At 46.8% G+C, this 143,670-nt stretch overlaps 2 protein-coding genes and 1 pseudogene across 3 annotated transcripts; all 3 read right to left on the bottom strand.

Moving 5' to 3' along the window:
* Positions 1-44,921: 44,921 nt before the first annotated feature.
* Positions 44,922-48,424, bottom strand: NKX3-2 (NK3 homeobox 2). Its single transcript, XM_084896701.1, has 2 exons — positions 47,775-48,424; positions 44,922-46,248 (listed from the first exon to the last, which is right to left on the bottom strand). Exons 1-2 carry the CDS (start codon positions 48,250-48,252, stop codon positions 45,701-45,703), a joined length of 1,026 nt encoding a protein of 341 aa, XP_084752827.1. The 5' UTR covers positions 48,253-48,424; the 3' UTR covers positions 44,922-45,700.
* A 16,148-nt stretch (positions 48,425-64,572) lies between these two features.
* BOD1L1 (biorientation of chromosomes in cell division 1 like 1) lies at positions 64,573-111,177 on the bottom strand. The gene is made up of 26 exons (XM_084888785.1): positions 110,832-111,177; positions 104,579-104,703; positions 98,262-98,452; positions 96,964-97,578; positions 95,992-96,141; positions 93,984-94,150; positions 92,583-92,694; positions 91,775-91,913; positions 90,448-90,520; positions 82,947-88,695; positions 82,197-82,261; positions 81,085-81,169; positions 79,395-79,438; positions 78,028-78,088; positions 76,507-76,577; positions 75,851-75,923; positions 73,553-73,632; positions 72,873-72,957; positions 72,438-72,511; positions 71,114-71,189; positions 70,997-71,031; positions 69,988-70,033; positions 68,134-68,183; positions 67,953-68,037; positions 67,389-67,551; positions 64,573-65,794 (listed from the first exon to the last, which is right to left on the bottom strand). The coding sequence occupies exons 1-26, from the start codon at positions 111,063-111,065 to the stop codon at positions 65,674-65,676; spliced, it is 8,769 nt and encodes a 2,922-aa protein (XP_084744911.1). The 5' UTR covers positions 111,066-111,177; the 3' UTR covers positions 64,573-65,673.
* Positions 111,178-122,509: 11,332 nt separating this feature from the next.
* Positions 122,510-123,242, bottom strand: LOC311631416 (peptidyl-prolyl cis-trans isomerase A-like; annotated as a pseudogene). Its single transcript has 2 exons — positions 122,830-123,242; positions 122,510-122,572 (listed from the first exon to the last, which is right to left on the bottom strand). The product of its transcript is annotated as a peptidyl-prolyl cis-trans isomerase A-like (transcript).
* Between the last annotated feature and the right edge of the window lie 20,428 nt (positions 123,243-143,670).

Genomic DNA, 143,670 nt, shown 5'->3' with positions numbered 1-143,670 from the left:
GTGCAAGTCCCAGCTTGGAGGACAGAGCCTCCCAGCACAATTATAGCCAACAGCTATAGTTGAAAGCTTGAACCTATGGCCCGAACACGTGGCCCCACATGCCTAAGTGATATAGGCTACGAGGTTTGATCAGGTGCATGTAATTGAGTAGGATCAAAAACCACGAGAATGTTAACATCTTGACCATGCCCTTACTTTGCCTCCTGGCATCTGGCTATAAAATAAAGGCAAGGCTTGTAGTCTGTGGTGCTGTCTCTCCATCATGGAAGCAGCGTCCCACCTAGACCCAGCTTTCATTCTCTTGTCTGTCTTTTCTAAGCCTTTCAGTTGCCCCCTTTCAGATTCACCCTTGGCTGTGCCAGTGGGGCACTGAAGAGGGTGTCCTTTGGGAGAAATCTGGGATAGATTTTCCTCTCTGGTAGGAACAGGAAGAAGAAAAGGAAAAGAAAAAAGGAGATATGCAGAAGGAAAGATCTCCCTCTCCCTTCCTTTGCTGTCGTTATTTGAATGAGGACATAATGTTTGCAACTGCTCAGTCTTAGGCTTCTTCTTATGGAGAATAATACTAAGGCATTTAGTGATGTATTCCATTACCTGAAGACAAAAAAAAAAAAAAAAAAAAAAAAAAAAAAAAAAAAAAATCCCAAATGACAAAACTATTTTGGCCAAAACCTAGATTTAACTAAAGTCATAAGACTGATTTTCATGTATAGTTTAATATGAAGAAAATATAGAGGGAAATTTTGCTTTTCCCAGTCATTAATTTCCTAAACAATTGCCTTCATCCCTGTGACATGAAATAAAAAGCCAATTGCATCAAGTTAGTGACCACATTTTACATATCTATGGCAAGATTCCAGGGTGAAAATTAGATTTGAAGACTTGGAGCCATATTTGTAAATTAAAAAAAAATAAATATTCCTCTGTGTGGAGTACCTTGCTGGCTGGCATTGAAAGCTTCCGGTATGCTGCTAAAGAGAAACAGAGCTGACCCACAGAAAACAAAGGTGTCTCTGTGGATCCTCTGTAAAATGCCCAGGCAGGGCCATAAACTAGGGGAATCTTTTCCCATCTTCCTAAACCTAATAACTTAACAAAATGTTTAGAGAAGAATTCTAGAAACAAGAAACCAGGGTTCTTTAGATATGAAGGAGTGAAAGTAATTACACAAGATAAACCCGACTGCTATCTGTAAAGCCAACTTCCCACCTAATTTTAAAACATCTTTTCTGGCATCCATAACATATGAAAATCCATTTTTTGTTGGAATACCTCCAGATTCAAGGAGTTTATTCCCTCATGAAGCAACTTGGAAGATGACCTGGTTATTAGAATATTCTTTCGGAGATGAGCTGAAGTCTCTCACTGTAAAATTCAACGAATAGTATTGGCTGTGTCTTCTGGAGTAAAACAGAACCTCCCCGCTCTAAAAGAAGGGTTACAAAATGATTCATTATATGAATGACTGATTTGACAAATATTAAGTGAATGCCTACCATGTGCCAAGAATTCTTGTACAATTCTTCTGAGTAATGAGGACACACAAGTAGCAAAGCACACAGGCTCTGCTCCCATGGGACTTGCAATCTGGTGGAGGGTATAGTAGACTAAATAACGATGCCCAAAGATACCAGGTCCTAATTCCTGGAACCTGTAAATGTTACCTTTCAGGTGTAATTAAATTCAGGTTCTTGAGATGGAGAGATTATCCTGAATTATCAGGGTAAACCCTAAATGCAATCATATGTATCCTTAGAGAGTGAGGAAGAGATTTGACCCAATGTGACCACAAAGGCAGAGTCTTTAGTGTTGCAGCCACAAGCCAAAGAAGGCTGGCAGCCACTAGAAACTGGAAGAAGCAAGGAAGGAATTTGTCCCCTGGAGCCTCCAGGAAGAGCACCGCCCTGTCAACATGTGGACTTCAGTCTCATGGACACTGATTTAGGCTTCTGCCCTCCAAAACTGTGAAAGAATAAATGTATATTATCTTAATTTACCAAGTTTATGGTAATTTGTTACAGTGGCCACAGGAAACTAATATAAGAAGAAACACAGAAATTTTATAAATCAAATATACAGATTTCACATCAAAAATAAAAAACCGATGGTAGATGGGATAAACACTAAAAGCACTTGAACATTTTTGTTCAAACACTAAATAAATGGAGAGATATCCCATGTCCATACATAGAAATATAGTATTGTAAAATGGAGCAATTCTACAAAAAAAAAAAAAAAAAAAAAAAATTTATGCAATTCTAATAAAATTTTTCATGAAATTTGAAATAATCATACAGAAGGTGAAGATTCAAGAATAGTGAATATATTCCAGGAAAAGAAGGGCAAAGAACTTGCTGTACCAGATATCAAGACTTTGCATAAAGTTATAATAATTAAGATATACATTATTTATTGTTTCAGGAATAAATGCAAATGGACCATTATAACAAAATAGAGAGCCTTGAAATGGTCTCCCATATACATGGAACTTTGGGGTAAAACAGAGTATATATGATAGTAAATAAACGGGGGAAAGAAGCATAGCTGGAAACCATATAGAAAAAAGAAATGAAATTGGAATTCTACATTTGATCACACACATACATACACACACACACACACACACACTCACACATACATACACACATGCAAGAAAAATTTCTAGTGGAATTACAGATCTTTTATTTTAATTGAAAATCTAAATGTAAAAAACAAAATTTAAATTATTTGTGATTACTATTTTTCTTATCTTGGGATACACAAAGATTTCTTGAACAAAGTACAAAGAATTAATAATAAAGTATAATATTAAAAATTGCACTAGCCCTAGTCAGCTTGACTCAATGGTTAGAGTGTCGGCCTACAGACTGAAGGGTCCTGGGTTTGATTCCGTTCAAGGGCACATGCCTGGATTGTGGGCTCAATCCCCAATGCGGGATATGCAAGAGGCAGCCGATCAGTGATTCTTATCACTGATGTTAAAATCTCTCTCTCCCTCTCCCTTTCTCTCTGAAATCAATAAAAATATATATTAAAAATTTCATTGAAGCTAAAAGCTACTCCACCAAAAGATACCACACACATGGAGAGGTTAGGGATTATTATAATATAACATCTGTTATTTATTTATTTATTTTTATTTTTTTTTTAATAAATTTTTATTGTTCATATTATTACAAGTGTTCCTTCCCCCCCCTTCCCACCCCACCCTCTGCCCTTTCCCCAACCCCCATTGTCCTCATCCATAGGTGCACAGTTTATGTTCAGTCTCTTCCCACATTCCCCTGTCCCCTTTTCCCCAAGAATCATCAGTTCACTCCCCTTCCATACCTCTGATTCTATTATATTCAACAGTTAATATTGTTCATCAGATTTTTTTTTTTTAATTTCCTTGGTTTTTAGATTCACTTGTTGATAGTTACGTATTTGTTGTTCATAATTTTTATCTTTATTTACTTTCTCTTCTGAAAGAACCCCCTTCAGCAATTCATATAATTCTGGTTTGGTGATGATGAACTCCTTTAGCTTTTTTTTATTAGTGAAGCTCTTTATCTGACCTTCGATTCTGAGTGATAGCTTTGCTGGGTAGAGTATTTTTGGCTGTAGGTTCTTGCTATTCATCACCTTGAATATTTCTTGCCATTCCCGTCTGGCCTGCATGGTTTCTGTTGAGAAATCAGCTGACAATCGTATAGGTGCTCCTTTATAGGTAACCACCTGCTTAGCTCTTGCTGCTTTTAATATTCTCTCTTTGTCCTTTGCTCTTGGAATCTTAATTATGATTTGTCTTGGTGTGGTCCTCTTTGGATTCCTCTTATTTGGAGTTCTGTGTGCTTCCTGGACTTGTAAGTCCAATTCTTTCCCCAGGTGGGGGAAGTTTTCTGTCACTATTTCTTTCAGTATGTTTTCGATATCTTGCTCTCTCTCATCTTCTGGGACCCCCATGATTCTGATGTTGGATCGTTTGAAGTTGTCCCAGAGGTTTCTTACATTATCTTCAATTTTCTGGATTCTCTTGCCTTCTAGCTTCTGCAGAGGAATGTCTTCTGGCTCTTTATGTTCCAAATCTTTGACTTGATTCTTGCGATCTTCTATTCTGTTTTTAGGACTCTGTATAATATTTTTTATTTCAGACAATGTATTCTTTATTTCTTGTTGATCCCTTTTCATATCCTCATAGGTCTCATTTATTTTATCGGCCTTTTCTAGGATACTCTTAAAAAACCTTATAAGTGTGGTTTTGAACTCTATATCCAGTCGCTTTTTGTCCTCCATTTCTTTCGTTTGTGATCTATTTGGTTTAGGCATCTTCGCAGGCAGCTTTCCTGATGGGGCGGAGTTTCAGGGTGGAGCCTACAACCTCGGCTTCCGTCAGCCCCGCCCTATGCGACTCCTGAGACTCAGGGTCCTTCAGTACTTGTTGCAAGCACCTCTGAGAGAAAGGTGCCCTCGATTTTCGCCTGCTACCAAACAGTGTAGGCTCTCCCGCAATGGGCCCGAAACTGGGGTTCAGTTCAGTTGGAAGTGGAGTTGGAGGTGGCGTTCAGAGCAGTCTGGAGCCTGTCTCCTTCCCGCCAGGGCAATCTCGCGGCACAACCGGCCGTCCCTTCTCTGGGTGCAGTGTGCTTGCCGCCGGGACCTCCTTTCGCCACTTCCCCAGGTACCGCCTTACAGCCCAGCTCCCTGTGGATGAGCCTGGGTCCCCGGGGTCTGGCCTAGAACGGGGGTTCAGAGCAGTTGGGGGCCCAGCACAGTCGGAGTGTTTATCTCCTTCCCGCTAGGGAACGCCAGCCAGGCACTCGGCCTCCCTCCTCTCCGGCTCCGTCCTCTCCGCGCGCCGCGTGTCTCCGTACCTTGGGCTTTTACATCTCCTCCGCACTTCCTTCTGGTTTTCTCCTTGCTTCTCCTTGTAGAATTTCAAGTCAGTCGACTTTCCTGTAGTTCTGGGTAATGTCCATTTTATATTTTAGTTGTATTTTATTGAAATTGTTGCGTGCGGCTGCGGCTAGGTGCCTACCCGAGCAGCCATCTTGGATTCTCCTAACATCTGTTATTTAAACCACCTAGTATTTCATTATGACAGCCCAAACTAAAACGAATTTTGAGCACAATTCAGCCCATAGCAATATCTAAAAGAAAATAAGTGTACTTGCCTAATTTTTTAAGTATTGAAAAAGAAATTAGAATTTCCATATTTTCTAAAGTATTATTAAGTGACTATAATTAAAACTGTGGAACAGGCACTGGAATAGTTTATGGATTCCTTCTAAAGAATTTTTCATTGACTTGAGAGACATCAATTTGTTGTTTTACTTGTTTATGCATTCATTGATTGATTCTTGTAGAGCCCTGACTGGGGATTAAACCCACAACCTTGGCACATTGGGATTACACTCTAACCAACTGAACTACCCAGCCAGGTGAAGGTTTCTTAAAGAAAACACAAAAGAGCCAATACCGTTTTGGCTCAGTGGTAGAGTGTCGGTCTGTGGACTGAAGGGTCCCAGGTTTGATTCCGGTCAAGGGCATGTACATTGGTTGCAGGCACATCCCGGGTAGGGGGTGTGCAGTAGGCAGCTGGTTGGTGTTTCTCTCTCATCGACATTTCTGGCTCTCTATCTCTCTTCCTTCCTTTCTGTAAAAAATCAATAAAATATGTTTTTTTGAAAAAAGAAAAAAGAAAAGAAAAGAAACCAACCTTTAAGGTTAAAGTTGATTAAATGAGTTACAATAAAATTTTTAAATTGTTCTTATCAAAAGATATCTTTAAAAAAATAAAATCCTCACAGTGGACGAAGTTACTTTCAATACATTTAACTCACAAGGGACTTGTATTTAGAATTGGAAAATATACCCAGTTAAATAAAAAACAAACACAACCTAATAGAATATTGGGCATGAGGCTTGAATGTACATTTCACAAAAAAGCCAATCACATTAAAAAGTTCTTAATTTCATTAGTAATTCCATTAGTGACTAGGTTAATGCAAAGGAAAACTATAATGAGATACCACTACATCCCCACCAGAGTGGCTATTGTCAAGAGCTGGAGTTGTGGAGCCTGTAAGCTCTCCGTGCACTGCTGGTAGGAGTATATATTTCTGTAACCACTTCAGCAACCTGTTTAGCATCACCTAACAGAGCTGGATAAATGCTCTGTAGTCCAATAATTTTATTTCTTTGTATCTGTCCAACCAAGATACAATCAAAGACATACACAAGAATGTTCCCAGCAGCATTATTCATAACTCTTCAAGACTGAGAGCAATCAGCAGTTGAAACGTGGTATATTCACAAAATGGGATATCATGCAGCAATGAAAATGAATGAGTTACTACATGTTACAATACGGAAGGATCTCATCAATAAAATGTAGATTTAAAGAAGCCAGACACAAATGAGTACATCTTCTACGATTCCATTGATATAAAGTTCCTCCCCAAAACCCTTTAGTATTAGAACTCAAAATGATTGTTACCTCTGAAGAGGAGGAAGAAGATAGTAATGAAGAGCAGGGCACAAGAGAAGCTTTCAGAGTAAAGGTATTGTCCTATGTTATTATTTGGGTGGTGGTCATATGGTATGTCTACTTTCCTAAGGTATAGTTTTGAGATTAGTGCGATTTTCTGTGGTATGTTATTCCTAAAGTAAAATTATAAATATATAATACATACATGGTTGATAGAAAATGCATAATAAAATTAAATCTAGAAGAATATAAGCCACATTATTAATAGTGATTAATAGCAATGAGATTATAAAGAGCTATTGCTTTCCATGTTATATATTCCTATATTGGTTAAAGTTTTTACAGTGAGAATGAATGTGTGTTTTAATCAGGAAGTAAAACATGAAAAGTACATCAATAACAACAAAAGACTAAATGGCTACCTAAAGTTATTTTTATAGTGGGCAGATGAGAACTTGATCGTGGGATAAATAGACTCTATGAATATAGAAAACCTGTTCGTTTCACAAGCGTGTAGAAACCTTTCTTTGAAAAGGGGGGGAGGGGAGGAGGCAACTTACTTGTAACAGAACCCCAGGCTGGCCTGTGAGCTGCAATTTCCCAGCTGCCCACAGTTCTGCCTCATTGCTTGGGGATGTGTTTCATTGATTCCTAAAGCATAGCTCCAGACAAAACCAAAAATTTGTAAAGCAGGAGCGTTCTCAAATCACCTCGACAGCTGTGAAAACCAGACCTATCACAACTTACCAGAGAGTCTGGCATGCTTAAATAAGGTTATAAGAAATGTTTTGGGGGGAAATGGAAGTAATGGTACAAGTGAAAAATATTATTTGAAACTTGATAATGGTACTTTTGGGAGGTGAATTTCCCTGGCCATTAAGAACCAGCATAGAGAACTCAGTGATTTTAAGAAAACTATGGGTTTCCAGATTCTATGGCTTGGCAGTGGCATAAATGTTCTCCAAGACATATTATCCTTTACTGTGATCCCTCTGAAACCTTATTTTACACAACTCTCCTCTATAGCGTAACTGCTTTGTGTGTGGTTGACCTTAGCTGTGTCACTTGGGCTTCCAGTTCATCTATGTTGTTAAAATTAGGTTTGAGACATTCAGACAAGTGAGATGTTATACTCAGGTGTCAACTTTGGGTAGCATTGCCCAGGCACGAGTTCTTTGGGGGCACTAGTCCCATGAATTGCTGTTCAGATAAAGCTTGGAAACAGGTATAGCTCCCCCGCTTTTGGAAAGTGACAATACACTTGAGCATCTCACACTCTGGGGCAGAAAACAATCTCTTTAGATGTTTTTAACCCAAAATTTCCCAAACTGCTTCAACCAAAGTACTATTTACTGATATCCTATAGAACTGATGTTGCATGAAACATTATTTCAGAAACCCTTACGTCAAAACTAAAGCATTCCAGGAACAAAAGAAATCTTAAAAGTAGTTAAGGAACAGACTTCCAGTACTTAACTGTTCATTATAAAAAGGTTCATATGCAAAAGGTCTCCATTTCTGGAGGGAGAAATGGAGAGTTCAGGTTTATCATCCACAAGTGTTTTCACTCAGAATGTATTTGGAGCTTTCTCAGAGCCTTTGTCATCATTACTAAAACATGTTATTATCATAAGAACATGAAGAGCTGCTCAAGCATAGTTTTACTTGAAGCAGCGGCCTACTTCAAGTAAATGTAAATTTCATTTGTAGTCATGTTTATGACCTTGGACGAGTAATTTAAATTCTGAGTTTTAGTTTCTTCATCTACAAAATAGAGATTATAGTAATACTAGTAGCCCTGTGCACGCCAGTAGCTCACCAGTAGCTTGCTGCTGCCCTCCAGTAGCTCCCCGCCCACTGCCCTGCCCTCCTGTAGCTCCCTCCACCCCCCTCTCCATCCTGCCCCCTCATAGCACGCTGCCCTGCCCCCTCCTCTGATCTGTGATCTAGTCTTTACATGGTCAGTCGTTACGCTTCAGGGTATAACAACCATTTGCATATTATATCTTTATTACAATAGGATTATATAGGATAATTTCCACAGGGTTGTTATGGTTCTTATCAATAGTACATACACAATGCTTGGTACAACACCAAATCTATGTTAAGCCTATTATTAAAGTGACTCATTTTGATATCAAGTAAGCACATTAGAATATAAATATTCCAATGAATTTTGCCTATAAAGCAGTCACTATGGCAAGCTGTACAGTTAAGCCAGTGATGCTAGCATTTTTAAAATATCTTTTCTGGAAGGTAAGTGAAGGGAAAGAGAGTAAGCTTTCTGACTAAACAGATAAATTAAAATTTGGTGTGATGTGTAAGAAATATTTTCTTTAAAAAAAAATACTGAATTCATGCCGGGACCAGTTTGGCTCAATGGATAGAGCGTCTGCCTGGGGACTGGGGGGCCCTGGGTTCGATTCCGGTCAAGGGCACGTGCCTTGGTTGCAGGCATATCCCCAGTGGGGGTTGTGCAAGAGGCAGCTGATCGATGACTCTCTCTCATTGATGTTTCTAACTATCTCCCTTCCTCTCTGTACAAAAATCAATAAAATATATTTAAAAAAAAAATACTGAATTCAATAAAACATTTAATAGAAGGCCTGCATATACAAACCTGATTAATACTACAGGCTGTGTGATGGTTAATTTTCAAAAACTGAAGTTTCCATGAAAAGAAGAAATTCTACCTCAAGACAACAACATAGAAACCTGTCTGAGTTTCCAGCCAACTGGTCTACCCTTCAAATCTCAGAGGCACCAGTTTTCCACAACCGCGGGAGCCAATTCAATAAAACCAGTCTCACTCTGTCTCCCTCTCTCTATCCCTTTCTCTCTCTACACACATAGACACACACATACATACACACATGCACATGCACATGCACATGCACACACACAAGCTAGTGTTTCTTTTTCTCTGAAGAGCCCTTATATATACTGTGAGAGATAAAACGATGAATTATGACTCTGATGGACCAGTATTTATGCTATCTTTGCAAATAAAAAGAATTTACCAATTCCTCTTTTTTTTTTTTTAATGCCCATTATGAACCAGACACTTTGAATAACTTGGCTATACATTGTCTAATTTCATCATAATGATCCAACAATTTAAAAAGTAGTAGATCTTAAATTATTATAAATTACAATTTATGCATTGCTTTATAGAACACCCTTTAAAAGGGAGGTAGAAGTATTTAAAAAACAAAGCAGGGTGTGGGGACATTTATAGTACTTTCAACAATAAAGATAAATGTTTTAAAAAGCAGGAAATAAAGAAAATGTGAAAATGAAAAGCATAAGTAGAAAAAAAGAAAACACTCTGAAAATCCATTAACATTCACTCAGAAGACATTTTGAGTTGTCTTGGGCTAAGCCTCGGTAGTTTTTTCCCAAAGAAAGTTTAATTTTGATACAGTGAAATGAAGCACACCTTTCCCTGATGACTCAGCCCTCCACTATCCTGTAGCATATATTATACTTGAAAATTACTTAAGGATAGATACTGGGGAAAGTGTGGAGTACAATGAGAATCATAAAACCTGGGTTTAATTTCAGCTCTAATTACTACTTGGAGGCCTTAAGTAAGTCTCTTAGCCTCAGTTTCATTACCTTGAAAATGGAAATAAGAGTAAGCAACTCACAAGAGTACTGTGGAGATCAAATTAAATACCATTATTTTAAAGAATTCTGTAAACTATACAAGAATGTGCAAGTACTTGGTGTTTTTGCTAATATGATCTTCCTAGGTATTGCCTTTTCTTTTGTCCTACAGTTTACTTATTATAGCAGAGATGGACTTGAAAAAAGACTAAATTTCTGATACTAGCAGTTTTGTAAACTATATAAAGTTATCCCAACATAAAACTAAACACTTTCAAAAACTAATACTCTGATTTTTTTTTTTTTAATGGAACTTTTAGAGATGAAAACTACAGCCCAGTCGGCATGGCTCAGGAGGTTATAGTTCGATTCCCAATCAGGGCATATGCCTGGGTTGCTGGCTTAACCCCCACAGGGGGGGGGGGGGGGGCGGCATGCAGGAGGCAGCCAATAGATGATTCTCATCATTGATGTTTCTATCTCTTCCTCTCCTCTCCTGTCTGAAATAAATAAAAATATGTTTTAAAAAAATAAATGAAGCCAAAACTGGTTTGGCTCAGCCTGTGGACTAAAAGGTACCAGGTTTGATTCCAGTCAAGATCATGGTTGCAGGAACGTCCCTAGTTGAGGGGTGTGCAAGAGGCAGCTGATGGATGATTCTCTCTCATTGGTGTTTCTAACTCTCTATCACTCTCTCTTCCTCTCTGTAAAAAAATCAATAAAATATATAAATAAATAAATGAAAATTGCAATCATTGAAATTAAAATCTCTGTGAATTGATTAAATAGTACATTTGAAAAAGTTTAGTAACTGCAAGATAGGTAAAATGATATTACCCAGAACGCAACACAAATATGGATTGTCAAAAAAAAAAGTATGTATACTAACAGCTGATAGATGAATTTTTAAAGTGAAATGTATTTTAAGAAACACTGCCTTTATAATTAATCAAAGTGTGTGCATACATTTTCGGGGGACACCCTATGTATCAGGAGATTTTTTTAATGAGAGGAATTAAGAAACGTGGATAATAAGATGAGAAAGTGCAGCATACAACTAGAGTTGGAGGAAGAGAGGCGAGATAAGTTGCAGAAGAGCAGTATTCTGTGAGGTAAATCTGAATGATTTTTTAAACTAATGAAAGGAATGAAAAGACAAAGAAAGCACGCTTTTCTAAGTAAATTAATAGAAAGTGACACCTCGATTCATTGTGGGAACACTTTATAACCTGCCAATGACCAAAAAACTATGTTCTTTATATCATATCTTGTATATGCTAATCACAGACTGAAATTAGTGTCTTTCCTTAAAATCAAGAAAGTGCAAAATAATAATCTGCCATAGGATACATTTCATTGTTATTTTTAAAGCATTTGGAGTGTGTGTGTGTGTGTGTGTGTGTGTGTGTGTGTGTTGTTTTTCTCCCTCTCTCTTTCTCTCTCTCTGTATCAGGCCAATTCATTACATGCTAGAACTCATACCACGAAGCATGCTGCCAACTATTTATGTTCTTTCCTTACTTAGGTAAAGTAAATCCCATACTTTCTCAGAGGGGTTAAGGTCAAGACTCGGAGGGAGCCACTCCTTCCTAATTAGTTCCCCAGGCTCCTCTCTTTTTCCCCCTGTAAATGGCCACCACAGTCTAGGAAAATATGTGTAGTCACAATCCTCCTGATAAATGAATCCTTGATCAAGCAGCTGGTTTCCAGAAGGGACTCCTTGCTGTGCCGCAATTAGGCTGAGGCTGAACTCCAGTAGTTCAGGTCACAGCTGAGCACCGGAGGGGAAAATACCTGTCTCTGAGCTCCACCATATGATGTGCTCACCTGAGAGATGCCTGCGCCTGCCCCCCACAGCCCTCACCCCTAATATCAACTTTCTTGTTAGTCAATGAGAAAATATGCTTCCTGGTGTGAGTGCGTGTGAAGGTGACTCCCCATGGGGTGGGGTTGCCTGCTTTCAGAGAGTAATGGCAATTTAATACCCATCCTAGAAATCTTGAAAGTCATTTTCTACTTAGATAATCCACTTAATTTCTGAGCTACTGAAGAGGCATCTATTGACAATGAGTGGCATCATATCTGTTTCAGACTATGCAGGTAAAACCATTCTAAAGGGAAATATTTATAAAATATGAAGTTATGTCTCAGACTAAAATAAAATAATATATGGGAAATTAGAAAAGGCTACATTTTAAAAACTACAAACAATGGCACTTAAACACACAGACACACAAATGCACACAATTTGTACCAGAGCACATGCGGAACATAAAGTTTTCAGACTCTTCTGTAATTATATTAGGTGTATTTCCCCCCCTGGTTCTTCTAGGACAACAACAAGCGTGTCCTCATGTTAGATGCAGAAGTACAGTCCTTCAGCATTTGGTACTGTCAGTAATGTCATGTCAGCTCTGAAGTTGATTTGTGTTTTTGCCAAGAGACCATGTTAGTTTCCCTGCTATAAGTGCCTCTAATAAGAAACATACCTTTCCATGAGACTATTAGTACTCCAACTTTACCTTAATTCAGGAAAAAGATTTCCATATACACAGAAAATAGTGTCCAAGATAGGAGAGATACCACAGATTATGTTCAGGGATTTAGCACCATTAGATGCTAAATGATTTAGCACCATTAGACCTACTCAAAGACAATGTTAAAGAATACCATTTAGGCAGGAAAGATGATCGCATTTGTACTGACACATAAGACAAGCAAAGAAAGTGATAAATATGTGGGTAAACAAAAATATATAAGAATACATAAGATAATAATATTCTGTGGTGTTTAAAAGAGTACAATTTAAATGCATAACAATAATTAAATGGAATTCGGGAAAGGAAAGTATTGATATAAGTGGAGGAGAATGGCTTAAAGCCATGATGAAGTAGGGCTTATCCTGGGAATGTAAGGTTGGTTTGACACTATAGAATTAAATAATGCAATATACTACACGTAAAGAATAAAAATTATTACCACCTCAGTAGATAGAAGAAAAAATAATAATTCAATAAAATGCCACATTTTTTCATGTTTTTAAAGAAATCCTTTCAGCAAACTAGAAATTTCCTAATCTGATAACGAAATTTACCAAAAAAATGATTAAAGAAATATACCCAGTGAGTTGGTTTTTTTCTTTTTTTAAAAAGAAAGAAAGAAAGAAAAAGAATTTTAAAAGAGCCTACAGCAATATTGTCCACAGTGTTAGAATGTTGGCAGTTTCCCATCTGCAGTTGGGAAGAGGATTCCCACTGTCACTGATAACTATTCATTGATGTATTAACACCATCACTTAAGAAAATTTAATAATAATTTTTAAATAATCAAAAATGAAGAAACAAAACTGTCAATATCTGAAGTTGATATAATAGCATACATTGAAAATCTAAGAGAACCATTGATAAATTAACTTCCAGAGACCATTTGCATTCTTTGTCACGTGGCTCCCTCCATCTTCAAAACCAACAACCAAGTATGTCTCTTGACCAAATCCTTCTTGTGTTTCAAATCTCTTTCATTAGGAAGAGCCCAGTCAGGTTTAAGGGTTCATCTAATTAGGCCAGGTCCACCCGGGATAATCTATTCTTAAAGTCAACTGCACCATATATAACCTCCTATGTGACTCTCCTATCACAGTTACATAATGGTGGGTACACCAAAGGGTAGAGATTATGAGGACCATTTTAGAAATCTGCCAACCACACTAACTAATTGGCCCCAATTACTTAGAATTAAGCTAGACTGTTGAGTGTTCTACATTTTATTTATCTCTATTTTAACGCATATTATGGACTAGACCTTTCTAAGAGGTGACGTACCTTGGCTTATTTAATATCTTAACAACTTAACCTACTTCAAAGTTTACACATTATCCCTAGTTTACACATAAAAATATTAAATTTTAGATCAAAAATATAATTTTTCTAGGGTACCCCAGATATAATCAGGGGAGTAGAGATTCAAACCAGGCCCAGGCTTTTGAACAAAACCTTCCAAACCTCACTGACAGAGTGTGATCACTTCTAATAACCAGTGTATCTCATTTATACTTTTCCACCAAATTTTAAGATATAGAACACAAGACACTTCAACGTTCAGTTTAATTTTTGGTGCCCCACTACATTCATTTTACAACCCGCTGAGTTGGGACCCACTGTTGCAACAACTGATCCTGCATAACAAATCACCACAAACCAGTGGCATAAACAGCAACCACTTTTCTGTGTTCGGGGATTCTGTGGGTCAGGAATTTAGGCAGAGCTCAGCAGGGTGTATGTCTCTGTTGTGCAATGTCTGGACCACAGATGGGGAGACTCAAGTGATGGAATGATGCAAATGCATTCAGTCTGGAATAATCCGAGGCTCCCTCACTCAATGTCTGAATCCTGCACTAGGATGACTTGAAGACGTGGCTCAGCTGGGACTATGAACAGGAACACCAACCTGTCGCCTCTCAGTGTGTCTTGGGCTTCTCACTGCATCGTGGCTGTGCTCCCAGAGAGAGCATCTGGAGAAGGGGTGACCAGAAAGAATGCAGCATCCAAGATGTAGGCAGAAGCTGCAGAGGTTCTTCTGATGGAGCCCATAAGTCATGTGAGCATCACTTCTGCTGTATTCTTTTGGTCCTAGTAAGTCACTAAAGCTGGCCTGGATTCCAGGGGGGCGGGGGGAATCATACTCCATCCATCCATGGAAAGGGACAAGGGCATATTGCAGAAGAGTACCTGGGGTGAGAGACATTGCTGCATCCCTCTTTGAAGATAGATAAGATCTGCTACATCCACAGTTTGAAAAACATTTCTCTATTGACTTATGAAACATGTATTTACATGCAATCTTTTTGGGGTTGAGTTATACCCCAAAAAAGCTATGTGAAAGTCCTAACCCCCAGCCTCATGAATGTGACTTTATTTGGAAATAATGGTCTTAGCAAATTAATCAGGTGAAGAAGAGGTTATATTGTGGTGGAACTTTCCAATGTAACCGGTACTCTTAAAGAAGAGGAGAATGAGAAAGAGAGGAAAATGCCATGTGAAGACACAGAGACACCCAGAGAAGTCCCATATGGAGGTGGAGGCAAAGATTGAAGTAATACTGCCATAAGCCAAATAATGCGTCACCAGGAACTGGAGAAGGTAAGGAAGGATTCTTCCCTAGATCCTTCAGAGGGAATGTGGCTCTGAAGACACTTTGATTTTTTAATTTTCTCCTCCAGAACCATAAGAACATAAATGTTTGGAGTTTCAAGACACTCTGTTTGTGGTACTTTGCTGTGGCAGTCCTGAGAAACTAATACACAATTCCTTTTTTTTTTTTTTTTTTTTTTTTTTTGCACCATTGTACAATTGGCTTTTTTTCATTTATATGTGCTCATATTTCATCATATTTAAATGTAAAATTTGCTTTACTTCTTCATAGCACTTTCTTTATCTGAAGACATAAATATCGTTATCAATTCACCTTAACAGGAATAATTTCTTTACATGTCCAGTTCTTACCTCTATGGGTCTCCTTGGGATTTTGTTAAATGGTCTTTCCTTAACACGCTTCTTCTTCCCACTTTGATCATGACTAGTCAAGTCTGTATGGCTGCAAGTAACAAAATCAAACTACTTTCCTATCCCACTTTGGAGAAATCTTCATTATTTAACCCACTGGAAAGCAGTATTGAAGTTCCTCAAGAAATTAAGAATAGCCAAAGCCGGTTTGACTCAGTGGTAGAGCATCGGTCTGCGGACTGAAAGGTCCCAGGTTCGATTCCGGACAAGGGCATGTACATTGGTTGCGGGCACATCCCCGGTAGGGGGTGTGCAAGAGGCAGCTGGTCGATGTTTCTCTCTCATCGACGTTTCTAGCTCTCTATCTCTCTCCCTTCCTCTCTGTAAAAAATCAATAAATTATGTTTTTTAAAAAATTAAGAATAGATTTATATGACCCAACAACCCCTCTTCTCTGTATTTTCCCATAAAATTTGAAAACATTTACTCACAAAGATATATGCATCCCTATATTCATTGCAGCATTTTCATGATGACCAAGAGATGGAAACAATCAAAGTTTCCTTCATCTTGGCCGGAATGGCTCAGTAGTTGAGTGTCAACCTATGAACCAGGAGGTCACAGTTCAATTCCTGGTCAGGCCTGGCACACGCCTGGGTTTTAGGCTTGATCCCAAGTATGGGGCATGCTGGAGGCAGCCGATCAATGATTCTCTCATCATTAATGTTTCTCTCTCCTTCTTTCTCTCTCTTCCTCTCTAAAATAAATAAAAATAGTTTGTAAAGTGTCCTTCAATAGACAATTAGATAAAGAAGGTGTAATACATATATTCAATGGAATACTACTCAACCATAAGAGAAGGTGAAATACTGCCATTTGTGACACCATAGATGGACCTTGAGAATATCATGCTAAGTGAAATAAGTCAGTCAGAAGAAGTTAAGAGCCATATGATTTCATTCATATATAGGGTATAAAACTAAAAGCAACAAATCAACATGAAAAATAAGCAAACAAAAATCAGACACAGACAGCAATATGGTGGTTACCAGAAGGAAAGGTATTGTGAGATTAGCAAAGGATAAAAAGGGTAAAATATATGGTTATGAAAGAAGATTTAACTTTGGATGGTGGGCATACAATGCAATATACAGATTATGTATCGTAGAACTGTGCACTTGAAACCTATATAATTTTATTAAGCATTGCTATCCCAAAATTGTTAATTTAAATAAATAAATAACAATTAACAAACAGAACACTTTCTATGTGCATATCGGATTTGGGCATTGTGTGCTGTACTTGTTTAGTGTTACAAAGGGGTGAGGTCAACGTGAAATAGCTTTGTTTTTGTTTTGTTTTTTAAATATATTTTTATTGATTTCAGAGAGGGCAGAAGAGGGAGAGATAAATAGAAACGTCAATGATGAAATAGAATCATTGATTGGTTGCCTCCTGCACACCCCCTAATGGGGATGAGCCCACAACCCTGGCATGTGCCCTAGATCAGAATAAAATCTGAGACCCTTCAATCCACAGGCCAACGTGCCATCTACTGAGCCAAACCAGCTAGGGCCAGATAACTTTGAATGTTATAAGTATAAATTTTTCTCTGAGGCAAAACACCTCTGTCCAAGATTGAAGAAATGTATGTACAGTAAATGCTCACTGAACTTTAATTAATTAATGTTTCAAAATTCATCCTACCTCTTTTCCCTCTGGTTCTCTCCCTTTCATCTCTTTCTTCTAGGCATCACCCAGCCACCTTGGCTTCTGCTTGCTTCTTCCTGACTTCCCTAGAACTTTAGATTCCCCTCCCTCAGTGCTCTGTGCTCTTGGCACCAGCCTATGTCAGCATATTGGGGTTGAGTATGGCAGGGAGAGTGAGGAGGCTGGGAAAGGGGGAACATCACACTTATCATTGCTTCACCCCTAAAATATGGTCCTCTACCTAAAAGGAATTCGGGTGACTACAATTTCTCCATCCTAAGACATCTGTTTATTTATTTACCCTTGATGTTTGTCCTCTCTCTTCTCAAAGACAGTTGGAGGCACCTCCCCTCATCTCTATACCTTCATCTTCATTCCTTCTTCTCTTTCTGCACCGTTGCCTCCAGGAGGAGTTATGTGCAAAGCTAGCCTTAAATGCTCAAACTTAGTCCTAATGCCTACAGAAATTATGAATCCATTTGAGACTCATTTCTGAACTTCACTTCTTGCCCTGCCTCTCAACCTCTAACTTTACATTTGAGGAAGATAATGGGAAAACATATGGTATTCTGAATTGGATTCCCTGGTAACAGACCCTGAGCTGGAGAACTGCATGCAGCAGGTTCGCTGGGGTGGCTCTTCAGAGTTGTCCCAGACTGAAACAAGGGACCTGGGTCTTTGTGTCCCTGCAGCAGCCAGTCATTAACCATGAGACACTCTGGGAGAGGGGGCATAGCCTTAGCCAAAGCAGTTTCCTGCAGCCAAGGGCAGTTCTCCGTGGGGGATGTAGCTGTGAGCTGCGGGAAGCTGATGCCCAGCCTGTGAGGATGAGAACATTTACCATGAAGGCAGGATCTGGCAGAGCGTCAGAACAGCCACTGTATGAGATATCAAGGGAAGGTCAGTAACCTAAAAACCAGAGTTTTGGTCCTGGCTTTGCCAAAACTGTGTGTCCTTAGACAGATTGCTTTATCTGTATGGACCCTGGTGGCTTCAATTATAACATGAGAGGATTGCAGCATAGTTTACAGGCATTTGCTCTGGAGCAATAATCCCACATACACATAAAGAGGGTCAAGGGAAGTGGTTATAATAATGAAACATTTGCCCTAGCTGGTTTGGCTCAGTGGTTGGAGCCTCGGCCTGCAGACTGAAAGGTCCCAGGTTCAATTCCTATCAAGGGCATGTAACTTAGTAGCAGGTTCCTGGACCTGGTAGGGTGTGCATGTGGGAGGCAACCAATCAACATGTCTCTCTTACATCTGTGTTTCTGTCTCTTCCTCTCCCTTTCACTCTCTCTAAAAATCAATGGAAAAAATGTCCTCGGGTGAAGATTTAAAAAAATAAAATAAATAATGAAACATTCAACACCTGAGAGGTGCTTAATAACTTTGATTTACAAGCCCCAATTTACAATAATTAAGTATATCTATATATACTAGTTTAGAAAGCTCTGTAAGTAACATTATAATACGGGAGAAGGGGAAAGCAGGTGGCATGAGAGGTATATTTGAAATAAATCACACAGAACAAAATTATGTACAACAATGTCTGGAAGGGCCAACACTAAAGTACCATCAGTGATTACCACTGGGAAGGTCTAGAATTGAGGCAGAGTAGGGGACAGGAGGAAGGACAGTGAATTCTTCTATGTTATAGAACATGTATTTTTAATAGTCACATACTAGTTTCGGAGTTTGAAATAACAAGAAAAAAATATGAAGTAGAATATTATAAGGTGACTAAAAGTGAGCTCTGGGATTCCAGGTCTGAAATTTCAGGATTTTAAGGTCACTCTGCTATTTTTCTTCTCCCTCCCTCCCTTGGACAGCCATCCACCAAAATAGCAGTAATCCCGACAATCCTAACAGGACAGGAGTTGACCTTGGCAGCAGATCTAGCCAGAAGTGATAGAGGGAAGGTGAGAAAGCAGAAATAGAAATAATCTCAACAGTGACTGCCTCTCAAACTTACACGCATTAGGTAAAGAAACCTTAAAAACCACTTGACTGATATGTTGTCCTCCAAACTTAACTCTGGTTTGGATTTGATTGGTGTAGCAGTAGCGAGAGGTATGGAGATCGGAACAGCTTCAAATAGATGTTCGCTGATCTGCACAGGTCTTGGAGAAAAGAACTTCGACTTCGAATACAAAAAGGAAAGTGAGCCCCCAAAACGCGATGACTAACTTGGTAATAATAATAATCTTTAAACATGTGTAAATTCTTGTCATAAGGCAATCCTGATTGCCACCATTTAAAAAATAAGCCGTTAAAACACTGCAGTTAGAATAAGTGTTGCATGTCACCTCTAATGTACCCTAACGGGATTATTTCGAAGAAAGATTCTGTGCATGCACCCAATAATATTTATAACTTATACACGCTGAAGGCCTCTGACACTTACGCAGGCACAGTGTTGAAATCCGCCCTTAACCACTTTGCCCAGGTAAGGAACACTGTAACACTCTCCAGAAAGCCAGCCAGAGAAGGAATGGCTGTCTCCTTCAGCCAGAGTGGGAATGTTTAGGGGATAAGGCTCCCGAAAGTGAAGAAAAGGGTCAGACCCAATTAAAACTGCAAAGGAAACTTCGAGAGAAAAACGAATGCCATTAGCCCAGGCTGGAATGTGGCCAAAACACAAGGCAATACTTCAACTCTTAGAAAAAGTGCCAGGGGGACATTTAATAGCTGCAGGTGGCCAACTGCTTTCTCCTAGGTCTCATCAGAAAAGTCATTTATGGCAACCATATTCACTAAGGTGAAGCAATATCATCTGACAAATTGCATATTCAATTACGATGGTTCAACCCTGACATTTGTCAGGTATCTATCGAAACTGCTTCTCGCTAGGACAATAAATAAAGGAAATGCTTCTGTGGTTCAGCAAGCTCAGGGCACAGGCAACCATTGCTATTTAAATCTAGCGTTGGGTTTTCCTTAAATGAAAAACCAATGATCATTTTGCCCAGTAAACTGAGCCTGGATATATGCATGTTCTTAATTTTCCTTCCATACTTTGGAAGTTTTAGGAAAACCTTACCAAGAAGGAATTTATTCCCCACAATATTTTCTCACCATATGCTTATTTTATATGACTTCAATGTGATATGCTCCACAATCTCCTAATTTAAAAATGCACTTTTAATATGAAGTCATATTACGAAGTATTATTTCTTCATCTATTTTAATTTTTTTTTTTTTTTTTTTTTTTTTTTTTACTTTTTAAAAAAGCTCCAGTTTTATTGAGAAATATTTAACGTATATCACTCTATCAGTTTGGGATACAGCATGATGGTTTGATTTACATATAATGTGAAGGGATTACTGCAATAAATTCAGTTAATGTGTGTCTTCACATGTACTAGATACAGTAAAAATAAAAGAAAAAAAGGGAAAAAATTTCTCCTTGAGAACTCATAGGATTATCTCCTATGAGTAATTTTTATATCATGCAGCTATAGTTGTCATGTTGTATATGACATCCCTAGATCTTATTTATCTTATAACTGGAAGTTTGTTCTTTTTGAACATCTTCCTCTAATTTCCTTTCTCTCCACAATACTCTGGTAACCACAAGTCTCACCTGCTTTTTTGTGTGTGTTTTTCTATAAATTTGGTTGTTGTTGCATTTTTTTTAAGATTCCACATATAAGTGAGATCATATAGTATTTGTCTTTCTCTGACTTATTTCACCCCTTTGAGGGCTATTCACGTTGTCATACATGGTTCGATTTCCTTGCTTCTTTGATGGCTGAATAATATTCCATTATATATATCACAACTTCTTTATTCATTCATCCACTTAGGTTGGACACTTAGGTTTTTATTCCAATGTTTTTATTTTAATCTCTTTCATTTATTTAGCTCCTTTTTAATCTCTGTTTCTCTCGTTCCCTCCTATTTCTCCCTCTCCCTCTGCCCCTAGGCTGTAAGAGAAACACTTTGTGAACTGTGATACCGAGGTGATGGAAAATGCAGGCCTGTTAAGTGACATAACACATCCATTCTTGAATCCTGCAAAGGATATTAGGCGAGTACATGCACGGAGTGAAACCTAAAAAGGGCTCATTTTAAAATGCTGAATGCTTGAGAGCTCTGCTTTTACCTGCTGTGATTTAAAAGGCTGGAGGCCTCATTTCGAGCCACTAAAATTCAAAGTGACAGAAACCTACAAATTTTTACTGCTGTGCATTTAATAAAATTTACATTTACAAGCTGTCAGTTTGAAATGTGGAATAACTGGGCCTTTCGCATTCAGAGGAGCAGACATGGTTGCGTTGGGGCAGTTCATTACTACCTACTTACACGTTCCTTAAAGACTCAGAATAATCCTTCAATCTACGACTTTTGATATCTCTTCCTTCAACCCCGCACAAAAACACCATTGAGTGTGCAGCAAGGTCAACAAAAGGAATTTATTGTGCTCCCATAAAGTGAGGCGTAATTAAGAGCCCCCTTTCTGCCTTTTTTAATGTGCTAATACGAGAACATTAGAACCCAGGCACGCCAATTGCTAGGTGTCTGCAGCAGCTGCCTCGGTTTTGGGTAATTTACTTACTCAATTATGTCGACTCTCTTAAATCCACACACGGGTGGGTGGTAAGGGAGAGGGATAATAAAAAAACATAGAGTAGGAAACGCCTTTAATGCATGTTTTATATGCATCTTGGGTAACATTTTCTTGTTTGTTTGCTTTTGAGAGCAAGAATTAAAGATTGTAACTTTAGGAAACGCAGGACAGAGCTAAACGTGCATGAGTTTAAGACACCTCTAAAAATTACGAGATGTCTAATAATCCTCTGATTATGTGGTCTGTTCTGAAAAAAGAATATTAAACCAAGGGTTTGACTCAGTATTACAAAAACAGATTATCTAATGGCTTCCAAGGGGGAAATATGAGAAGGACCGTTCATAAAGTTCCTTAATAGTAATAAATTAGACACACTTCCTCATTCTCCACGTAAAGGGAAAGACAAAGAGAAATTCTGAGACGGTGGATGTGTTCTCACCACGTTAGAAGGGCCACACGTCAATAAAATCTCTTCACATTGTTTTTCATCGATATGAACCTGACATTCTTTCCAAGCAAGCACCAGAAAAATGCTCGTGGCATTTGCAAAATATCTAATATTTCTTAGTATTTAAAGACGCTTTGGGTGGGGGTGGCCACTGGGGGGAAAAAAGGAGACAAATGTAATACTATATGCAATACCTTAAAGAATGAAGAGTTTTAAAAGAAGAAGCTTTGAATTCCAATCCCAAAGTCTTCATTTTTGGAATGCATTTGTTTTGTGTGCTAATCAAAATGCAAACTGTGGGGGAAGGCCCAACGTGGACAGTTCATCCTGATTTACCTTGCCATTATTCAAATATGAAAAATTAAATATTTGAACAAAATACAAATTACTGACTTGAAAATTCAAATGACCCCATTTCAGATTTCATCTAAAGTATCTCTATAATTGTGGCATTCAGATAAAAAGGTACACTAAAAAATGTTGGTATAAGTTGAGACTTAGAGAAGAAAGTGATTAAGCAATTTTTTTTTCAAATGTCAAAATTAATGTAGTGTTCATCATCCATCTTTTTTTCATTCGAAGTCCCACAAAATGTCTTTTGTAAATCAAATAATCTTCATTTTGCCACTCAAAAACTACAAAATAATTTACAAATACCAACCCATGAATTCAATGTCCAAATACTTTGAAAATTCTTATCCTCTCTTAGACAAGGTGGCATAGTTAAAAAATAATAGAGAGCAAAAAAATACCCTACCCTACTTTGTATAGTTACATTTTAGTTACTGTATTTGAAATATTTTCATCTTTCTCCCCGAAGAGAAATTTTTTTTCATTTTGGTCTCAAGGGAATTAAAGGTATAAAATATTGTATTATACCAAATTTAAGTCCCACGCAATGTTATGTTCAGTAACACAGGTCCCTTTCTAAGTTTTCCAAAGCAATTTATGCCTCATTTTTCTTTTTAGTTGCCAGAAGTGAATTAAATAGTTTGGAAGGGAGCCTATGAAATTTAGTTTTTGAAATGAAAAGTGAAACCTGAAAATGGCTGAGGGGCTACAAAATGACCGAAAAATGTAAAAGCCACCTTTTCTCCTTTTTTATTTTTCTAATAACGAAGTCACTGAATGAGAGGGACCCTACCGAGCATTCACTGTAGCGATCACTGAGCCAGCTTCTATCTGAATTCTGTATATTCACGACATCTACCTCCAGCTCCTGGAGTCTATGTCAGTCTGTATTCTGAAAGAGTACTCCCTGCTCAAAAAACATAGACAAACATCCTATCTATAACGGAGGAAAATAATTCCCCTTCTCCAAAAAAAATGACACCATAATAATGTTATGGCAAACACAGCAGTCGTATCGCTAAGATAACACATGCCAGTGACTCGCCTTCTACACGTTAGTATTGAAAGAGAGGATCTCTCACCCTCATTCATCAGTCCAGAGCAAGCTCAGGCCAAACGCGAATGCCTCCACACTCACCCTTTCTCCCACACTAGTTTCAATGTCTGTTTAGGTTTATTGGTCTAATGTATGCATTGGATATACCAGGCCTACATTCATTCACTGCTTGCCTTCAAGATAATCAAACTCTAAGTAACTAAAATAACACCAATATTAATATAATTGTATTTACCAACCTTCCGCTACACCCTCCTGCCTGACGTATCAGCATTACAAGTCAGCCAGCCCTGAGCAGCAATCTTCAAGAAAATTGCTTCAAATTGGCCTTCATTAGCACTCACGGCGTTGAAAAACAGCTCCAAGTGCGAGCCTTATGGAAGGTAAGCCAGTAGCAATAGCTGCCTATTAAAAAGGCGGCCCGTTAACCTGCTCCAGCAGGATGCACTGCATTCTATAAATGCTGTTCCATAAAGAATCTCCAACCACGGAATAATCCTGCTATTTCTGAGTATCAGGACTCTTAGGACATTTAAAATTCCACCCTTCAGAAATGACACGTATGTTAATTCCAGTTTACTTTTTTTTTCCCCAATTTGGGGGAATTGGAGATTGTAATTGAACTTTAAAATTTCCTTTACATAACGCTGTCTCCTGGGTTGTTAAACATGAGCACCACACAGTAACAAAGAATAAAGGGACTGAAACGTTCCTAGGAAACTCAAACTTATTTAGATACCAACACCAAGAAGAAAATGTGTTTCCAAGGGGAGAAAAAAATCCCTCTGTTTCATAGCTCTGCTTTGAAGAGCATGGTCTTTCTTGACATCTGCATAGTAAAAGGGAGTTTAATTTCCTTGGTCAACTATCCTTTCTGAAAATTCTACATTGGCAGACTTGGAAATGGAAGGAATTTTTCCTGGGGATTAATTTGCAGCTCTTCTTAACACTCAACATGCTGAAGCTCTTCAGTACACAAGCCAGGGAATTTGCCCCTTGGACTTACACTTTTTTAGCAAACAAATGTTAAAGAGACATGTTTTCCACAGAAAAAAGGCCACATGAGATGGCTCAGACGTACCCAATTGTCTGACATGGACTTGAGATAACATGAACTCCCCAGCACTGGGCTCCCTCGGGTTGATAGCTTGAATGAGTGCCAGCATTTCACCCTTTATATTGGCATTTCCATTTCTGAACCTCACCACTGGTTTTGCTCCAAAACGTAACATTTCAAAACAGAACAGTCAAATAAAACATTTTAGGACTAGCAAGCAAGACCACCTTCTTGAGTGCCAGGTAATATTTCTCCGAGTCTTAAGTTCATAGCCAATTCCTCCATTCAACTTGAACCATTTAATTTAGTAAACATTTTTTTTTTTTTAATTCAAGGTTCTGTGAATTCATGTCTGTTCGGTGAAATGTGGCTATTCATGTCAATAGCATAGAGGGGTGGCTCACATTTGGCTATTCAGGTCCTCGGACCCTGGTTCCACTCTTTACTATCTATAAGGCTGTAAGGAAATTGCTTAGACTCTGGAAGCCTCGATTTCAGTGAGGGCAACAGCAGAGATTTTCATAGCAGCAAATGAAATAATGTTTGCGAGGCATGTAGCATGGTGCCTAGATTGTGAGAAGCCCTCAGTAATGGTAGCTGTTATCCCCATGTTTGATTTGGCCATTTAAAAAAATAAATAAATGAAATTTAGATCAAAATGGCCAGTCACATCTTTTAAAGCTTCGTCAACGTTCAGTTTAAATGTCAATTGGTCTATCATAGACTGCCTACACTCACCAGGTAAAATGTGAACATCTGACCCATTCATATGGCATTCTCCCCAACCCCACCCTCCCCAAAAAAGTCAGGGTTTTTTTTCCTCCAAAATATCTGGACATCTGTCCCTGTAAACAGGACATCAAGTGACAAGTGGCATTTTTTTTTTTTTTACTTTTCTTCCAAGTCCTTTGCTCTGTGATGTTTTCCTTCTTATGCCATTTGCAAATGACATAAGAAGAAAAACATACTTTAAACATTTATTTCAAGATTTATCCTGAAGCTGACTTTAAATGTTTTTTCAAAATAGTCCACTGGCAAGTAGTACTCTCAAGCATTGCTCTTTATTCTAATTACCGACTCAAACAAGTTACCTTTTTGCTGGATAATTAATCTTTAAAATAAAAAATAAGCTAAGGAAATATATATATATATATATATATATATATATATGGAAAATAGACAAAGTTTTTTTAAACACTTCTCTTGAATACATAAGCAATTTTTCAATATATGTGATATAAATTAATTCTCTTACATTGCAACAGCCATCAGGACTCAGGATTCTTTATTGCTATGTCAATCTATCTCTTCTTTACCGAGGTACCCATTTCTAGGGATCTAGTTGTCCTATTAAAATTATTTCCAACTTTATGATTAAGAATAAAGGCATAGAGAAATCCAAGAGAAAAGTCACAGGTGGCTGACGGTGTGCATGAGAATGATTTCAAACTCCTTTGCACTAAGGAGAGACCTGGCTGCTCTGCGTAAGGGGACAGAACAGCTTTCCTTTAGGTTCCGTATTTGGGAGACTACGTTAGGAGGACAGTCTAGGCTAACCCACGGCAACAAATGTACCTCCCGTGTAATGACGGACCTGCGGTGTGGTCTCTGGAAAGACTGGTTGGAGAAAGGCACAAGGAGTCAGGGGCTTCCTTCTGTCCCGGGCCAGGGTCACTGTGAATGTCACTGTGAATGTCAGGCATAGCGGACAATGCAGATGTGGCCGGTGTCCCCTTCACTGCCCCATTTCTCCTTGCCTCCCTCTGTCCCCGGAGGTGAGGACTCTAGAAGTCATTGGGAGTTCAGGGCATGTGAGCCTGTGTATAGCAAGCCCGTGCAGCCTAACTAGGCCCCATAAAAGCCAGGAAATGAACAAGTTCAAGTTCTCATAGTGTGTTAATGTGCCCACAAATGTACCTACTTTATACATTTAACAGCTCATGTAGTCATGAAAAATGCTATGTTCAACATGCAGCCTCATGTGCAAGGTGGGGTCATTAATATGCCTATATGTGCTGCTTAATTGTTTCATTCCCTGTATGTTGGGTGAAGGTAACACTCTGCAAACTTTTATATAAATAGTTTATATTTTATATAAAATTCCACGTAAAAGAAACCAAGGGGGAATGACGAAGAAGGGAACATTCTAGTGGTATTCTTGTTCGATTTCATTAGCTCCATATTCTGCCCTCTGCACTCCCCCTCCCCCCAATAAACTGCGAATATATTGACACAAAACTTTCAATCACGCCATGGTCACCCCAGCAAATGGCTAGCTGGCTGAGCAGAAGAAAACGGAGCATTTTGAACCCGTGGCAATTAACATTTTACATTTTTCAGTGATTTCTCGAGCCAAGCCACCTCTGTCAAGCAGCCAGCTATCAAGTTTGAAGTCCAAGCGTGTTTGAATTGTCAGTTTGCAAACTGGGGGAGCCGGGCATAAAGAGCTGGATGTTAACGTTTTTGCTGTTCCTGGTGAGGTCTGCCTTTGTGTTGTTTTTCTAGGAGAAACCCAAAGGCTGTTGAAGATGTTTTTTCCATCGATTTTTCTTAAGCGTGAGGGAGGAGGGGGGCGGAGGTGGAGAGATGGAAGGACAGGACAGGGTTTTCTTTGGGGGCAGGAAATGAGAAGTCACCGCAAATAATTCACCTGGATGGGCCAAGGCGAGCGAACACTGTCTGTTTGTGGGTCCCTGACAACTTCACTGCCTACCACCTCTCGCTCCCTTTCAAACGCTCCGGGGAAGAGTTTGGGGCAGGGAACCGGGGAGGGGCAGGTTCCAGGTGGGGGTTCTGCTGGGCCCTCGCCAGCGGCCTCCGCAGGTGGCTCTCCTTGGCAGCAAGGCCCGGCGCACCCCGCCTGCTCGGGCAGCCCGACCTGACCCCCGCCAGAGCTGGCAGGGAGCGGCGCCCCCGTTCCCCGCGAGATTTCGGGGGCCCAGTTTGCTCCTGGGCTTCGGGGCAAACCGCTGCGAGACCCGAGTTACGATCAGTTCGACCCCCCACACTGTCCAGCTGCGGAACCGCGTCCCACCCACCCTCCCCGGAGCTGGCAGAGGCCTGGCCGCCGCGGTGGGGGTCTGCGGGGCGCTCGCCCATCGCCGGAGCCCCAGCAAGGCCACCGCGCGCGGCCGCTCCCTCCGCTGCGGGGGCCTGGGCTCCCGGGGCTGCGGCTGGACGGGGCGGACGCTACTCAGAGGCCGAAGGGACGCGGGGAAGGAGCCCAGGGCGGTGCATCCACTGCAGGCTTCGTCTGGGGGCAGCCTCGTGGAGGAAGCGCTGGTCCGGGGCCTGGCTCCCCGCCGCTGACCGGTCACCTCCCCGGGGACCGCTGCTGGCCGTCCCCGCGTCCGGGCTCCTCCCCACACGGCGGCGCCCCGCCAGGCTCAGCCAGCTAAGGCCGGGCTCCCCGCCCCGCCCGCCGCCCCGCAGCGCGGCTCTCCCTGGGAGGTCCCGCCCCACGTGCACGGGGACCACCCGAGGGTGGAAATGGGCTCCTGGCCCCACCCTCGCCCTGAGGCCGGGCCCTCTCCCCGCCAGGCTCTGCGCGGACCGACGCGAGAGGCGTGCTGGGCCCTGGCACCGACCGACCGGCCGACCGCAGCGGCTCCTTAGGGTTCGCCCCTTTGGAGCTGGAGATGCTCAGCGAGGGGACATGGTCGGGCCGTCTCCCCGCGGGACCTGCAGCCTGCGGAGGGGGTGCGGTGCCGAGGCCAGGCCAGAAGGCTGAGGTTTGGGAAGACTCAGTGATCCAGCTCCCACGTGCTGGAACCGACTCCCCTCCACCTGCTCGCCGCGCACACGCTGGGATCGCTGGGGTTCCAGCCGCAGGGAGAGCCCTAGAGCCCCCAGCTCCATCTTCGGGACGCCTGGGAAATAGAAGGGGAAGGGGCAGGGCGGGGGCCACCGCTTGGCTGGGGCGCCTGGGCCAGGGACCCCAGCGAGTCGGCGGTAACGGGGTGACCTTGCCACGGGAGCGCTCATGAAATAAAACGAAATCAGCGTCCTCTGCCCCAGGCCGAGAGCCCTAATTCACCGACTCTCATGCTCTGCTTGGGACCAAAATCCCCGGGCAGGGGCACTGCTGGGCTGGGGCGCCTCCGCTAGGGGACCCCTCGAGCAGAGTGGTGTCTAGCTGGTGGCCTGCACCGCAATCACCATCGCCCAGGCCACCTGGGTCGCAGGGGGCAGGGGAGGGAAGGCGGGGGAGAAGCCACCCCCACGCGGCGCGGCTCCCTCCCTGCCGGGCTGGCCAGCAGCCCCATCTGCTCAGCACTGAACCGGAGGAGAACAGCTCCTCCTTCTCCCCACAAACACCAGCGAAGCCCACCCCAGGGAGCAGCCGCAGGAGGCAGACTCGCGGGTAGAGACACCCTGTGCAGGTTCGAATCCCTGTTCCACCGTTTGGTCAACTGGAGGACCACAAACATGAGTGCCCGTGCCTCCGTGCCCTTAGCTGTGAGATGGGGTAATACCGAGGTGTCCCACCTAGGACGGGTGCGACAACTGATCTGATGAGCTAACCCGCTTGTCCGGTGGCCGTGGCCATGGCTGTCCCCTGCAGGGAGCCGAGAAGCCTCTCCTCACCCCGCTCAGAGCCCCAGCGCCAGGCCCCTTCCCCTGACAGCCTCTCCTGGGCAGGAGGGAAAGGTCCCAGGGAAGAGCCCGCAACCGGACTGGAAACCCCGCAGCACAGGGACCCCTCTCGCTCTCCCAGGCCTCGGCTCCCAGGCGTGGAAGTGACCGGGTATCACGGGCAGAAGGGCAGGCTGAACAGCGATGCAGAAGCAGAGCCTCCAGAAGCCGCTGCGGGTGCGCCCTCGGCCGGTCTCCACGCCCTTCCTGGCACCGAGGAGCAAGGAGCGGGGCAGCCAGCGCCCAGAGACCCCAGCCTCACCGTTTCCGGAGGGAACCCCCTAAGACAGCCTCAGCTCTGAGGGAGATTCCCCCTGGAAAGGGTGTCTCCGCTTCAGGATGCTTTTCGGTGACAGGGACCACGGTGGCACCGCAGGCGTTTCAAACGCTGCTCTGGGAAGGCTGAGAAATGAACCTGGAGCCTTCCTGTGAATGTGTCCCAGATCCCGCTCAGGCCCTTTTACTGCAGGCTTTTATGATCGGACTTAATAATAGGGACGTCCATTTCCAGGCCGTGTGCCAGGCACATGGCCAAGCCTTTTACACGCTCTAATCCTGCGTGGACACCACAGCTGCAGAAGCCAGCGAGCCTTTCCCTGCCTCCCGGGCACCCCGTGAGTGGCACCTAAGATGTGAGTAATGCAATATGGACCTCCTATCTTACGGAAAGGAATTTGTGAGCACGTTTGAATGCTGCCCATGCAGGCATTTTATGAGGACTAAGTAGCAGGTGCCCCCTTCAGCCAGACTGTAAATGCACGGCATTTTGCCCTTTATGAGCGGGCAGGGCGGCGAAAGGCAGCTAACGCGCATGGCCTACAGTCTCGCTTCCCTTGGATCATAAGAACACACCAAGTCTAGAGCCTGCTGTTCTGCCAGAATAGCTTTGAGACACACTTACAGCGGCCCCCAGACCCCTTCCTATTGGGAAATTCTGGAGTCTCTGGCCGCTACGTGGATGCTGTTATCCTCCTTGGAGACCTGGCAGCTGCTGACTCAAACGGGATGTGACTGGTGCGAGGCCACCCAACTCATACCCTCCCTAAAGTCCTTGTCCTTGAGCAACCAAACAGTTACCAGAGCATTGACCAAGAATGCCATCTCCTCCTATCCTGGTGGCTTCTGGATGGCAGTTTATGTACTAAGAAGCAATAAAAGCTAACACTATTGAACTCTTCCCGAATGTCAGATGCTGAAATAAATGATTTGCATCTATCTTTCTAAAATCATCTACACAAGAAGAAACCAGGGCTCCAACAGATTAAGTATCTATCGGTTCAAGGTCGCCTGGCTGGGAAGTGGCAGAGCTGAAATTGACACCCAGCCCCCTGACTCCAAACTGCCCTTCTAGGCAATACCTAACGCCAAGCCCCTCTTCCACATGGCCCCATGAGTGTATGATGGCCTCTATAGGTTTGTTTGTCTAAATTCCGGCAAAGACTGAAATGCCTTCCTCTGGAGCCAGGGTGTCTTTGAAAATAGCTATCATGCATTGATGGCTTATATGCCAAGCACCAGTCATTGGCCACTTACTAAGTGCCAGGCACTCTCCTAAGCCAGTTCTAAATCATTTCATGCTCAGCCAAACCCGATGAGGTAGGTTGTGTTGCTAACCCCCGTTCACAGATGAGCCAGCTCACGAGGCCTGATGTCATGCAAGTAGTAAAAGGCAGACTTAGGTTTGACTCCCAGGCAGTCTGGCCGTAAATGATTCTCTCCTTGACTCAAATAGAAGATCCCCTTGCTCAGAAGCCTCTGTGCCAATATCTACCAACTGTTTTTCCTGCCAATTTACTTATAGGGAGGAGTGTCCTTCCCATTGGATGGAGTTTCTCGGCTGACCTAAAGCTTCAAGCAGCTTAAAAAAAAGAGAGAGGATACCCCCATGCTTGGCCTCAGTGTCCAAGTTGGTAAAAAAAAAAAAAAGAATAGTCAAGCTGAAACCAGTTTGGCTCAGTGGATAGAGCCTTGGCTTTCGGACTGAAGGGTCCTAGGTTTGATTCCGATCAAGGGCATGTACCTTGGTTGCGGGCACATCCCCAGTGGGGAGTGTGCAACAGGCAGCTGGTTGATGTTTCTAGCTCTAGCTCTCTCCTTTCCTCTCTGTAAAAAAAATCTATATATATATTCAAATATTCTCTTGTTCAAGATGTGTGGATTGTGTCTACATCATGAGTGCCAGGAAGCCCAGGCGGACCCCTCCACCTGGGAGTGCTCTTATGGAAAGGGAAGGGCCCACTACCTCCGTGGTCTTTGCTAACTCTGGTGGTTACAAAGCGCTTTCACAAGCACCCCAGCATCTATGCCTTCTGTGGACAGAGGTGGTGGAGGGAATCCATTTTTCTTTGACTTAATGAGTAGCCAAAACATAGAATTGCTGCGGGCTGACCCACTCTGGCTTCAAGCCAGCCAAGGATATGAGCCGAACAGGCTCCTGGTTTGTCCTGATAGCTCCTTTTCTTCAGTCGCCCTCTAATGTACTTGTGTCTGAGCATTTCTTTTTAATCTACAAAGGCTGACTTGGGAGGCAGGGTGGGCCAGTGTAATGGAGAAGCCAGCTGCTTTAGCAGTTACACTAGTCGGTGCATCTCCACCTCGTCCTCTGCCCATCCCTCCCTGGGTGTCCCCAGAGACACCGAGTTGGAAACAGCAATGGGAGCTGAGGCAGTGACTGAGCTGGTCCCCAGCAGACTTTGGGGAAAATGCTGGGACAGGCAGAGACCACGCATGGCGTAGAAGACAGAGGTAGAGATGGCACTGCGTGGGGGAGCGCTTGACTTTCAGACTTTAGAATGTAGTTTTCAGCTTGTGGGTGGGGACCTGGACTCCCTGACCCTCTGGGTCACAGCTGTTGCTGCACCAGAGGAGCACACTTAGAGCAGCAAAGACCGATGCAATCTCAGGGGGGCCCTAGCAGAAGGGACTTTGCAGGGAGCGCCCCGGGCTCATCTAAGACCTTGGCTCAGGGCAACTGATAAGCTCCAGTGACTCACCTGCACCTTTTGGGGAAGGTGGGAGACCATGGTTTCCTTGCCTGCTTGTGGGTGTTCTTAGCACCTGCAGCACCACAGCCCAAGTTAAGGTTGCTCCTTCCCGGTGCCTGGGCAGGAGGCCTCTCTCCCCATCTCTCAACCATTATGGAAGGTGGACTTTTTCACCCAGGAGATGGATCCGAGGCCCTGTGACAGGTGACTAACGCAGGGTTAGTAAATTCTGAGCAGACACTCGGCCGGTGTGCCTTCACGTTCCCCAGAGCAAAGTGCGCCAGTCAATACTGGGACCCTCACACCTCTGAAATGCATGACTGCCCCCGTGAACCCTGGTGGAGGCATTACAGCTCTTCACCTCTCTATCCTCAGGGCCTTGCCCAGACCCAGCCTGAAGGGAGGGTGGTGAGGGGCCGGTGGATGGCAGGAAGTGCACACAGGAAGTGACTCTTGAAGCAAACTGGAGAGTGTCAGCTAACTATTGGGGTTCCGTGGGCCACCCCCTGCAGTGGACAAACCTAGGACAATTTCCTCCCACCTAACGTGAGGATAATAACCCCCTGGGGTGGTGCTGAATGTAAGATGTCACCATGAATCCTGTGAACTTAGGAACCTGTTAAATTCCTGGGTGCAGGGCCTGCCTCCTTTCTCCACCAGCGCTGTGATCTTGGGCCAATGGCTCAACCTCTCTGTGCCTCAACTTCTTCCTCTGCCCTCAGCCCACACAGCTGTCCGTGTTCTACAAAGCTTCACCCCCCTCATGGTTGAGGCCTGCCAATCAAAGAACAAGCCGGGTCTCCCTTTCCTGGGCTGAGGGGCCCAGCGGTCTCACTGCTGGGAACTCCAGGAATGGTTCTGGGAAAAAACGTACCCTCCCGTGACCACCCGGGTGCCCTCAGACAAGCTGCCCTCCCCTCTGTGGTCTCATCTGTAAAAGAAGGCCCTGAAAATGCATCCGTCTCAGCCCATTCCAAAGCTCGGCTTTTGTCAGCGGTGTCCCAAGGGAGGAGAGGCTGGAAGGCTGAGGAGCCAGGTCCATCCCCATGGCCCCCTTGGGGTGGGAGCACCACCCAGCAAGATCGCTTTGCCACTGCCTTTGGGAGGGAGGACTGCGGGGGCCCAGAGCCCCCCTGCCACATATGGTCTGTGGATTTAGGTGTCAAAAACCGGAGAATTAGAAATGGTAATTTTCCGTCATTATGGCTGAAACGCGATCTGTCACAACAACTGGAACATGTCTCCTCGCGATCGAAAATAATGTTCATGATTAGGAATCATTACGTACGTCAAGCCGAGTCCATTAAGTTGTAGGGCGAAATTAGCCTTGACGGGTGGAATCAAACTACAAATATACAGGCCTCGCCTTCAGGAGGCCGAGCTCCGGCCCCAGGGAGGAGGCCAGCCAGAGCCGGGTGTTTTCTTAATACGGAACCGCCCAGAGAATTAATTCCCCCTTCCTCACTCCCCCTGGGGTGCCCCTCTCCCTTCTCCACCGCCCAGCCCCGCCCTCGGAGTGGGAATGGGGCACCGAGGTGTCCGGGGCAAGTAGCTGGAGACTTTGAAGTCCTTCAGGCCCGGGGGCGATTTCCCTGCTCTCCACTTGCAAGCTGTGTGACCCTGCCCTCGTCACTAGACCCTCCTGAACTTTGCTCCCTCGTCTATAAAGGGGAGATAATCCCATCCACTTTGTGGGGTTCTCGGGGGATTACATGAGATCAAATACGGTCAGCGCGGAGCACCAGCGGCTCTTGGAACCTGTGCGACCCGTTTTCCTTCCAGGAGCTCCTGCCTCTGCCCTGGGGATGCTGGTGAAGGGTCTGCAGTGTGTGTTTGGGGGCGGGGGAGGTGGAGGTGGGAGGTGGTGCGAGAAAATCTTGCCCATGAAGCCCTGAAAATGGAAGCCAGAATCTGTGAAAACTGGGGAGGGGTGAGCTCTGAGCCACCGCGTGCCTGGGTTGGAAAAGATGTGAAAAGGGGCGCTGAGTTCTCCATCTTGCCCCCTCCCCCCCCAGCCACCAGCCCACACCAGGAACCACACCGTCAGTCACCAAGGATGCGTGTGTGTGTGTGTGTGTGTGTGTGTGTGTGTGTGTATATCGGTCCATGGGGCCTGGATTAAAAAGCCTCCCTAACCGGCTGCTGCCTGGGTACGCCCTGAAGGTGAAAAGGCAATTTGCTATCCCCCCTCAGTAGGGCATTTGGGGGAGACGCCCCACCTCCGGCAGACAGGGAAAAATACGAGGTGTGAGTCTGGGAAGGCTGGTTCCGGTTCAGCCTCGTACCCTCATCCCCTCCTGAGGGCGTGTGGGGCACCATGCATCTGCTTAGTCCTAAGGGCTCTGTCTACATCACCTCCTTTATCTCACAGCGAGCCTACGGCTTGGCTCCATTCTTCCAACTGGGGACACCGAGCAGCGCTAGAGATGAGGGAACTCACCCCAAAAGCACGAAGCTGCGAAGAAGCAAGAACCTGCCTCCAGAGCAGGGGTCTTCAAACTACGGCCCGTGGGCGACATGCGGCCCGCAGAGGAGTCTGATCCTGCCCGCCAGGTTTTTTGGGCAGTGAGCGCAGCCGAGGTGTTACAGTAGGAATTAGTAGTTCATATAGTCCGGCCCTCCAGCTCTCTGAGGGACCGTGATCTGGCCCCCACTTTAAAAAGTTTGAGGACCCCTGCTCCAGAGCCTCAGCTTGACGCTGCCTCTGGGACCCCCACAGCCACAGCCAACCAGCCCTTCTGTCTGGTTCTCCTTCCCCCTTCGCTGCGGAGAGAGCGCAGATCCGGCCTCTGGAGAGCTGGTGGACATGAAATGAGCTAGGAACCCGACCCATGTGGCTGGGGCCGGCTAGCCCACTCTCTCCGGCCTCATTTCTCTCCCCTGTGGATGGGACCTCACTGGCCGGCTCCGCGGTGGAGAGCCAGGCAGACGCGGGCAGCGCTGAGCAGCGCGGAGCCAGACAGTCTCCTTGGAACCCCAGCAACAGCCGCAGCCCAGGGGTTGATCCCCAACGCGCGGAGTAACAGCAATTGAGCTGCGGAGAGGAAAGAATGAAATGATTCACCGAAAGCGCTCAGGGAAACCGATTAAACACTAAATTAGGTGCTGGCCACCAGGATAGCAATTGGAGGGGGTGCTTGGAGGCAGAACAAGAAGCTACCCCGGCCCTGTCCCCCCTCTGGAAACTTCTCGGGGTTTCTAGGGGCTCCAGGCACTAGTGATGGGGAAGGAGGGCGTCTGGCTGCGCCTCTTAGACGCTCCCAGAGAGGGAGACGGAGGGGTCGTTTAGAAGTGCAGAGCCGCTGCACTCAGAGCCCTAAGCCTGACCACAGCCCACTGCACTCAGAGCAGGGAAGGCTCTGACAGGGACAGGCAGGCACACAGAGGCAGCCCAGCCCACCGGAGATACGAGGGAATGGGAGGTAGCCAGCAGCCCCAGTGATCAGCGCGCACTGACAGCGGCTCCTACAAACATGCCCCCCGGGCATGGGCATGGGCATGGCAGGGACTCTGCTTGACTATCCCCATAAATAACACCCTGCGTTCCTCCTCGCTAATCCACCTCCCGCTTTTTCCTCCTGCCACTTTAATATATGTATTGACTTCAGTGAGGAAGGGAGAGGGAGAGAAAGATGGAAACAGCAATGAGGAGAGAGAATCATTGATGTTCGCTGCAAGCCGGCTGCTGCCCTTGGCCTTCGGTCCCCAGGCCAACCCAGGACCCTCCAGTCCCCAGGCCAACGCTCTTCCCACAGAGCCACACCAGCTAGGGCCCTTTTGGAATTTTCATTCCCATCTCCATTAGACCACAGACTCCACTGGGGCAGAGCTTCTCTCCTGTATCCCTGGCGCAAAGAATAGGCGCCTACCAAATACTGCTGAGCAGTTGGACCGATAAGTGAATAAATCAGGAAAGAGAAGGTCAGATAGCGGCTCTACCACAAAAAAGTATTCTCTTTTTTAAAAAGGTCTCCTAGGTGTATAATTGCCCTGGGCTTCCTTGAGGACTTCCCTTGGTGAGCACCTGTGAGGGCTGGGTCCCCCCCCCACTGCCTACACTGGGGCTGTCCTCTCTCCAGTGTGTTTTGGGGGTTCATTCTCCTTCCAGCTGGATCTGAAGGAAAATGATCTCAGAGAGGAAATGACTTCAGCCTCCCACAAGCAGGAGGATGAGCTTAATGGGGAGTATCTCACCATTGTCAGCAGCATCGTGTGAACGGCTGTAAATCTAATACGTGATAGGCATCTTAGGAAATAATTATTTTGGTTGTTGTTTCTTTAAATATTTTTATTGGTTTCACGGAGGAAGGGAGGTGGGAGAGAGAGACAGAAGCATCAATGTGCAGAGAGAATCATTGATTAGCTGCCTCCTGCATGCCCCACACTGGGGGGTCAAGCTTGCAAGTGGGGCATGAGCCCTCCTGACCAGAAATCAAACCATGATCTCTGGGTTCATAGGCCGATGCCCAACCACTGAGCAACACAGGCTGGGCAGGTTTTAGTTGTTTTTACAATCCCTGTCCATCCCTTACCATCTCTAGAGAAATATAATATATATATATATATATATATATATATATATATATATATATGGTAATATTCTTGTTTAACTTTGAGAAAGTTAGGCCGTGTGCACTACTGCTGGAAGTGCAAGGTTCTTAGACTATGCCATCTTTGTTGGGGGATAATTATCTGTATTTTCAGCACAGCAGCTCCTGTGCGGTCTTCCTGAATGGCCTGGTTTCAAATCCACGCTCTGTCCCTGGGGGCCTTTCAGAGGGAAGCTCTCACTGCCTTCCCTCCTGGAGAATCAAAAACACCCTTCCCCGGGCCCAGCTTCTCCCTCGGAGCCTCCGGGGAACCGCCAGCGTCTGCGCTCCTGGGGCCTCTCCCGGGACCAAAGCTGCTTGCCATGAGCTTCAGTGCAAGTGGCCTGGAGAATCCGTTCTGGGAACATAAAACGCTGCACAGTAAGACTGTTTCCTCCCCGGATAGCTGAGTGCTCACCCTGCGCCAGTCCCTGAGCTGAGGACCCAAGGGCTGGGGCTGCGCTGGAAAAAGGCTGATTCAACCAGCAGCACTGCCTTTAGCCCCTGATCCCAACCCCATCCCAATGCCAAGACAGGGGGGGAGAGGAGAAGGTGGGCTCACCCCAAGTCTTTGGGGGAGGCTGCTATGGAAGGGCAGCTGAGACACAGGCCTCCTAGGTGCACCCCTCCACAAGACCACCTGCCAGCACCTCTCCAAGGGGGTCTCCACCTATCCCGCCCATCTGCACTCTTAGAGCCCGGGCCCTCTCCGCGCTATCCATCTCCCCCCCCCCACCACCCACACGCATACACAAACCCAAAGGAAACATTTGTTTTTTACAACCCGAGCTCACCAGGCATTATGCACATTTTCATATGATCAAGTATGAGATGGGGAGACAGTTTGTGGAGTTTGCCTGCAGCTAGACCCGCTGCCTAGGTGCCAGAAGGAACCCTAAACCCCAGGCTGGAGAACTTGATCCCCGACAAGCCAAGCCTGGCTCTCTCCATGGGGCTTTTCCCCAGGACGGCAGAGAACAGCCTGGGGAGGTGCTGGAGAGCTCCACCTGCCTGCCTGCCCGCTCCACTAGCTTCATCAGCCCTCCGTGACCAACTCGCCGAGCCCGGGTGGCAGTAAGAAGGATGCTGTGGGTGGGGACAGGAGAGGGCACAGCTGAAAGATCCTGGTTCTTATCCACGAGTCCATCCAATAACATTGGCCTTCGTGATGGGCAGGCTCCCCGCTAGGCACTGGGGCCGCTGTGGGGCCAGCGCTCTGGCCCTGTCTTCCCCAGGTCCTAAGCGTAAGGCCAGACCTGTGGAAAGCAGGGTGTTGGATGGTAGGACTTTTAATAGAAACTGGGGTTTGGCGGGGTTGTGGGGTTGTGGGGGGAGGATCACTCAGAGATAGCCTGAGACCTGTAGCAGAGGATTTAGGCAGGAGAAGGTCTTCCTGTTACCCCACTTCCCCTCTCATCTCCACCCCCATCTTTCTCTAGAGTGTGTGTCTCTAGGCCAATGTCCTGGGCCTTATAGGGGAACGGGGAGCCTCTCGGAAGTCAGGGATTCCCAGAGGTCCGGGGATCGGGGATCCCTGCGGAGCGAGGAGGATTCGGGCCAACCCCAGAGCAATCCAGGTGGTACCTGCGCAGGGAGGGATGCCAATCCCATCGTCCTTTGCAAAAGCACCAGCAAACAGGAGGTCAGGCGGGACGAACCTTCAGACCTGCGAGTCCTAAGACGCTGTGGGGGCAATTCCGAGGCCATATCCAAGGCCACTGGAGCTCCTTGGCGACCTCTGACCCCCTACAGCCCTGCCCTGTATCCTCCCTCCACTGGTTGCAATCTACAGGACCGCGAGCAGCTAGGTGAGGACGGGGGAAACGCGGTGGTCCTGATTTGGCACCGTGGGCATTGCTCCTTTACCCCTGTCCTCCCCCCCAACCTCCCACGGGCAGAAGGCGCGGACCCGCACGTGTGTGCCTGTAGCTGCATAACTCCCCCCCCCCACACACACACACACAGCTCGCCCCGCAGCGCACCCAGGGAGGGCTTGGCCCGCACAAGGGGAGTCATTCAAAAACGTTAATACGCTTATTAAAATCAGCCGCTTTACTAGCTCTTGTTTTACAGCGCGTTGCCCACCCTTGCTTTCTGGTGTGCCCCGGTGAGAAAGCACCGAGGCATTCGGCGTGTTTTTATTTCTTCTTCTGAACACATTTTCATCCCAGGACAAGGGCCTGTCGGGAGGGAGCGCAGTGCGGCCACAGAGTCTCCTCCCTCCCTCCCGAGGGCGGTGGGTGGGAGAAGTCATCCAGGAGGGGAAACTGGGTTTTCCAAAAACAGCTGGCCACCCAGAGGAGACAGAGGGGGGCCCAGGGATAAACCTTGGGGAGGCCTGGGGCGGCCACTTGAGAGACCCAAATCCTTTAAAAAAAAAAAAATACCCGCTCCCCCCAGCGGGTTTGGCTCAGTGGATGGAGCTTCGGCTGTGGACACACCAAAGAGTCCCAGGTTCGATTCAGGTCAAGGGCACGTTCCATGGCTGTAGCTCCTCTTCAGCCCGGGCCCGACCATGCAGGAGACAACCAATGGATGTGCTTCTTTCACATCGATGCTTCTCTCTGTCTTTCCCTCTCTTCCACTCTCCCTAAAAATTAACAAAAACATATCCTCCTCCGGGTGAGGTGTAACAACAAATAGATAAAATATCCTCTCTTTCCCTCCTCCCCCCCCCAAAAAAAAACAAAACCTGCTCACAAAGGCCAGGCCTCATTATTTAAAGCAGAAACGGTTTTGTCCTTTATCTCCGCCCCACCCAGAGGTGGTATGGACTCCAAACTCCACCCAGGAGCCTTCAAAGATGCCTCACCAGGGTTTTCTTTGATTGTTTGAAATAGGGACACAGAGAAGAGGAGTTAATTGCCTAAGAAACAGTGACAGAGCTGCCCCCTGGGGCTGCGGGCTCCAGTCCGAGGCAGAATCTCTCCCTGGACCTGTAAGGTCGGTGAACAGGATTTGACCACTCCCCACCCAGGTAAGCGCTGGGACACAGGACTACATCGAAAGACACGCTGCTCAGCTTGGAGGCCCGAGTGTAGTGACGATGGGGAAGGAGCCTGGGCAGGGACCGAAAGGACTCTCTGAGAAGCTCCGGGCCTGCCCAGCCCTTGTGGGATGCTCAGGCCAAAAGCTAAACTGGCGATTGCAGAAACAGTGTGATGATGCCAGCGCTCGCTGGAGAGCACGCGGGGACCAAGTGCCCATGACTCCGCAAGGTTCCAGCACCCTAACAGGCACTGTGGGAGGAAACCAGAGTGCATGTGGGAGGGAGGGAGAGTGGATGAGAGCGAGGGCCTTAGGCCGGAAGGCGTGTTATTCCCCCCCCCCCCCCCCCCCCCCCCCCCCCCCCCGCACACACACACTCTCACGAAAAGCGTGGAAGAAACTTTGGAGCGAGCTTACCTCCTGGGAGGCTCCAGGATGGGGATTCGGGCTCTCGCAGCTGTTGAGTATTCCCTTTGAACAAGACTTCCCAATGGGAGCGGGAGCGCCTTAACCCTTCCTTGCTCGCTCTTCTGGGCTTGGAGGATTCTGGCTCAGCTCTGGGTCTGCCAGAAGCTGCCGGCTCAGCGCAAAAAGCTGCAATAGTCATAGTACCCAGGTAGGGTGTAGGGCTGTAGGGCCCTTTGCCCAGGGCTCACATGTGTGAACTGCCCCGAATGGACCTTTGTCATTTCCTTCATAGACAGCATGGCCTCAGACACACACCAACAGGTCTGAACGAAGCTCACGGTTCAACATAACCCCGAGCTCAGTGAACTCCCCCTGCTTGCAGGGCCCCGGGAATCCATCCTTTTTTAGGAATGCTTTAATGATTCCAACAACCCCACTTCTGTTGAATAACTTCTATGTGCAACTACAGGGAAAAAAAAACACCTTAATTTATTACATGAAGTAGCCATTTACAATATAGCACATTTTTTTTTTTTGCAACCCTGCTTTGTTATTTCTTCATCATTAAAGTGTGTTTATCAGGAGAATGGAAACCTGGCCGAGGCCCAGTGTGTCTACACCTGAGGACCCTGCGCTGAGCACACAGGAGGACACCTGGGAACCTCCGTCAGAGGCCGGAGTTCAAGGAAGATCATTTCCCATCAGCCAAATCGGCACTGCCCAGAAGTTCATAACAACAACAATAATAATGGCAACAACAATAGTAAGTCCATGTGGGTTGTGCAGTGGCAAAGGGCTTTCAAAGCACACCCACACTTTGGGATCCACTCACCCAGAGCCATGTCTGGGGAGGCCACCTACCCTATCACCTCAGCTCCTGGCTTCTGAGCTTAGGACCCTGACTCAGCCTCAGGATGGCCTGTGGCTTTTGGGCAAGTCACCCTGCCTGTGTGAGCTTCAGCCTGCCCATCTTTGGAATGGCGGTCTAGTTCACACACTGAGGTGGCCTTAGTGAACTGGTGGCGGGGCAGACGCAGGAGGTGCAATGCCCCAAACGAATGGAGTTATCACTGTTGTTACCCATGTGAATCTGTGTTTTTTGGCTGCTCCTCCGGGCCTCCCTCGGATGAGGAGCCTCTTTGCCTGCTTCCTTCGTTCTCAGGGCGTGGTGGCTGTGGCCTCTGCAGCAGCCATAGGCCCCCCAGCCTGCAACAACCTGCCCCTACCCCTACTGCCTCCGCTCTCCTATCTGCAAAGCGCTGTCAGGCATTTGCTGGGCCCCGCAGTCCCCAAGCAGCTGTGTGTGCTCCCCAGCTCTGACAGTGAGCTGAGGGAGGTTGGTGACCTGCAAGATTGAAACCCTGTGGCACCTAGCACACACCCCCACCTCCCTTTCTCCCCCGCTGCACTGGTGGGCCTGCTCCCTAATTCTCCCTTCTGCCCAGAGCTCCTCCACCAGCTTTTGGGGCTCAGGGGAAATATCTAATCCTCCTTGCTGCTCAGGCTCCGTTGGAAGCAGCTTGTCCTTCTGTAAAGTGAAGTGAACCCCGTGGACTTGTGGGAGGCTGGGTTCTGCCTTTTCCAGGCAAACCCTGACGGGAGGGAACATGAGTGAAATGTGTGCCTGCCTGAGACTGAGCTCCGGGCAGGTTGGGGGGTCCCAGTCACTGCACCCCGCACCTCGGGGAGTGTACAGGTCTTGAATGAGATCCTACCTCTGGGAAAGGATACTGAGGCTACTATCATTGCCAGTCCCCCCTCCCCGTGCGCCAGCTCTCCCCAGCCTCTTTGAGCTGGGGGTGAACTACCACAACCCCCATGTCAGAGGTGTGGGGAGGCACATTTGAGTCCTCCCTCAGACCTTCTCCAATGAACAGATTCGCTGTCATCTCTCCCCCTTTACTAGAGTGGCCTGGAAGACAGTTATTTTCATAATGGACTGCACCCCCATACACCCGCTGCTTGGCGGATACGCTTGGGGGGTCTGAGAGTGGAACTTGCTAGAATAGAAACCAACTTGGGACAGCCAAGGCCAAGACCCACAGGCTTTGGGGCGGGAAGGAAATTTGAGTTACGCACACACACACACACACACACACACACACACATACACACACACCCCAGCGACACTGGCAGTCCAGAATGATATTCATGGGCTGGGCCTGCAGCCTTGGGACTGATTTCAGGGCGAGGCACAGCCTGTCTGCCCCCTTTCCCAGCCATTCCTTCTGCCTTAGTTTACCCTCCTCAGTGTGTGGGTCCCCAAGGCCAGCTCTGAGATTTGGGAAGGGCCGAAGGAGACTGAGAAACATGAAGCGTTCAGAATAGGGCAACAATGTTCTGCTTCCCCGGACCCAAACCAGCGCCCAGCTCTGCAGCCGGCCACGGGAATTCCCGGTGCAGGGCAGGCAGGGAGCAGGACCAATTGTTCTCCATCCTCTACAAAAGGGCCGGGTGTGAGTGCCCAAGGAAAAGGAAATGAAAATAGTTATTCTACACATGTCTAGGGCCCGGTAAAGGCGCCTGGCTAGGGTGGCAGTGCAGCGGGAAAGCCTCAGAGGCCAGGCTGGCCCCGGGGCTGCCTCAGGCTCCGGATCTCAGGGTGTTCACGCCAGCGCTGGCCCTGGGGTGGGTCAGAGAGAAACTGCAACAATCCGGTCAGATTGAATCCCTTTGAGTCATTTTCCCCGGAAGTCTCCAGCCAGCCCAGAAGAATTGGCCCTGGCAGGGTGCGGGAGAGAGGGCAGAGGGGTAGGGGCGCTGCCTGGCCTCCCCCTGTTCTGTTCTCAAGACTGACTCCACATCCGCCAGGATGGAGCCCAACCCACCCGCTTAGGACGCAGCTGTAACCAACTGCGGGTTTAGAAGAGGAAAAATCACTTCCCTGCCCCCAAATCAGTAGTGGCGACCTCTGGAAAGAGGAAGGGAGGAGAGTCTAACATTATCAGAAATGTTCTTCCTACCAAAAAATAAAAATAAAATAAAATAAAAAATTGCATGCATGAGCAGGAAACTAAAATCGAACCCTTACACCTGTGACAAAGAAACAAAGTGACTGCGGGAGCCAGTTGGAAGGTAGCTGGGCTTGGGGACCAGGGTTGCACTTCCCGAGAGCCTTTGCCTTTCCCTCCGCTCTTCTGTTTCCAGAAGTGGGAACCGTTTCTTAAAGGCTCCCGGCCACTCTCTGCCCCGCCCGGTCCCCAGGGCTGCAGACGCCAGGCCTCCGCCTGCAGGGTCTCAAGGCCAAGGGGTCTCTGCCCGAGGAGGGCAGGCCGGCCGGCCGGCTGGCTCCCGGCGAAATTGAAAGCAGCGGGGCCCGGTGTCTGCGTTTCCCTGCTCAGGCCCCGGCGCCTGCCCTGCGCGTTAACCCTTCCCAGCTCCCAGGCCCGCGGGAGCGAGGGTAGCGGGGCGCGTTTTGCGCGGGCGGACCGGTGGCATCCTGGCGCTCGTTCCCCTACAGAATCCAGTAACATCGAACCCTCCCCCTGCCCATCCTCTGCGCCCATTTTAGCTTTCGGTGCGGATGGAAGGGCGCAGGGCCCTGGAGCAGTGGAAGCGCCTTTTGCACCCGCCGAGGTCGGAGCGCCAGGGACCCTCCCGGGAGCCGCCCGGGGGACCCTCCAGCCTCGCTCGCCCCTCATCGCTTCGGAGTCTCAGCGAAGGTTTTTGCTGGCCTGTTCTCCGAACCAACTGAAGCCGGAATCACGCAGAAAAAAAAAAATGTGGAACACGGAAAGTATGGCAGATGCAGGCAGGTGGAGGGGTCGGCGAGTTAGGACGCGGGATGGGAATGGGCCGCAGGTTCAGCTACAGATGCTTCCTGGATTCTGACACCAATGCTCGAGAGGAAAAGGGGAATCCTGGGGACCCGATCCTGATTAGTGGGGTTCATCTTGGGCTCTGGCAAAGTCAAGATTCCCTGAGCTGCGCAGATTTTCACCCCTGCTGGGGAGAAGGGAGAGGTGGCCAGCAAGGGGTGTAAATCTGGAGGGGGCAGGCAGCCTGGGTCCAGGACAGAAAGGAGGCTGGGAAATGGAACCCCAGCTATTTCCACCGCCCTGGCATCCCCAAAGCCGGGCGGGCAGAGAGGGGCTCAGAGAAAACGAGGCGTCCAGGAGGGCATGTTACATGGAAAGTTTATAAATTAAAGGGAAAAAACAGCGAACAGAGCTTCCCAACTTGGCAAATCTTTTAAAAGTGAACAGTCTAGTTGAGTGCAGGGTGCCCTTAAAAAGGCGGAAAGCGGCGAGGGTGACAGGATCACCTGTCGCAGGGGCGGGGGAGCCGGGGCTGGGGCAGGGCCAGGCCGGCGAATCCTGGGTCAGGACGCAGCGGTGGCGAAGAGGGGACAAGAGGACAGACAAAGGGCCCGGCGGCTGGCCCACTGCGGAGGAGGGCACCGTGGACAGGCCGATCAGGGATATTCACATTGAATACAAAAATAACCGTCATTTGAGTACAAACAACTGAAAAGTGCTACACTTTGAACCCCCTTTGGAACAAATAAAAAGAAATAGAAGAAACTTCTCTGCGAAGGAAGGGCTCCCAGGCTCGATCCCCGCCCTTGTCTGGGACGCCCAGGGAGCTTCTGGCCTGGAAGAGGGAGGAGGGGGGAGAAGGGGGAAGAGGGTGCGCCACGCTCAGAGGCTTCCTTCCTTACATTCAGCGCTCACCAGGGCGCCCTCACCCAAGGTCCGACGCCAGGGAGCCAGGGAGGGAGGGAGGGGCCAGAGAACCAAACCCTTCACGGTTCAAACCAACCCCTGGCCTGGGGTTCCTTAGGGGGCCGCCTGGGTGTCGCACCCCCTTTATTACAAACGCAATTTCCAAAAAGAATAGATATGTCGATACACATAGATCGGTAGCATGGATACCATGAACTAGTGTGGCCTAGCGCACGCAGCTCCCGGCGGCAGGGACCTGATCCTCGGGGGACTCAGGCTTATGTGGTGTCCAGGAGTTCTCTCCGCTCTGGGGAAACGGGAAACGCCCTCCCCAGGCAGATACAATCCAAATCCCAAATCCAAATCTAAATCCAACGCTGTGGCGATAATAAATAACGTCTCGGGACTTCCAGGCAGGTTGAGGGGGGCTGAGGGGAACGGAGACGCCGCAAAGCCCCTAAGCCCCTGAGCGCCTCTGTTCAAACTGGAAAAAGGCGCCCCCTCCGGGCAGACTCAAGTCCCATCGCGGGGGCGCAGGTCCAGGATAGCAGATTGGATCCAGGGCTGGATTGCATCCTCCGCTTGCCCCCTCGGTGGGTGTGGGTGCCCCTGGACAGAGCCGGGGAGCCGGGATGGCTCGGGCCTTGCCCCGGGCCGCTCACTGGGTGCCCGCGGCGGCGGCGCAGGGGGACAGCGCCCAGCCGGGGAGGCAGTAGTACGGGTAGTAGTAGGAGGGCTGCAGGGGCAGCAGCGACGGCGGCCGCAGCACCTCGCCGGGCAGGTACTGTCTCTGGTCGTCGCGCACCAGCACCTTGACCGCCACCTTCTTGGCCGCGGGCGCCGAGGCCAGCAGGTCGGCGGCCATCTGGCGGCGCTTGGTCTTGTAGCGGCGGTTCTGGAACCAGATCTTCACCTGCGTCTCGGTGAGCTTCAGCGACGCGGCCAGGTCAGCGCGCTCGGGCCCCGACAGGTAGCGCTGGTGGTTGAAGCGGCGCTCCAGCTCGAAGACCTGCGCGTGCGAGAAGGCGGCCCGCGAGCGCTTCTTGCGCGGCTTCGGGGCCACCGGCCCCTCCTCCTCCTCCTCTTCCTCCTCCTCCGCGCCGCCCGCCGGGCCGCCGCCGCCTCCGCCGCCCGCCTCGCCGCCGCACAGCACGCGGGCGCCTCCCGGGCCCACGCCGTCGTCCTCCGGCCTCGGGCTGCGGTCGCCTTCGGACCCCAGAGGAAACAGAAAGGAGAGAGCGTCAGCGAAGCCGGGGAGTGAGGTTGGGGTGGGGGTGGGGAACGGAAATGTCTTGCGATCCCGCCAGGACGGCGGGGAGGGCCTCCGAGCCCCGGTTTGGGTTTGCAGAGACAGTCTCCCTTCCCGCAGCCAGGCCTGTTGGGGCGGCCCAGGGACTCCGCCTCCGCTGTCCCAACGCCCCGCGGGCGGCCCAGATCCAGCTTTCTGCTCCGTCTGGGCCCCAGCCTCCCCTCGGTAACGCGGGGCACTGAGTCTGGTTACCCTCCAAAGCCTTCTGGACTCCGAGAGCCGAGCCCTGGGGTTCTAAATTCCGTTTCCCTCTCTGGATTCACCCGCCTCCCCACACTCACGCTCACACATACACATGCGTTAGCTGAGCGTCAAGCGAAGGCGTGGGGACAGGTTCTGGGGACAGAGGTATCAGAGTCTCCCGCCGACAACCACCAGAAGGTGTGGCAACGGGCTGCCCCCAGGCCTTGGGCGGACTTCTCCCTCTCTCTTCGCCAGGAAACTAGACAGAGGCTGGGGGTTGGGGTGGCAAGAGCGGGGTGTCCCTGCCCCGAGTCCTCGGATTCACATCTGACTCTAGTTCCTCCGTCTCTCCTGCGCGCTCTGGTCATAGCACCCGGCAGAGAGATCTGGCACTCTGGCCTCAGCACCCAGCAGAGAGGTATGATGCTCTGGCCACAGCACCCAGCAGAGAGGTCCAGGGCTCTGACCTCTGGCAGACAAGACAGACTTTGCCTGGGGCCAGAACGAGGCCTACAACAGCGTCTATCAGACCTGAGGCAGGTGTGGGGGGCTCTCTGAACCAATGACTTGCCAGAAGCTGAGGAGGCCCCTCTCCCTGCTGCATCTGGGGTGTCCTACCTCAGGCCCGCTGCCTCCAGCTGGCTGCTGGGTTTGCCTCCAGCACTGGGGTCCTCAGCCCAGAACAGCTTTCCAGGCCCTGGGGTCTGAGGAGCTGAACAAACCCTCCTCTCCAAGCCCGGGCTCAGCAGGTCCTGTCCTCTGGCCCGAGGGGAGGTGGCCCTGGCTACCTGTCCTTGAGCTGCAGGGCCTGGCCCTGGGTCCTCCCCCCTTCCGGAGAGTCTCTGCTCTCTCTCTAGGTGAGGGCCAGCGCGCTGGCTGACCTAGATCTCTGGGCCTCTCGCTCTTCCCCCTTCCAACTGATTTGGGATTTGGAGACAGACAGGGCCTGCTGAAGGCACTAAAGATGAACTCAAACCCAGTGGTTCCCTCCAGCCCTGTCCGGAGGACATCTCGGGCCTCGTCCCAGAATGGCAGGGCTCTGAGGATGCCCTGGTTTTCTCGGGCTTCCTTCCCGGAGGATTAGGGCTGCCCACGCCCGAGCGCAGAGCTTGGGGTCCGGATCGGCCCCGGGCCCCAAGGCAGGGTGCTCACGGCAGGCAGGCCCACCCCATTCGGCAAGGCTGACCTCCTCGCCCAGCCCCTCAGCCCGGCCCCCTTCCCCGGAGAAGCCTCGGCGAACCTGAGACGCTGGCGGACATCTCGCTGTCGCTCCGGCCCGCCGCTTCCTCCTCCAGGTCCTTGGCGGCGGGCAGCTCGCAGCCCGGCTGGACGAGGCCCAGGGTCCCTCCCGCACGGCCGGCCCGACCGGTCGCGGGCGCGTCCGCGCAGCGCCGCCCGCCGCCCTCGTGGTCCTCGCTTAGCGCCGAGTCCGAGTCCCAGGCGCCCGGGCTCTCCGCGGTGCGCCCCGCCGCCGCCGCCGTCCTCGGCCCGGCGGGCGACGCCAGCAGCGGGTCCTCGGCAGCCCCCAGCGCGCCCGCGTCCTTCTCCCCAAAGAGCCGCCAGCAGCAGACGGCGGGCGCCCCGGCCACCGCTCCCGGGGCGCCCCCGGGGGCCCGGCGCCCCTCGGGCGGCGCGGGGAGCCCGCCGCGCTCCTCCTTCTTGTTGAGGATCGCCTGGATGGAGAAGGGCGTCAAGGTGCTGGCGCCGCGCACGGCCATCTGCGCCGCGGGCCGGGGCGGCCGGCCGGCCGGGCGGCCGGGGAGCGGGGCAGCTCCGAGCTGGACGGAACTTTCGCGCGGGGCCCCGCAGCCCACTCCCGCGCGGTCGGTCCAGGAGCCCGCGCCCTGCTCTGGCCTGGGATCAGCGCCGACCCTCACCCCTACTTCCGAGTTTTCCCCACCCCGCCCGCCCGGAGACCCCCTCCCTCCCTCCCGATCCGGAGCCAGACGCCCTTCTTTCGCAGCTCAGCTGAATTATCTCATCGCCTAGCGCTCCGAGGGGAGGAGCGGGCCGGGGTCGGCCCCTCGGAGGGCATTGGGGGGGAGGATCCGCGGGGGCCCCTCGGGCGGCAGCTGCCGTCCCCTCCTAAGCGCCTCCGGAGCGCACGACCCAGAGTCCCTTTTCCTCCGAGCCTCGGTCTCTTCCCCGCCTTGCAGGGCTTCGCTCCCGGCTCGTCCTCTCCCTTCCCCGCTGCTGGAGCCCACCCCCGGCGGCAGGCAGCGGTGGCGGCGGCCGCGAGACTGCGAGAGGCGCGGGGCACCTTTTTCCCCCCCTGCCTGGGTTTTATCTGTTTCTTCTCCCTTTTCTTCCCCCGCGTTCCTGCGGACCCCCCTCCCGCGCGGGTGTCATTCCTCACCGCTGAGTGACAGCCGCAGGCCACGCCCCCGCGGTGGGCGGTGCCGGGCGCTCCCGGCCGCTCATTGGCTGGCTCCGGCGGGGAGACGTCCGCCGAAACGGACAAAACTGGGCGCGTTGCGAGCAGAAAGTCAGGGTCTGGCTTAACCCCTTTCCTCCCAAGTGTGGTTCGCGAAGCATCTTCCAGCGGCGAGGAGGCCGCAGAGCCGCTGTTCGAGAACCCGCGGGGCTTACCTTGGTGGATGCACCCACCTTTCCCCGCGCTTTGATGCAGCGCCGTGTTTAGCGGAGTCCTAGCCCAGGCGGCATTCGAAGAGAACGCAGTTCCATATATCGCGCATAGTTTCTGTCCTCTAGGAAGGTGCACAGAGAAGAAGAAAAAATTGTTTCTTTCGCCCCCTTAGACTTTCGAGGCTCTTCCCTGCTAATTCTTTTCGCTGAAATAATCAGTTCATGAAAATCATTGTTATTTTTCTTTCCCGGCTGTATTTGATTTGATTCGATTGCTGTGTAGAGGAATTGATTGAAAAGGGGGGAAAAGTTAGAACTAAAATCAGGCGAGACATTGGAAGGCAAGTTTAGGAGAGTTTCTGGAAATTGCGTGATTATTCCCTGCACTGTCAATGCTGAGTTTAATTGGAGTTAAATTTTGCACCAGGAAGAAGAAAAAGAAAAAGAAGAAGAAACTTTCAATTTGTTCTTTAAATATTCTGTTACTTGTGAGTTGAATGAGATTAGAAGATATGTATTTGTTTAAAAAGAATTTCTAGGAATTACCATAGTAATCATCCTGAACTGGCATTAAATGCTCTTCAAATAAAATAAGTAACATATTGTTTTTTCTGTACAAGAAGGAGCCGAGTTAAGAAACACAAATATTGTGGGTATATCAAAACATTTGTTACTAATTCTTGTTGTTTATTTTTAAATAAAAAAAATTTTTGCACCAGTAAAATGCTTTACTGTCTTCCATAAATTTTGCCAGAGGTTTAACTTAACACCAAATACACAACGGGAGCCATTACATACATTGAAGGAACTGTGATGTTAAGGTAGTGAAGTGTGGGGTCTGGTGTTTTTGGTGTCACTAACATAAACAACATTGCCCTTGTTGCTGCGTTCTTTCCGGTGGCTCCCCGTGGGTACCCACCGCAGGACGGAACACACCCACTGTCCCATTCTCAGGCTCAGCGGGGGCTCCGCAGCATCTCCACTTCTCAGTGCCTCAGCCACAGGATGCTTGCTGCATCCCAAATATGCTACAGAGCGGATCCTGTCTGGATTCGGTGGGGAAGAACCTCACACTTGCAGAGGTCACTGCCCTCTGTAGATCTTCACCAGGACATCAGGTTGGGAGAGAAAGGTAGTGTAAATGTGGTGTCAGGATCCGGCCAGTGGAAGGAACCGGAGGGGAACAGAACCGAATGTCTCCTGGGCTTCAAAAGAAAGCATGTCCTTGTCTTCCTCTCTGGAACTTTATTTATCCTCTAAATAAATCACCCCTCCCTCGCCGCCCTAGGCAATGTGTTGCTATTCTCCAGGGTCCAGTGGAGGAGGAGGTGGACCCAGGGTGCCCAGAGGGTGAGAGGTGGCGGGTGTGACCTGGGTGTCGCAGACAGCTCTCCTTTATCCTTCTGCGGGGTTAGGACATGGTGTGGGCACCTAATACGGACACTCAGACAGGCAGAGAAGCTTTGGGGTTGAATAACTGAGCCTGAGAGTAAGTGTGGGGCTATCCGAAGACTTACTTAGCTCTCCTCTATTTTTTAAAGACAACCTCCCAACACCGTCTCAAATCCAAGTAGGATATACCCTCACCCCTGACACAGGCTCGGGCAGAGGCGTTCAGAGCGTGGAGAGCTGTGGCTGGGGACTTTGTGGGCTTGGGGTGTGAGACTGGCGGCCTCCCGAGTCTGCAGGAGGAGCGCCGCCCGGAGCTCTGTCCCCGAGGCGCGGCCCGGAACCGTTAGGGCCGGAGCTTGGCTGCGGGCAGGCAGGGAGGCGGGTGCTGGCTGCGGGTAAACACCAGGGTCTGAAGCCGCTGGGGTGGAGAAGGCAAAGCCTTTGGGGGACGGTGGGCGAAGGTGATGGGATGCACAGAGATTTATTTCCCCGGGTGCGCGCAGAGGCAGGGCCAGCGAGTGGCTGGGGAGGGGTGCGCGGCGAGTCTCCGCAGCTCCGCAGATCGCAGATCGAAGGGGATCGGAAGTTTCCGCGCCGGCTGGCGGGCCTGAACCGGCTTGCAGCTCACCCAGGGCGGTCTGCTCCGGCGTGGCTCCGGGCCCCGCGGCTGCAGGACGGCGCCTGCAGGGCGGTCGGTGCCGCGCTCAGGCCTGGGAATCCGCGGAACCGGAGATGGGCACCCCGAGTCACCCACGCACAGAAGGCGATCGGTTCGCCCCGCGCGGTGCCTTCCACTGCCTGGCTCTAGCCTTATCCCCCCGCAGCGCCCCTCTCCCTGACTCCGCAGCTCGGTTCCTGCGCGCCCCCAACAGCCCAGGTCCCCGCGCTGCTGGGCGGAGAGGTTTCCCGGGTCGCTTGCGGAGTGCGGGATGCGGGTGTGAGAGCCCAGGGGACGGAGATGGGGAAACGCGGCTCTCGGGCCCGGCCCACCAGGGGCCCCCGCGCGCTGTGCTCCTGCCGCCCATCACCCCTGCCCTCAGCCCTTCTTCGTCTTCGGGGAGGAGCTGCCTTCTGTGCCCGCGATGGACCGAGGGCACTCGCCCGGGGCTGCGCTACAACTGGAGACCGCGCTGGGCTTCTCCGTGATGCTGATGACCTGGACTGAAGACATTGGCCTTTTCTGGGCCGCAGTTTCTAGTCTGGACCTGGTGCCCTCTGAGGCCAAGGCGCCGCTGAACTGCTGGAGCTGGTGTTTGTGTGTGTGTAAGAGGCTCGGGTGCAGGCTCTCAGGCTAGGTCCAGGCAGAGGCTGAACCGGGGTCACCTGGTCCCCACCTGCAGGCTCCTGAGGGTGCTCCAAGCATCCCCAGCGCCAGGCAGCTGGCCACCTTCCAGCCAGCAAACACCAACCAGCTCCTTAGTTCCCAAATCCTCCTTCTCCAGACTCCAGGGTTTTTCATACACGTGGCCCCGTGGCTCCGGTATATCTGACTGCACAGGGAAGCACCGCTCTGGGTCAGAGTAGTTTTCTATTTACACAGATGCTGTTCGCCAGCAAGGTTCCAGCAGCCCCGGCCTAATGTTTTTATTTATTTATTTATTTATTTATTTATTTATTTATTATTTTTTAAATGTATTTTTATTGATTTCAGAAAGGAAGGGAGAGGGAGAGAGAGAGAGAAACATCAACAATGAGAGAGAATCATTGATGGGCTGCCTCCTGGACACCGCACACTGGGAACGGAGCCTGCAACCAGAGCATGTGCCCTGACCAGGAATGGAACTGTGACCTCCTGGTCACAGGTTGACACTCAACCACTGAGCCACCATGGCCAGGCCTATGGTTTTGTTGAATCTACACAACCTTGAGGGTGTGGGGAGTAGAACACATTATTATCCCCACTTTACAGATGAGGAAACTGAGAGTCACGTAGTTTAAATGACCTGACCGGCAGTAAATGGCTCAATCAGGATTCAGAACGGTCTAATGTACAATCCTGTTGGGTATCCTAACCAGTTTTTTTTTTTTTTTTTTTCTATGAACCTTCAGGTTTATTCTCATCAAATGTTTCTTATTGTCTTCCTGGCCCATTTCAATGGACTCCTTCATCAGAAAAGGAGCCTGGAACTTAAAGAAATCGAAGAAAGAATTCGGGCAGGCAAATGTAATGATTTTTCTGGTTTGTGCATTTGAAAATAAAGGACGCCAGAAGCCCATGCATCTGGACGTAAGGCTTGTTATACGGAAAGAAAAAAAACCCCACCATTATTACTATAATCAATGAAAGGAACCATGTGTAAAGGGAAACAGCTGATTGGGTTCGGAAATACGCGGACCTGGGCTCTGCTGGAGGATGCAGTGATAAGGACCTCAGGGAAGACGTTTCCTCTTCGGAGCTTTGGTTTTCTTACCTGTAAACAGCCCATGTTGGAGGTGGCAGCTCACGTTTAGAAAGCGAAGCACGGCCTCGCGAACCCGCCTGGGTACAGTGGAGGACGAGCGCCACCTAGCGGGAACCCTTGCGGGATGTGTGGCGTACCGATCTACTGAAACACCGAAAAGAAAGTGTTGGTTTCACAAAACGGATTTTTTTTTGCTGTGAATTGTCTCCACAGTCTCACGTTATGAGCAACCCAATAACGGGGGTGTTCCTTTGAAAAGACTCATGCAGACACAGCCCGAACCCCACTGAAAACTCACCTCACTAAAGGGCAGGGCTAGGTAGGGGATCAGCTGTAGAATCGAGGTAGTTGCAGAGACCTGACCTAACACAGCATCCTTGATTCCTCTGTGCGGACTCCTCGTTCTGTCTCTGTGAGTGCCCCACACAGGCTCTGACTGGATGCTGATTTAGGGCACGTGTATTCTGTATGCTTCCTTGGAGTCGTGGGAAGGTTTTTCAGTTGTTCAGAAACGAATAGCTTCATGAGACTAATTGGGGTATTTCACCCTAATCATCAGAAAGTGCAGGCATTGCTGAGACCGGTTTGGCTCAGTGGATAGAGCGTTGGCCTGCGGACTGAAAGGTCCCGGGTTCAGTTCTGGTCAAGGGCATGTACCTTGGTTGCGGGCACATCCCCGGTGGGGGGTGTGCAAGAGGCAGCTGGTCGATGTTTCTCTCTCATCGACATTTCTAACTCTCTATCCCTCTCAATTCCTCTCTGTGTAAAATCAATAAAATATATATAAGAAAGAAAGAAAGAAAGAAAGAAAGAAAGAAAGAAAGAAAGAAAGAAAGAAAGAAAGTATCGATAAGTGCAGGCATTACAGACAAGCCCTTTGTGTCCCTCCACTTTTAGTTTCTCATTTGGGGTGTAGATGGTGCTATTTTATTTTTTTAGCTTTTGTGGGACAAGGTTAGGAGAAAGTTTCAGTGGATAAACAGGAAGATGATATGTCTGATGGCTTGTGTTGAGTTTGAAATGCTTATAAAAATTTTTTTAAAGTCTTCTGATTTTATTACCTTTCTGAGTCTAAGTAACTATACGAGGGACTCTCAAGGTGTTATGCCAGGTTCTCCTTGAAAATTTTCCCCACTCATTTTTCTTTCTCTATTCTCTCCCTTTCACTCATTTAATATTCAACAGATTTTTCCCTAGTGCCTACTATGTCTCAGATGATATTCTAGGCTCGGAGGTTCAAGGTTTCCTAAGACACTACTCTCCATAGGCTAACATTTCAGTGGTGGAGTGCCATCAATAAATAAATGCTTGCACAACTGGTTGAATATCAACTTATGAACCAGGAGGTCATGATTCAATTCTCAGTCAGGGCACATGTTTGGGTTGCAGGCTTGATACCCAGTGTGGGACTTGCAGGAGGAAGCCAATGAGATTCTCTGTCATCATTGATGTTTCTGTCTCTCTCTCCCCCTCTCCCTTCCTCTCTGAAATCAATAAAAATATATTTAAAAATTACTCTTAAATAAAGGAATAAATGCTTAAGTACCACAACAAACAAAACATCAGACAATGTAAGTGCTATAAAAAATTAAAACACAGTGGTTGGAAGAGGTGATTTGGGGCTATTTTTGATGGAGTGAGATGGGAAGCAGAAGGAATATAGAGGAAGAAATGCTTAGACAGAGGGAAGAACTAGAACAAAGGACACGTAGTGGGAACAATTAGAGTGTGTTCAAGGACCCAAGGGGACGCTCCCAAGGGGCTAGAATGGGCAGAGTGGCCAGAGTTGGGGTCCCAACTGGAGGCAACTGGAGGCCAGCCTGGGCAGCCTTCATAAGGCACAGAAAGGAGAAGCCATAGGAAGATTCTAAGCAAGGAGTTAACTGAATATGATCTGCATCTGAAAAAGATCATCACTCTGGCTGAGGTGCGGAAAGGCTGGGGGTGGCAAAGAGAGAATTGTGGAAATCTGATAGAAGTTTCTGAGTCCAAGCCAGAGATGATGGTGGCTTCTGTTAGGTGGTGCTGAAGATGGAGGGAAGGGCTGGGCGTGGCATTGATTTGGGTGGTATTTATCATTTATGTTTTTGAATTGTGGTAAAATATACATAACATAAACTTTACTCCTTTTGAGTATGCTGTTCAGTGTTGTGAAGTACATTCACTGTGCTATGTAACCACCACCACCATCCCCCTCTAGAACTTTTCTTGAGAGAGCAAAACACGTTAAACTGCACCCATGAAAAGATGACAGTGCTGGCTGGAGTGGGAGCCTGAGTATCAGGGATGTTAGTTAGTCAAGATTTGGTGCTGCCCTAGCCAGTTTGGCTCAGTGAATAGAGCGTTGGCCTGCAGACTGGAGGGTCCCAGGCTCGATTCTGGTCAAGGGCACATGCCTGGGTTTCAGGCTCAATCCCCAATAGAAGGTGTGCAGGAGACAGCCAATCAATGATCCTCTTTCATCATTGATGTTTTTTTCTCTCTCTACCTCTCTCCCTTTCTCTCTGAAATCAATAAGAATATAAATAAATAAATAAATAAAAACAAACAAATAAATACATTGTCTTAAAAAAAAAAAAGACTCTGAGGTGTTCAGGTTATTTGTGACACTCAAGTCCAGGGTGATGGCCATGGGTGCAGGCCTTGATTACTGGAGGTGCCTTTCCGCCTTATTCTTCCAATTCCTCAAACAGCCCATCCAACCTATGATATTCCTGTGAACATCTCCCCCCACACCCTTGGCTCCCGTTTCTCCTACCTACGTGCCATCTGTCCTGTTCCTCACTGTGGAGATCCCACTGACCCACATGTCTGGCAAAGGACATGGAAATAAGAAAATATACTATTTTTAAAAGATACTGTTCTTCACAGCCAGGCCCAGCTCATCATTCTGCATCGTTCTGCATCTTTCTGAGATTCTCTCACATCACCTGCTGCGACCTTTCCCCCTGAAATCTGGGAAGCCCAACTAGCCCTCTTTGTCTTTAATTAAATCAATTCGTGGGGCAAGTTGCCACTTGGTGATTGTGAGAATAAACAAATCATCTTTTCTGTCCAAGAACAGGTTAGACAGTCGCCATTTTGGATTGTGTGACTTGGCAGCCACCATATTGGCTACATGGCTTGGAGCTCCCTTGGGGGCTGCAATCTTGAAACAGCAAAGGCCAACCCCTCCCTTTGAATTAGCCAATCACAAAAAACTGTGTGTCTGAGCTCCAATCAAGAGCAAAGAACAGGTCACGTGCATCAGGGGTTATAAATCCCTAGTAGACCGCCTGCTCCGTGTGTGCGCGCTTCCAGACCATGTTTGTGCACCCTCCTATGTAGAAGTAAAAATATTTGCCTTGCTGCCTGGCTCCCAAGTATGGTTTATGTTCTACCAGGACCCCTGTCTTGGGGGGCTCGCCTTATTTCTAACAGTTATGATAGACAAAGATGTATCCTTGGGAAGTCTTAACATAGCACTTCATATACTACAGCTATTCATAGTTCTCTTCACACAGCTTGTCATCTCTGCATATTAACCTAGGTCACTCTTTACTTAATACCTTTATGTAAATGTTTGTAACCTAGACCAGCAACTTACACCATACACAAAAATAAATGAAAAATGGATAAAGGTCTTAAACATAAGATGGGAAACCATAAAAATCTTAGAGGCAGCAAAAACTCAGACATATGCCAAAACAATATCTTCACCAATACATCTCCTAGGGCAATGAAAACTTAATAGAAAATAAACAAATGGGACTGCATAAAAATAAAAAGCTTTGCACAGCAAAAGAAACCATCAACAAAACAATAAAATTTTTAAAAAAGCCCACTTCATGGGAGAACATATTTTCCCATGTTATCTCCGATAAGTGTTTAATCTTCAACATTTACAATTCAATTAAAAAAAAAGGGAGGGGCAGTGGACCTTACCAAAACTCTTACAATTTTCAAATATATACTTTTCAAAAGAGGACATACAGAAGGCTAAGAGACACATAAAAACATGCTCAAAGTCACTAATCATCTGAGAGATGCAAATCAAAACAACAAAGTGGTACCATCTTATACCTGTCAGAATGGCTATCATCCACAAATCAACAAATGATAAGGCTGGTGAGGATGCGGAGAAAAAGGAACCCTCATGCACTGCTGGTGGGAATGCAGCCACTGTGAACAGTATGGAGTTTCCTCAAAAAACTAAAAATGGAACACCCATTTGATCCAGTGATACCACTTCTAGGAATATATCCCAAGAAACTAGAAACACCAATCAGAAAGAATATATGCACCACTATGTTCATAGCAGCACAATTTACAATGGCTAAGATTGGGAAACAACCTAAGTGCCCATTAGCAGATGAGTGGATTAGAAAACTGTGGTACATGCCGAAACTGGTTTGGCTCAGTGAATCGAGCGTCAGCCTGTGGACTGAAAGATCCTGGGTTCGATTCTGGTCAAGGGCATGTCCTTGGTTACGGGCACATCCCCAGTAGGGGGTGTGCAAGAGGCAGCTCATGGATGATTCTCTCCCATAGATGTTTCTAACTCTCTATCCCTCTCTCTTCCTCTCTGTAAAACATCAATAAAATATATTTAAAAAAGAAAAGAAAACTGGGGTACATCTACACAATGGAATACTACGCTGCTGTGAAAAAGAAGGAACCCTAACCATTTTCAACAGCATGGATAGACCTGGAGAGCATTTTGCTAAGTGAAATAAGTCAGTCAGAGAAAGATAAATGTCACATGATCTCACTCATAAACTGATGAACAAAAACAGATCCAGAGATAGAGAAGCATTAATCAGACCATCAAACCTCAGAGGGAAGGCAGAGGAGAGTAAGGAAAGAGGAAGAGATCAACCAAAGGACTTGTATGCATGCATATATGCCTAACCAATGGACACAGACACTAGGGGGTGAGGGCACAAGCAGGGGGTGGGTGGGCAATGGAGTGATAAGGGATAAGGACATGTATGTAATACCTTAATCAATAAAGAATTAAAAAATGATGGTTGGTGAGCTTTAAACACCATATTTTCAAAAGAAACTTCATATAAATACATAAAAATAAGTTTCTTTTGAAAATATGAACACCTCCCACCATATATCTTACCCATATAATATGTATTTTTAAAACTTAGATTTTTTTTATTGATTTCAGAGAGGAATGGAGAGGGAGAGACAGAAACATCAATGCTGAAAGAAAATCATTGATTGGCATGGCCCCTACTGGGGATTGAGCCTGCAACCCAGGCATGTGCTCTAAGTGGGAATCAAATCGTGACTTCCTGGTTCATAGGTCAATGCTCAATCACTGAGCCACTTCACCAACTCATATATATAAAACTATAGGCCCAGTGCACACAATTTGTGTACTTATGGGGGGGGTCCCTAACCCCAGCCTGCACCCTCTCACAGTTTGGGAGCCATTAGGGGATGTCCAATTGACAGCTTAGGCCTGCTCCCCATGGGGAACGGGACTTAGCTGTCAGTCGGACATCTTTAGCGCTGCTGTGGAGGTGGGAGAGGCTCCCCACATGGCCACTTCTCTCACCAGTCGTGAGCCTGGCTTCTGGCAGAGAGGGGCTCCCCCTGTGGAAGTGCATTGACCACCAGGGGGCAGCTCTTGCATTGAGCGTCTGCCCCCTGGTGGTCAGTGTGCATCATAGCAACAAATCATTCCACAATTCAGTCAATTTTTATAGTAGCCTTTTATTATATAGGATGCTGATAAAACAGTGTTAGTAAGCTAAGGAGATATAGCGGAACGCTGAAGCAGGGGCCTGAAGTGCTCTCTATTAAAAAGACTGGTAAGGGCTAGAGAGATATTACCACACTCTAGCGTCCACCCGAGTCTTTCTGACGTAACCAGAAAGACAAGAAAGGAATTGACCCCACAGAAATGTGCATGTAAGTTCATCAAAAGACACATGCCAGAATGTTCATGGCCTGACCTTCTATTTCCCAAAAACCTGGAACCTTCTCCAAGGCTCATTAAACGCAGAATGGATAAGTCAGGTGTGACCTGTTCACAGCATAAGCTGTTACACAGCCATGAGAATGAACAAGCTACAGCTACAGGCATCCGCATGGACGAATCTCTTAGGTGATGCTTTCAGAGACTCACTGTGTATCCCCTGTGCCTAGAATGAGCCTGGCACTTGGGATGCTCTTAGCAAATATTTACTGTATAGATGGTCTCATTTTAACCCTCTGAGACCAGCGGGACAGGTACAGGGATTTCTATTGACAGACGAGGAACCTGAGGCATAGAGAGGCCAAGGGAATTATTCAAGGTCATGGTGAACATGGCCACTGGGTTGGGACGCCTAACAGCCTGCTCTGTAGGCCAGGCTGGCTCCCCATCACCCTCAGGTACACAGCTATTCTCTTAGCCTTTTAGCACAAATCACATAGTTCAGTTTCTTTTGTTGTTGATAAATCATTTTCTGCGGCAGAACTTGGAGATGTTTATTTCCACGATGGGATATTTTGGAAAGGGAAAGGGCCAGAAGTCTGTGCTTTCAGAAAAAGGGGTGTGAGGAGAGGGTGGGGAGAGACCTCACTGGAGAGATTTATGTCCAGGAACTGCAGCAAGCTGTCATTCTGCCTGAGTAAGTGTGGCTAGGAACAGGAAGGGGAACACAGGATATTGTGGGAGATCTCGGGCTTAATGGAACGTCAAGTGGACAGATGGGACCGAGCTGTCCTGGGAACCGTCAGAGGAAGAAGCTTGAGGAGGCTGCGGAGCGATCTCCACACAGACGCAGGTGACTGGGGCTGGGGCGTGGGCTTCCTCTGGATTCAAAGAAGGTTCTCAGCTGAAACCGGTTTGGCTCAGTGGATAGAATGTCAGCCTGCGGACTGAAAGGTCCTAGGTTAGATTCCGGTCAAGGGCATGTGCCTTGATTGCGGGCACATCCCCAGTAGGGGGTGTGCAAGAGGCAGCTGATGGATGATTCTCTCTCATTGATGTTTCTAACTCTATCCCTCTCTCTTCCTCTCTGAAAAAAATCAATAATGTGTGTGTGTGTGTGTATGTATGTATATACACAATATATATATATATATATAAAGAGGGTTCTCAGGGAAATATCCAAAGGAAAAGTAAAGGTGACTTCTGTCCAAGCCATTTTTCTAGATCTGTATCCAGGTCAGAAGGAAGTAGGACAAAATGATGAACAAGACAGATGCAGAGACATAGAAGCATGAAACAGACTCTGGAATCTCAGAGGAAAGGCAGGGGAGGGTGGGTGGATGGGAAGAGATCAACCAGAGAAGTATACATATATGCATAGCCCATGGACACAGGCAAGAGAGTGGTGAAGGCCTGGGCAGGGGGTGGGGGTGGGCAAGAAGAGGTTAATAGGAGGGCACAGGTAATATTTTCAACAATATTTTTTTTTTTAAATTGAAAAAAAAAAACATAAAAGAAGGAAGTAGGAATGAGTAGGGGGTGTGGAGAGTGGACACATTTATTGAAACATGGGTTTCACTTAAGAGTTAGCTTTACTTTTTACTTTTAAGATCCAAAATAACCGATTATATATTTTTCATCTCTGAGGATGTTTATGGGGAAAGAGTCTTTCTGAAGGACCAGAAGACCCCAGAATGACAGGGATGAATTTAGCAACAACGTTTGAGGGTAAACAGAGAGACCCACGAGCCAAAAATAGGCAAAGGCAAGTTCTTGGTTGAAAAATTGGGAATCTGACTGTTTTGAGTCAGAGTTGCTGAAGTCTGACAAATTTGTTCCTGCAAATAAAAACAACTCTGAGCTCTAATGATAAACTCATTTTGAAAGGATGACATTTTATAGAGCCTGGACCCCATTCTGCAAGAGGTCACAGGGAAGGCATGTTCTAGATGCAAATGAGGAGACGAGTCCTTCAGGAGATCTAAGCTGAGTGAAGGAGGACACACGGTCTCTGCAGAGGCTCTGAAAGACAGAGATGCCCGTGGACTTGCAGTTTCAGAAAGCATGGCAGCCCAGCCTGGGTAAGGCCCTGCTGCCACAGAGCACTCAGGTGCCAGGCGAACCCCACACTTGACTCTCACTCAAGGTGCATTGCTGAGCTTCCCAGGGAAGAAGGGAATCCACAATCACAGTTATTTTGTAAGACTTTTTATTGAATTTGTAAAGAGAGAAAAACATCCATCGGCTGCCTCCTGCATGCCCCTTACAGGAGATCTAGCCCATAACCCTGGGCATGTGCCCTGTCTGGGAATCCAACTGGCAACCTTTCGCTGCACAGGATCAAACCCAACCAACTAAGCCACACTGGCAGGGACACAGCTGTTCTTATAGAGAAACTTAAATGTGCATAGGAGGGTGGGATGGATGGGTGTGGGTGAGCAGACGTGCGGGTGGTAACTGATCACTAAGCTGTGGTCCCTTTGCTTCATGCAGCCATCCCACCTCTGCTTTGTGATGGGGCTGGGAGTCTGCAGACATCATTCTCCTTAGCTGGCTGGCTCTCAGCTTCTGTCAAGCAGGGCACTAAAAGCACCCGAGGGCTCAAGTATGAGAAGGAACTTGTTTCCTCTTTTTTGCTCACCCTTCCTGCCATCAGTTAGCTTCTCCCTGGCTATGGCTTTTCACCGGGCATTGCCAACGGGTCCCAGATTCTCCTCTCTCCCAGAACCAGCCGCAGGGACCTGTCCAAGGCAGGCAGGCTGCACCCTTCCCCAGGTCTGAGTTCTCACTCTGCACCCATCCCCTCCCACCCCCTCCCCACTCAGGCTTCCCTTTTATTCCCAAGCCCAGGATGCTGAGGGCTGCTTTCTGGTTAGTCACTCTGTGGCACATCGTGCTGCCCTATCGCTTTTTCATCCTTAAATAGTGGTTGAAGCCCATCCTCAATATTCATTTGTGTTAAAAATAACTGATGTGGCCGGGCTGGCGTGCCTCAGGGGTTGAGCATAGACCTATGAACCAGGAGGTCACAATTGGATTCTGGGTCAGAACACATGCCTGGGTTGCAGGCTCAATTCCCAGAGTGGGGTGTGCAGGAGGCAGCCTATGGATGATTCTCTCATCATAGATCTCTCTCTCTCTCTCCCTCCCTCCCTCTCTCTCCCTCTATCTCTTCTTTCTCCTCTGAAATCAATTAAAAAAAAAAAAAAAAAAAAAGAGCTGATGTGGTTCCCAATAGCGGGCTGCACCCCAAGACAAGGTCTGTGCAGGATGCAGTAGAAGAGAAGAGAATGGTTGGCGTCAGGCCCTCAGTCCAACAGTGAGGGGTGCCCAGCACAGGAGGAAAGTGACCTGGAGGTAGAAATCCTTGTCCACTTTAGTGTTTGACCTTCAGACAAACAGCTGCAGGGGGAGTGGGTACTCATGGAAGGTCTTTAGTGGAAGGTGCTTGGTCTCTCCAGGAACAAGGCACACAAAGAAAAACCCCTGGCAACCTAGTGGTTCACGGGGACACAGCTCCCTGGAGAACTTCACACTGGCCAGGTCACCCCAGGAAGGTCGGCTGTCCCGAGCTCTCGACCTCACTTTTGCCAGCGTCTACTTATATCTTCGGCGTTATTAGTAAGCTCGATGCTGGGTGTCTCTAAGATTCTTACTTATGGCAGAAGCCATTTCTTAGATGCTAGTGCTTCAGCAAAATAGGGGAGCAAACAAACAAGAGGACGGTGTGGGAAACAGGTGTTAAAGAATCTAAAAGGGAATAGATGTGAAGGGCAATGGTTAGAGACAGACCCCAGTGGGCGAGACAGCCAGTACAGACTGAAGCAGTCTGACCCAAGCTGACCCAGTCGTGTGCCTCTGGCCTCGGATCACATTAAAATCTGCTGGTGCCGGGAGTTTGGCCTAAACCCCTCTGTGAACTTGGCTTCCTGGGTCATGCATTAATATTGCTCTTTCTTCTCTATGTCATAAACATGGGAGGCAAAACATCAAAGCTTTTAGATTATTGATTTTCAGCCAAGATGCACCAAGAACCACAAAGTGAAGTTTCTATCCACTTACATTAAAATTAAAAACTGTTCACCAGAAAGTACCATAAAGAAAATGAAAAAACTACACATTGTGCATATGTGTGTGTGTGTTGGAGGGTATTCGCAACACATATACACAAAGTTTTATTATGCTGAATGTATAGATACTAGAGGCCAGGTGCATGAAACTCATGCACGGGACTGGGGGTGGGGGCAGTCCCTCAGCCTGGCCTGCACCCTCTCCAATTCGGGACCCCTCAGGGATGTCTGACTCACAATCTGGGATTGAGGGCTCCTAACTGCTCACCTGCCTGCCTGATTGCCCCCTAACTGGTCCCCTGCTGGCCTGGTCACCTCCTAACTGCTTCCCCTGATCACCCCTTGACTGCCCCCCGGCCAGCCTGGTCACCCCCTAACTGCTCCCCTACTGGTCTGATTGCCCCTAACCGCTTTCGCCTCGGCCCCTGCCACCGTGGCTTTGTCCAGAAGGAAGTTGGACATCCGGAAGATGGCTGGTGGACCCAGTCTAATGAGCATATTACCCTTTTATTAGTATAGATGCTTATATCTTCATATAAGAATATATGAAGAACTCCTACGAGTCAGCAAAAAACAACCAACCAAACAAACAAAACAGCCACAAAGAACAAAATGGACACAAGACACGAACAGGCATTTCACAGGAGAGGAAGCATGGATGGAAATAAATACATGGAAAGATGTTCGATTTCCTTGAGCATCTCACCACAGTGAGATCTTTCCCACTGTCCAGAGGCACAGCTGAAGCAGCCTGGACTGAACCACATGCCAGGGAAGAGCAGTACACCGCTGGCAGGAACACAGCGTGGCAACAGCATCTGGGAACCAATTCGGCTTTATCCTGCAGAGTGAAAACACGCCCACCCTAGGCATGAGCAGTTGTACCCTGGAGCAGAAAGCCAGTGTCTTGGCATGGGGGCCGGAGCTCCATTGAAGTCCTAGCCTTCAAAGTGCTGGGTGGGCTGGCGCTCTGGTTCACAGGTTAATGACCTAGAGACAATAGCCAGCCTTGTCTGCCCACTTACCTCTATGTGCCAACAAATATCACTTCCTGAATGTACAAAGGTAAGTTTGGAAAGGTCTGCCTGCAAAATACTTGTAGAATATTCATAGAAATGTTAACCCAGAAACAATCTGAAGACCATGACAGGCAAATGGATAGCTTAGTACAGAGCCAAATATCATTAGCACGATTGAAATTTCTTTTGAGAGCCAAATTTTTTAAACTTAAACTTCTTTTAACACCACTTTTTCAAAATAGACTTGCCCAGGCTGTGATATTTTGTGGAAGAGCCACACTCGAGAGCCACAGTTTGCCGACCATGGGCTTAGTATATTGTGATAGCGTCTTTAGTGAAAATGAGTGGACCGGAACTACATACTACTTTGTCAATTCTCCACGAATCTTGTCAGAAGAGCAATGTCACCTCATATTCAATTCTATCAAGAGGGACGCTCTCACCGACTATTGAAATGTGAAAATGGAACGTGTCTAAAGAGAAGAAATGGCTTTCAAAGGGAGAAATTGTAAAGTTCAGGAAAGAAAAAATTCTTACCACTAAAGTTTTGGGAAACATTTTATAATTTATATATAAAATCTCAGTAAGAAACCATGTAAAATGACAGAAATATCCACTTTACATTGAGTCAAAAAAAAAAAAAAAATTCACACACACGGAATGTAAATTTTAATTACAAAACAAGAATATGAATAAAACATTTTAAAATAATCTCAATTATTTGGCAACTCATCACATCATCGCTAGAGACGAATTTGATCGTAAGAACAGTTAAATCTTATGAAAAATGTGAGTTGGACAGTTTGCTCGTATGGGAGTTGACGGTGTTTAAAAAAGGACCTGGCAGCAAAGCCAGTCTCGATCCTGAAGTAACTGTGCAGGAAACAACACAAAATCCTGAATCATGATAGCAGGGACCTGATCTTCCAAGCGTTTCCCTTCCGGTCAAGGTGATAAGGTGATGGGAGAGAACAGGGCTCGGCCTGGGGGCGGCAGAAGGCCACGGCCACGGCCACGGGCGGAGGGGTTGCTGCCGCATCACCACCGGGACCAGAGCCCTCCCGCCCGTGGGCTGGTGGTGACGTCAGATGCGAGGATCATCTAAAACACGCTACATCCTAAAACACCGAGCCGCCACTGCTCGTGCGCTAAGCTACTTCGCTGGCCGCATGCGCGGAGGCTCCGGGGCTCATGCCAGGCCAGGCTGCGACAGGTATGGGGCAGGCAGTCCTAAAGCACATCTAATGCCCGCACAGCCGTTAAAACCCTTCCACTAATTAAAAAAAGTAATAAAATAATAAACAGATATATAGTAAAGTTCACAGATAAGTTTTCTCTGTAAAATAAATAAAGTGTTCATTGATTAGCATCATACTCAGAGTAAAATACAACCTATTTTTACATGTTTGTATACTGTACACAGGGGACCCGAGGGCGGCCTGGCGTCCGATGGGTGGAGGTGGGTTGGTGGTGTGCCCCGGGGAAAGCCCAGTATCCATTGTTAAAATATACAGCTCCTTTGTCTTGAGTTCAGATACAAAGTAAACTTATTTTCCTTTAGCGGAAGTGAATGTACATAATACCTTCTATGGACAATAGTTTATGAAGCTGTTTAAAACATGAGGAGGAAAGCTTGCACATGCATGTCCTTTCCAGGGGAAAGCCGGCTGACGGCGAGGCTGGCACCACCTCCCTCTTCTCCATCGAGACCGCTCGGGCTCAGGACGCGGGGCTCAGGGCCAGGGCAGCTGGCACATTACCGCTTTGCCTTCTTCCCGGGCGCCTCCTCCACTCTCTGCTGCTGGCCTCGCGTGCGGGCCCCAGGCGGGCTGGCCTCCCTCTTGCGCTTGGTGGAAGGGGACAGCTGTGCCTTCGACCTGCAGGGGACAAGAGCCAGGCCGGGGTGAGGGGTCAGAGGAGCTGCTCTGAAGGACTTGGGAGTTCTTTGAAAAGATGGAAGGAAGGTTTCTGACCTGAGCGCCCAGAAGAGAAAGCCGGCTGCTAACCCATAGCTGCAGTGCTGGCGCAGTGCCTGATACCCAGCTCTCAGCGGTACTGACCCACCAGGACCCCTCCGCACCCTGAGAATCTGTGTGGACGCGGGGACGGTGAAGATGGGGTGCCCGGAACCCATCACCCTGCCAAGGCACCTGCACCATAGGCGCATGTAAGGCATGCTCCGCTAAGTCAGGGGACACGGACTTCTGAAGAGGGGGTTTAAAAGGCAGACACAACAGCTATTCTGAGAGACTCACTGAAGACGCCGAGGAGGCCAGTGGGACTTGCTGAGGGGGCCCAACTGAGAGGGAGGCGGTGGTGCTGGCGTGTCCTGCACCTGGCACAGGGCATTGGCTCCTGCACTCACTCTCCCCTGATCTAGAGTCTGTGACGTGTCTTCTATTGGTCTGAGCTGCCCCTCTCACACACACACACACGGGACCACCTCCCACCCAGCCACCTGGGCTCCTCAAGTTTCCAGCTCGACAGTCCGAGTCTCTGAGGGTTACCCCAAGGCCCAGTGGCTGCTAATGACAAACTGGGAGGAATGGTTAAGTGGGTTGATTTTCAGCCTCTATGTTAGGGGTGTCGAACTCAATCAGAGAAGGGGCCAAAATCTAAAATCCAGCCTAAATCGCGGGCCGAATGGTTTACTGAACAGTCATAAACTGACAATGTCATAAACTGACAGCGGAGTGCAGTGATGACAGCGCGGTGCGGGCCACATTGCAAGGCCTGGCAGGCTGGATTTGGCCCGCGGGCCTTGTGTTTGACACATGTGCTCTATGTGAACATACGGCACTCCCCTGGCAGGTGCTAATAAGTGATGTTCTAGAGATAAATTTTCCTGAACCTTTTGATCTTGGATAAGGAGATTACAGATGATGGTAGCAAAATTAACAGCTGTGCATCACATTGCAAACAGAAAAGAGTGCCACTTCAGAAAAACTATTAAACTACAAAGTGACGTAACATTTCTGAAAAGGGTGGTGGGGCGGGGAACACTGGTGGTAACAGCAGTATGCCAAGCCCCTGATGTTAAATGACATGGAGAAATAAGGGATTGTGCAAGCACACTGGACAGTCGTACTATTTCCCAGAGGCCTCTGGCCAGACCAGGGTTTGGGAAATATGACATGACTAGATAAGTAAGCTGACAATGGTCTCATGTGGGCAATTTCCCGTGAGCAGCCTTTTCCGGAGACTGGTTGGAGGCCCCGCCCTCGCTCGCTGGAGCGAAGCTGTGCCTGTGCTGTTTTCACCCTGGTGATCAGCGTATCAGACACCTACAAGCAGTCGATAAAGAACGTGTAAAGGCTTCCACCGAACAGGTCTCTGAAGCCTAGCAAAGACTGTGATCCCAGTAACGGTGGAAGCTGGAAACAGGTTCCCCAAGGAGAATGAAACATCAGGGACTGAGAGCATGGGCTCCCTGGCATGCAAAGGCCTCTGGGAGCCCTGTGGGCCCGTTACCTCTGGGCCTCTGCCCTGGCGGCAGACCTGGTGGTGGCCCCCAAGGGCTCGGGCTCTTCCTCTTCCTCTTCCTCTTCCTCCTCCTCTTCTGACTCCTGGTCTTTCCTGTCCTCGGTGGCTTCGGAAACCGACTTCTGGCGTTTCCTTTCCGGTTCCGAGGATTCTGCTCAAAGAGAAGAGTCACACCTGGATTGTACAATTCCCTACATGCTTCCCCGGCCGGGGCCCGGGGCTCAGAGCCCGGGGTGTAGGGACCTGCAGGCAGGAGTGGTTTTCCATTTCCTCTGGGTTTCGGCACTGACGACTCTCAACTGTTTAGCTTAGCCTCAAACACATCCGGGAGAGTTTACTTAGGCAGCGCGCAGCCAGCGCTCGTGCACACTTCACGCGGACCCAGAGCATCTGGGACGTAGCACTTCTGACACGGGATTAGAGCCGCTTCACACGTATTTATGTAACGTGAATACCAGCTGTGCCCCACGGAATTTTCTCACCCGGAGAGAAACTCGGAGGGCGGCGCTGAGAGGAGGCGGCTCTGCAGCCGAGCAATCGCGGGGAACGTACCGGCATCGTCGGACGAGGTGAGCGAACGCTTGGGCTTCCTCCCTCGCCGCCGGGAACCTGCCACGGTCTTCTCGTCGCCGTCCTCCTAGAAGCAGTTACGTTAGAGGTGAAAGGGTGGCCGCTGAGCATGCACTGAGTGTATCTCGAAAGGCCGCGTCTTGGTAAGAAAAGCAGCACTTACGTTGCTTCCGCTCTTTTCTTGCTGGGCACCTGATTCTTTGCTGGACTCATCTTCAAGAAAAGGGAAACCTCGGTGTTAGTACTTCATCAGCGTAACATTTACATGGCCTGTGGCCTATGAACACACCAGTGCTCATGAATGGATTTTTCACACAATTCATCATGTCTGTTTGAGCCTGAATAGCTGGCACATTGGGATGTGAGTCACACACTGAAGGTTTAAGCTCTGTGATCTGGGCAAATCACCGAAATTCCCGGAGCCTCGGGATGAGGAGTGGGGTTAGATCACCTTTACGGTCCCTCTCAGCTCACAGGCTCTGAACCTAGAAAAGGAGGAGGCGGGGCCAGGGAGCGGCCCCCAAGAGCACCAGGAACTGGGGTCAGGATTGCAGACTCTACTGGAAGCTCAATGTAACTCTGTAAGCTCAATGTAACTCTGTAAATATTACAGTCCCATTATATAGTTAGGAAAAAAAACAAAAAACAAAACAAAAAAACAAGCAAACAGAGGCTCCAGTAACTTCATTTAAGCCATTTGTTCATCACAAAACTGAGAAACTGGTGACAGTTGGAATTCTTTGACTCCAAGTACTTACATTATGGTAACTAAAAAGAAAATTAAAAAAAAAACAAAACATTTTAAGACACTATTGGTTTATATATGCCTATTCTTCATGTATTTGCTTTTGGTAGGAATTATAACTCCCTGTGTCTTGGTAAGAAAAATGCAGCTTAGAGTTCAATACACTATCTTCCAACAGCTGGATTACAGAATCCTCCTAAGACGCTCACAACCCAGACACTTATCAGTGAGGAGACCATAGCAGTCCCCCCTCTGCAGTCAACAGATGAGCACACCTGGAAGAGCTGAATCGAGAAAAGAGCCCCCAAAGAACCACCCCGCTTTCAGCTGGTCATTATTACCCTGATTCACACCACCACTGCTAACCAACCCCAAACACGAGCACACAGCTTACAGTGGACCCCTTAAAGGCCGTTCGAGTTATAAAAATCCTTGCTATATGGACTTAAAATATTGTTATATTGTGAGTAAAAATTAGTTAAAAGCCAAGCATAAGCAGAATCTCCCTTTAAAAGCAAACAAACAATCTTCCAAGAAATAAGAAAAACTAGAGTATGATCACAGATCATACGTGTTAAATGTGGAGAAACTTACATTCTCCTTTTGCTTGACCTTGGTGATCAGAATACATCTCCTCCTGATTTGACCCAAAATAGCTGCCACACCCATCTTTTTGCCTGTGTCAAACCTACAAAACCCCGTAGTGGCTCTTCTTGTTTTTATGTGAAACTGTTAGACCATGAAATGAATACGTACACATTGTAAAACATTCTGGAAAATGTAGGCAACAGTAACAAAAAATATGGATGTGCCCATCATCCCAGCATCCGGAGCTAATCGCCATCAACAGTTGGAACCAGGACACAGATACTTGAAACAATTTTATCTCTTGGATCCTGGCTTTGACACTGCAAAAGCTGCTTTAGAAATTCTTCTTCTGAGAATAGGCTCTTTATAGTGCCCACCCCGAGGCTGGTTTATTTCTCCCGGACACATGCCCATTAAGTTATGGTTTGCACATGGCAAAGTGACTTCCCTAGTTTGCTTTTTCTTGCCTTCCTGCTCTTCCCTGAAGGCTTCCCAGACTTCTAAAACCAAGAATGGCTCCAATCACAGGGAAAGCCAACAGGCACAGTCTCTCACGGCTGAAGGACAGCTGTCTTCTCCAAGGAGGCCACCCACTCCAGTGAGAAACCATGAAACTGTAAAGCTACTCCTGCAGCAGCCTCATGCCTTTGTTATATCACACAGAGCAATGCTGTAGGTACACACCTGCTTGCACTACTTTCAGTTTGCCGCCAGGGGGAGACTGTTCTACCTAAATTTAAACAAAACACCGAAGTTAGCATTTGTCATCAGCACATAGAGAGAAGGTATAGGACCTCCATTTAAATAGACAGGACATTTGGGTCCTACTTTTTGCAGGGGATGAAGAACACCAAGCGAACATGACACCATGCATTTATCGGGGCTGCCACAGCCTCCTCCCTGGGACTGGAGGACACACAGCACAGCCCACTGTGAACAGTCCCCATCGCCCATGGCCAGCTCGCTCACTGGGAAATGCATTCACATGGGCCCTTTGGTTCTGCTGTCTTACAATTATTCTATGGTACCCAAGGAAATGGACTCTCAAAGGACCATGTGGCTGGCCCCATGTCATGGCTAAATCCCACAGCCCTTTGTAGTTTAGCAGACATGTCTGTCCTTCTGATGATGCTGTCACCAAAGCTCACTCCCGCTGTGAAATCTGGATACAGTGAATTAAGGGTGGCCACAGAAGGTAAGTGCCTAGAAAACTTTTATGTAACCAAACTCTCACATGAGGAAGGAAGCAGACTGAGGAACCAACAATGCTGAGTGAAAATATTAGCAGTAAGATAGTAATTGAAAGGTTATTCAATATTTTCCTTAAGAAAGCCTTTTAGCCGAGATCGGTTTGGCTCAATGGATAGAGCATCGGCTTGGGGACTGAAGGGTCCCGGGTCCGATTCCGGTCAAGGGCATGTACCTTGGTTGCGGGCATATCCCCAGTAAGGGGTGTGCAAGAGGCAGCTAATCGATGACTCTCTCTCATCGATGTTTCTAGCTCTCTATCTCTCTCTTCCTCTCTGTACAAAACCAATAAAATATATTTAAAAAAAAAAAGAAAAAAAGAAAGCCTTTTAAAGCTTTCCAATACTGCTAAAGAATGAAGTTGTTTGGAATATTAGACGCTGCGGCACACCCATTCTAGGTCAAGAGCAAATGTGAAGCGTTCTCATCTTTTGCAATTACTTACAGCGACAACGCCGGCATCTGCTTTGCCGTCTTCTTCTGAAAAGTGCAAAAACAAACCTCACTTAGAAAACCAGTTTGAAAACGTCCTGTGTGAACTACAAACACACCAAGTACCCACTTGTTTTTAATGCTGTTTCCACGGGGTGTTTCCGAGGTCTTCCTCTCTTCCTCTTAATGACCACCGGCTGGTCTTCCTAAGGGGAGAGGAAGAAATACATCTGCATTTTACCTGCCATCACACAGATCACATGTCATTTTCTCAAAACAAGAGTCGGGGTCAATCCTGGAGGTCTCCGATCCTGGCTCTGTCACTTAAAACACACAGGACATTGGGCTCAGAACTTCTTTTCTCAGTGCCGTCCCCTCCCCTCCAACGCTGGCCACTGCAGCGTGAACTCTCGGTTGTGAGAATTCTGAGACAATGAGGCAGTGCCAGTGGGCGCCTGGTGTTGGCTTTCACTTCTGAATAAACACGCACACCCATTTACATTCGGATCCAGTCTAGTCCCTTGTGACCACACGGTATTCCTTATAAAGAAGAAAGGGGGCCACTGAATTTCTCATTTAGAGTATGAGAAAACAAAGAATGATTAAAAAGTCCGGCAAGCCAAAACCGGTTTGGCTCAGTGGATAGAGCGGAGGCCTGTGGACTGAAGGGTCCCGGGTTCCGGGTTCGATTCCGGTCAAGGGCAAGTACCTTGGTTGTGGGGACATCCCCAGTAAGGGGTGTGCAGGAGGCAGCTGATCGATGTTTCTCTCTCCTCGATGTTTCTAACTCTCCATCTCTCTCCCTTCTCTCTGTAAAAAATCAATAATATATATACATACATACATACATACATATATATATGTATATGTATATACATGTATATGTGTGTGTGTGTGTGTGTGTATATATATATATATATATATATATATATATATATATATATATAAAATAAGTCCGGCAAAGTAGGCAATGGCTATTTAGAAGGCCTGGCGGGGGCTCAGGCTGTTTCCTGGACTCAAAGTCCTGTCCCAGGCCACTGTGGTTATGTGCCCCACGAGGCTCTCTGCAAATCCGAATGGACAGAGCCTCCCAGGAGCCTCTGCCAGGCCTCAAAACCTGGTCCCGTGGGACCCCGCAGGCCTGCACACGGGCTGCTGCTCCCGTTCTGCCCGCCCAGAGCCGGGGCGCAGCAGCCCCCGCTGTGTGGGCAGCCATGGACTGTGAGGACAGTTCTGGGTGACCCTGTGCGGCTGGGACAGAAATAGGCTCATAAAAATGTTTGGATGAAATGAAGGTGAAGAGAACACAATTAATCAAAATGACAATGATAAAATGCACTATATAAAAAGGCACAACTTCTTCAACTCCTTCAAAAGAAAATTGAGGTTACAGCATTTTGTTTGTTTTTAGTCCTGGAGTAAATGGGAACAAGTATGAAAACGTCCTCACTCACCTCCTGAGACTTAGTGTTGTCATCGTCATTCTGCTCTGTCTTATCGCCAGCAGCTTCGCCACCGCTGTACTCATCTATAGAATCGGCAGAGCTCAGTCAGTGGGGGACCTGGGTCAGCCTCACCGCCGGCCCCACCTCGGGGACCACACAGGCCCTGCCACACACGTACTCCACTCTCAGGCCCAGGCCCAGGCCCCCACAGATAAGAAGCCAGGGTCTGGTTAGCTGGTAAGGAGCACACTTTGGGTAGAACAGGACCCAAATCAGAAACGACGCCCCATGGATATGAAGCCCCAGGATGGTAAGCAGGCGTGTGCCAGGATGGTCGAGGGAAGCGAGGAGCGAGTGCTTTCTGTCGGGGATGCCTGGCCGGAGATGCTGCTGCCTGATCGGTTAGTCTCCTCCCAGCACATTTCGACCAGCAGATGCCCTCACCTCGCTCCTCCGTGGCCTTCGCGGTAGCGGAGCGTGTGCTGGGACTGGTTTTAGATGCCTCTTCCGAATCTCCAGTGTTCTCTTCCTGCACGGGAGTGAACAAGACAAGAAACGCCTTTTACAAACTCTCCCATTTAGCCTCCCAAGTTTTCCTTTTTTTAAAAAAACAATTCCCCAGTGATCTTTTAAAACAGTCTGTTGTAAACTTTTAAAAAGGAACTACGTTGCTGCCAGTAGAAGTATAAAAAGGCCACAAATTTTGAAGGCTGAAGGGCATGAGATAAGGTTCAAGTGTAAAGCACCAAAGCCGCCCGTTTTCTCCCTGCAAAACGGAAACCGCTCTTCTCCCTCACCCTAGACTTGGTGTTTTCAAGAGAAAATGCAAGAGAACGGGAACTTGCAATAAATTTAATGAAATAAATTTAAAAAATTGTACTTGGATTTTTATTAGTGTCTATCTTATAACAAGCACATGAAGTATAATTTATTATTTAAAAAAATAAAAAATAAAGTGTACCTTTTGTTTCTTTTTTTGAGCCTAAAAAACACACCTCTGATAATACAGTGATTATTATGAGAGGGTCATAAAGGAAGAGGGTACTGGGAGGAAAACTATATACGTGCTCAGGCTGCAGTGACGGGGTCGCTCCTGACGTTTAAAGCAGCGTGCGGAAAGATACCTTCGCATCCCGTGGCTCGGCTTCAGAGCGCCGCTTCCGTGCTGCTTCTATTTTGGAATCCGGGGCATCTGAATTATCGTCTGAAAATCAGTTTGGACAGAATCACAAAGGGAGAAAAGCTACATGGGAAATGAAACACTCGGTTCTGTTTTAGGACAGTCTGAGACTTCTTTCCGGGGCGTGTGCTTCAGAGATGCTAGGTATTCTAAAGGTATGTGTGTCATGTGATTTGAACACTGAACACTGGCCTTGGCAAAGTAAAAAAAAAAAAAAATACTAATATAAAAATCCACAAATGCTCAGATGTCACCACAAACACAGCAGTTCTATGGAAAGGGCTGAGGGCATGTGGATACTCCACTTCCTGAATGAGTTTCTGATGAGGTGCAGTTAGTGATGAAGACCATGGGCCTGGCTGGGAATCTCTCAGGATCTTATTTTCTTTGTTTATTAAATGGTGACAATACCTTACACATAGTTATTGTGAATGTGGATGTTACCATGGATAATAACTAGATATAGTATGAAATGAATAATTATAAAATAGTTGTTTCCTATTAAAAAAAGCAAAGTTTTTCTCATATATTATTTAGCTAGTGGCCTGGTGCATGGATTCACGCACACGGAAAGGAAATTAATTAGAAGAAACATTTTAATATCACTACTCGCCCTTTCTCTATAATAGAAGTGTCAACCAACTTCACGATCGACAATGACATATCGAAACGCATGCAACTGGCACCAGCAAGAGCTTTATATGTATACTGGAGGCCGGTATACGAATTCACACACCAGGTCCTTCGGCCTGGCCTGTGGGATTGGGCCAAAACTGGCTCTCCAACATCCCCTAAAGGGTCCCAGAATACAAGAGGGCACAGACCATGCCGAGGAAGCCCACCGGTGCATGACTGGGAAGGAGAGAGACACGGGAGTTGGCCAGCCAGGGAGAGATTGTGGAACGGCTCCAGGGCGTGTCCAGCCTGTTTTGCTCAGACTTGATTGACTAGACCTTAGCAGCATGCTAACCTACTAGTTGGAGCATCTGCCCCCTGTTGGTCAGTGTACAACATAGCAACTGGTTGATTGCCTCCTGGTGGTCAGTGCATGTCATAGAGAGCAGTTGAGTGGCCTTAGCATATCATTAGCATAGTATGCTTTCTTTGGTTGAACGACTGACTGGCCAACTGGACAATTAGCATATCAGGCTTTTATTATATAGGATTTTTAAATTGCCATTGTGCATCATATATACTGGCAGGTCGGCCTTGCCATGTGCTAGTCAAGGTTTAGTTTTAAATTGCCAGTTCCTGTCATACGTACCAGCTGGTTGGTCTGTCTGATAGACGGACATACGTTTAGTCACTTAGCCTTTTATGTAAATAGATGTTTACTGAACTTGTACTTTGTGTCAGATATCTTTATATATAAAAGGCTAATGTGCAAAGTGTCTCTATGGGAGTTTGACCAGCAGCCATGGAAGGGAGGACCTGGGGACCCTATCTGTGCACAAATGTCATGCACAAGGCCTCTAGTTAAAGTATAAAAATCTCTGCACTGTCCAGTAATGGTAGCCACTAGCCACACGGGACTCCTGAAATTTAAAGTAATTAAGTATGAACACAATAAAAAATTCAATCTTTCATTTACATGGACCACATTCAAGCGCACGGCAGTAGCCACTGTTCTAGACAAAACAAATACGGGCATTTTCCCGCTGGACGGCACTGCCACAGACCAGGAGGAAGCCAACGAGGCTCAGGAGGGCCATTAGGACCCTTAGTGCTTCACTAGCTCTGTGGGGCACTGGTTCACAACCTAAAATAAGGAATTTGGTGGTGCCTGCCTGGGCCTCAGGCCCCGGCTGCAGGAGTCCCAGGGGCAGGGTCTTCCTCAGCAGGCAATCTGGACCAAGTCCATAAAAGACCCTTCAGGTGTCAAGCTGGTCTGGAAACCAACTACACTCAAGAGCTGGGAAGTAAACAACTACAATTCATCCATGAACACGTGGGCTTGATTTAAAAACACGAACACATGTGGACTCAGGCAATTCAAACCCACATTCTTCAAGGTCAACTGCGTTTTTTATCCTTGTTTGGGAATCTGTGCATAGGTAGGGCTGACCTAAGTTGCACTCAGATTTTCTACTGTGTATGTGGTCAAGGTCCCTACCCCTCGTTCTGTTAAAGAGTCAACTGTACCACCCTCTAGAATTTTCTGCTCTTGGTCCACTATTTCACATGTGAAAAAAAACATGATTTTCAAATACGCCTGAAACAAGAACATGAATGTTCTAAGTACCCAGTTCGTCTTCTGAAGAGGGGTAGTGCTTCTTCCTTTTCCTCCTAGGTGTATGCTTTTCCTTCTCCTCCACCTGAAATTAAGAATGACCCTGTTAAAGACACTTGGATTTATATCCTGCCCACTGAAACAAGACACATTAACTTCTAACCTTCATATAATTTCATATAAAAGTCTAGAATAACACTTTTGGCAACTAGATTTGGATTAGTTTAGCTTGAGTCTTTTCTTTTTTTCAATTCGAGTGTAAATCTACATGAACTATCAAATCTGTCTCTGGTTACACACTATACTTCACACAGTTCTAAAATGCATTTACAAAGCATTTCTCATGTTGCCATCTCTGCAGTCGGGCTATGCGTGACAAAGGCACAACATGAATTAACGGGTGTTTCTCTCCCCTCAGTGGCCCATGAAAGGGCAGATGAGAGGCAGGACATGAAAAGAGATTCTTGAGTGTGCGACAGGGACACATCCAAATCACCCCGGAGTCTGTCCAATTACCTGAGCACTAGCTGAGCAGACACAGATCACAGTGATATGGCGAACTCTCAACCCTCCCCTTTATCTGTGACATATACACAGAGTGAAGCCTCTGTGCACGCATGAAAATACCGTAAAAACACAAAACCCCCAAGTGTCTTATGAAAACCCACCTCTGTAGGATCTGCTTCAGCACCTTGACCCCGTCTGGCTTCTGTGCTGTCATCTCTAGCACTGGAGATCTCTGAGCAATAAGCACAAAAGAAAAACAACCTTAAATATTGATTCATCCCAATACCCACTGTAGGGCTGAGTGTGGCAGGGGAAGGAAAGAGGAGGAGACTTTGCAGATGACGTGGCGGGACACCACCAGGGAAGCTGGGACTTCCATTTCCAGATGTGAGACAGAGGGGTTCAGGGAGGGAAGAGGATCCCTGACTTCACAGCCCCCCTCCTGGCCCCGGCAGCAGCACAGCGTGTGTGCCCAAGAACAGGCGTCACTTCTCAGTCACCAGGTTAGCAAACCCCCAAACCACAGGATAATCACACATGGGAGAAGGCGCGGGGTGACAACTGAAAAGCCACTGGGGACACTTTGGCACATTCAGCCAAACTGAGGAGTGTCTCCCGACCCAGCAATCCACACCTGGAGGGACAGGTGCACTCACTACACACGTACCCAGAAACAGGGACAGGATCACACATGGGGGAGCTCTTTGTCATGGGAGAAGTGACTAAAAACCTAACGAAGCCAAAAAGTAAGAACTGGTCTAGTCACACCCAGAACACAGAGCAGCTGAAGGAAAGTAACTAGAGGAGACACACGGACATGACAACCTTTCCAAACACAGTGCTGCCGAAGGAATGTGGTGGAGTTTCTGCAAGATACCCTCTTCCTAATGCTCTCACCACAGGCTGCGCACTGTGTGTGAGAACATGCACAGTGAATAGAGTGGTGGGTCTCTGTGGGGTAGATACAAGGAGGCTGGGATTGGGATGGGATAATGTAGACTCAACTGTATCCATAATGTTAAAAAAAAAAAAAAAAAAAAAAAAAAACATCTGAAGCAAATATAAATTTTAAGTTATGACAAAATTAGGTGGTGAGCATGTGGATTATAATTACTGCTGCTTCTGCTGGTTTGAAATATGGTGTAACACGCTCTAAAATAGCTTTAGCGGGGATTAAGACCACTTTCCCCATTGTTAGATACAGAATGAACAAAATTGGTAGGAACAAGCCAAACTCCCTGTTCTGTTGGAGAAGAGAATTATCCCTCTGGAGTTGGCAGCCTTCTCCGTCATGAAGTGAAACCCCACCCCTGGGAGAGACCGACATAAAGGTGACAGCCCTCATCCATGAGGAACTAACCCCGCACGCCCTCAGCTCAGCATTCTCCCGCAGTGCACACCACAGGAACTGCATGTCTGCATGTGCACGGAACGGAGCCCACCATGAGGTCACTGGCAAGTTCTAGTGCTCCAGGCATCGCTTACACACTGCCTGCCTGGCCTTGACTAAGCCTGGGCTTCTTAGGCCTCAGTTTCCTCAACTCCACCTCACCTGACTGCATTACCTCAACTCAATGGGAGGAGACCTAGGGATACTTGTCCCAGGGCCTGACACACCAGGCATTTAACAAGTGTCATTGTAGCTGCTAGCAGAATGACTCCTAGGAAATTAGTTAACTTACCTTCTTTGTTCTGAGACTTGCTGTGAACGTCTTCATTTGTTCTTGAGCCTGAATTTTCCACCTAAATATACAATAGGAAACTGTAGTTGTGGATAATCTGAAAAGTCTAGGAGGCAGGAGGGAAAGGAAAGGGGATGCGCATGATCTAATGTTAGCGGGGACGCTGAGAGAGGCTGGGATGCGTGCTCTTTTCATTTTCACCCCAAGTTCAAGAGCACAGAGCATCTTCTGGAGGAAGACCCCATTAACAATTACCATTCACGTGCTTATTCTCCTTGCCTTTAAAATTATTGCCGCAAAAGAGTAAGAAAGAAAACATCCCTGAATTCTGTGATTTTTCTTCCCATCCAATGATCCCTCTTGATTTTTTTTTTTTTCTCTTTACTTAAAATGCTAAAGGATTCTGTCGTTCTGTCCTAAGATTTCTCTTTGGCAAATCTTGTCAACTACACCTTTGGTTTCTCTTTACTGAGGGGAAGTCTCAGAATAGCCTAAAACGTTAAAAACCCAGAATTAGAAAGGCTGGCTGTGCCTGGATGGGGAGGCAGCTGCGGGGACTCAGGGAGTGAGGGAAGCTCTGAGGGAGGACAGGACACATGATGGGAGCTCACAGTCGCCCGCTAGCTCTGCAGGGAAAGCCTGAACCAAACCAATGGGCTTCTCCTTCCTTCTCTCTCAGCAGCCTGTGCTGAGCTTCCAGCTCCAAACGGGGTGTGTCCAGAGGGTGAGGCCCCTGAGGCCACAGGGGCTGGGGAAAGATCGTGGCTGCCTGCAGTGTACAAGCGTTTTACAGTGTCCATTCCTGGTATGATCTCAGGGCACCAAAGGGATTATGAGAGCCACATGTGAAAAAAAAAGTATACCTGGCCATTACAGCTTGGTATTTTCAGAAAGACTGCACTAAAACATAAAGTCAACTTTAGTTCTCAAAAATAGGCTGTGTCCACAGCACCGCAGTTAATGACTGCCACAAACCGGCTTGCAACGCAGCAAGAAACGACAGGAAGGCTGGTTCTCTGACATTTCCTAACATTGGCGCCCCAGATGAGCATCCTGGTCTCAGCAATCTGGGCCGCCTTCTGCTTCCTCGGTCTTCTTTCGTGACACTGGCCTAGATTCAGTGCTGGAAATTCAGAGCGGCTTTTTTGTTTTTGAGGAAAATAACTATATTTCATGATACCAGTGGATATAGTGGGATGTGAAAAAGGACAAGTAAATATTCTGGTTAGGTGAACTCGAGAGGAGAGCATGCTACCGCCCGCCTCCTGTCTCCTAAGTAATGCACAGGGAAGTCCTCCCCCATGGCTCTCAAACACTAAACCAAAACCACCCAACCACGAGGGAAACGAGCCTCCACAGCGACTCACCTTCAGTGATGCGTTCACCAACCCAGACTCCCTCTGCTGGTCAGCTGTTCAAAACGACAGTGAGAGATAAGGAAACTGAGTACTGAGCCTGGACCACAAAGAAACAACTCAGAGATGCTCAGAGCAGTCAGGCAGGGCTGAGATGCTACGCGTCTGGCTGCCCCTGTGGCTTATATAACTCTGACCACGTACTCTCTCTGGTCTACGTTCTATCAGAGTATCCACAGCAATGAAAGCCGCCAGCCGGTCTTGACTGCAATGGCAGTGTCCCTAATTCACCCCCGATCTCATGGCCAAAGCCCCGCAGCTCGGAAGCAGGGTGGGAGACCTCCAGACAGGCAGGCCGCAGTGCGAAGCTGGGTCATCAGATGAAAAGTTAGGTCCTCCCCCTTGAACAGCAAAGGTCTATTTATATTCTTTGGAAACTTCAAGTACAAGGTCTACTGCTTCTAATCAACATGACAGAACGCACATTTTTCTTTCAAACAACTTCCTTTTACGTAAGTACATCTCTTACTGAACCATACCCAGACACAGGGATCTGGAATAACTGTGGGAACAAAGGACTTCAGAACCTACAAAGTGTCCTCTTTTTTTTTTAAAAAAAATATTGTTTTAAAATTTATTTTTACAGAGAGAGGAAGGGAGAGGGAAGGGGAAAGAGAAACATGGATTTGTGATCAACCAGCTGCCTCCTGCAAGCCCCCCACTGGGAAATCAAACCTGCAACCTAGATGTGCCCCGAGAATCGAACCAACAACCTTCTGGTGCATGGGAGGACGCCACACCGGCCAGGGCTCAGTTTTCTACTTGGTAAATGTCAAGAGGTCTAATCCACACAACAAAGCTCTTCGGGGCCCTCAATGAGTTTTGAGTGGAGACAAGTTCTGGACCACAGAGCGTGTTGCTGCCCTAATCCTTCCTGACGCTGGGCACGCACTTTCCTAAGACTGCAGTGGCCACTGACGACTGCGGTGTGGACGGGCCGGAAGGCTCTGCAAGCGGGGAGCAGCTTAGGCGTGGTCACCAGGGCCCGGCCAGGGCTCCCAGGCCCAGAGCAAGGGGGTTACTAGTAGACAGGAGGATGCACAGCAGCATCCCTGCCTTTTGGAAATGAGCTGTGATAACAGCCCCAGTCCCTAGGAGGGCAGGGAGGCACAGACACATGTTGGGGATGGAGCAAGAGCTTGCTCAAAGCAACTTTCTGTTTGCCATGAGTGGAGCTATCACATTTAAACAGTTACCTCCTGCCCTAACCAGTTTGGCTCAATGGATAGAGCGTCAGCCTGCGGACTGAAAGGTCCCAGGTTCGAGTCCCATCAAGGTCATGTACCTGGGCTGTGGGCACATCCTCCGTTGGAGGTGTGCGGGAGGCAGCTGATCGATGTTTCTCTCTCCTCGATGTTTCTAACTCTCTATCCCTCTCCCTTCCTCTCTGTAAAAAAAAAATCAATATATCTTAAAAAAAAAAAAATAAAGTTACCTCCTATGAAAATGGCACTTCATAAGAAAAGGTTTGTGTTAAAAATGAAATCAGAGGGTTCTCTCTAACCTATTTTAAAACGTGCAAGGCAAATTCATATATCCTGTCAGCACGTTGTGATGAGCTGGCTACTGATGCTAAGCCGCAATGAAAGGTACAACCACATGCGAGGGAAGATGACGTGAACACCTGCTAAAAGGAGCTTACCTCGTCCAGCCGGCTTTCTCCCACGTGGACTTTCTGATGGTGCTGGAATTTCAGGAGCTCTGTCTTCCACCGTTGGTGCAAGTGTCTAAAAAGTCCAAATTGCCATAAAACGTTACTTAGCTGCGGTTTTTATAACAAGAAGGCAAATCTAACCCCAAGCGAATTAAAAAAACACCCAGAGTTTTGTAACAATATAAAACGCTACTTTCATCAAGTCTGTGCAAAATTTCAAAATGAATACATGTTGGCTTTTACAAGCAAACAAACAAAAAAACACCAGAAAACGAAAAATCAATCTAATTTCATATTTCACCCATCAATGGCTCTCCTACTGCTTTACATTAAAACTCCAGTTTAGTACAACACTGAGGCCCTTCCTGACCGGCACTGCTCCCTCACGAGGCCGGGACCTCCAAACCAATGCAGTACCTCCCATGCACCACGGACCCTCCCTCTGTGCCTACAACTGACTTCCCTGACTGGCATGCTTTCTGTTCCTTCTCTGGTGAACTTGTATCTACTTGCTAAATTCCATGTCCTCCTTCGAGCCCTCCTGCCTGCCTACCACTGCCCTGCTCGCTGGGAGGGCGCTTCGGGAGCAGGCTGAGAAGGGGACACAGCGATTAAAGTATGTAAACCACAAAGGCCATGAGAAGCCAGGTTTCTTCTAAGTATGATGGGAAGCCACTGGAAATCTTAAGCAGGGTAATGGCATGACCTAATTTATATTTCTCAAGCTAGCGCCCAGGGCCGAGCTAATCAGAGGAGCGGGGCCGGAGAGGAAGGAAGTTAGCAGGGACCCACTGAAGCGAGGTGGAGACTAGGGCAGCATCTGCAGAACCAGAAACAGGAGGACTCCAGTTACACTCTGGGAGGGAGCCTATGAGAACTGGCCGTGGCTTAAACTTGGGTGACTCGGGTTTCTGGTTGGAGCAAATGGAACTGATGACGACCCTACATACAGGGATGATGGAGGCTCTTGGCTCTCCACCACAGGATGTAACATTAACTGTACTTAAGTGTCTTAAGTTCAATGACAACAAGAGAGCTGCACACAGGGGAAACGGTACGGACACACTTACAGCTCGGCGCAGCTGAACCGTCAGCCATACCTCAGTCTTCAAGCTGGCTTTCAAGTCCAATCCTCCCACGCCATACGATGGAGACTCTTCGCTGCCTAATGAAAGCCAAAGCCATTAAAGCAATGTAAGACTTGCTTGCACAATACATCCTGAACCAAAAGGAAACAGAAGGCTCTTACCCAGCACAGCCCACCACTTTGCCATTTTCTTTGGCAGTCAACAGAAAATGAGGAAAAGGAGTATGTATGAAAATTACCCGAGGAAATGCCTGGGTCATTTAAGATTTTGTGGAGACGGTTACATTGTCTCTTGCTGTTAGGAGAGCGGTATATTATTTGTGGAGACATCTATTCCCAAGTGTTCTTAAATAGCCACCTGGATCCCTATTTTATACAACAGAAAGCTGAGCTTCAGAGGTAGTGTTTTCTAAAAGGCACCTAAGTACCATGCAAGTTACCTAAGTTCTATGACCCCGTCTGCTCATCTGGAAAATGGTGATAAGAGAATACTGATTTCCTGAGCTGAAGGTCAGGACGGGTTAGTAACCTGCAGCTTCCAGCCCCCTGGCCTCCTGCCTCTGCCCCGAGCCCATGAGCAATGGGTGTGAGGCTCTGAGCTTCTGAACACAAGTTCCTCTTGGAGAGACTTGACCTTTGCGTCTGGTAAGTTATTTAGTGCCATTCTGGAATCAAAACTATGTTTTGGAAGGTTGCTGTAAATGGATTCAATGCACAATCATCTCTGTAAAATGCTACAATTTGCCGTTAGAGGGGTTCTCACCTTTGTCACCCACATTTTCTCTGGGAGAAACAGTGACCGCGAGGGCTCCTTCCTTCTGGGATGGCTCCGCCATGCCATCTCCTGTGTTCTCGGCCGGCGCCTGAGCACTCTCGATGGGCAAGTCCTGCTCACACTCGGCCGCTGGCAGAGCCGAGCTGCAGACATCCGGAAGGACGGAGTGGGCAGGAGCGGCGTCGGGCCCTTGGCCGTGAACACACGCGGTGGTGGTGGGGTCCCGCTGGGCAGGACAGGGCTGCTCCACTGCAGTGCCTGTGCCCGGTGGCCCGCCCTCAGCCATCTCAGGACCAGCCTTCCCTGCTGTCACAGCGCGGGTACTAACGGAGGAGCCCTCAGCCGTCTGCCCAGATGTGTGCTCTGGTCTCAGGCTTGCAGGCTGGCCAGCACTCTTCTCCACATCCCCCACTGCCAAAGGGCTGGCCGTATCGCTGTCCCCTGCCGTCTCTGCCTCGGGGCTCAAGGGTATTCTCTTCTCCCCCGACTGGCCTCCCGCTGCGGAGGGTGCGCTGACTGGCACCCTGGCCCGCCCGTCCTCTGGGCTCACTGGTTTTCCCCTGGCGAGTGGCCCGGGACACTGATAGTTGCTCTCGGCGATGAGGCTGGGCGTGGGGGCCTCACACTTGCTCCTCTTTGCGGCAGAGCGGCCCCCTGGCCCTTCTGGGTGGCCTGCGGTCGGAGGAGTCTCCCCATGCCCGTCCTGGCCGGCGGGGCCCAGTTCGGCCGTGCTGGTGGAGATGAGGGCGGCCTCGCTCCCGTCCTCCGCCCCTGCAGCGGCAGGCCGGTCTTCGTCCTGCGGCCCGGCCCCGCGCATGGCCGCTTCCCGGCCTTCGGAGGTGCTCGTGGAGATCACCGTGGTGTCGCTCACCTCCTCCGCCGGCGCGGCCGAGGGGCCCACGTGCTCCGGAGGGATGGCACTGGACACCGGGCCCTCGCAGTCCTCCCCGGAGCTGGTGGAGATGACGGCGCTCCCGTCCTTCTCCTCCACGGCCGGGCCCGGCTGCTCACCTCCGCTCTCCGCGGCCACCCCGGCCACGCAGGCCTCGCGGCCCTCGGCCACGCTGGTGGAGATGAGGGCGCACTCGTCCTTCTCCTCCTTGCTGGTGGAGGCGAGGGGGCTCTCGGCCTTGGTGGGTGCGCTGGGCATGGGCACCTCGAAGTCCTCGGTGACCGGCACGGGGCCGGGGGCTCTCCCTCCCACCGCTGTGACGGGCTGCTGGCCGCCCGCACCCAGGATGGTGCTGGCGCTGGAGACGGGCACTTCGCACTCCTCCACGAGGCTGGTGGAAATCATGGCGCATTCGTCCTTCTCCTCCTCTCCCCCAGCAGCCACGGGGCTCTCCTCCCCCGAAGCCGCACTGGGCATGGGGGCCTCGAACTCCTCCGTGCTGACCCCGGGGCCTTCCGCGCCCTCTTCGGCCCGCAGGGAACTCGGGTGACCCTCCCCATCTGTCCTGGCGCTCAGCGGCGCGGGGCACTCATGCATCGTGCTGGTGGAAATCACCAGGCCCAGGCCCCGACTCTGGTTGGCGATGGTGTCACTGGCGGTGGCAGCCACGTGGCCATCACACTCCTCACTGTCCACAGAGGTGATGGCGCCTTCATCTTCTTTCTCCCCGGGCGACGTGCGATGAGCCTCCCGCTCTGGGCCTGCGGCAGACACCAGCCCCTCGTGACTGCCGCCCACCAGGCCCGTGGAGATAGCGGCCTCTTCGGCATGCTCTTTCCTATCGCTCTGGCCTGAAGCTGCGCTGGTCATGGGCCCCTCACACGCACCAGGCCCCAGTGCCACCCCAGCCTTCGCTGAAGCCACGCTGGTCACGCTGCTTTCCACGATCCCCTTGGCGCTGGAGCAGATCTCCGCGTCCTTCACCCCCTGGTCTGAGGCGCTCATGCTGTCCACGCTACCTTCGTGGGCCCCAACCCGGGCGTCCCCTTCCTCCGCGCTCTCACACACGGGCACCCCTTCGCCCTCCTCGATCCCCGCGCAGGCGGAGGCGGGCCCGGCCTCGTTGCCTCTCCCCGTGCTGGTCACCACGCCCTCCCCTTCCTCGTCCTCCTCTTTGGCACCCGTGCTGGTGACGATGTCTTCGCCGTCCCCGGGCCCGGCGGCGACCAGGGGCACGTTGGTGGCTTCTTTGGCTGCGGCGCTGCCCGTGGCACTCTGCCCGTTGTCTTCGGACTCACAGCTCAGAGCCAGGCCCTCGCTGCCCTCCTCGGAGCCCGTGCAGCTGGCCGGCCCCTCGGCGTCTTCCGTGATGCCCGTGCTGGTGACGGCGCTCTCGCCCTCCACCCCGTCGTTCGCAGACCCCGCTCCCTCTCGGGGGACACCGGCTCCCGGTGGGGTGTCATTGTCCGCCAGGACCTCTGCCGCGCCCGTCACCAGGCGCTCCTCCTGCGGCCCCGCTCCGGTGGCTGCGCACACCGCTGTGCCTCCGCTTCCCCTTTCCGCTCCCGTACACGTGACAGTCCCCTCGGGCTCCTTTTTGGGGCCCACTCTCCTCACAGCTCTCTCCCCATGGCTTAAGGATCGCTCTCGCAGCTCTGTCCCAGCGCTGGTCACGGCCCCGTCGCTCTCGCCTTCCCCGGTGAAAGCCACAGGCCCCCCGGCTCTTTCCGAGTCCCGGCTGGAAGAGCCTTCGCATTTCCCTTCGGAGCCGGCGCTGGTCACCGCATCGTCCTTCTCCTCCGTCGTGGCGCTGTTGACGCCGTCGTTGGCCGTGGCCGCCTGGGCAACGACCGGGCCTGCGGCTGGCTCCCCGGATCCGGCCAGCGCACACTCCCCGCTCTCCCCCTCCTTGGTGCTGGTGAGGACGGTCTCGCTCTCCGAGAAGCCCTCCGTCACCACGGCGCCCCCTTCTTCTGCCGCTGCGAACACGGTGCCCGGGCTGGCGTGGGCCCCGGTGGGCAGGGCGTGGGCGCTGGGAGCCCCTGTGAGGCCATTGTCTGCCTCGATGGTGGTGCAGGGCGATGCCCGCTCTCCGTCGCCTGCTTCTGAAGTGGTGGTGGCGGCCCCAGCGTGTACCGGGCTCGAGGTCACGCCCTTGTCCTTCCCTTCGGTGCTGGTGGCCAGAGAAGGCCTCGCCGCGTCCTCAGCTTTCCGATTCCTCTGGTGTGAAACAGTGCCACCTCCTGCACTGGTGTCGACCTCACTGCTTTCCTGCCTTCTTGCAGCAGCTGTCGGGTGTCCTACTTCACCCGGGCCTCTGCTGTGCTGAAGTTCACCGGTCTGAGCATCTTTTTCGGGGCGCATGCTCCCGCCGGTGACAGCAGCCGGCCCATCCTTTCTGGCGCTTTCTGCTCCAGTTCTAACAGTCTGCTTGGAGGTGGGCTCTGTAGTCACGGCACTCTCTCTCCTGGCCTCGTCCATCGAGCTGCTTTCTTTGCTAATATTCTCATGTCCCACAGTCGTGTCTGTTAACTTGCTACCCACAGGCATGTTTACTTTCCCTTGTTTACCATGCAGTGTGGTGGCCTGGGAACCTTCTGGAATGTGCCTTTTGCTATCTAGGCTCCCTTTTGCTGGCATATCTGGTGCGGCAAGTGCTCTGCCTTCTTTGCCGTGGCTTGACCTCGGGACTTCTGATTCCCTCGCTGACAGGCTCTGCTGAGGGAGCCCCGAGCGGTCCCCCAGGCCGGTGCTGCCCGAGCTGCCGTCTGAAACAGGCCTTCTGTCGCCTGCAGGAGCCTCTGAGCCATGGGGCTGTTTCTGAGGCCCAGCAGTCACAGGACTTGACAGCGATGGGTCCACATCTGTGGAATGTTCTGGAACAGCTCGCTCCTCCGTGGGTCTCGGGTGCTTCCCAGGCTTCGGTGCCCGGCCGTTTTCTGCCGGGATGTGAGGCACCGTTCTGTGAGCGGCCTCGGGGTCCACACTGGTCTCAGGGGCTCCTGGCGGAGGGGGATCCCTGTCCCCGGGACTCGGCTTGTACACAGCACTCTGACCGTGTGCTTTCTTGGTCCCGGCGCTTTTAGGGTTGGTGTGCTTTTCAGAATTACTAGCCGCCGCTGTCCCACGTTCCGGTTTGCAGGCGGGGGCAGCTTTTGCATCTCCTGTGGAAGTTCGGAACTCATCCTTTAGGACTGCGGCTGTGGCTTTTGGCTTCATCGCGTTTTCAAGGCCGGGATCATGCTGAGCACCGCTGCTGTTGCTCTCCGGGGCTTTCGATGCTTCCAGCACGCTCCCGGCTGCCGGCTCCATGTCTGTCTCCATCGGTTCCTGCCCGGGGATCGGAGTGGCATCGCCTCCTCTTTTTGGTCTCTGGAGGGAGGAACTACTGGCTGCAGATTTCTCTTCTCCCTTGGCCATTTCTTGGGCTGAGCTGCCTCTTCGATTTTCACACGCCCTCCTGCTCAATTTCTTCTCTGTGACTGAGCTACTCCCTCTGGCCTTTTCGTGATTACTGTCAGCTTCCTTCCCATCCTTGTCATCAGATTTGCTTTCTTCCTTCTTCCTCACGTCCTTACTGCTGTGCTTTGCGTTTCGACCCTTGTGCCCCTCTGATAACCTCCTCTCCGGTCGGGAGGAGCCTGACTCCCTCTCCGCCTTGTGCTTGTCCTTGGCCAGCAGCGGCTTTGCTCGGTGACCGGAGTCCTTCTGGGCGCCGTGGGCCGAGGAGGCCGCGCCGTCGGCTGCAGGGTCAGCACCGGCCTCCTCGGATCTGTCCTCGGCTTTCGACTTGCGCTGTCTGTCCGGGTCACTGTCTTCTGTGCTCCTCTCCTTATCTGGTTTGGAAGCGGCTGTCTGTCTCGGGACGCCTTCTTGTGACTCGGTGTCACTGACTTTTAACGGCTTGCCTTGACTTTTGGATTTAGACTTGGGCGGGGGTCTTTCATCCTGCAAGCTCTTGGTTCTTCGCTTCTCCTTGGGAACAGCCTCTTCGGGTTTTGAACTGCTATCTAGATGAGTTGAGTCCACGTCACCTTTATCCTCTGAAAAGCTTTCACTTCTTCTCTGTAATGGGGTTCCATGTTGCTTGGAGCTCAGAGACTCTTTCTGAATTTTAGAATCACCCGACCTTTTCGATTTGTGCTCTGCCTTCGTTTTCTCAGTCAACGGGTGTTTCTCCTTTTTGTTGTTTTCCTTACGCACATTCTCATCCGTTTTTATAATGTATTCAGAAACTGGCTTTCCATCTTTGCCCAAAATGGACAATTTCCTTTCATTCCTATGCTTGTTCTTCCGCTCAGCTTTCTCATCCATGGAGAGCCTGGCTTGTTGGCTTTGCTTCTGAGCACCGTCCTCCCCTCTGGCCCCTTTCTCAGGGGGGTGGGGCTCCGTCTCATCGCCTGCCTTATGCGCACTCTCCCCTTTGTGTTTATGCTTCACAGATGTCTTGTCTTCGGACACAGTCTTCTCTTTCTCTGGCTTCTCCTTGGAGGCCTTTGTCTCTTTTTTGGGGAGGTTCTTCACATGCTGTGTTTCAGAATCCTCCTTCCTGACGTGCTTTTCACTTTTCAAGGTGCCTTTCTGCTTCGGGGGTTCTTCTGCACCCGCTTCTGAGCGCTCGGCTTGCCTCTTCCCATCGCGCGTGTCCGTCTCCTCCTGCGCCCCTTCCACCACCGCGGGAGTGGAGGTCCGTCTTTTGTGTTCTCTCTCCACTCTGGACTCATTTTTGCTTTCATCCGCTGAATGCAAACACTCGGAGAGCCTCCGGGTAGATTTACTTGCTTCACTCTTTGTGTGAACATGCTTCAAATCCTTGGAAGAAGACACCTTTTCCTTTTCACAGTGCTGCAAGAAGATAAAGGTTCAAATATGAGAAATACTACAGTCCATTTTTGTACCAAATTTAACACCTGAGTGCATTTCATATGCCGAGTGGTCACATATCTTATACCCTACTTGGTCTGTGCAAGCTGCCTGTGGTTGGGATTATTAATTCCGTTTTTGCACGAAGAAACTGGAACCCAGAAGGCCTCAGTAAGCTCAGACCTGGGCAATGCATTCAGAGGATCTCAGTCTAAAATTTAGTACTTTCCCCTACACCGCAGGCACCTTCAGAGAGACTAGCTGCTTCTCCAGGGCTGTCCATGCATGTAGGCCTTCTTTAACTCTCAATCACTACAGTCCACCAATACCCAGTGGTCATTAGTAAATATAAAATGAGTGGATGACAATCCAATATTCTTTTCAGTCCAAAGGCATATTGGAGCCAATTTAAAAAGTTTTCATTAGCCGAAACCGGTTTGGCTTAATGGATAGAGCGTCGGCTTGGGGACTGAAAGGTCCCGGGTTCGATTCCGGTCAAGGGCATGTGCCTTGGTTGCGGGCATATCCCCAGTAGGGGGTGTGCAAGAGGCAGCTGATGGATGACTCTCAAAGATGTTTCTAACTCTCTCTCTCTCTCCCTTCCTCTCTGTACAAAATCAATAAAAAAATATATTTTAAAAAGTTTCATTAAAATAAAAGTTGCCAACATTTTAGTTTAAACACCAGAAATTGTTCTTCTTTAAATGATGGGCTGAAGTTCCCAGACAGATTTCTGTGCCTCTGGGTCAGCTTACCATGGCATCTCTTTACAACTTAACACAAAGATTAATGTGCTTCTACTAATATGGGACCCAGGAGATAGCAAGGTTTTAAAAAATACTTTAAAATTTAAACTCCTCAAAGAAAAAACTAAAAGGGATTTCATCCACCTAATTTTAACTTAAGTTCTAACAAATAAATGTGAATAAAATTTTGGGATCATTTTTCAAAGAAATTCATCATAAAATTAAATATTTTTTAAAGTGACATTAAAATACCAGAATATACTTAAATATGCCTCAAATTTATAAATAAAGAAATCAAGACTACTTACTAGCTGTGAATAATTACTAAATTATTAGTTTTTCCCCTGGGAAGTGTTAAGATAGCTCATCTATAGAATTATAAATAAGGATTTAAAACAAATAAAAGCAAAAGTTTATCCCAAGAAAATAATCCAAAAAGGAGAAGAAATGTATTCATTGCCCATATTTTTACAATTTAAAATGTTCAAATCTCAGAAACATCTAAGTGCTTGACTATAAGGAAATGATTACATTATGGTCTATCTGTCAATCTGCTACCAGTAAATATATAAGTAAGAGTGAATGTTAAAAACATTTTGCAAGAATACACACACACTACGAAATTATGTGTATTTGTGGATGAAAAACAAAAGAGAATGAAAACAGGTGCTTTGTTATGGGGAGGGATTTTGTTTATTCCCCTTTTCTTCTATGTTACTGTAACTGGCAGTTTTGTTTTTGCCAATATAAGAAATGGAGTGGGTGGGAAGGGGGAATAGAAAAGTAGCTACTATCTAGATATATGATCACATGAATCAACTTGCCAAAATGAGGAATTCAGACCATAATGGAAATTTATAATATTATAGAATGTGAGGAATTTTTTATTTAACTTGGAAAAGATCAATTGCATTTCTAAGTATTACTTCAAAGGATGGAAGTATCTAACAAAAGAGCATAGAATATGGGCTTATTAATCTAGACATACCTCGCTTGTTTTGATTGTTTCTTTGGAATCTTCTTCTGCTTGCTGTTTCTTTTTAGAATTCTCATCAACATTCCTATGTAGGGGGAAAACGTCAAAATAAACTTTGAAATTTTCAGGAAGGTTAAAAAAAAAAGCGCTTAGCTTCCCTTTTGTATAAACACTTTATCCATAAATGCAGACTTGTTATGTTTCAACTGAAATGCTATTCTTGCCCTAGCCAGTTTGGCTCAGCAGATAAGAGCATGGGCCTGTGGACTGAAAGGTCCCGGGTTCAATTCAGGTCAAGGGTACATGCCTGGGTTGGGGGCCCAATCACCAGTGGGGTTCATGCAGGAGGCAGCTGATCAATGGTTCTCTCTCATCACTGGTGTTTCTATCTCTCCCTCTCCCTCTCCCTTCCTCTCTGAAATCAATAAAAATATATTAAACAAAAAAAGGCTTTTAAAAGAAATGCTATTCTTAGTCAACAGAGAACACAATCCAAATGTGACGTGGAACACTTACACAGGGAGTAGAACAAACACAGAAATTCCTGAATTGCTGCTTGAAACTGAATGTTATGATCTATAATTACATTTTGAAAGTCTTATTATTATTATTTTTTTTAGTAAGTAGGGTAGTCTTATTTGTACAGATCAATAGGAATGAGGTATTAGCAAACTGAGAGCTAACTCCTCTCACAGAGTTTTGCAAATACTGAATAACTGATTTAGGTGTCCTGAAGTCGTAATAAATTCACATGATTGCATCTTAATGGCACAGCAAATGGTAGCCCATGGCTCACATAACACTGGAGCCACTCTACCTCTTCAGCTTTCTAATTCTTACAGAATCTACTCTGATAATGTGGTATTACAAAAGAATCTGGGTCAGACCTCTGGTTTATGGGGAGAAGCATGGACTACTGGCGAAGAGAATTGCTGGAAAGACAGAAAAATGAAGGCCATCAGTGTAAGTGGTTCCTGAATGTTCAAAAGGGAGACACTTCCTGAGTCCATCGAGAGCGCCCATAAGCCTTCTGGAACTCTAGGGACAACTGTTTGTTTACTCACATGTATTTCACACGTATTTTTCTGGGGAGAAAGTCCAAAGCTTCCATCAGGTTATCAAAAAGATCTGGACCCCAGAGATTATACAGGTGAACACTTTGAAATATTATAGATTTTAACACACTGAATTAGGATTCTAAAAACGAAACTGAGGTCTTTAACAAGCATGCAACAACATACACGCTGAAGTCTGGCTCTTCACTGTCACTTCCAATGCCTTGCTTCCGGAAGCATGCTGAGAATGCTGCAATGGGACCAGGGCCAGGTAAAATACGTACCTTGAATCTTTTTTTCTTTTTATGCTTAAGGCTACTTTTTTCTCTAAAACTTTCCGTTCTTTAAGGACTTCTTTAATTCTGGGGGCTTTAGGTTCTAAACTCTTTGCTGATGATTCTTCTAAATCCACACTACTTTTGCCTAGGAAAGAAAGAAATCTATAAGGGATTTCATAACAGTTCTAAACAGTAGTAATAATTATTTTTCAGTAAAATTTTCTAATCAATGTGAAAATGCAAAAAGGCTTTAAAATCAAGTTGTGCTGGAATACAAATAATATTTTATATGGAGATGACTTGTCTTTTATTTCAAATGCTTACACAGGGATGGTCAGAAGTATTAATAACAACAACGATAATACAACAATGAATAGTAATACAAGAATAAACTGTGTTTCAGGTACTCTCAGCTCTAAGCCCACCTTTGCCCAACCTCCTATGTGTATGTATTTGTATTTTATACAAATACATGGTAATATCACCAGCGCAGCTTGATTACTCACTTGTTAACAAACTATTTTCCATGATAATTCGTTCCACAGCCACTGGGAAATAAATTGCTAACATGTGAGTGGTATAAGTTGGTACCTGAATATTTAATCTAGAAACAGCAATATAATTTTAAAAACTTGACTAAACACATCAGATTAAAAAATAAAGAACCCTTCCACAACTGAAAATATAACAGCTTTACTAAGATATAATGTAGATAACTTTATTTTATAATCATATCTCCTAAGTACTATATACTTCTAGGAACTAAAAGAGTATGTAAGATAGTTTATAATATTAAAGTTAACATCTCCTATACCTGGACTCTTAGCTTTTGAAGACTTTGTCTTTTCTGCTTTCTGTTTTCGTTTCTCTTCAAGTTTTTCTCTATTAATTTGCCTTCTTAAAAGCCTCTCTTCTTTTTCTTTAGCCTAAAACCACAACATACTCACAATTATTCTGATTATCAGGCAAAAACAAAACACTGAAAAAAAAACAATGTTTCTCCTTCAAATGTTCTTACAAATGAATGGGCTCTGCAAAAGTGACGTGCACTACACAATTTGGAAGCTACTGGAATAACAGAGACAGATGTTTACTTTTCTTTACTCTTTCAGAATAGCATTAGCTTAAAGAATGGGAAAGTTATCATTTTGAGCAATGGTGGTTTAATAAACTGGTTGCCTCAAATAAAAGGACAGCGGTGAAAATATCTCTGAGCATCAGGGGGGGATAGCAGGTCTCTCTAATTTTTGGTTTATTCATTAAAATGCAGAGTCCAGTGACAGGCTAGTCCTATGGCAAATACGACTGCTGGTTACACTCCGAGGATGCGGGTTTTGGATGTAGAACTTTCTGCCACTGAATTTTAAAGCCAGAGAGAATCCGGTCGCTGTGTTACTCCTACCACCCCTTTCCAGCCACAACTCACTGTCTCAAAGTTTGCTAACTCCCGATCAAAGAAACTTTTCAACAGTTAAGCCACTAGTAGCATTTAGTCCACATCCTCCAAATCATTTTTCTACGTAATGTATTTCCTCACTGGAAGATGCACAACCTTTCATAGTTTAATGTTTCTGAAATTTCAAGTCATCGTAAAACTGATGAGCACGTATGATAAAGTAGTTGTTTTTTTCCTAAAAAGCTGCTGTCAATGACACGTCTTATAATTAGAAGTATTTTCACACCCAGCAAACACGTGGACTGTACTTCCCTCTTAGTATTACACTCATGACTTTACACCCACGCTCGATTCACACTTGAGTCAAACATTTCCACACCATGAAACCTCCAGGTTGTCACCAGGTTTTCACTACTAATCACAATGACATGGACACCTGTCATGTGTTTGTGTCCATTCTGTCTAGTGCAGTGGTCGGCAAACTGAGGCTCGTGAGCCAGATGTGGCTCTTTGGCCCCTTGAGTGTGGCTCTTTTATAAAATACCACAGCCTGGGTGAGTCTATCTTGAAGAAGTGGCATTAGAAGAAGTTTAAGTTTAAAAAATTTGGCTCTCAAAAGAAATTTCAATCGTTGTGCTGCTGATATTTGGCTCTGTTGACTAATGAGTTTGCCGACCACTGGCTCTAGTGTAATAACAAGGTGCCTGAAGGCAGAACCTGTATGCTGCTGATTCGTATGCTCACTACCCTGCACCCAGACAAGTCATTTCTCAACCTCATTTAACATGTGAAAATAACAACAGATCGAACATGACTCACAATGGACTGTCGCCGCTGTTCTACCGTGAGCTCGTCATCGGAATCACTGTAATACTTGGAGTAAAGGAATGGCTTGTGAACGTAAGCCTGCCGTACACTCTTAGGTTTTCCTTCACTGGGCTCAGAGGTTGGAGGTTTTGTTTTATTCTGTTTGTTCTTCTCCTCATCTGGAAGAAAGTCAACAGAAAGGAAAGCCCTGTGAATTAGCAATAAATCCAACATTATGCTTGATCAACATCAAGCAGCAAAAGCAGTATTCAGGTAGTTCAAGTGTATTTGCAGGTCCAATAGAGGAAATACCAGTATGAGAAATTCCAGAAATTTATAAAAGCTGGAATCCATATCTTCACTTATTTCTTAACGGTCAGCTTTTTAAACATAAAGGAGGACGGTAAGGAGAAGTTAAAGCTTATAGTTATTCATGTTTTCTTGAAAAACAGTGAATCCTTATTTGAGTGTCAGTAGCCTTGACACGAATGCTTCACCACTGTCCAACTGGACAGAGGCACTGGAAGCTGTGCCTTGCCCGCCCGTGAGTGCTCCCTAAGGAGGACGCAACAATCAGACACTAACCCCACCAAGCAGACACTGACACCCCTCCACTACAGGAGGCAAATCGGCTTCCTGGGAACACAGCAAGAAGGAAATTTGGGAACAAGGTTTTCCTTTCCTACCACTGGGAACTCTCAAAATAGCTCTCTTTTTCCCTTCTGGATCCCATATATATAAAATCTAGCTCTGTCCAGGAAAAAACTTGAAAAAAACAACAAAGCATCTAGAATTAAAAAATAGATCTGCAGCACTGAAAGCGTCTACTTTTTTCTCTGATTTTCCATCCCAAAACCAGCATCAAATTTACATGCTATCTACAGACGGATGCAAATAATATTCAGTGTTTTTGATTTTTAAAGAAATCATGAGGAGAATTAAATAGCGTGGTCAAGGGCAGCACACAGAGTTGGTTAGAAGCAGATGCAGGTCTGAGACAGGCTCTGGTGCTCACCCTGGAGGAGACATGTCCCTCAGCCCACCTTCCGAGGGTGGTTGTGAGGACCACAGATGTTATTACACACAATAGAGTAATAACTTAGCCCAGGGCCAGGAATACAGTAAGTACTTAGTAAGGGTTACTGAAAAACCAACTGTACAGAAAAGGGAGGCCCAGGCTTTGCCCTTGGCTTCTGGGAGGTCATCTCCAAGCCTCTGGAATATCAGGTCCGAGTTTTGGTCGCCTAGGAGTCTGGTGTCAAGCCAAATCATCTAAGAATATGACTTAGGGTGGGGGCTTTAGGTCATGGGGCATCAGCTGGACATCCAGAGGGGCTGGAGACTGAGACCAGACACCTAGGAGGTAACTGTGCTTCAAGCCCCACAGAAATGTTGGACATCAAGACTCGGGTGGGCTTCCCCGGTTGGTAGTGACCCGTGTGCACTGTCAGACATCAATGCTGAGAAGGTAATGCTGTCCATAACTCCACAGGAAGTGGAAGCGCCGTGTGTGGAACTTTCCTGGACTCTGGCCTAAGCCCTCTTCTCTTGGCTGAGGTTAATTGGTGCCCCTTACTGTAATAACCTGTAACCAAGCTTCACAGATTTCAGGGAGTACTGAGTCCTTTTAGCAAACTGCCAAACCTAAGGGTGATCTTGGGAACCCCAAACTTGCAACTGATGTCCGAAGTGACGGGAATCTTGTGGACAGTACTCCCCAAATGTCGTACACACTCACCTGAGTACACACACATCTTCATATATACCATCTCATCTAATTTGTATAATCACCCCAGGGAATGGAGATAAGTGGGGAACCCAGGCTTGTTGAGATTCAGGAACTTACCAAGCTTGCTCAGATAGAAAACCTCGGAGCTGGGACTCAGAAACCAATCTTCCAACTACAAAGCCCCATGCTCTGGCCACTCTACCACACTGTCTTTCACGAGATAGCCATGTGAATACACACAAAACGTTCGGCGGAAGCTTCACAGAGGCATTATTAAGTAAAATGCTTTACCATCTGACGTAATCTCTCCTTCTTCCATGCTATCGGACATTACAACCTCCTCTTCAGTGTCTTCTTCAAAGGACGAGAGGTCACTGGTATGGACAGAGCTAACCGTAATGTCTGTCAGTCCATCCACGTCAGAATCTACTGCAGAGCAATCTTCAAGGAGACCAAAAAACAAACAAGAAAAAAAAACAAAAACACAGAAGGTAAATCATTGCGTTACAGGAACACACTCAGCACCCAATTCCCAAATTATACTTAAGATTTCCTTCTTTGGATCCATTTCAGAGAGTTTCTTCAACTTTAGAAATAAAAATCTCTCATAACCAATATCAAAAAAAATAAGAGCTGTTTCCAAAAAATACAAAGGCAAACTATTGATATTATCCAGAAAAAATAATGGAAGTATTAACTTATGTGACAGAAACAAAAGCAAACTTTAAGTAATTAATACATTGACTATGTGATATTTTAAAGATGAGGATATACAACTATGAATAAAGTTGCCTGAATTAATGTACGGTAAAAAATTATGAGTTGAATTATAAGGTTTAGATCCTCTTTGCTCATTTACTTTGTCAATCTGAACACTAGTATAGAAGATGTATACACAAATGCTATCGTTCTTTTTTTTAGCAAAGCGGATATGTTCCCAGGCTTTTGAAATATAAGAATCAAATTTATTGTCCTGGCCAGCATGGCTTAATGGTTGAGCATTGTCTCCTGCACTGAGAGGCTGCTGGTTTGATTCCCGGGCAGAGCACATGCCTGTGTTGCGAGCTCAATCCCCAGTAGGAGGTGTACAGGAGGCAGCTGATCAATGATTCTTTCTCTCCCTCTCCCTTCCTCTCTCTCTCTCTCTAAAGAAAAAAAAAAAAAAAAAAAAGAATCAAATCTATTAAAATTTGAAGGCAAATTTGGTATCGCCTCGTGGACAGTTTATTCTTTAAACTATTGTATATTTTTGCAAGTTTGTACCTTCTTTTGTCCCTTCCATGGCTTTGGCTTTATTACTGTTCTTTTCTGAAGGAACTTTTGTGCCCTCTGCTTCTTTATCCTTTGCTTGCTTTTCCTCTTTGGCTTTTTGTGTATCTTTACTCCTTTTTGAGTGATCAAATTTCTTTTCAGTCTTTTCCTTCTTTTCTTTCTTTCTTTCTCCTTTTTCATTGCTGTCCGGTTTCTTTTCACCTTTGTCTGCTGACTTATTTTTTTGGTCACTGCTTTCCTGTTGAACATCTTTATTTAGCAGAACTGAACTGCTACTCTCCTTTGTGTGATTTTTAGTTTCTTCAGCTGGACCAGGGAGATCACTACATTCTTCAGACCTAGAGGCCGGTTCCTGTCCTTCGCCCACGGAGTCTGGCATGGACTTGTCTTTATCAGCCACGTCCTCTGCAATTCTCTCCTTCTCAGCACTGGTGTCAGTGCTCGGCTGGGACGGCAGCCTTTTGGATGCCCGCTCACCAGCCTTAGGGTTTGATGTTTCTGTGGAGGCCCTGGCAGCAGTAGCTTCTTGGTTGAGAGAAGTGATGGTTTCCAAGATGGACATGGCATCATTGGCCACATTGGCACTGGGCCCAGGAGCAGGGGCACCTGGAGGGAAAGACAAGTTTTAGAATAAATTTATACAGAAAGTCAACCCCCTGGCTGAATCAACGCTACATGTCACTGCCACCTTAGTCTGATGCCCATGCTGTGCAGACCGTTCATATGCCTCTAGCCTTTCGGGCACCAGTGCCATTATCAGGCACACTCTGCCTCTCTGCTTCTCTACTACAGTATCTCAGAAAGGCACCATGCAAACCCGAGAACAGCCTAGCTCCAGAACAATAGTATCTTCTCTAATTATTTTAATTATTCCCTGTTGAAATATACATATACCCCGAATATATCTCTAAAGTGCCTATTATTTTGTTTTAAGGCAAAAAATGTAAGCCAGTTAAGGACTCTGGGTGGTATTTGAAATAATACAATTTTACTATTGTGCCAAATGGACAGATGGTTTAAAAACCCAAATATCCAGCCCTCACCGGTTTAGCTCAGTGGGTAGAGCTCAAAGGGTTCTGAGTTCAATTCAAGTCCAGGGCACATGCCCAGGTTGTGGGCTTGATCCCCAGTGGGAGTCATGTAGGAGGCAGCCGATCAATGGTTTTCTCTCATCATTGATGTTTCTCTCTCTCTCTCCCTTTCTCTCTGAAATAAATAAATACATAAAATAAAATTAACGCCCAAATACCCATAAACTGACACTCAGTTCAAGAGGAAAAGTGATGCACCTTGTGTGCTGACGGCAGAGTCCGGCTTCTCCTCCTCAGGGGTCACACTGCCCCCCGCTTCCTCCTTGTGATTTAGCGTGGCCAGAAACTCATGCACAGCTTTCTCCACCTGAGGTCTGAACGTGTGGTTAATTTTTGGATCCACAACTTGAGAAATAATTCGGTCGATGCCAGACTCCAACATTCCTGATCTGAAATACAGGGTAATTTACAGAAAAGTTAAAAATATATATAATATTTCATTATTATCTTATATAATAAAACCCTAATATGCAAACTGACCAAACAGCAGAATGACCAGTGGCTGTGATGTGCACTGACTACAGGGGGCAGATGCACAATGGAGGAGCTATCCCCTGGTGGTCAGTGTGCACCACAGGGGGAGCCCCACTCAGCTAGAAGCCGGGCTCATGGCTGATGAGCTTAGCAGTGGTGGTGCTAAGGAGCAGCGAGCAGAGCGGTAAGGAGCATGGCGTCCCAGACTGTGAGAGGGATGTCTGACTGCCAGCTTAGGCCTGAACCCCTAAGCTGGAAGGTGAACATTCCCTGAGAGGTCCCAGACTGCAAGGGGTGCAGGCTGGGCTCAGGGACTCCCCTTCTCCCTCCCCCAGTGCACAAATTTCATACACTGGGCCTCTATATATAGTATATATCCTAATATATAAATAGCCAGGGGCTGTCATGACCAAAAAAACCAGATGGACAATTGAACACAGGCTGTGTGGGGCGACAAAGCTGGCAGGGGGGTTAGTGTGGGGTGACCAAACGACTGAATAGCAGGCTGAGTAGGGGAACCAGGCCAGCAGGGGCTGGGGGCAGTAGGGGACTACCAGGCCAGCAGTAGGGGCAGTAAGGGGCGACAAGGCCAGAGAGGGGGGGCAGTTAGGGGTGACCAGGCCAGGAAGGGGCAGTTGGGGGCGACCAAGCCAGCAGGAGGGGGCAGTTAGGGGCGATCAGGCTGGCAGGCAGAGGTGGTTAGGGGTGATCAATCTGGCAGGGAGAGCAGTTAGGAGTAATCAGGCAGGCAGGCAAGTGAGCTGATAGGAGCCAGTGGTCCTGGATTGTGAGAGGGATGTCCGACTGCCAGTTTAGGTCTGATCCTGGCAGTCAGACATCCCCTGAGGGGTCCCAGATTGGAGAGGGTGCAGGCTGGACTGAAGGAATACCCCTCCTGTGTGTGAATTTTGTGCACAGGGCCTCTAGTATATAATAATTGCACTAATTATTTTTAGGTAAAACAGCCTCTCTCCAACCTTAAATTTTCCCAATCTGTTCTCCTATGTAGAGAAAGAATAGGCAATGACAAGTTCCACAGGATAACAATGGCATCTGGATATACCATCTCGAAAACCTCTAAATTCTTCACCGCTGTGTCACTAGAACCACTGAAGCAAACCAAACAAAACTAGACACAGCACACTATCTAGAACCCAGGTTTACAGATGATGCTTATTTACTCCAACCCTAGAGAAATAAATAATCCCTAAAGCTTGGTTCTGGATATAAAATACATCAATGGACTCTGCACCTTTATCTTTAAGCAGAAAAATGTAAGACTTTTATAAATATTCGAGTCTCCAGGCAAATGGAAGAAAATTACAAAGTATAATTTCATCAAACTTACAAAAAATCAACAACTTTTAGAACAAAAATAAAACTTAGGATTTTTTTCTTTCTTTTTACTATCTCCTTGCTATAAAAAACTGGGTGATTTATTCATTCAACAAGAATGAGTTTCTTCTACACTAACAGGCACCCTGCTGGCCACTGGGCTGCTGCAGCCAGACCTGGTCCTTTTTCTCATGAGGAGACAGACATAAACAATTAAAATACAAGGCGACAGGCACCAGGCACACCATATACTGCAAGGAAAGAGTGGAACACGGATTTATCAGACATAGTGGAGATAACGGGGCAATGCTTCACCATGGAGAAGACATTTGAGTTGAGAATAAAAAGCTTAAAGAAATACCACTGACAAGAGACAAAAGAGCAAACAGGGCGATTAAGTTCCAAATGTGCAGAAAATCATAAGGGCATGTTAGCAAAATAAGAGGATGTGAATTTATTTTTGAGAAATATACTTAAACCTTGTTTCTTCTTAAAAAAGAGCTTGAGCCCGACGCTCATTGGTTGAGCGTTGACCCACGCACCAGGAGATCACTGGTCAGGGCACATGCCTGGATTGCAGGCTCAATCGTCAGTAGGGGGCGTGCAGCCAATCAATGATTCTTTCCCATCATTGATGTTTCTCTCTCTCTCTCTCTCCTTCTTCCTTCTTCTCTAAAACCAATAAAAACATATTTAAAAAAATATATTAAGAGCTTGAGAAGTTCCCTGGATAGTGTCAGAAGAGTGCAGGTGTTGGTCCTTTCCAGCTTCTAGACCTCAGGCTCTCTCTGCAGAATGAGGGGGACTCTCCTGACCACTCAAATGGTGATCCAAGTACAGCCCTGTCTAGAGTGGAGGATGAATACGATTTTCATTTCCTGAGGCACCTTGCAGCCTTATGATACTATAATGCTACATATGTGGGCCAGAGAGAAAAATGAGTCAACCCTTACACAAAGTAGGTAACCTGCTTTTTCAAGTTCTAAGATAAAAAATTGTAAATCCTGCAATGCAGCTCAGAGGTGACTTTAAAATGTAGCAGGTGGGGAAAAAAACAAGGACAAGCAATCATAAAGATGCTTTGATTTAAGGCATAAGTATAAAGGCATACAATAAAAAATAAAAACCACCCATCCCAAATTACTGCTTGTCTGTTTGCCTATTTTCTGGTCCGTTGTCCATTTTAGTCCACTCTCACAGTGGTCAGCTCTGACCGTAAATAAGTTTGTAGGCCAGCGCTTATGAACCCACCTTTCCCAGTGGGCTCACTCTGGAGGCATGGCCTTAGACAGCTGCCTCACTAGAAGGAAGCCACACTCTAGATTCAAGGACAAAGCGAAATGCTAGCAGCTGGCACTGTCCTGGTTAAAACTATTTCCTTGTCTTCCTTTTAAATCCTGTTCAATTAAGATAATTATTTCTGAGCATCCAGCATTTTTAGATTCTGTTGTACAAATGAATATATAGATAAAATAAGTTTTCCATGTACTGAGTCTGCAGATTTGCTATTAAATTGAACCATCCCAAATTGCTGATAGTAGACTGTTGTCCTACAAAAATGGCAATTGTAGATGGTTCAACATAACAGTCAACTGAGTGTTTCTGGAACTATAAGGATGAAAAATGGTTTGAAATTGTACTAATGGTGGCCAGTTCATCCCTATACCATTAGCTAGACACAACTAAATAGTCTCTTTCAGTAAGCTTTAAAATGTTATCAGTAACATAATTTTACTAGTAGAATTTAAATAAGAAAATGTATTCTATCTAATAGAGGGAATATGCTAATTGATCCTCACTCTATCACAAAGATGGGGGCACCCACAGCCACATGATAGCAGTACCCAGTCCCCTCAACTGGGCCTGCCTCCAGAGTCCCCCAGTCCCCTCAGCCACCCGGGGTCAGCTGTAGGCGCGGGCACGCTTTAGATGACAGCTGTCTAGGCAATGCCTGAGGTGCAGGAAAGCCTCAGATGTCGGCTGCCCAGCTGCCCAGCTGCCCAGCTGCCCAGGGCCGCCCGAGGCTCAGGTAATCAGGGCCAGCCAAGACTTGTGCTGCCGGCAGTGGCAGCAGCAGAGGTGTGATGAGGCATTGCCTCCCTCTGATCACCAGGTCACCTCCCACCCCTGAGGGCTCCCGGACTGTGAGAGGGGGAAGGCCAAGTTGAGGGACTCGCCCCTCCACGGCATGAATTTTCATGCACCGGGCCTCTAGTTACATATAAAACAGCTGGAAAGTACTAACTTATCCAAGAGACAGCTGCTTCCCCTTGTCACCCACCAGCAGAGTGCTCCTGTACTAACCTCAGACAGCACAGAATCCCTTTTCGATGTGCCCCGCACCCCTCACCAGACACCAATTCTGTGGAAACATCATCTCGCAGCGGTACAGCAAGAATGGTAAGTGCCTGGTCTTATATGAGTGAGACTGAGTTTAGTTCCCGTAAGGACCAACTAAACGGCTGCTTCCCTATTTTACAGGTTTGGTATGCTAGGGAGTAAATGCAATTCCAGGAAACTGGCCTTCCATTTAGTCTCAACCTTAAGACAAAGAAAGGGAATGTGCTTTTAAAGAAATGTAGTCATTTGCGGAAGGGCAGTGGCTATGTAGATTGTTGCGTGAAAGCACTCCGTATTCGGCAAGGCGCTGTGTCCGTGTGAGGGACACTGGGGAAGCTTGCCTCCCCCAGGAACCCCCTGCTTTCTTGGCTCCTGTTCTCCTAACTGCCTGGAAATGAGTCAACTGTTAGGCCGGTCAACCCAACAGACCCCCTTCAGTCTCACCTTTTTCAAGAAAGGCTTTCCCTTTTCCCCACAGGTGTTGCTATGCAGCCTCTAATGGCATCTTTTGATCTCATTTGGACTCTTTACAGGTTCCTCAAACATCTTTTAAAATGCAGACAACAGAGTTACTGTTGAATTTCTCTCTTCCCTTCTTCCCTGGAGACAGGAGTCAGGCTCCTGGTTCTCGGGTTACCCGGGGCTAAGTGGGCCTTGCAGTCAGTGCGAGCTGTGCGTGCAGGGCTTCCTGTGGTGACAGCTATCAGCTGGGGAGCACACTAGGTAGGCTCGCCAGGTTCCCATGGGGCAGGAGGGAATTCATAGGAGGCAGGTATAAAAGCGATCTGCTCAACTGTTTTCAAGCAAGATTTCTTTCTAAACGATGTGCTTGAATATAAATATCTGTCAAGGCAGGAAGATAACTTAAGTCACCTTTTTCGGGGGCGGAAGTAGGGATAGAAGGCAAATATTTCTTGTCTTGGCAAATATTTATATTTAAGAACAAGATAATATTGCAAATTTGCTTTTCCGGGGAATATGACTTTTTGGTCCTTCTAAAAATTTCATCTCTTTTCACTCCCTTTATCTTATGTTCAACCAAAAATGGCTGACAGGTCTAGATGTACTTTTCTTGTTTTGTTTTGGTTTTTTTGGCAATAGTATCACCAAAATATAATATGTAGAGAGCCGCCAGAGAAGGCACATGGACATCCTTTTATTCTTATCAGCTGAGCCAGAGGGCACAGTCCTGTTACCAGTACTGATTTCTTATCTTTATCCATGTGCTTGGAATGAGGAACAAATAGGACCTTGACTTACCCAGGTCTTGATATGATAAATCTCATCCTTGTATCAAAAAATGAGGAACTTACCCAGGTCTTGATGAATAGGACTTGGGCACACCCGAAACTCCTTTTGACCTTAAACTTCCCCTTTGGAAATCAATAAATGTGCTGTGTTGTCTGTGCTGAGTGGGTGAGTGTGACCTCCTCTCCATCAGAGAGGTGGCGCCCACCTAGCACCCAGCTTGATGAATCTATTTCTGCCTCCATGTCTCTTTCTTTCTCTAATTTCTTAATCCCCCGCTCCTCCACTCAGGAATTTTTCGTTTTCCGTGATGGACACGGGAAACGGAGAAAATACCCACTGCAAAAATATAGTTAAAATCACAACACACAACAGATAAAATGGACAGGGGGAGGGGGTAGACTGTATCAGAAGATAGAAGATACAGCTTCAAAAATCAGGGGAAAATATCTTAATTTCAGTGATTTTCTTTTTTTTTTTTTAATTTATTTATTTATTTATTTTTAAATATATATTTTATTGATTTTTTTACAGAGAGGAAGGGAGAGAGATAGAGAGCTAGAAACGTCAATGAGAGATAAACATCGACCAGCTGCCTCTTGCACACCCCCCACTGGGGATGCGCCCGCAACCAATGTACATGCCCCTGACCGGAATCGAACCCGGGATCTTTCAGTCCGCAGACCGACGCTCTACCACTGAGCCAAACCGGTTTCGGCTAATTTCAGTGATTTTCAATGTATTCATTTGTAAAATAATAATAAAGCCTTCTCTTTATAGGGCCAAGAAAATGGTTGTGAAAATAAACGGTGCAGAATGTTCCGGCATTTACCACCTATTAGTATTCTATCTAGGACTTTTTAAAGTCACACGGCCATTCCCTTCCTTCAGTATTTCCAAAGGGCTGTGGAGAAATCCGACTATTAAAATTGACGGTGGAGATGGGAAGTGACCAGAGCCTTTTAAAATCACACCGTATCACAATACAATACGGAAGTGCCAAACTACACAAAATCAGCACCAGCTAAACAGACTTATGCAGAATGTCTCTGTCTCCAGGTAAAGTAGATTGTGGCATTTTCAAGCCCGCCTTGGAACTCTGTAATTTTGGGACTTACTTGAGCACTTGCTGTCTAATGTTGTTTCGTAGCTGGTTCTTATTGAGGTGGGGACTCCAGGTATGAGTTGCTAAGTGGTTAGCAACAAAGTTGTCAACACGTTGTCTCAGATTCTGATAGGCAGGCTAGAAAGGAAAAAGGAAAGACACAAATGTTGAAAATTTCCAATGTGATACAGTAACAATACTGATGGTCTCAGAATGTGAGTATCTTTAACAGTGTTCACATTTCTTAGCGCATCAACATGGCAACAGAGTTTTATAGCTTCTGTTTGGAGATATGATGAGTACAAAGGAGAAAGAACATACCTCTTATATGTAGCATTCATTGGTATCCATATCTTCTATGGAAACCAATGAATGTTAATGGTGATGATTTGGCGAGAAGAGAGGGAGAGGAAAAGAGGGAGTAAGCATTCACTGAGAATGTGGCATTGGAGCTGAACCTTCGAGGTTCCTGATGCGGCTAGGAATTCGAAGGCCATCTTGCAGGCACCCCCAACAATAAAGCAAAGAGCCAGTGGATGAGAAAACATGAGGTAGGGATGTTTGGGCCCCCCACCCCAACTTATTAAGTCCAATTTGGATGAAAAAGAGAATACAAAAAAGCAGGCGACAGTTTGGGGCCAGGGGCTGGAAGGACTTGGGTACCTGCCTAAGAGGTTTGTAATTATGGGATAGAGAATGGTAAGCCCTGCACATATGAGCAGAGTGGTATGTGATGGCTGAGCTTTCTGGTGATTGAACAGACACTAAATATATCTAGAAGAGCATGCAACAGAGAGGGGAAGGTTCATAACGGGGTGGCAGAAATGGGCTGAAAGGCAATGGGTCCGAGAGAAGTTATGGAGGGGCAACCATGGGAACTAGGCATTACACTCAATGTTAGGCAGTGGCTCTCTGCTGGGAGTGACTACTCCTCACCCCCTCCCCAGGCAACATTTGGCAACCTCTGGAGAAAAATGGGGGAGCCGCTACTGGCATCTAGTGGGAAGAGGGCAGGGATGCTGACCATCCTACAATGCAGGGGAACCCCCACCACAACAAAGAACCATCCAGCCCCAAATGTCCACACTGCTGAGGCTGACAACCGCTGATGTAAGGGAGAGCAGAGAGGGCACATACCATGCCATCTCTACTGGGAAGGCTGCTCCTGCCTGGCAGGGATGTTTGGAAGTAAGTTCTCATCCACTCAAGCAGGACCACACACTCCATTCCTAGTTGTTCTCCATCACCCACATTCTTCCTGTCCTTCTTTTAAGTGGCTTTAATGCAGATAGATTTGAGTGCCTCCATAAACAAAACCGTGCAGCCTCATCTACCATTCATTCCCTCCACTTGTCCAGTTGGCAAAAACTTCTCACCTTTAGAACTCACCCTAATCTGTACAGTCATCCTGACACCCAACAGAAGCCCCATGAGGCCCGCCCACTCATTCTTCCCGTCTCCTATACTTTCTAGATGTTTATCGTCTCAGCAGCTCTTGCACTGCACAGTATTTTGGGGAGGGGGATATTAACCTCCCCGCTGAAGGGTACGTGTGTTCAGGAAGCTTATTACCCTGCTTAGCAGATAAGCAATTAAAATGAGGTTGTGAGATGGGTCACCAACTCCAACAGGGATGCTGAAGGTTCTATCCCTTGGTGATGACCTTGCATCCCTTCCAGTTTGCAGGTTTCTGCTAATTCCCATTTCAGTCCCATGATCATTTCTCATGTTCCTCTCTATTTATTCACAATTAACATGAACTGAAAAAATGAATTCTTTCTCTCGATTTTCAGCAGAACTGTAAAACATACTCCCCCCCCGCCCCCCCCCCCCCGGAATTCCCAAATCTCAAAAATATTAGGCTAAAAAAAAAAAAAAATCACAATGCATTTAGCACTCTAGTTGCCCCATAACACGCGCAAATCTGAACCACACAGGTAATTTCCCTTGTTCCCAGTTCTCCTGTCAGTAAAAATTAGCCTGCTGACTCCATACATAAGGATTCCATTATACTTCTGGGAACTTTTTGCTGTTTCTTCTTCCCATTCCAGAGAGCCCTGGAGTCATTTTTGACTCCCCCTTCTCTTCCACTGCAAATCTAAATAAACCATTAGCCTATACTGTCAGCACCAGCATCACAAGACATCAGGATCTGACCACTTCCACTATCTTTCCTGCTGCAATGCTGATGCATTTTCGTCTCCTGTCTGGATTACAGTAACTCATCTCATCTCCCTGTGTCTACCCTTGCCCACCTGAAGTCTATTTTCCTTATAGCAGGTAATGCATATCTCGTAAAATCAGGGCAACCATGTAATTTATTGTCCAAACCAGATCATGGCCTAGCGTGAAAGCAGACACTATTAATCATTACACATGGCCAATCCATCTAAGATGGAAGCCAGAGCAAGCACGTTCTTCTTACGCACACCTGCCAAAGGCTTCTCAGCTCAGGTGAAAGGCAAACTCTTTTAAAATATATATAATATTTTATTGATTTTTTACAGAGGGGAAGGGAGAGGGATAGAGAGTCAGAAACATCGATGAGAGAAACATTGATCAGCTGCCTCCTGCACACCCCCTACTGGGGATGTGCCCGCAACCAAGGTACATGCCTTTGACCGGAATCGAACCTGGGACGAAAAGAACCTGGGACTTTTTAGTCCCAGGCCGACGCTCTATCCACTGAGCCAAACCAGTTTCGGCAGCAAACTCTTTAAAAGGCCCACAGGCCAGCACAGCTGAGGAGGGAGGGAGGGTCACTTTCTTCTGATAGTTTCTGCCTGAGGCTTCATGCACTCGCTGTGGCCTCTACCTGGAATGCCCCGCCCAGACAGCTAGCCGCCAGGCTCCTCCTGTGATGGCTCAAATGGCTTCTTATTTGAAATCTCCCCTGAACTCAAGACAAATCAGTCCTTCCAGCCTCACCCTCCCTTACTGCTTCCATAGGCCCAATGACATCTGTTCTTTTCTGTGGGGCATAAGCCCTGTAAGAGGAGGGACGTTTTGTTCACTAATATAGCTCGGGCATCTAAAACAGTGCCTGGTAGACCATAAATATCTATAGGGTGAGTACATTTCTATATTTTTGTCTTTGGTACTCCTTTCAAATCTAAGGGAAAAAAAACAGACAATAATCACAGTGGCCAGGAGTCATTCACACCTCAGAAAGTATCTAAAAACTGGCCTTATTACCTTTACTGGGAGAGAGGTGCCATATTTACTTGTTTGATGAGAGCTCCCTGCCTGGGGCAGCATGATGGACACTGACCTTCCCTCCTCATTTTCACCAGTTACCAATCAATGCCAAGGGGTCAGATTGGCTTTCTGACCGCCTAGCTTAACCCTTTGCACTCCGCTGTCCCCTCTCAGGGGACATCGGAATTCTAGCATATCACTCGGATGTCCCCTCTCAGGGGACATTGCAGTTTATTAGTGATTACGGGGAATTGAGTTAATTCAACGCACGTTTCCGCCGCAAAGTAGTGTCAAGTAGCTGGTAGCCAATGTCCAGAATGGTTCGGAGTGCAAAGGGTTAATTACTCCAGGGAGCTGGACTGGGAGTCTGAGCAGAGGAGGGTGAGAGGACTGATGTAGTCTCATCCTCAGATCTCTCTTAGCTGGACCATCCGAGACCCCAACACAGTTTGACGGGTCCTAGGGTCCCCTGGAGTGGCAGCCAACTTTGGAGCTTCTTATCTCTCTCTGAACACGCTGGGCCGGATGGTAGTATTGCTCTTGGAGAGCACCTGGCAGGTGTCAAATGTCCTGATCCTTAACTCTGTATGTGACGGACACCCCACATGCTATACACTACAGGCCAGAGCTTGGCAAAGCCAGTCTTCGGGGTTCAGTTAGCAAAAGCTCCATCCCTCAAGTCGTCTAAGCTCTAGAGCACATGTGTCAAACACAAGGCCCGCGGGCCAAATCCAGCCCGCCAGGCCTTGCAATGTGGCCCGCACTGCGCTGTCATCACTGCACTCCGCTGTCAGTTTATGACATTGTCAGTTTATGACTGTTCAGTAAACCATTCGGCCCGCGATTTAGGCTGGATTTTAGATTTTGGCCCCTTCTCTGATTGAGTTCGACACCCCTACTCTAAGGTGTTCCTTACAGATGACACCCAGGTCCCATTAAAATGATGCTCCTTTGCATGAATAGGGACCCTTACTTCTGCTTTGGCCCACTTGCCAAATTGGCAGGAATATTGAGCTCATGTAAAAGAAAACCTTGGCTTTTGTTATGTTCAAACTTACTCTTTTTGAGAGAAAAGGGAGAACACAAGACCATACTCTGTTGGGAGGGGGTATCATTTCAGCTCCTCTCTTTTCTAGCATCAAACATCAAAACAGGGACCTTGTTCCGTGGTCCCTGCACACTCCAGGAAATTACGTATTAGGTTGAGAAACATGAAATTGCCAACTGTCAACCATGTTTGAATTGTGAAAAACAGCACTTTAATGTGTATGTGTGCATTTTTCTGGGGAGAAGGTCCTAGCTTTCATCAGGACCTTGTCTGAGAAACTGCTTCCCTCCTTCCCCCAAGACAGGAATTCAGGCTTCAAGCTTCACTTTGAGGGGATCTGTAGCAATATTACAGACACTGAGTAGTAAAGTTTAGTGGGGATGGAGTAAAGAAAAAGCTGAGCCTTATACAGGTACCCTGAGTATATTTTTCCATTTGCATACACAACCACACACATCTGTAGTTTCTGGGAACTGCAGAGTGAAGTTTGCAGACACAAATAACTCGCTTTATCTGGGTTACGTTTATTTGGTCATCCCTACCTAATCTTATCCCATTTAGAACAAAACAAAACAAAACAAAACAAAACAAAACAGGTAATGGGCGTTCTTTTCAAAAAGGTGGCTGTGCATATTCCCTAAAACAAAGTGCGAAAAATGATATGCTTCCTGCAGAGATAAACATCCTAAGTAGATTTAGTTATCTGTTGTGCAAAAAGTCCATTGCCTGAGAAGGCACCCTGTCCTCGGGTCTGCATAGGGGGCCAGGGTCCCTATGGGAAAAGACGTGCCCAGATTTCCGCCAAGCTTTTCCCAGAGGACACCGCAGACCTGTGCAGCTCACCCCAACGCTGCAGGGACAGATGAACTGGCCGGCGTTGCTGCAGACACCCCTTTCTCAAAGAAACGGGGCTCCTCAGGACAGCTGAGCACGCCATGAGAAAACCCTCACCCCATCAAAACTACCGGATGGACACAACCAGATCTAGGCCAAAACCAACCACCCTCCCCCAACCCACACACAAGACCATGCTCTGTCTTGTAGCAAACCAAGAAAGAAAAACGCAACAATTTTCCAACGGTTTCCAACTTGTTTCCAGTATTCCCATTCTCCCACCAAGCTCCTCTCGGTGACCCCGCTCTTCCTTTGCAGAGCCAGGTGCGATTGGCTACCTGGTTCCTGCTAACACCCCTCCACGCTGACATTTGGTGTTAAGTCGTGTGTCTCCCCCCCACCCCCCGCCCGTGCAACCCCCTTTGTCCAGGGAAGCGCTTTGCACACCTTTCCCCTCTCCTCATCCCTCTCCTTCACTCCTCTTTCCTGCCTGCCCTTCCTCCACTGGATTGTCAGCTGGCACCTCTCCTCCATTCTTTCCCACTGGATGGCTCGGGTCTCCCCATCCACCCCCAAACTCCTCACTATGGGGAAGTGACCTGGCCTGTTACCCCATCAGACAGTCCCTGATAGGCACTCAAGTTCCCATCTCCCCAACCCATCTTGCCGCTGTTCAGCTCTACCTTTGTACCTTTTTACCCCACCCGCCCCCCCAATCATCCATCCAGCAATGCACCCTACACACAATCCGGTTCACAACCACTTAACTTCCCCAAAGGACAAAGAGCCGACCCTTCCCGCCCAGAACGCTCCAGGAGAGGAGCGCGGAGACTAAGTAAACCGCGACAAAAACATGAACCGGGGGTGAAAGCGCTGCTTAGCTTTTCCAAACGTGTCCCCGCACGAACAGGGAGTCTCGCTCGCGGGTCTACCCCGGCGCCTAAGCCGCGCAGCAGGCGCTCAGCCCCCGGCGGGCGCGCTGAACCCCGGAGCCGGCGGGCGAATGAATGAGCGCCCGGCGCGGCTGCCCGGGAGCGAGCCCCACGCGGAGGGGCCGCCGCCGGGGAGGCAGAGGCGCGGCCGGTCCACGGTGCACGCACGCGGGGCACCGCCGAGAAGGCGGCCCGGGCGGGACCCTCCCCTCCCGCGCCCGCCCCGCCCGCCCCTGCGCCCGCGCGCCCCGAACCTTCGTGTCCACGTCGGCCAGGCAGTCCCTGCGGAACTGGTCGAAGAGGCCCTGGCTCTTGAGATGGTTCACGATCATGGCCACGAGCTGAGGGTCCCCCGCGCCGGCGCCCGCGCCGCCCGGCCCGCCCGCGCCGGGGCCGGTCCCGGGGCCGGGCGGCGGCGGCGGCGGCTGCGGCTGCGGCGGGGGCGGCGGCGGCGCGGGCGGCGGCTGCGGCTGCGGGTTGGTGGCCATGGCGGCGGCGCTCCGGGGGGGGGGGCGGCGGCTGCACCGGTCCCGCTGCCCGAGCGAGGCCCACGGGATGTTGTTACGGGACCAGCGGATCCACGGCGACCCCGGAAGTGAAAGGGAACCGGGGGAAGGGAGCAGAAGGCGGCGACTTCGGTGACGGAGGGGCGGCGACGGAAGCCGCGCGGGGCCAGTTCCGGCCGCCGCCGCACAGGCGCACTCGCGCGGCCGCGCTGCGTGGGGAGCGGCGGCGCGGAGCTCAGTGCTCGGCGGGTGGCCCTTCCACCCGCGGGGCTGCCCGGGGGCCCAGGCGCTGGCCTGGTGCTTGGCTCCGGTCTCACGGAGCAGTCGAGGTCCCTGGGCCTTTCTAAGGCGAACCGCACGTGGAACTGCTGGCTCTGACCTCTCCCTAAACCTTCATTTTCAGGATCCAGCCCAGTTTTCCTGCAAGCAGGGAGCTCCAGGGGCCTCCTGCCTAGTCCCCACCCCGTCCTCCTGGTCCTCGGTCCCATCCCTTGCTGCTCCCATTGTGCCAGCCAGCTGGACCTCGTCCCTCCAGCACCATCTCCCTGTCGGTGTGATGAACCCACAGGCTGTTAGTTTTAAGGAAGGGCTTTGCTTTTGATTCCTCTGATCGGAGCAGGTCACGCTTGCATAGCATGCACTGTATACCAGCTTGGCGTCAAGAGCTTTGACCTGCATCATCTCAATCTTTGTAGCAACACTACTCTCAACTCAAAAAGCGGGAAATTGAGGCCCAAAGCTATGAGCTAAGTTGCTGAAGGTTACAGAGACAACTAATCGCGATTCTGGGCTATTGTCTTTAAAATATTAGCACACAATCAAAGCAAAATAAATATTGCCGGTTTTCATAACTATGGAGTAGAATGCAAAGTGTGTTGGAAAATGCATCTTGCCCAGCTGGTGTGGCTCAGGAGATGGTGGTTTGCTTCCCAGTCAGGAACCCATGCGGGGCTTTTAAGCTGGATCCCCAGTGGAGGGGGCAGGGCGGGCTGGATGCAGCTGATCAATGATTCTCTCTCATCATTCATGTTTCTTTCCCTTGCTCTCCCTCTCTAAAATCAATGAAAACCTATTGAAAAAGAAAATGCATCTTGGTAAAGTGGATAGTATCCAATAAAATAAAAGCCTAGTATGCTAAGTGTCTGATGGTCAGGTGACCCGTGGACTGTTCAAACAATCAAAGCATAACATGCTAATTACTAGAGGCGCAGTACACAAAATTTGTGCATGGGGGGTGGCGTCCCTCAGTCCAGCCTGCACTCTCTCCAATCTGGAACCCCTCGAGGGATGTCTGAAACGGGCAGTCAGACATCTCTCTCACAATACAGGACTGCTGGCTCCCAACTGCTCACCTGCCTGCCTTCCTGACTGCCCCTAACCGTTTCTGCCTGATCACCCTCTAACCACTCTGCCAGCCTGATTGATGTCTAACTTCTCCCCTGCCAGCCTGTTTGGCCCCAACTTCCCTCCTCTGCCAGCCTGGTCACCCCTAACTGCCCTCCCTTTTAGGCCTGGTCCCTCCCAATTGTCCTCCCCTGCTGGCCTGATCTCTCACAACTGCCTCCCTTGCAGACCTGGTCCCTCTCAACTGCCCTCCCCTGCTGGCCATCTTGTGGTGGCCATCTTGTGTCTACATGGGGGCAGGATCTTTGACCACATGGGGGCAGATCTTGTGTGTTGGAGTGATGGTCAATCTGCATATTACTCTTATTAGATGGGATAGAGGCCTGGTACATGGGTGGAGGCCATCTGGTTTGCCATGAAGGGTGTCCAGGATCAGGGTGGGGGTTTCCTTGAGGTGTGGGGCAGCCTGGGAGAGGGGCCTGTGGTGGTTTGCAGGCCACCACGCCCCCCACCCCAACCAAGCAGAGGCCCTGGTATCTGGGATTTCTTTATCTTCTACAATTGAAACTTTGTAGCCTTAAGCGGAGGCCTGGGCTGGCCAGGGTTTGTGGAAAGCTTGGCTTCCTCCATCATCAGGGAAACCCAAGCCTCCCTCCTGCTCTCTTTGTGGCTACAGCCATCTTGGTTGGGTTAATTTGCATACTTGCTCCTGATTGGCTTGTAGGCATGGCTTGTGGGCATGACTTATGGGTGTAGCAGAGTGGTAGTTAATTTGCATATTACTCTTTTATTAGATATGCTAAGGCTACTCAATGGCTCGCTATGATGTGCACTGACCACCAGGGGCAGACACTCTGTCTGGTAGGTTAGCTTGCTGCTGTGGTCCCATTCATCAGGACTATGCCAGATGTGTTGGACATGCCCTGGAGCCCTCCCATGGTCCCTCCCAAGACTGATCTTGCACCAGTGGGGTCCTTGGCCCAGCCTGTGCCCTCTCACAATCCGAGACCCCTCTGGGGATGTTGGAGAGCCGGTTTCAGCCTGATCCTGCAGGCCACTCCCCTCAGAAGGGTGCCAGATACAGGGCTCACAGTTAGTGATCAATGCTGTGGCAGCAGGAGCCTCTCCCAATAAGGACTAATTGGGCACAAACCCTCAGCACACACAGTTAGGCCAGCATGAGCTGGCAGGTGCAGGTAGAAGCTGCAGGAGGCATTGGACTTCAGGTTTCAGCCCAATCCCCACAGGCCACCCAGAGGGACCCCACCCATGCATGAATTCGTGCACCAGGCCTCTAGATGCTTTAGAAAATTCATTCTTCTGTGGGTGATGTCATTGCCAGAATGGGAAGAGTTGTACATCAATTAATCCTATTTTCAGTTTCTATGGCTGTATGCCTTCAGAAACCCTGTTCATATAGACAAGTACTGTACCCGTGGACAGAGTTTAATTGTAGCAATGTCACTCAATTCTTCATCTCAAAAAATTAGATTTGATGATCTGTGAGGTGATTATTCAATTAGGACCTCCAATTTTGTTGAAAGCAAAGAATGGAAAACCACCTGACTTGTCAAAGGATTTGCTTACCTTGTCCTCTTTTCTTTTTCTTAATCTTTCAGTTTTGGGGAAATATACCAAATAGGTTTTACCAAGACATCAAATGACTTTGAAGTTGACCTCCCCCCCAACCCCACCATGAGAGGTACCATGTTTACCTGACATATTCAAACTTTGGGGAAAATGTAAACATTTTTAATTTCCATGAAGTTTTTGGATAAAATGCCTTTTGGTGGTGTTATTATGTGTTTCAATTTTGTTTTTGCCCAAACTTTTCAGCTAATGATACAGCTTATTCAAGGTGAAACTGTCAAGTATGAAAAATGCTTGTCTTATAACCTAATTAACATCTAACTAGCCAAATTGCATCTACTTTCCCTCGGAAACAGTTTGGCTTAATTGCATCAATTCCCATAAAGCCTCATGCATTTTGAGGAGTATAATGAAGGCTGCAGCGAGAGTCATGAAATGAATCTTAAAAGATTTATTAGTAAAAGCAATCAAGATTAAAATGGTGAGAGATATAATTATTTTATCCATTTTCAAAATTAGTGCTAAAAACAAGATGGGACTATGACATATTTTCCCCTTTACCCAATTACCAACAATATATTTAGCAATGTAACATGTTGCTAAATGTATATGTTATTGTGTATATGATAAAAGGTGAACATGGTGGATGGTGCTCGCCAGCAGGCTAAATAGCCATTTCAGATGGTAATTAAAGAAAATTGATTTGGGTGGGGGAGGGTAAGAGATCAGCCAAAGAATTTGTATGCTTATAAGCTTAACCAATGGACACAGACGATAGGGGGTAAAGGTCTAGGTTGGGGGGGCGGGGGGTGGGCTGGGAGAGGTCAATGGGGGAAAAAAGAGACATATGTAATACTTGCAACAATAAAGAATTAAAAAAAAAAAAGAACATTGATTTTATTTAGGGAAAGGGGAAGAGGGATGGGACATCCAAAGGGAAGGGCCGCACAGACCCCAGCCAAGGGGACATTGGGTCGATGATGACTGCACTCCGGAGCTGGAGTTTCATCCTTCTATGCAGTCGCTGGCGGGAAACTTTGTCATTAGTGGGTTTGGGGGCTTGGATGCAGATGGAATCCGGTAGGTGTGTGATCAGGCGTCTTCAGGACAGTTGCAATTCCTTACATGGTCTGACGCCTGGTGTCCAGTGCTGATGTAAGAAACATTCAAATCTGTAAAGAATTTTTGGCCAAGCCAGCGTGGTTCAGTGGTTGAGCCTTGATCTGTGAACCAGAGGTCATGGTTCCATTCCCAGTCAGAGCACATGCCTGGGCTGCTGGCTAGATCCTCAGTGTTGGGTGTACAGGAGCCTCCGATTGATAATTCTTTGTCATCATAGATGTTTCTATCTCTCCCTCTCCCTTCCTCTGCAAAATCAATAAAAATATATTAAAAAATTTTTGTGTGAGTTTATTTGAGCCAAACTGTCAAAAATTATGGGAAGTAGAATCTCAACTTACTGAATGGCAGTTTTTACCTATTCTTATAAATTGCCATCAAAGCAGGAGATGTAAGTAGGTACCCTGAAACCCACTGGTGATAGATTAGGGAGGTGGGAGAAAGCAAAGCAGGGGAACCTCTGGGAATGGGTAAAAAGTAGGGTGATAGACTCGTGCCTCTTTTTCATAGGTGGGCACAGGATAGTCACCAGTCAACAATGAGGGACTTTGTGGTCTCCACCTGGTGCCCTAAGGCAGTGGTAGGCAAACCTTGGCTTGAAAGCCACATGCGGCTCTTTGGCCCCTTGACTGTGGCTCTTCCACAAAATACCACGTGCGAGTGTGCATGTACAGGGCGAATGTGTGGTGTTTCTCCCTTTTCCGAGTCCCGCACTGAAAAACGACAGGTTCCTGAGGGGAGGAGCTGGGGATTAAGAAATTAGAGAAAGAAAGAGACAAGAGGCAGAAATAGATTCATAAAGCTGGGCGCTAAGTGGGTGCCATCTCTCTGATGGAGAGACAGTCACATTCACCACAGACAACACAGCATATTTATTGGCTTCCAAAGGGGAGTTTAAGGTCAAAAGGAGTTTTGGGTGTGCCCAGGTTCTATTCATCAAAATCTGGGTAAGCTCCTTATTTTTTGGTACAAGATTTAGCATATCAAGACCTGGGTGAGTCAAGGTCCTATTTGTTCCTCATTCCAAGCACATGAATTAAAAAATCAGTACTGATAACAGGATTCTGCCAGTGCCCTCGGGCTCAGCTGATAAGAATGAAAAGAATGTCCATGTGCCTTCTCTGGCAGCTCTCTACACGAATGAAACTTCATGGCCCATGCGCAGAAGTCAGTTTTCGGCCAGGGCAAGTCTACTTTGAAGAAGTGGCATTAGACCATTCAAGGGGCCAAAGATCTGCATGTGACTCAGGAGCCCCGGTTTTCCGACCACTGCCCTAAGGCATTGGTTGAACCTGGAGAGGTACGGAAAAAGAGAAGTTAGCAGTTACCTTAACATTTCAAAGACAGTGTTATCATAGATAGAAAAAGAAAAAGACAAAAGGCTCAGTCAGGCCAAGACCGGTTTGGCTCAGTGGATAGAGCATCGGTCTGTGGACTGAAAGGTCCCGGGTTTGATTTCAGTTAAGGGCATGTATCGATACCTTGTTTGCGGGCACATCCCCAGTAGGAGGTGTGCAAGAGGCAGTTGATTGATGATTCTCTCTCATTGATGTTTCTAACTTTCTATCCCTCTCTCTTCCTCTCTGTGAAAAATAAATAAAATGTTTAAAAAAAAAAAAAAAAAAGGCTCAGTCAGTTAAGATCAAAATGGATTTTTGTCAGATATTGATCAACTTACAATGGTGATTAAAAAGTGAGTTTTAGCCGAAACTGCTTTGGCTCAGTGGATAAAGCGTCGGCCTGCAGACTGAAGGGTCCTGGGTTTGATTCTGGTCAAGGGCATTGGTTGCGGGCACATCCCCAGTTGGGGGTGTGCAAGAGGCAGCTGATCTGATCGATGATTCTCTCTCATCGATGTTTCTAGCTCTCAATCCCTCTCTCTTCCTCTCTGTAAAAAATCAATTTAAAAAAAAAAGTGAGTTTTACAGTAAAGAGCATTTGTGTTGTTTCCCAAATCAGAACTTTCACCAAGGAGTGAGGAGAGAAGGAAATGCATTTCTATTTCTGGAGTCCAGTTTCCTGCCATTAGGCACCTGCGCCGTGCCTGTGCCGTCGTGCTGGTCCATGCAGGTGCCTAGGAAGGGAAGCCCAGTGGGCATAGGCCCCAGTCTCAGGGAGCCAGCATGCCATTCAGAAAGACCAAATAAGCTTGCTAAGCACACATAATGCACAGAAAATAAAACCAATGTGGTTGGGTCACATAGAAAATGAACGTGTGGAAGGGTTCTGGAGTGGCCTGAGCTGGCCACTGAGGCACTACACAGGAAGGCGGTGGCCTTCACCCCACCTTTGAAAGAGATAACGGATGCTGGTTGGGCAGAGGGAAAGGAAGGCACGAGCAAGTTGTTAAGTAGCTTAATATTCCAGGCTAGTCATAGAAGAGATAGATGCATGCGATTAGAGGCATATCCACTCCTGAAGTGGGCATTTTTCTTCATTCTGATTTACATAGAGCCGAAGAGAGCCCTCTGACTAATGACTGTCAGAGGAACTAATTTAAATGTAAGTCTAAAGCAAAGGCAAATTTATTTTCGTTTCATAGATTAGATGTGTAATGCATAAAGGGGAGGTGGAGCCACACTGCGGTCTGCATTTCATCTTTGCTGTTGTCCAGCCTGACGACAGGGGGCAATTTGCTCCACCCATCTGCACCCTGTTTTCTCATTTGTGCAATGGAAAGAATAAGAGACCTACCAGAGAGGGTTTGGGGGAGGATTGATTTAGCTCATTTATTCACTCCACAAGTATGTTTTAGGCTCCTAATATGCACCCACAACAAGTCGGGGAGAGAGTAGGTGAGCAAAGCAGGCAAGCCCTACCAGTGCCTCCATTTTAGTGGAGCTAGCAGCCAACAAACAAATACCTGAATTGTACAGGGCCCCCAGGGAAGGCACATGGACATTCTTTAAATTGTCACCTGAGCCCCAGGCACTGGCAGAGTCCTGTCCAGGTTACATTCCCCACAAGAAGGTGGTGTGTGTGTGTGTGTGTGTGTGTGTGTGTGTGTGTGTGTTATCAGATCTGATTTACCTTTGTCCAGGTTTTAGGAGAGGGCTTTGAGATGTAAATCCAGTCTAGCACGGGAAAGAGGGAATGAATAGGACCTGGGCCCTCCCAAGCTCCTTTGATCCTAAGTTTTCTAGTGAAACACCCTTGTATTTTGGAAGATAAATAAATGTGCTGTGTCACCTGTGGTATGTGTCTGTTCCTCCATCAGAGTGACAGCCTCCCACCTAGCACCCAACTTTTAAATCTATTTCTGCCTATTGTCTCTTTCTTTCTTTTATTTCTTAATCCCCAGCTCCTCCACTCAGGAACCTGTCTTTTTTCCTTTTCCATGCTGGATGTGGAAAAGAGAGAAACACCCTTCACTATGAATAAAGTATAAGGCAGTGGTATGTGCTCAGCAGAGGGTTAAGTAGGGTGATATGATGGAGGGTGACTGGGTATCAGTGGATATTAAGGGAGCTCTTCCTCAGATCTGAATGTCCTGGCAAAGCCAGCCATGGGAAAAGAGGAGGAGTAGCCCTGGCAGGGAGAACAGCGAGTGCTAAGGTCCTGGGGCAGAAGTCTGCTCAATGTGTTTGAAGAGCAGGCCTCGGGTTATTGCAGATGAAGAATACTGGGCAAGGGGAAGAACAGAGTCAGATGGGATCGGAATTGAGTCGAGTAGGGCTTTGATAGCAAGGACAGGGTATGTGCCCTAGAGAAATTTAAATGGTGGGTGATATGGTTCCATCATGGACGTGAAGTGCTCACCACAGACTCTGGCTCAGGATAAACACACATTTTGCTGTGGTTATCATTTCACCGAACCCTCAGGGTAGCCTGGTGTGAAAGGAAATCATTCCAAACCTCATCTGGCGCAGAACTCTGGGGGCTGACGTGATTTTCAGCCCATGTGGGTGGGCTCTAGCATTCCTGATAAAGCACTGCAGTATTTTCCTGATGGACTTTAATGCAATTGGGAGTCCTTCCGGGAAGGCAGACTGACTCCATTGTGCTGACTGCAGTTCATTGATGTGCCCCGTAACCTTGAACCAGATAGCAAAGTGCCATCAACGCCCTCTAAGCCTGAAGTTATCCTAATAACTTTTAAACCTAATAACTTGTAAAACTACTTGTAAAGTAGTGCTTATTAAGTCACATTGATTTTCAGCCTTGAATAATGTCTTTGAGTTAGTATTTTTGATGTCTTTTCCCTGCGAGAAGCTTGAATTAAAGTGTGGATACAAGTTTATGCTCAATTCATCTCAGCAGCTGCTGGGACAGCATCTTTAGTATCACTAGTCCACCGACCAGGAAACTGACTGAGACTTAGAAATGTTAAGTAGCTCGGTCAGTTCCATGGATTTCCACCCAAAGCCTATGCATTAAGCACCCCACTGAACTTACCCCCAGGAAAATCAAACTCAACCCAGTGTTTGAAGAAGCAGCAGCAAAGGAAAACGAAACCCAGGGGATTGCATAGGTCCCAGTTATCACGTTCCTCTTTTATTTATTTTTTTAAACATTTTTTCGGTGGGCATTTTCTCTGTTTTCCACGTCCCATATGATTCCTGAGTGGAGGAGCTAGGGATTAAGAAATTAGAGAAAGAAAGAGACATGGAAGCAGAAATAGATTCATCAAGCTGGGCGCTAGGTGGGTGCCACCTCTCTGATGGAGAGGCGGTCACACTCACCCACTCACCACAGACAACACAGCACATTTATTGATTTCCAAAGGGGAAGTTTAAGGTCAAAAGGAGTTTCGGGTGTGCCCAGGTCCTGTTCATCAAGACCTGGGTAAGTTCCTCATTTTTTGGTACAAGGATGAGATTTATCATATCAAGACCTGGGTAAGTCAAGGTCCTATTTGTTCCTCATTCCAAGCACATGGATAAAGATAAGAAACCAGTACTGATAACAGGATTCTGCCAGTGCCCTCTGGCTCAGCTGATAAGAATAAAAAGAATGTGCATGTGCCTTCTCAGGCGGCTCTCTACACATTTCCTTCTTTCTTTCTTTCCTTCTTTCTTTCTTTCTTTCTCTCTTTCTTTCTCTTTTAATATATTCTATTTTTTTATTTATTTTATTTTTTTTTAAAGAAATGAAGGGAGAAGGATAGAGAGTTAGAACACTGATGAGAGAAACCTACTGGGATGGGCCCGCAACCAAGGTACATGCCCTTGATCGGAATTGAACCTGGGTCCTTTCAGTCCGCAGGCCAATGCTCTCTCCACTGAGCCAAACCGGTTAGGGCAGCGTTTTTCAACACACTAGTGTGCCGCGAGATGTTGCCTGGTGTGCCGTAGGTGCAGACAAGACAAGAATTTTATAATTTTTCACTATTTTGTTTACTTAATATTTCATAATAAAGTAATTATAAAATACTTTCTTTCTGTTTATTTGATTCCTATTCAAGAAAATTACTTTATATATAGTCAATATAGGCACAGAGTTAAATTTTTTAACATTTTCTAATGGTGATGTGCCTCGTGATTTTTTTCATGAAATAAGTGTGCCTTTGCCCAAAAAAGGTTGAAAAACACTGGGTTAGGGCTCATGTTCCTCTTTTATTGCAATTCCATTATTATTCATTTTATGCTATATTGCTGGTTAAAGAAGGTTATTTTGTGATTCACTGTGACCCACCGTCAAGATATATGCAGGCGGCCCAGAGAGTAGGTTTACATTTCTTCCTATAGACAAAGACATGCAGGTTATGATTATTGCAATAGCTTTATTTACTCAAAGGAATGTCACTCACAACATAAACTTACTTTTGCCCACCCCTTTGTGTGTGGCTCATCCACACTCTCACTCTGCTTTTATATTTGTAAGAGTTCAAATTCGTTCTTTAATTCATTGAACCTAATCTTCACCAGGATGGAGCTTTTCTCCAGTTTGTCAACAGCCATGACATCAAACCTTCTGGTCCGAGATGTCCCTTACCTGACGAATCTTCAGTCAGTCCTTAGAGCCCAGAGCTGTAACTAAAATCACACAGCCAGACTGTGTGGGCCTGCCACGCTGGAATCAATTACCCTTGTGAGGAAAACCCTGCAGGAGGTTCTCGAGGGATTCTAAAGCACTCTGGATGATCCGGGACTGGAGAATGAAGGAAGGCCCCACTTCTACCTAACAAGCATTATTTTCTTAGAACAGAATCGATTCCATAAGGATGTGCTTAGGTTAGATTGTCAGGAAATCTGTGAAGTAGCTGATGCCAAGTTCGTAGCCTGAAATTGGCCACCCTGGGAGCGTTCCACCACAGACATTGGCAAGGGCCACAAATCAGGGCTTTCTTCCCCCCATGGAGCCAGTTTTAAACACGAGCAGTACCTACTGCAAGTGCCCCTGTGGTTCACCCTTTTTTCTGCCTCGTTACAGAACACGTTGAGGACCTGAAGGGAAAGGGGCATGGCTGCCAGGGCAGGTTTTTGGCTGGCATTCACTTTCCTGCCCGCATTTCCCCCTGTGTTTGTTTTGTAGTCAGACAGCCCCCAGACCCAATTCCTAGTAGCAAATGAGGATCACTATGATTCCCTCTTGGTTAGACCCCAACTCCATCTCTACTTGCTCTGTGACTCAGGCTGGGGAATTATCCATGATTCCGGGCCCAGTTCTTCATCTCTGTAATGAGGAGAATATTGGCAGGTGTGTGTGTGTGTGTGTGTGTGTGTGTGTGTGTGTGTGTTGCATTGAAAAGCTTGGCTTAGGACTCGGTGCATTGTAAACTTTCAATAAAAGACAGCTTAATTGAAATTATATCATTTGCTAGATATCCACAGACACTCAGAGGGCTCCTGCCAGGGAGTCACTTGTAAGGTGCTAGTTTTGTGCAGCCTTAATCTCTCCGTGATGTCAGAAGCCCAGGAACCAGCCTGACTTGCACCATCTCCACCACACGATGGCGCTCCCTCTCTACCAGATCACTAGGCTGGGAGCCCTGGCACAAGTATGATTCCCTTGTATTCCCAGCCACACACTTTCCCCCTACCACTCAGTGCCTGCCTCCCAGGGATATCTCACGTGCAGACTTTTGGATGGTTGGCAGCTTTTGTCTACTATGAATAAAGCTGCTATCCACATCCTTATAATGTCTTCTCTTGAATATGTACCCAGGAGTGGATTTACTGAGCCAAAGGTTAGGTGAATATTTATTTTTATTTATTATTTATTTTATTTGACAGACAACTCTTTAGTTTTTATTTCATAATCATAAACTTAACTCTGCAAGACTGGGAAGGGGTAAGGGAATGATGGAACCCAATAAACTGGCAAGAACACAAATATTATGGAACATTCCAAGCAAATCGGGGTGAAGGGGTGCTCTCCTGAGCTACAGAAGAAATGGTCTGGTGGTAAAGATAAAACACAAGTAAAATGTATTAGAGTTGTCCACAGTCAGCAATGGTGATCTTGCAGGTCTTGCCATTCCTGGATCCAAAGCGCTCCATGGCCGGGACCGGTTTGGCTCAATGGATAGAGCGTCGGCTTGGGGACTGAAGGGTCCCGCGTTCGATTCCGGTCAAGGGCATGTACCTTGGTTGTGGGCATATCCCCAGTGGGGGGTGTGCAAGAGGCAGCTGATCAATGACTCTCTCTCATTGATGTTTCTAACTCTCTATCTCTCTCCCTTCCTCTCTGTATAAAAATCAATAAAATATATTTCAAAAAAACAAAAACAAAAACAAAAAACAACAAAGCGCTCCATGGCCGTCACAGTATGCATGCCTTCTTTCACCTGGCCAAAGACCACGTGCTTGCCATCCAACCACTCGGTCTTGGCAGTGCAGATGAAAATTTGGGAGCCGTTTGTGTTGGGCCCAGCATTTGCCACGGACAGGATGCCAGAGCCTGTATGTTTCAGGATGAAGTTCTAGTCCTCAGACTTGTCCCCATAGATAGACTTGCCGCCGGTGCCATTATGGCGTGTGAAGTCACCACACATAAATCCCGGAATAATTCTGTGAAAGCAGTAACCTTTATAACCAAGTCCTCTCTCCCCAGGGCTCACAGCATGGAAGTTTTCTGCTGTCTTGGGAACTTTGTCTGCAAACAACTCGAAGGAGAGGGCTCTCCATCCACTGCAATGTTGAAGAACATGGTAGGGCTCACCATGGCTGGTCACGGGCGGCTTCGGGGTGGTGGCATCTGCAAAGCCTAGGTGAATATTTAACATCAGTAGACCCGGGCTTTTGTTTTCCTGGTGGAAGCTTCACGAAGCAAGGCGCTCAGGTCTCCTCAATCTTTGGTGCACCCAGAACCCACAGCAGTAGAGTCAGTACTAAGAAGCCACGTGGAGTAGGTGAACATATTTGCATATTGTGCATCTTGGTGCTTGGCTTTGGACCGGGGCTGTCATCTTTTAGGAAACAGTGAGGGCAGAACCTCTCTCCCTGTGCCCAGCATCCCTTTGAAAACAAATACTTCACAATGCCTCTTTCAATATCTTGACATTCACAGGTAATACAACCTGTCTACACAAGTGTTTTCTTTTTAATCTATATGGAATCCTAACTATTATACAAAGGAAAAGTGAAAAGAAAGTAACTTCATATAGTAAGGTAATGTGGTCTTCAAATGTTTGGGGGCTACTACATTAGAAGACACAATGAAGTACACAGACTCTTGATTTCATTGTGTAAAAAATTCATTTCATAAATAACTCTACATTTGATCAGTCCACATGCAGAGTGGAGAGGGAGATGTGATGGTCTGCTAACTTCTATCATGAGTTGCATTGTTGTTGGTGATATCATTTTCCAAAAGATGACCAATTTCTTTTTTTTTTTTTTTTAATATATTTTATTGATTTTGTACAGAGAGGAAAGGAGAGAGATAGAGAGTTAGAAACATTGATGAGAGAGAGTCATCGATCAGCTGCCTCTTGCACACCCCCTACTGGGGATATGCCCACATCCAAGGTACATGCCCTTGACCGGAATCGATCCTGGGACCCTGCAGTCCCCAAGCCAACGCTCTATCCACTGAGCCAAACCGGTCTCAGCCAAGATGACCAATTTCTAACAAAACAACAATTTTTCCCTCAATTGGAAAATTCATTGTATATTATTGTACATTGGGTAAGGATGATCTATTTTGGTGTGTATAATGGAGTTGGAGTCTAGGTTCAGACAACTGTTCCAACTACAGGAATGTTCTGTGGCAGGAAGCACATTGTTCACTGGACAAGACAACCCCAAGCATCCCAAAGGGTGTCCACTGTTCTTGGACCTCAATGGTGAAAAGCCAGTGAGTGTCCTTTTTAATCACCGTGCCAATTATTCCCAGAAATTTCCTTAGCATCCTTGGGGTGATTCCATTCCCGTGAGATCCGTGGTTCTAACTCAACTCCCTGATTTCACAGGGGAGGGGATCATTCCTTTGGGAAAGGAAGCACTATCTCCTGGATTACACAGGGATTTAGAGATTAAGCATGAACTATAATCTCCTGACTCCTTGCTCTGAATCAAGGTTCTGTCCACTATAATAGTCAAGTAGACTCAGATTCAATCCTGGTCTGACTTTAGACAAATTGCTTCATCTTTCTGAACCTATGTTTTATTATTTCCAAAACTGTGATTAAAAATGGCATTTTTTTGGGGGGGGGGTTTAAATTCTTGTGAGAATTAAACAAGATTTTGACGATAAATTCCTGGCACATAGTGAGATCTCAACACATGATAGCTATTATTACACCCCGTTAAAGCTCACTTATTTTTTAAAACATATTTTTATTGACTTCAGAGAGGAAAGGAGAAGGAGAGAAAGAAATATTAATGATGAGTGAGAATCATTGATCGTCTGCCTCTTGCACAACCCCACACTGGGGATCGAGCAATCGGACATGTGCCCTGACCCAAAATAGAACCATGATCTCCTGGTTCACAGGTTGATGCTTAACCACTGAGCCATGCCAGCTGGGCTAAAGCTCATTTATTTACGTGCCAACAGAATTTGGTATATCATATTGCTGGAAAAATTATCCTTGAACTTTCCTCTGCAGAGAAACACTTCTTTACCTTTATCCTTCTAATTCTTCACACAGTCCCTTTTTAGGGGAAAGGATTGGTCTAACCCCTTCCCCACCAAAGTTTTCTAAGCCACATTGAAGAACAAAATGTCTTGGGCTGAGCAGCTCAGAACTCCTTGACACTGAAAAAGAACATTGAAACTGCAATTCGGTTTGAAAATGAGGAAGGCAGATGACGGCATTTTTGAGCACTTATTTTGTACCAGATGCATTTCAAATGGTCTATTTTTTTTTTCATTTTCTTAACACCCTGAGAGGTGGATATTGTTTATTACTACCTCTATTTTATAGATGAAAAATATGGCCTTTCTTAAGGTTGCACAGAGCCAGGCTGGAAATCAGATCTTATAGACATTCTCTTGATTTTGTGTTCTTCAAAAGCAGATCCTGAGACTAGGGTTTGGGGGCAAGTCTTTTATATGGGAAGAGTATTTGTTATCAATGCACTGCCTCTCTGCTCTGTGATAAAGGAATTCCTTAAAGTATTTCTCCTTCAATGTGAGCACAATGTTAAGTTTTCTCAGTAGAGGGTGCTAGAGGGACATGGTGCTGGTGGTCTGTTCTCACATGCACTCTGGAGAGTGGCCTCTTGCGTTTGAGACACCTGCAGACTAGTTTCTACCCAGCCAGAACAGCAGCCTTCTCTGCTAGTCTGTGGGCAGAACCACATCTTCTCAGAGATTTGGGTCCCTCCCAAGTTTGTCCTTGCGTGGGTACTCACCCTGAGCCATAGGGTGCCTGATAGAGTTTCCCTGTATCTTACAGTTGCTCTTTATCAGAGTTAATGATGCTTTGCATTAGACTTTTTTTTTTTTTTGGGGGGGGGGGGAAATTACTGTGCAGTTTCTGTTTCTGGAATGGACCCAGATTATCATAGGAGGTGATCCTAAGAAGAAGCAAAGAGAGTGGAGAAGGGCAAGAAACCAAAAAGAAGGGATTAATGAGTGGGTCACTACTGGGAGCACCTGGGGCTCAGTCCCATTGGTGTCCCCCTGAGAGCCACACACGGCAGGGTTGACCCTGCAAGAGGCAAGAGTGCTGGATACGGATCTACCATTTCCCATCTCTCATTGGTTGAGGGTTGCTCGTAGGGACCTTACCTTCTTGATATTTCTGTCCAGCCCTGTATGCCTCAACTGTCTAGGCTAGGGCATGCTTTTGGAGCCAGAAAAAGCTCCCAGGCCCAGCCAGCTTGGTTCAGTGGTTGAGCATCGACATATGAACCCTGAGGTCATGGTTCAATCCCAATTAGGTTGTAGGCTTGATCCCTAGTGTGGGGCATGCAGGAAGCAGCCAATCAGTGATTATCTCTCATCATTGATATTTCTCTCTCCCTCTCCCATCTTACCTGAAATCACTAAAAATACATTTTAAAAAAGAAAAAAAGAAAAAGCCCCCAGGAGGAGAGAAGCAGGGCTTTGGTGGTGAGATAACTGCGTGCATGAGAACTCCTGCTGAAACTGTGGGTGACCTTCAGGCCTGGCCAAGGGCATGTGGGTAGGCCCTGATGCATTTCCTACAGACCCGTTGCAGGTGCTGAGTGACAGAAGGGAATCTGTCAGCCAGATGCTGATGAAGGCTGAACTCGAGGGGGGATTTTCTGGAAAAGTCAGTTGCAGATCAAATGTTTTCCTAGCTGGTGTAATTTAATCATACAGTCAGTATTTACTATGGATAATTGGATTTTTCTTTGACCTTGGCAGTCTCTCTGGCTTGCTGTCTGCACTGGAAGACGCTGTTTTTAAACTCTTTTCAATACAACGAGCCAAACCTGATTTCCATCGAGAGCTGGCAGCCCTGCCATTTCCAGGAGGGGCCCGTGGCTGGGGTATCCAACCAGAGAAAGGCAGTGGGATTTGTATTTTCTGTGTTGCCCTTTACAAAAACATTTCAGCTGAAGTAAAAGGCTTTTTCCACCACCCTGGGCGTTTTAATAGAAATCGTGGTGGCATTAAGCCCTTTTTAATTCTGAGCACCAGCTTCTAAAGTTCAGTGACGCCAAAGCTCTATTCTGGCACGGAACACAGCGGTGATCAAGACGAGAGATTTTCATCAGCAGAGGCACCAGAATGGAAATGCAGGCAGGAGACAGACACGTTTATTACAAATGGACAGGGACAGTGTTTGTGGGTAATGTGGGCTGACGAAGGTCATTTCTATATTAAACATTTGAAGTCATTCACATCTTGCAATAATATTTTTAATCCTCACCCGAGGGCATTTTTTCCATTGTTTTTTTAGAGAGAGGGCAAGGGAGGGAGGGAGAGGGAGAAAAGGAGAGAGAAACATCAATGTGAGACACATTGATAGGTTGCTCCCTTCCCGCCCCCCACCCTCCAAGTGCTCCAATGGGGTTCTGAGATGGAACCTGCAGCCCAAGAGTGCCCTTGAGGGGGAATGGAACTCCATACCTTCTGTGCATTGGCCAATGTTCTAACCACTGAGCGACTGGCCAGGGCACATTTTGCAATAGTTTAACCAGCTTATATGGTTCCCCAACTGGCAATGTGTTCTTTTCATATCTAAAATGCTCCATGAATAAACAACAAGAAAGCTTACTTATGTCTTGAACTGGAAGGATCTCTGGGACATGGTGTTATGTAGACCAGACTTGAGAAACTAACTATTGTATGAGAAAGAAGGAAAAAAGATTATATAGTTATATTCGCTGTGTTTACAAAAAAAAAATCTAATAACAGTGTCTGGGTAAGAAAGACAAACAAGGAGAGATTTTTTTTGTTTTCAATTTACAAATTTTACATCGCTTTGATTTCAAACTCATGTCAACGTATTCCTGCTCAAATAAAGAAATACATTGCTCAGTGAAAAATAATCGTTGAAGAGGAAGCTTCTGTTCTCTGACCATTTTTACAACCTGTGAGGGTAACTTCAGATGGAAAATGCATTTCACCAAATTAAAGCATATAAACACAATGAATCCTTTGCAAGCGTTTGCAGTGGTTCTCAACCTTTCTAATGCTGTGACCCTTTAATACAGTTCCTCATGTTGTGGTGACCCCCAACCATAAAATTATTTTCATTGTTACTTCATAACTGTAATTTTGCTACTGTTATGAATCATAATGTAAATCTCTGTGTTTTCTGACGGTCTTAGGCTCCACAGCAGCGGTTCTCAACTCTGTTAGCGGTTCTCAATTTTATGGTTGGGGTCACCACAACATGAGGAACTGTATTAAAGGATCGAGGTATTAGAAAGGTTGAGAACCACTGGTTTAGGGTTTGACTATTTGACGGTGGATTTTTTTTTATGTCTATGCTGCTATTTGTCATCCAGGCAGCAGGGGGGAGTGTTTCTTTGTTTTTCTTTGAGTCTTTCCCGACCTGCCCAACTGCATAGGCAAAACCATCCAAGAATTCTCTAATTCAAATCTATGCACAAAATGCACCACGGTTTCTAGATTAATGTTGTTTTTCTCTCATCCCCAAAATTTGAGGGGAGAGGGGGCTTGAAGATTCCAGTAGGCTGCTTAATGGTTATTCAAAAAGGGGCCGATTATTGGGTTTGGTGGTGTGAAATTTTTCTTTCCTCTTCTCTCTTTCCCCTTCTTGTTATTCCATTCACTCCCACCAATCACTTTCCATAATCAAGTCACAGGGGAAAAAAACCTTAAATGAAGAAAATTCACAGCTCTCTCTCTCTCTCTCTCTCTCTCTCTCTCTCTCTCTCTCTCTCTCTCTCTCTCTCTATTTCTCTTTCACTCACTTTGCAGAGGAGACTCAGGTCTCAGAAGGCAAAACAATCAAACAAATAAAAAGAGGGCGGACTTCGGACCTCTATGAAAGCTAACGGGGGAAGAGAACCAGTGTTGGGTGCTATTCTGTGTGCCTGGCTGACGCTGTCCCTGCCGTATCTCTTTACAACATGTATGTGTCATTAGAGCTAATCTGTGAAGCAGGAGATGAAAGCTCATAGGGATGAGCAACTTGCCCAAGTTTCTGCTGCTGCAAAGTGATAGGATGGAATTGCAAGCCAGACTGCATCCAGTGCTGTAACGTTTCATTACTTTCCCTGCCCCATAGTACATAAACAGAAGGCATGCCTCCCTATCGCTATTTTTCCCCTGTGTCTGCTCTCTCACACGTGGGTACTATCTGCCCCTACTCCACACCGTGTCTGTGAAGACAGGAAAGAGAGAAAGGGACTCCCCCTTAAGAACTCCGTAAATGGCACCATTGAAAACGTGTATATAAATTTAAAGAACTCCCTAAATGTTCAGTGGAAGCCTTCTCTGTTGCACAAGGGCAGTGATTCCTTTAGAAAAGGCAGCGAAATTGGACTTGCCCAAGGTCAAAGGCTCCTGGAGCTGTGGACTTGCTTAAGCACCAGGAAGGCACTGTGCTGTTTACAGAATTCCTTTGGAGCCATTTGGGTGGGCGCCTGGCTGTGTGTATTGCTGAGGTGCCTGTTTTTCTTATTCCAGCTTCCTGGCAGGGCTGCGGTGAAGGTGATGGTGGAGACACAGAAGGGAACAATTGGGAGCTTTGGATGGACTGGCTGCAGCAGTGAGCAAAGAACAGCAGTTGAGGACATTTTACCCAAGTGATGTTTTGGGGAGTGACCTTGGGTGGTATCTAGCTTCGGTTTCAAATAATATTAACACCCCTTGGGAGAGAGTCTAAGCCCTTCAAAGCAGAATAGGGCAAGAAGAAAGCCTCATCGGGTGTTAGCAGGCCTTTAGCATATTTGAACACTTTCTCTGCTGCAATTTCAACAGCGAGGGGCAAGCAGAGTCTGAGGTCCTTGGGCCGGCCTGCCTTAGCACCTGGTTGAAATTTTCTTAAGTGGTTTTATTTTTCTTTGGTTATAATTCTATGTGTGGAAAATGATTATGGTTTTCTGTTTATGGTTGTGAGGAGATTGCCCCTTTGAAATTCAGTCATTTAAGTAAAAAAGTCCACATAATGTAAAAATAGTTGAGTAAATAATAGAATAGGTGGTATGTAGCTGTGGCCAAAATGAAGTGGTGCTGAAAATGAACGGACGTTGTAGTGAATTATTTCTAAACGTGTCTTCCATCTCAGGCAATATGTGACTTTCACTCCAGAATCATGAGAAATTAGAATTGTGAAGTTTCACAACAGAGAGGGTAATCTAGTCCAGCCTCCTCTCATTTTCTAGTTGATGAAATGGAGGCTTTGAGGAATGAGACTGGCCCATGGTAACAGTGTTCTCTTGGCTAATAATCTCTGTGTGTGTGAATATGTGTGTGTGTGTGTGTGTGTGTGAGTGTGTGTGTGTGTGTGTGTGTGTGTGTGTGTGTGTGTGTGTATGTTAGGCTGAGCAGGGCAATGGCCTCGGTATAGAGCTGGTAATTCAGATTGTCTTGGAACCATGAAGTGAAAAAGAGAAAAGGGAGGAGAAACTTTTGAGCAACATGAAGACTCCCAGATAACAAGGAGGGGAAATCCTTAAAATCTGTTTTTTTCTTGCTGCAGCAGCAGGGACAAGGGCTGGCTGGCCTCCCTCCCTCTGGGCAGCCGTGCTCCTTACAGGGAATGTGGCGTTCAGTACAATAGGTCAGCATTGAACTTGGACAGAGTGTGATGACTGATTAGGAAATGAGTGTAAGTCATGGACGGCAAGTCCTGATTGTGGTGATGCTTATCAACACCTCATCCTCCCGGAACAAACACAGCCGAGAGCTGGGCTTGCCTGCTGGCGAAACTGAGCCCAGATGTCCTTGTCCCGGGACAATTTAATTCTGGTTGTGATGGTCATCTGTGAGGAAATCAGGTGTCACATGACTCAACCGTGCTCCAGATCTGCTGTGGGGTAGGAGGAGAGGTTGTGGTCCCTGACTCCCCCTCAGTGTGAGTCTTGCTTTTTTGTGGACATACTGAGATTAGGAGGTGGGATGCAGTCCAGGATTAAAGACAGTTCCCTCTTGTGGATGGGGGTCGGAGCTCAGGGCATGGCCTAGAGTAGGAATCTGACACATTTGTGGAATGAACAACCAGAGGGAGACTCAATCCACCGGCGGGCCTTATATGGATATTTGGTATAGAACCAGCCCACTGCTCACCCATGTTCCCGTTGGACAAACCACTTACCTGTCTCAGTGTCACTATTTCCTCATGCCTAATATGTAGCTAAGAAACTATGTACTGCTATATGTTGTTAGGATATAAGAGATGAGTCTAATGAGTGTGGTGGGTGCCTTTTCACTCATTCACTCATTAAATCATGCATTCAACCAGCTGATGTTTATTAAGCATTTAGTAGGGGAGATAGCTTAGGCGTCTCCTTGCAGAGGTTAAGATACAACTTTGTCAGTTTTGTAGGTAAGTAGATAACCGAGATAATGCTTTCAGATGATCACACGTTAGAATGCAATAATGAAAAAAAAAATTAAAAAAAGAGAATGCAATAGTGATCCGATAAAAATAGTAATAGCAATGATATTGATAAAAGCTAACATTTATTAAATACTTCTCATATGCCACACTTGTAAACAGTTACTCGTAGGATGTATTGAATCCTAACCACCATCTTGAAAGAGATGTAATCATTATATTTCACCTTTATATAGGGAAACTGAGGCACAGAGCTAGATAATCATGGGAATAGGTGGGCTCTTTCAGACAGTGTGGTCAAGAAAGATTTCATAGGAGGTGACGTTGAAGCAGGGGCCAGAGTGTGCATTTCTGTGTCTCTAAATTCCATGATTCCCTCTCTACTCACTCCAGCCCTGCCCCTCCATTGTTTGGTGAAGCCTACCATCTCACTTGATGTCACTGCAACTACCTCCTAGCTAGATTGGCCCTACTTTTAGCCAGAATGGTGGACAATGACGGGAAGGGGCAGACAGACTGCTAAAAGAATTGGGCCCACTGACTGCTCCATTGACCTTTCTCATGTGTGACTTATTGGTGTCCTCTGAATTTGAAGTTTACAAGGTTTAGAGCCCTGGAGTACATAGTATGGGATAATAGCTTGCCACCATATACTTACTTCCCAGGGAGGCTGGGTGTGTTTTGCCCCTTCCCTTAAACATTAATGTGGGAATAGGGGCAGAAAATAACCCAGTGGTGAGGGCAGTAATCAGAATCATCTCCTCAATACACATGGTGCAATGAGGTTCACAGCCTATTCATCTCCAAGATGCCACTTGGGTCTCCAATGACCTTGGAGAACAGAGATTGTTGCGCATGCTTGTAAGATCAGAGAAGTGAAGGTTGAGATACTTCAGAAGTTTAGTCAAGGTCACACAGCTGGTGGGGAACAAAGCTGGTGCTTGAACTTTTGATAAATAACAAATCTGCTAATTCTTCTGACCACAGGCTATTGGAATGAGGTCTTCCTTAACATCTACTGCCACTGAGTGTTGTAAATGCTTGTTCTGTGCTGGAATCTGAACCAATGGGTTAATTACATAAACCAAGAGCTTTATGTAATTAACCCATTGAATCCTGTTGCATGATGCCCAGCACAGAGCCTAGCACATGGTGAAAACTTGATTAATGTTCACTTGTATGAAAACTGAGACCCAGAAAGGTTAAGTACCAGTGGGGCTGGGATTTAAATGTAGGCCACATGGTTATGGGGTTTGTCTCCTGTCTGGGACGCATCCTGCCTGCCTTAGGTGAGGGTCCCTAAGTGCCTTGGTGTGTGGGGGACAGGGCATACTGAACTGCAGAATTTTGCAGCTTGTCTCTGATAATACTTTGAGTTTCTCCAGTTTCTTCTTTGAGTTACTGTTCAAAGCCATGTCAGCCTTGGGTCTCCAGCCCTGCAGAGGTGATTGGGGCTGTGGGCCCCTATGTTGTTCCTCTCTGGAACCTCTTCATTTCTCTCTTTTTTCACTCAGGGGAAGTTGAGAATTGGAGGTCCTGATGGAGGAGGATTTTTTTCTCACTGTGCCTGAGGGATGCATGTTTCTTGGAAGACTTGGTAGAATTCTATCCCTATCAATGTAGTTGGATTAGGAATGCAGGTTGTAAGGGTTTCCTGCTTTGTGTTTTGCCAAAGTAGCAAATGTAAGTAGACAGTGTCTTGGCATTCTCTCATCTCTACTCCAGGCTGTGGCTTATGTTTTCTCTGCTTCATTTTGGAAAGAATGGGGGGGGGGGGGGGCGGGGGGGGGGATGCTGTGCTCAGCAGCACAGAGAAGGCAAATGTCTTGGGGGAACCAGACTCTATCTTAGTTTCTGGGATCTGGTGGAGAAGATGACTCCCAGTGGAAGCTGTCATCCACAAGGCAAAATTTTATCCAAACTTTGAAATACATTTGGATTTTGGTAGATAGGAGAGGAAGGTAAGCACATCTGATAGGGGTTAATATCCAAAATATGAGAGAAACTCACACAATTCAATAGCACCCTCCCCAAATAACCTGATTAAAAAATAGAGGAAGAAAAAAAAATTGGATGAAGTATCTGAATAGAATATTTCTTCAATGAAAACATATGAATGGCCAATGTGTATATGAAAAGGTGCTCAATATCACTACTTATTAGAGAAATGCAAATAAAAACAACAATGAGATTACACCTCAAATTTGTTACAATGGCCAAAATAAAAAATAAATAAATGCTGGTGAGAATGTGGAGAAACTTTACATTGCTGGTGGGAATGTAAATTGGTCTTGTCCCAATGCCAGACAATCCAGTTCCTTCTGGTATGTCTCTGGATCAATCCAAGCCACTGTCCCAGTGAGGGAGCTCAGAGAGAGAGAGAGTCTGAGTAAGTCGGTGTGCTGGCCCTTTATGAGGAACTGCCTGGGACTCCCACAACCCCATGTTCTTAATACCCGGTGGTTTTTACAGCCTTAAATTATAGGGATTTCTCTTCTCAGCACTGTAATTTGCTTCTCATGGGCAGCCTCTGCAGAGACGATCCCCTTCCTGATTAAAAACATGCCACACATGGGTGTAGGACCAGCCTGTTTCATGGCTCAGCATCTCCTACCATTTTCAATGTGCTTTCTTCTTTACTTATATAGTTGTAGGACTTCCATTCAGCCAGATTTTAGTTGGTTCTGAATAATGGTTGTTCTGTATTCTAGTTGTAATTTTGATATGGTTGTGGGAGGTGGCAAGTACCGGTGTTTACCTTTGCTGCCATCTAGGTTCTCCCCTCTTCATCACATCTTCAAAGGCTCCATCTTCAAATACAGTCACATTCTGAGGTGCTGAAGGGTTGGACTTCAACATATGAATTTTGGAGGGACCCATAACACAGCGTTTTTCAACCGCTGTTCCGCGGCACACTAGTGTGCCGTGAGATGTTGCCTGGTGTGCCGTAGGTGCAGACAAGACAAGAATTTTATAATTTTTCACTATTTTGTTTACTTAATATTTCATAATAAAGTAATTATAAAATAATTTCTTTGTGTTTATTTGATTCCTATTCAAGAGAATTACTTTATATATAGTCAATATAGGCACAGAGTTAAATTTTTTAACATTTTCTAATGGTGGTGTGCCTCGTGATTTTTTTCATGAAACAAGTGTGCCTTTGCCCAAAAAAGGTTGAAAAACACTGCCATAATAGATATCAAACTAAACATTTCATATCATTATTTTAATGTTCATAATAATCCTATGGCTAGTATTACTAGTAACTTCATGTGTTGAGTATCTGGTTTACGGCCACACAGTGGTAAATGGCAGAGCAGGACACATCTATAGTCAGGTATATCTATCTGGGCACATGGAACATGGCTGTCTTCCTGATGGATATATCGATACTTAGCGGGTGACCAAGGGCCTGCTGCACCTTATACTCACATGTAGAAGAAGAGCACCATCATGGAAAATCTCCAGAAAGGTGGAGAACTTGAGAGCACAGGTGGGTTTCATAATTTCTTCAGATACAAATTTTGATCTTAGAATGGAGTGTCACAATAGGAAAGGCAAAGCAGGCTGTGTAGATGGGGATGAAGAAGGGGATTGGCATCCTGAGCTAAGGAGAAGAGGATGATGGCTTCTTGGGTTGGCTCCATCCGTAAGAGAGAAGAACAGGTTACTAGTTCTGCAGTCCAACTGACTGGAACACAGAATCCAAACTGAATAGAAATGGTACCGTGGGTTGAATTGTGTCTCTTCAAAAGGTATGTTGAGGTCTTTAACTCTAGTACCTGTGAATGTGATTTTATCTGGAAACTGGATCTTTGTGGATTATTGGTTACGATGATGCCTTACTGAGTTAGGGTAGCCCTAACTCACCGCTGGTATCCTTATAAGAAGACTGCCTGAAGACACAGAGTCACAGGGAAAAGGTGGCCATATGAAGAGGGGAGGCAGAGGTTGCTGCATCTACTCTCCAAGGATTAGAGGATCCAACAAGAACCCAACACTGAGGCTTGCTGGCAACCGCTAGGAACTGAAGAGAGGCTTGAGATAGGTTGTCCTTCAGAGCCTGTGGAAGGAGCTAACTTTGCAAACATCTGGATGTTGTATTTCTAGAACTGCGAGACAATGCAGTTCTGTCATTTAAAGCGCTGGGCTTGTGGAACTTTGTTTAGGCAACCCTAGAGAACTAATACAGATGAGAAGGGAGAAACATTCAGTAAAGTAATTGCTTCGGATGACAGATAATAAGTATGACTCAGAGAGAAGAATGGAGGTGCAGAATGTGTCTGGGGATTTATAGAAAAGAACAATTTTAGAGAAGGATGGGAATTATGGTCTCAGAATCTCCATACAAATGAGCAGATTATGAGAAATAAAAGAAACTAATGACAAAGGTAGTAGATGGGATATTTTAGAATCCCTAAGACTTGGGTGGAATTCAATATTAGTACATCCTAACGTAAAGGGAATATACATATTATGTATGGAAGTAATACACACACACACACACACACACACACACACACACACACACACACACACATATATATATATATATATATATATATATATATATATATATATATATATATATGACAGTCACGCTCCTTATGAAAATTGGAGGGCCCAAGAGGGGAAAGGGGTTGGCAGCACATAGGGTGAGGATATAAATACAGATACATGGGAAAAGGTGACCATGGTCTCGGAGAATATATAAGCTCCAGTGAGAAGATGAGATAAACACAGTCAGGATTGTACCTTAGACTTTGAGAGGAAAGATTTAGAAATAATTTGGAGAATATCCTTTATTTCTTGATGGTGGATAATGCAAATTACATACTAGGTTTTTCCTCTCTCTTTCCTTTCCTTCCTTCCTATCTCTCCCTTTCCCTCTTTTCTTTTCTACAACCAAAGGCCTCACTTATTTTAAGTGAGTCAATAAGAGATAATACATTTTAGCCTTTAGAAATTGAAATTTACCTGTACCAGAGCCTGGGGAAGGTGTTCAGGAGGGAACCCAGCTGTGGGCACTCCCACTGAATTCTGGGAGGATGTTTAGTTATTAGGTATCATCAGGGCTGTCTGCTGGTTGTGCTTTTCTCATGCTGTTATTCATACTTGTCAAATATAGACGACAGCTCGTTTTGTTTCATCATTATTAATTTAGGTCGTTGAATGTTACTAGATGAACCATACAGTGTTTTGTTGGCCCTCTTGTGGGAAATGAAAATATTTGCATTGCTTGTATTTTGAAACTATAGTTCTCTAGTCACTATATTTTAAAAAAAGATATATGTTACTGGGGATTCTAATGTGAAATAGCAACCTGTTATGGTTAAAACAGCTGTATACATTATCTTTATCCCCCAAATGTTATACATTTTAGAGTTAACACCAGGGTCAGACTGACTAGTTTGAATCGTGGTCTTACCGAAGCTGTGCAAGCCTCACTTTATTTATAAAATGGGAATAGTAGAACCTACTTCAGTGAAGATTAATTGACGTCATGCATGTGTGCACATATAGACCATGCTCAGTAAATAGGAACTAATAGTTAGTAATAATTAAAGAGCGCTTACAATTTGCTAGGCATCTTTTGAAGTCCTCAGAAAACTCCTTGAGGTAGGTATTACTATTATCCTTGCTTTACAGACAAGAAACAACCTGAGGCACAGTGCATTTAGGCAATGCTCAATATCACAGGATCAGTCAGTGGCAGAGAGGCGATTTGAGCCCAGAAGGTGTGGTTCTAGATATATTGCTGGTGACTACCTGACTACTTAGCATAACAAGAACACACCATTTTTTTTCCAAGTGGATCCTGCAATGAGATCAAGGACAAGTGAATGGTCTGTGTTCACTTGCAAACTGTTTATCTCCTCATTTGCTGTGGATATCTGGAGGGGCTGTGTCTTACCCCCAAACCTCCAGAATTCAGCCTTTACTCTATGAATGACTGAGTCAAGCATTTCTTCCTCTCATTGACCCTTTTCATCATCCGAGTCTTTGCCAAGGCTGCTAACATAGGATTGCAAAACAATGCTAACAAAGCACAGCTCCTGGACAGGGGTCTTCCTGGATTCCTCTCAGGCTCCAATGCTCCTCCAGCGTAACTTGTCGAAATCCTATGAGTTCAGGCTTCCTCTGGATGGAAGCCATCCAGTTGAGCATCTGGAAAATGTCATTTTCCACCAGTACTTGTGAAAATCTATGAGCTCACTAATGATAACTTTTTGGTCTTGACATGAACCTAGTGATAGCCTATAGGAGAAGAAATAGGATCCCAAGGCATGATGCTATTTTCTGGAGCTTGCTCAGACAGTGAAGGATGGATTCCAAACTGGAAAGCTGGACTCCTGACACTGTCCAGTGTATCTTTCAACTTGCATTTATGGACAGTCTTGAATATTACATATTTGACAATATAGGCTTTGCTTATATGTGACATAACATTTGGATTAAGGCTAAAAAATCCAAACAAATATTCATATGTTGCTTTTATAGTTAATGGAAACTGTAGCTTTAAAAGGTTATTTTAACAATGAGTATGTTTAGGACTTACATAAAGACATTTATAGAATACTTATGGGCTATACAACTATGATAATATTACTGAAGGTATCCAGTGAGATATGTGAAAATTCTGTGCAATTAGTGTTTTATTTTACACACCATAAATCAAGTAAGTGTACTGCAAAAGATGAAAGACATTCAAAACAATCAAAATTGTATCATTAGTGGAAATTGCTAAACATCCATGAAACAAACTAGACAGTGCTTTGGACAAACTCAAATGATGCCACTAATGGAAACTTTAGAAAAGAGTGTTTGAATCCAGGTTCATTAAAATATTACTTTAACAAATGAGCCATTTGTGAAATTGGATTTTCAAACATATGACTTCTCCATATTTTGAAATGAGTGGCTTACATTTTGCTTGGAAAAGAAGAAATTTGTGAATGTAGGGGAAATACATTTTTCTAGTGACTATATTAATAGTGGTCAAAGATAATAGTGATTATCAATTAATCAATGCCAGGCAAGTATTAGATGTATGACCCAATCCAAGCTGTTGCTCCTTCCTCAGAGCCACCTTCTTCCTTGCATGTATTTCTAGTATGATTCAGTCTTACCCTTAAAATGTAAATGGCCAGTGAGCTACTAGGGGTAGATACCCTGCCTCTTTAATTTCCTTTTTTAAAAAAATATATTTTATTGATTTTTTACAGAGAGGAAGGGAGAGAGCTGGAGAGCTAGAAACGTCAATGAGAGAGAAACATCGACCAGCTGCCTCTTGCACACCCCCTACCGGGGATGTGCCCGCAACCAATGTACATGCCCTTGACCGGAATCGAACCTGGAACCTTTCAGTCCGCAGACCTACGCTCTACCACTGAGCCAAACCGGCTTCGGCTAATTTCCTTTTTTAAACAGGTGAGTTGAGTGTTTAGTGTCACTGAAGGAATGAGTGGCAGATCCAGGATTAGGACTCAGATCCTTTAATTCTAAATTCTCTGGAAATAACGGAAGATCAATCAAATGAAAAAAAACAGAGGCTGTTTTCTCCCCCTGAACTTGGTATAGCAAAGGAGTCAGCCACCATCACTTATATTTTGAAAGAGACTCAGGGGTAGGCAGAGGAGTGAAAGCTTCATGGAAAATGGAGGGCTTCTTGTGAGCCCTGATTGGAGGCTATTGGTATGAGGAAGCTCTGGGAAGGACAACTGAAATTGGGGCATCCTAAGCAACTGATTAGTGGTACATATTTGACTAATTCTGACTAACTCTGGTGAATCCTAATTTAGAAATGGGGACAACAATTAGGAAAGCTAGCCCTGGCTGGGTAGCTCAGTTGGTTAGAGCATTGCCCCAATATGCCAAGGTTGCCGGTTTGATCCTGGTCAGTGGACATACAAGAAATAACCAATGAATGCATAAATAAGCAGAACAACAAATCAATGTTTCACTCTCTCTCTTTCTCTCCCTTCCTCTTGCTCTAAAATCAATAAAAAATTAGGAAAGCTATCAGTTATTAGTAAAGTGCTGCCTGTTTGGGGCTTTACAGACAAGATTTGCAAATACATACAGATGTTATAGGAGTTCTTGGACCTGTTGTTAGATGGTATCTCACTTTCTACAAGTTTGATGTATAGGGAACAAGTGGGTTTCCTGTGCAGGTTGTCGTAGGTACTGGTTCGGTTGTATGGGCCTGTTGCTGTAGGCCGTGGGACAGAGTTCAAATGGGTTCACGTGGGTCATTTTTCTATGCAGTGTTCATTTCTATGTGGTGGCCAGTGTTCATTTGTGTGTTCAGTCTGTCAGTTTGGTTCTCTTCCCTCTAAGTCAGAGCAGGGGGGAGCAAACTTTCTGCAAAGGATTGGAGGACAAAGATTTCAGCTTTGTGAGCCATGAAGTCTCTGCTGCAATTACTCAACTCTGACATTTTAGCAAAAAGGCAACCACGGACAACGTGTAAACAAGCATGGTTGGCTGTACTCCAACCAAACTTTATTTACACAACCAGGCAGCAAGCTGGATTTCGCCCTGGGGCCGTGGTGTGTCGACCCCTGTTGTATAGTGAAGAGTCTGCGCAAAATCAACAAATATGCAAACAACAGCTGCTGCTGTGTCGTGACTCATTTCCCTTAGGCCTGCTTTCATGCTATGGAGACTCTGAGCATTGGGGTCTAGTTTCTCAGTGGTGTTGTATTCAAGAAGGATGGTTCAACAATAAAAAAATTCTATATTTCATTATTTTTCCCTTCCTCTCAACAGACATTATGTGGTACCCATTTAATAACTAAAGTGATCCTTCTTATAATGTTGTTTTCCTTCTGTCCTATTCCTCTGTGGCTCGTACTTCATTCTAAGAACCTCTTATTTGCCAAACCTGGTAAAGTAATCCTCTGTCAGGCATAGTGAATCAGCAGAAAGAACCATCTTCCTCTTTGTATGTCACATGTCAGGCAAGAGTAGGTGAGAGCAACACTGTGAAATTGGTAAAGGTGATCTGTCCTTAGCCTGGTCTCCTCCTGTTGGCAACACCTGTGCCATAGCCCCAGGCATCACAGATAAAAAGTTATCCAGAGGCGGTAGAGTCCATTTCTTCCTTGTATCATCTTAAGAGTGAAGAACCCTCTTCCAGAAGCTTCCTAGCAGACTCATCCTCATGTTACAGAGACCCAATTGTATCAGATGCTCTTGTCCAAGTCCATATTGGGCAATGGGGCCACCATGACTGGCTTGGATTAAGCAGTAGTCACCTGCTGAGGTTGGGGTACATCTTGCTTCCTCTGGTGCCTGTGGCCTTGCAGAGGATGGTGGATGCGAATGAGTGAAGTCTAAATTTTGTAGGAAGGATGAGGGAGAGGGTAGTCAACATTGAGAAGCCAACTAGCTGTATTTTTGGCAAGAGGCAAAAGGGCAGGAAGAGAAATGGCTTTGGAGAAAACAGACAACCTATGAGGAATTCATTTATAGGTTTTTAGCATTCCTCAAAGTATAAGTAGTCAGGCATTCCTTTTTGTGGAAGACAAAAATGCTTGAATTTGTTGAAAAAGAGTTGTCTTTCATCTCTCTCCAAACACATGTTGCTATTACCTATTAGGCAAAAACAGGTAATAGCAACATTATCTAATTGGTAAAGACAGTCTTTCTTTCTCCTCTCCAGACCGATTTTGATGTCTACTTTAACTGTTTCTACAGTCTCTCTAGTGCACTGAGTATCTTGCAGACTTGACCAGGAATGCTTTGAGTAGAGGAAACTCTGGAGATGGAGATGGAAATACCTGCTGTGAATCCTGGTTATGGCACTTACTAGTCCATGGCCTTGGGCAGGTTACCTAACAGCAGTGGATATTAGTTATACCACCTGTAATGGGGCAAGAGGTCTGCTTTCTTTGTTTATGTAGTTGTGAGAATTAAATGAAATAATTTTTCAGCAAAAAATGGTTTGGCTCAGTGGCTAGAGCATCAGCTTGCAGACTGAAAGGTCCCAGGATCGATTCAGGTCAAGGGCATGTACCTTGGTTGTGGTCACATACCCAGTAGGGAGTGTGCAAGAAGCAGCTGATCGATGATTCTCTCTCCTCGATGTTTCTAACTCTCTATCCTTCTCTCTGTAAAGAAATCAATAAAATATATTTAAAAATATTTTTTTCAGTGCCTATGGCACAACCAAACTTGTCTATTTATTGCTCCCTGAAATCACTTGTTTGTTTTATTCATTCACATGTAGCCCATGACATTTTCCCTTCTTATTCATTCACCCCCTCCACTCGCAATGGCTTTTCATGTCCTCTCTACCTTGGCCCTTATCTTTGGTCTGAAGTCTGGCTTGACTCCACCTTGCTTGTGAAGCCCTCTTCTCCATCCCAGATCCAGTGTACCATTTTCTGAAGGAATCCTCAGGTGCTGTGGGATTAAAGATATCGCTGGGGAAGCCCTCATGGCATCGATAGAACTGTAGATCACTATCACTCAGGAGAGAAGATATCCTCAGCATTGTAGGAACAGCAAAACCAGAAGGCTGCAGCTCTGGGATTGAGGCTCACATGAAAAATGGAATAGGAGCCCAGGAAAAAACAGAAAGAGAAATTATACTGGAAGCCTTGGGCAAAAGTCCTGTTTCCTCCATATGCCATTTTTTATGGACAAGTTATATATGGTATTTGAGCATCAGTCTTCTCATCTTCCAATTGAAGTTCATGCACACCTCTTTCCCCCTCTATTCTCTATGGCCATGTATACTCTAAAGAAGCAGGGACTATATTTTATTGTTAATTTACCAATTATATCTAACTAATAGTACACTACCTGGCTCCTCAGTGCATACATACTTATTGAAAATAGAATGCATGTTAAATAAGAAAGCATGGATTTAAATGTTTGTTAACTTCAGGTCTGATACAAATCATACAAAAAGGTCTGTCACCACTTTCAAGAGCTTATCACTGATCTCTACACATTGTGGTCAGGCAATTCATGTCAGCAGGTGGGCCACGGGTCCCCTGTGGAATGTAGAGCACACTGTGAGGTCGTGTTAATAAAAATCTGGAATCTTTTAGAGGAGAGCACCTGTTGTGTGTCAGATCATCACCTATGAGTCTTGCCTTCAAGTTGTCTAATGTCAGATAGGTAATGAGCATGCTTCCATCTGCCTCTTCCACACTCAGGGAAAACATAGCTTATTTATTATTATTTTTATGTTAAAGGAAGGCAAGTGTTGTTGTTTTAAATATATTTTTATTGATTTCTTTTAGGGAGAGTGAGATAGAAGCAGTGATGAGAGAGAAAGATGGATTGGCTGACTGATGCATGCCCTCTACTGAGTATCGAGCCTGCAACCTGGGCATGTACACTGACTGGAATTGAACTGTGACCTCTTAGTTCATGGTTGATGCACAACCACTGAGCCACACCAGCTGGGAAGACATAGCTTATTGATCATGATACTTCTCCATTGGACATGATGTCCACTTTCTTTTGAAACCATCTTTACAGGCAGCTGCTATCTATTGAACAGAACTGATCAGAATCCAATTTAACTTGAAACCTATTTGTTATCCCTGGTCTTAATTCAAGTGTCTTCTCTTTTTGCTAGTCATTTTCCTGAAGGTCTCCACTGATGGAATCACTACAGTCTCCCTTGTGGATCATGTCTTCGTTTTCTGCTTTTGCTTTCAGCAAGTTCTCCTGTTTAAATACAATCTCCTGCTGGAAAAGCAAAGCTGTCCTTATCCTTCAACCCAAACAAACATCTCAAAGAAATATGATTTGGTTTTGCCTCGGGGAAATAAGAGAAATATCAAAGGGGAAAATAAATCAATCCACCTTCGTGAGATTCCTATGAAATTTATTAGAAACAAGCTCTGGTGCATGCAAAGGTTGCACTTCGAACACCAGTTTCGCTTTCAAGCACGCCACCCTGCTTCTGTAATGGGCTGCACTTACCCACACTTTTTATTTTTTAAAGCACTTTAAAGACATTTCCTAATTGATTTATGGCCCAGGAACCCATTTGGAACATGCAACGAGAGTGATTAAAAGGCCAGAAGAACTGATTTATGATGAAAGATTAAGAACGGAATATGATCTGAAACTTGAACAAACAGGGATGCCCCTCAGATATCCCAGCCACCTACAATTACCTGGCCATGTGGGAACTCCTGAGCGAGGGACAAATTATTTCACTGGGCC

The sequence above is a fragment of the Pipistrellus hanaki genome (genome assembly GCF_964339955.1).
Source record: "Pipistrellus hanaki genome assembly, chromosome: 1".
NCBI classification, from domain to species: Eukaryota; Metazoa; Chordata; class Mammalia; order Chiroptera; family Vespertilionidae; genus Pipistrellus; species Pipistrellus hanaki.
The sequence above is the reverse complement of the archived record's forward strand: the minus strand, read 5'-3'. Positions and strand labels throughout refer to the sequence as shown.

What these genes read in the sequence shown, in the direction of transcription:
- NKX3-2 (XM_084896701.1), bottom strand. Translation starts at nt 48,252, where the DNA reads ATGGCCGTGCGCGGCGCCAGCACCTTGACGCCCTTCTCCATCCAGGCG. An exon ending in GATGTCCGCCAGCGTCTCAG is followed by an intron (nt 46,249 to 47,774) that starts GTTCGCCGAGGC and finishes TGGGGTCCGAAG; the next exon opens with GCGACCGCAGCCCGAGGCCG.
- BOD1L1 (XM_084888785.1), bottom strand. Translation starts at nt 111,065, where the DNA reads ATGGCCACCAACCCGCAGCCGCAGCCGCCGCCCGCGCCGCCGCCGCCC. An exon ending in ACAACACTAAGTCTCAGGAG is followed by an intron (nt 71,190 to 72,437) that starts GTGAGTGAGGAC and finishes CTCTCCCCTTAG; the next exon opens with GAAGACCAGCCGGTGGTCAT. An exon ending in CACCTCGTCCGACGATGCCG is followed by an intron (nt 67,552 to 67,952) that starts GTACGTTCCCCG and finishes CTCTTTGAGCAG; the next exon opens with AATCCTCGGAACCGGAAAGG.